Here is a 128,822-nt window from a genome sequence, read left to right as displayed (position 1 = left end):
GCCAGTTGGTCACACATGCGTTATTATCAAGAGCAAACACCGTTTGGATGTGAACACCTGCATTCTAAATCATTACTCCACGTGTTTGACATACCTCACCTTGTTTTGAATCGACTTTGATGTGGGCTTTGAACGCGGCTTAAAAACAACTGCAATCACTTTTCACCTGGTGCAATCTCCGCCTACCAGGGCCAGCTATATCGAATCCCCTGAGTCTTGAAGTGATGCTCCAGAACTTTTGTATAATTTCATCCAGTTGTTTTGATAGTGGGTCACACATGCCAAAACAGGTCCCTTTTTTGTCTATACTACATCATCCAATTGTGTACTACGTCATCCAGTCCTGAAAAAAAAGTAATAGCGTGTGCGTGTGTGTGTTTGTTTGCATGTGTAAGCGTGCGTGCGCATGTGGTCCTCTTGGATGGAACCAAATAGAGTTCCCCAGCAGTGTTTAGGTCAGTTCTAAAATATGGCCAAGTTCTAGAACTTACAGCCAAGTGGTTTAGGTAAATTATTCATATTGTTCTGTACAACGCTTAACTCCAACTGGCCATTAGGAGTTCTTACTTCTGATCGACGTTTAGATAATTACAATTAGTGAAACAATTACATGATCCACAGAGTTCAATCAAGGCATGTCAATTACATGTAAGACATTGAACCGCATCATTCAATTTCTATGCCCACACGTGTGGTATGATTGAGGTGACCAGTGGGTCTTAGGGCCTTGTTTGACTAACCGTTCTCTTTTCCCTCCTCCCTCGTTCATTCTTTTCTAAGGAGTGTGAACAAGGACTAATCCCTTTTTTAATCCCCCTTTTTTTCCAACATCTCCCATCCTGCCACTCACACACACACCTCTCTCTCTCACATACACTCGCACACACTTTTTCATATCTACAGCGTTGACATTCTCTCCATTCTCTCCAGTGTTATTAGTCTATAGAGTTCTCTGTTGTTCTAAAGGCCAGTCAGGAAATTGGCTTTCTAAGACTGGAGCCCACACCCCTCCACACTCCCTAAACCCTGTCTGTGGCCAGGTCTAGGAAACAAACCAACAACATCCTGGATAGACCAACTGGGGCCAGACAACTGTGTGTGTGTGGCTCAGACAGTGACACACACACACACAGAACAATACGAGTGCAACGAGCACATTGCCCAGACTTCAGAGGAATTTGGACTCTTCTATAATTCTGGGAGGGACACGGAATTTTGGAATACCTCATAGGGCATGAAAACAATGCAACATTCCACATTCAGAATGAAAAATCATTAAACTTCTGATAAGGTTCTTAGGAAGTATGGAGGTGCTCATTGTAAGTACAGTCTCAGTGATCCGTCTCAGTGATAAGGCTTTAAACCCCAGCCAAGCACACAAAGGTTGGCAGTAGCAGAGGAAGTGGCCCCTACAGTGAGAGAAGGAAAAACTGTCCAGTGCTCCGCTCAAAACCTGACCCAACCCTTTTTCTTATTGCACTTCCAGTTCCAAGACGAGAGAGAGAGAGGAGTCAAGCAGCTCAACAGGACAGGCAGCATTGTGAAATCATCTTTGGAATGTTTTGTCGCTTCGGAAGGAAGAGAGAGAGGGACGGTGGGGACAGTACAGAAGAGAGAGAGTTGTCTGAGGACAGAGACTGAGAGAACAAAATAATAGAGGTTAGGATGGGTGGATGGAGGAATGGGTGAGTGTGAGATTTAGTGCATAAAATGAGTGTCCAAGAACAGTGAACATGAGAATCACATTAAGATGGAGAGAGAAATGGGTGGACAAGAATCACAGCAGGTGCCAAAACAATCTCCTTGTGTCTTTATATCATTATGTGATGATGAGGAAGATGGGGGAATAAACAGATTGAATGGGTGGATAGAGGGATGACGATAAAAAGGAATGACCAGGGCTTGCATCCCAAATAGCAGCCTATTCGCTACATGCTGCACTACTTCCCTATGGGTCCTGGTCAAAAGTAGTGCACTATATAGGGAATATGGTGCCATTTGGGAGACATACCAAGATGGAAGTGAGCACGTGAGAGGGATGGGTGGATAAACTGATGAATGACGGCAATAATGCCATAATAAAAAGGGAACAGTGAATATATGAAAGATGTGATTTAAATGGTTTTTCCTACAAGAACAGGATACAATTATGAGATAATCCGATAACATTGTTGATTATAAACACAAGGCATCCCAAGAACTCATCGACGCACGCACGCACGCACGCACGCACGCACACACACACACACACACACACACACACACACACACACACACACACACACACACACACACACACACACACACACACACACACACACACACACACACACACACACACAGTTTTGTGAGACCCCTACCTTACTAATATTACCTTCAGTACAGCTATACAGTGTCTGTGTGTATGTGCACCCTTAGTCGTTGGATCAAAGAACTACACTACAGTTTGTTGGGTTCCATTTCATTACAATTCGATTCAGAATTGATTCCCATTTGATTCACAATTCAAAAAAGATTTAAGGATCAGAAAAAGAGAAGAGAAAAGACCACAAGATTCCTGACAAGGTTAACCCGACAATTTGACTAATTTAAGCTGACCATATTAAATCGACAACTTGACAAACAATTTAAACTGACAAGGTTAAACTGACAACTTGACTAACTTGGAACATGGGTGTGTGTGAACTTCCTTAATGTCAAATCTTTCAACTCAGAAACTGTTCCATATTGGCAAACTTTCACTTTTTGTAAAATATTCCCACACTTAAGGACACATATGCACAGACACAAACACACGCACACGTGTGTGTCCCTGTGTGTGTCTTCCAACAAGTAGGTGTTTGAGGAATGTGTGAAACTGAGGAGGTCAGTAACCTGATCACCATGTGAAGTCTCTTTGTGTCCGTTTAGCTCTCTAGCATTCTGTTGTAGCTGTGGGAGTCACCTGTAATTAACTGCATTGTATTCAAATAACTGGACAGTTTGTCAGTGTGTGTGTGTGTGTGTGTGTGTGTGTGTGTGTGTGTGTGTGTGTGTGTGTGTGTGTGTGTGTGTGTGTGTGTGTGTGTGTGTGTGTGTGTGTGTGTGTGTGTGTGTGTGTGTGTGTGTGTGTGTGTGTGTATATGTGTGTGTGTTGTCATCCTTTTCCCACGCCTGTTGCGTATCAAATCAACAAGGTTGTCTTGGAAACATACCTATGCAGTAATGGGGACTATTTTAGGAGGAATACTAAACTGATGTTTCCCTTTTGTGTTCTAGCTTTACTTCAGCACACACTTGCACACACACATTTAGACACATACATACACACACATACACTTTGACACACAGTCCGTACACACACACACCTCCGCTCCCAACCCACACACACTTCTTGCTTTTTAAAGATACCTTAAAAATACCTTCCCACAGAGATTATGGCCATAGACATCTGTATAAAAGATTCCTGAAGAAGGCACAGATTGGTGTTTACAGCGTTGGCCTGTCTCTCTCTCTCTGTGTGTGCGATATTGCAGCTCTCGCAGTCTGTTCAATATATCTCGGAGTAGTTCCCAGGCAGCCAGAGAGTCTTTGGTGTGTGTTTGTGTGCGCAAGTGTCTGAATCCTCTTTTCCCAACCTATCCCTTCCCTGAGGGTAGAGGAAGCCAGAACAGAAGAACTAGGGCAGGGGGGCTCCCAAGCATCCATCAGCCCAAGATGGAGTGCTCTGTCTGGGCATGTCTTCTGACGGGGAAAGGTGGAGGCTGGAGGTAGCTTGGGGCTCCATACTATGTTTCTAACTGTGGCTAGTATCAGTAACACTTAAGTCAGCACTTTCCCACCACCTCTCCTCACCCTTCTTATCCCTACTTCTCTCTTTCCCCTCCTTTTCCCATCCTGTCTGTGTCAGTGGTATCAATGCATCATAATTATTCCTTCATGATTTGCCATTATGATATCTTCTGTCTGTAGCCACTTATTTTTCCACACTCTCTCCTTCCCTCCCTTGAGAGTCCCCACTTTTATTAGGGAAGCAAGACAGTCTTCATGTGTCTTCACTCTTATGGGGATGGTGTCCTCTTCCCATTCCCATGGGGCAGTGGATTAAAGGAGAGCTTCTACACCTGCATTACTAGTTGTTTGGGGTTTTAGGCTGGGTGTCTGTACAGCACTTCGAGATATTAGCTGATGTACGAAGGGCTATATAAAATAAAATTGATTGATTGATTGATTGAGATGGCGGGATGCAAGGAGACAGAGGAACGGAGGTGTCCAAAAGGGCAGGTGTCCTCTTCCCAGTCCCATAGAGATGTGCACGAGGGATGGAAGGAGGAGAGGAGCTCAGTTGAAGAATATGGAGACGGTCTTAATTTGCCAGTCATCCTCTTTCTAGTCCCATAGAGGAGTGCATGCTATGGAAGTAGGAGAGGAGGTCAGTTAAAGAGGATGGAGTGTGGGTCTCTGTTGGCCATCTGTTCCATGTGCTTCAGAATGTCCTTCTTAGTGATGATTCCCAACAACATCCTGAGAGAGAGGGATGAGAGAGTGGGACGGGTGGAAGAGAGGTGGAGATAGAAGGAAAGAGAACGTTTTAAATTGCACATAACATCTCTTCATGAAAGAGAGGAAACTTGTATCCAATTCAAAGTTCTGGTTTTGTGTTCAAATCAACAAGAGCCATCCTACTAGACAGCCAAACAATACACACTGACATCACCATACAAGGTTTCCGGGTCTAAATATGTGTGTGTGTGTAGTGAAGATTCTGTTGTTCTGTTGACAGACTCCACCCTCTCCACTAATCAGGCCATGATGTTGTTAAGGATGGAGAGAGGAGAGGAGAGGGGGATGTTCACTGTCACTCATTCTCTGTCTGGGAATGGAGATGAGGATGTACACACACACACACACACACACACACACACACACACACACACACACACACACACACACACACACACACACACACACACACACACACACACACACACTTTTCCTTTTCTATTCTATACCCTAAATGTATGTATTTATGTTCTAAGAGAGACAAATAGACTAAATACAAGTGTACAAAACATTAGGAACACCTTCCTAATGTTGAGTTGCACCCACGTTTGCCCTCACAACAACCTCAATTCGTCGGGGCATGGACTACAAGGTGTCAAAAGCATTCCACAGGGATGCTAGCCCATGTTGACGCCAATGCTTCCCACAGTTGTGTCAAGTTGGCTGGATGTCCTTTGGGTGGTGGACCGTTGTTGATACACACAGGAAACTGTTGAGCTTGAAAAACACAGCAGCGTTGCAGTTCTTAATATACTCAAACCGGTAGGCCTGGCACTTGCTACCATACCCCGGCATATGAATAATTTAAATATTTGTCTTGTCTTGCTCATTCGACCTTTGAATGGCACACATACACAATCCATGTCTCAATGCTTAAAAAGCCTTCTTTAACCTGTCTCCTCCCCTTCATTTACTCAGATTGAAGTGGATTTAACAGGTGACATCAACAAGGGATCATAGCTTTTACCTGGATTCAGCTGGTCAGTCTATGGGTGTGTTCGTAAATTCAATCTGGAGTGCCAGAGTGCGCTCAGAGTGCTCTCTGGGCGTTCGTATATTCAGAGCGTTTTCAGATTGTCTGTTCGTAAATTCAGAGCGTTTCGCTATCGGAGCGTTCAAACTGGACGCTCTGGCCAAGGAGAAGGGTTGATCTGAGATTTCTGATGTCAGAACTGCTGTCAAGCACCCAAGCTAACAGGGCTTGCTAGCTACTTCCAGACACAAATGAGAGAACACCTCACTCTGACCATTTTACTCACTCTAGCAGAGCTGGTTAGGCTGTTTTCATGTTATCCAGATTGTTGGTGACTAACTGTGCTGCTGGCAACAATTTAATGACGCTTTTTTGCCAACAACGGCCATATCAAATCGTATCAAATTGTATTGGTCACATATATATGTATATATATATATATATAGAGCAGATGTTATTGCGGGTGTAGCGAAATTATTCTGTTCCTAGCTCCAACAGTGCAGTACTATCTAACAATTCACAACAGTACACACAAATCTAAAAGTAAAATAATGGAATATATCAACATTAGGACGAGCGATGTCGGAGTGGCATTGACTAAAATACAGTAGGATAGAGTACAGTATATACATATGAACTGAGTAAAGCAGTATGTAAACATTATTAAAGTGACTAGTGTTCCATTATTAAAGTGACCAGTGATTCCATGTCTATTTACATAGGGCAGCAGCCTCTAAGGTGCAGGGTTGAGTAACCGGGCGGAAGCCAGCTAGTGATGGCTATAAAACAGTCTGATGGCCTTGAGATTGAAGCTGTTTCTCAGTCTCTCGGTCCCATCTTTGATGCACCTATACTGACCTCACCTTCTGGATGATAGCGGGGTGAACAGGCCATGGCTCGGGTGGTTGATGTCTTGAGTTTGAAGAGGCGCTGTTGTTTTCACCTTCTCTACTGCGGTTCTGTCGATGTGGATAGGGGCGTGCTCCCTCTGCTGTTTCCTGAACTCCACGATCAGCCCCTTCATTTTGTTGACGTTGAGGGAGAGGTTATTTTCCTGGCACCACTCCACCAGGGCCCTCCTCGCTGTAGGCTGTCTCGTCATTGTTGGTAATCAGGGCTTCTACTGTTGTGTCATCTGCAAACTTGATGATTGAGTTGGAGGCGTGCACACTTGGGTTCCCTGTGTTGAAGATCAGCGAAGTGGAGGTGTTGTTTCCTATCTTCACCACCTGGTGGGCGGCCTGTCAGGAAGTCCAGGACCCAGTAACACAGGGCGAGGTTCAGGTCCAGGAACCTGAGTTTAATGATGAGCTTGAAGGGTGCTATGGTGTTGAAGGCTGAGCTATAGTCAAAGAACAGCATTCTTACATACAATGGCTTCAGAAAGTACTTTTTGTTACGTTACAGTCTTATTCTAAAATGTATTACAGAAAAAAAATCCTCACCAATCTACACACAATACCCCACAATGACAAAGCAAAAACAGGTATTAGAAATTTAAACAAATGTATTAAAAATAAAAAAAACAGAAATGCCCTTCGCTATGAGACTCGAAATTGAGCTCAGGTGCATCCTGTTTCCATTGATCATCACTGTTTCTACAACTTGATTGGAGTACACCTGTGGTAAATTCAATTGATTGGGCATGATTTGGAAGGTACACACCTGTCTATACAAGGTCCTACAGTTAACAGTGCATGTCAGAGCAAAGATCAAGCCATGAGGTCAAAGGAAATGTCCGTAGAGCTCTGAGACAGGGTTGTGTCGAGGCACAGATCTAGGGAAGAGTAACAAAACATTTCTGCAGCATTGAAGGTCCCCAAGAACACAGTGGCCTCCATCATTCTTAAATGGAAGAAGTTTGGAACCACCAAGACTCTTCCTAGAGCTGGCCGCCCAGCCAAACTGATCAATTGGGGGAGAATGACTTTGGTCAGAGAGGTGACCAAGAACACGATGGTCACTCTGACAAAACTCCAGACTTCCTCTGTGGAGATGGGAGAATCTTCCAGAAGGACAACCATCTCTGCAGCACTCCACCAATCAGGCCTTTAAGATAGAGTGGCCAAACAGAAGCCACTCCTCAGTAAAAGGCACATGACAGCCCGCTTGGAGTTTGCCAAAAGGCACCTAAATACTCTCAGACCATGAGAAACAGGATTCTCTAGTCTGATGAAACCAAGATTGAACTCTTTGGGCTGAATGCCAAGCATCACGTGAAACATGATGGAGGCAGAATCATGCTGTGGGGATGTTTTTCAGCTGCAGATACTGGGAAACTAGTCAGGATCGAGGGAAAGATGAACAGAGCAAAGTACAGCGAGATTCGTGGTGAAAACGTGCTCCAGAATGCTCAGGACCTTAGATTGGGGAGAAAGTTCACCTTCCAACAGAACAATGACCCTAAGCATACAGCCAAGACAGCGCAGGAGTGGCTTCGGGACAAGTCTCTGAATGTGCTTGAGGGGCCCAGCCAGAGCCCGGACTTGAGCCCATTCGAACATCTCTGGAGAGACCTGAAAATACATGTGGAGCAACGCTCCCCATCCAACCTGACAGAGCTTGAGAGGATCTGCAGAGAAGAATTGGAGAAATTCCCCAAATACAGTTGTGCCTAGCTTGTAGCATCATACCTAAGAAGACTCAAGGCTGTAATTACTGCAAAAGGTGCTTACACTGTACTGAGTATAGGGTCTGAATACTTATGTAAATGTAATATAATTTTTTTTTTATAAATTAGAAACAAAAATCCTGATTTTGCTTTGTCATCATGGGGTATTGTGTTTAGATTAGTGAGGGGGAAAAAACTATTGAATCCATTTCAGAATAAGGCTGTAATGTAACAAAATGTGGAAAAGGTCAAGGGGTCTGACATTTTCTGAATCCACTGTAGGTGTTCCTCTTGTCCAGATGGGATAGGGCAGTGATTGCATCGTCTGTGGATCTATTGGGGCGGTATGCAAATTGTAGTTGGTCTAGGGTGTCAGGTAAGGTAGAGGTGATATGATCCTTAACTAGCCTCTCAAAGTACTTCATGATGACAGAATTGAGTGCTATGCGGCAATAGTCATTTAATTCAGTTACCTGAGCTTTCTTGGATACAGGAACATTTGTGGACATCTTGAATCAAGTAGGGACAGCAGACTGGGATAGGGAGATATTTAATATGTCCGTAAACACTCCAGCCATCTGGTCTGCACATGCTCTGAGGACGCTGCTAGGGATGCCGTCTGGGCCGGCAGCCTTGCGAGGGTCGGCCACAGAAAACGAGAGCCCACAGTCCTGGGAGCGGGCCGCGTCGGTAGCTGTGGACATCTTTCTGAAGCTGGGACTCAGCCAGTGTCTGGTCACACATAATGGGTGAGTAGGGGAGAGGGTGTGTGTGTGTCAGGGTCAAGGTTGGGGTCAAATCAATTTAAATTCACTCAATTCTGGAAGTAAGCATAAATTCGCATGTACATTTTTCTCAATGCTTCTCCATGAGCAAAATTTTGCAGTTTGGACTGAACTGAAATGGAATTGACCCCAACTCTGGTATGTTTACTGTATCCAGTTTGGTTTGAAAGAGCCTAAAGGGGAGAGAGCAAAACGGAGAACAACTTGATGGCAAGGAGGGTTGTTTCTCAGAACCTCAGATAACTGAATAGAATGATGTTCTGTAATCACCAAAACGTTCTATTCTATTGTCTTTACAACATACGAGATTCCAGGAAAGATTCCTTTTTTAAATACATTGTGTACAAAAACGCCTGAGTGTTCCAGAGCGCAGAATAACTAATGAATTTACGAACACTCAACACCCGTTGAATATGAGGAAAATGCTACCGAAGTTCTATCAACACATTGCCTGTGGTATTCGCACTGCAAAAACGGCTACAAGGCCCTCCCCTGCCATCCCATCAGGAAATCAGATCACGACTCCATTTTGCTCCTAGCTTCCTATAGCAGAAACTCAAACAGGAAGTACCTGTGCTAAGGTCTATTCAACACTGGTCTGACCAAAAGATTGTTTTGATCACGCGGACTGGGATATGTTCCGAGAAGCATCCGAGAATAACATTGACGTATACACGGAAACGCTAGACCCACTCCATTTTCGCATACCTCCCCCAACAGATCCACAGATGACGCAATCTCAATCACACTCCACACTGCCCTTTCCCACCTGGACAAAATTAACACCTATGTGAGAACGCTGTTCATTGACTACAGCTCAGCATTCAACACCATTGTATCCACAAAGCTCATCACTAAGGTAAGAACCCTTGGACGAAACACCTTCCTCTGCAACTGGATCCTGCTTAGTCCCTTCCTGTACTCCCTGTTCACCCACGACTGCGTGGCCAAGCACGACTCCAACACCATAGGCCTGATCACCGACAATGATGAGGCAGCCTATAGGGTGAAGGTCAGACACCTGGCAGTGTGGTAAGAGGACAACAATCTCTCCCTCAATGTGAGCAAGAGAAAGGAGCTGATCATGGACTATAGGAAAAGGAAGGCTGAATTAGGCCCCCATTAACATCGACGGGGCTAAAGTGGAGCAGGTCAAGAGTTTCAAGTTCCTTGGTGTCCACATCACCAACGAACTACCATGGTCCAAACACACCAAAACAGTTGTGAAGAGGGCACGACAACACCTTTTCCTCATGAGACCTGAAAAGATTTGTCATGGGTCCCCAGATCCTCAAAAAAGTTTTTCAGCTGCCCCATTGAGAGCATCCTGACTGGTTGCATCACCTCCTGGTTTGGCAACTGCTCGGCATCTGACCATAAGGCGCTACAGAGGGTAGTGCATACAGCCCAGTACATCACTGGGGCCTCGCTTCCTGACATCCAGGACCTATACACTAGGCGGTGTCAGAGGAAGGCCCTAAAAATGTCCAGAGACTCCAGTCACCCAAGTCATAGACTGTTCTCTCTGCTACTGCACAGCAAGTGGTACTGGAGCGCCAAGTCTAGGACCAAAAAGCTCCTTAACAGATTCTACCCACAAGCCATAAGACTGCTGAACAATTAATTAAATGGCCACCAAGACTATTTACATTGACACCCCCCTCCCTTTTGTTTTTACACTACTGCTACTCGCTGTTTATTATCTATGTATAGTCACTTTACAAATTACCTCGACTAACCTGTACCCCCACACATTGACTCGATACCGGTACCCCCAGTATATAGCTTCATTATTGTTATGCAATTTTCTTGTGTTACTTTTTGATTTTATAACTTTAGTTTATTTATTGTTGGTTAAGTGCTTGTAGGTAAGCATTTCACTGTTGTATTCGCGCAAAACTGAAAGCGTGAACCACCGCATATAACCATTGCAAGGTGACTGGGAATATGGTTGAATACAAACAGTGTAGTTATTCCTTAAGTAAGGCAATCAAACAGGCAAAAAGTCAGTATAGAGACATAGTAGAGTCACAATTCAACAGGTTAGACATCAGACGTATGTGGCAGGGCCTACACGGATTACAAAAGGAAAGCCAGCCACGTCGCGGACACCAACGTCTAACTCCCGGAGAAGCTAAACACCTTCTTCGACCGATTTGAGGATAACACAGCTATCTCCATGGGGGTATGGTCTGTCACGGTGAAGTGACTAAGGTCCAGGATACCTATTCAAATATAACATAATATCATATAAACATAATATTATATAACATACTATCCGTGTGTGTGAGACCTTACTCCTCAGTTTGACAACAGGGGGTCCGGAGGGGGTCCGAGGGGGGGCACGTGTTCCTTGAAGAACATTAAACGAGGATCTGACCACCTCCTCCTGTCGCATGCAAACCTTGTCCAAAACAAGAAGGAGAGGGAGGGGGGACGGAGGGGGGAACGTGGGGAAGGAGGATGTAGAGAAAGTGGGGAGGATTTCATCATAGATGCATACAACAAGTACATACACACAGCGATATGCAAACACATACTGATTTGTAATGGGCCTCACGGACACACTTAGTTGAAGATTACATATTAACAGACACACGTTAACAAATACAGATCAGCCACACAGTCCAACATTGCTCACAACATTGCCTCACACCTCATTGTCAAACATGTCCATTGGCAAACGCACACATCACCTGTGCCAGTGATTGGCAAACACACAAAGCAAACATAGACACAAAGAGCGAAGGAGAGAGAGACAGACAGAGATACAGAGACCAACAAAAAGAGACAGACAATGGGTGAGTAGCAGAGAGAATGGTTACTGTGAGAATGAAAAATAATGAGATAGTTGGTTCTGCATCTCACACACCCCACCCCAGAGATATGACCAGGACCCTCCCATGTATGAAGACTACTAGTCTCTGAGATTCCTGTGAGACCACCAGGAGGAATCCTGTGTCTGCTCCCATCCCCTCCACCTTCCTTACACTCATACCCTCCTGAGCACTACCAAGGGAGGGTCCGACCATGTAGGGCGCATCATGTGTCAGTGCATCAACAAATGCTAATCCATTGAATTGTGCAGCAACGCTCTTCATCCAACCTGACGGAGTTTGAGAGGATATTCAGAGAGGAATGGGAGAAACTGCCCAAATACAGGTGTGGCAAGCTTGTAGCGTCATACCAAAGAAGACTCGATGCTGTAATCGCTAAAAGGTTCTTCAATGAAGTACTGAGTAAAGGGTCTGAATACTTATGTAAATGTGATATGTTTTTTTTAAATATATATAAATTAGCAACAATAAAAATAAAGTTTTTGCTTTATCATTATGGGGTATTGTGTGTGGATTGATAAGGGAAATTTTTAAATAAAGCTGTAACGTAACAAAATGTCTGAATACTTTCCAAAGGCATTGTATGTACAGATATGTGCACCACGTCATTGCTCTCACAACTGTCACTCAAATGGCGAGGGGGTTGAAGCTCATTGGCTGAAACTCAAATTGCTGGGGGGCTGGCCCACATGAGGGAAAATGTAGGGAAAATGGCATCGCACAGCTTCCAGAAACAGGTCAAACTAGGGATTTTGTGGATAATTGCAGTAAAAGAGTAATTCTGCTCATAGATTATGCATGTATGAACTATATATTGACAAATCCAGGCCAAAGCAGGTGTAACTGAAGTTTGTTTTTAGTTTTATTCATTAATAAAAGCTACTTGGTAACCCAACATCAGCAACATTTTTATAATGTGTATACAGTATGTGTGTGCTGTTACACACTGGTAGTGTACATGTTATACCGGCACACATTATAACTACCTGTTAGGGAAGGATAGTGGGGCTGTAGCTCCAGTTACAACCAGGACCTCTAGCACCGGGTAGTGGCCAGGACGAGTGATCTTTCCTGGGAAGAGGAGGGGGGATTGGAGGAAGTCAATCAGTCAATAAGTTCATCAATTACTTAATAATTGTGTTAATCAATTAATCAACCAATCAATCAGTTACTTAGACAATCAAAACTGGAACAAGAGAAAAACAGAGAGGGTCATTCATTACAAGTAAAATAAGTATAGACACACACTCTCTCTCTCTGTCATTCTCTCTCCCTCTCTATCTGAAAAAGAATGACAGTCCACTATTCACGTCTTCGGCACCATGTGATATTAGCCCTGATGAAGAGCGCCTCCCAGAGGCCACCAAATATATCCAGCAGGACAAATGGGACTAGTTCCAGGGAGTATGGAACTCTAAATAGAATAACACCAACTGCCTGTTACCAGTAAAACAAAACAGAAACAAGACAAAACCATGACAAAACAATAACAATAATAATAATAATAATAGTCATTAACAATAATAATAGTTATGCTTGAAAGGATTGATGGAGCAGAGCGTGAAGGCTACCACCAACGCAGCGAAGAACAACCTCCACAGGTTCTTCAGAGAGATCAGTAAAGCACGCTAGCTGCTCCTGTAGACTTCCAGTCATTGTGCTCACGCTAGTTAGCAATGGCTCCAGAAACTACCTTCAACTTCCTTCAAAGTGCACACAGACGATCTGACTCTGGGTAAGTAGAAAAAAGGTCTTCATTGCCAAACTGTCTAATTATCCCTTGAATTGTTGACTTCCTTACCAGACCTGGGTTCAAATACTATTTCATTTCAAATACTTTATCTAGGTTTGGTTGAGTTTGCCTGGAGAAATGGAACCAGTGAAATAGTTGCAAAACCGCAAATCCCACCTAAGTGGCACTTCAGGCAGGCGAAAGCAAACGCTTAAAGTATTTGGTCTGTTTCTTACTGGTCTCGCTAAATAGTTCCATATCACGTACCTCCTCCAGACTGAAGAGAACGGCTCCAATGAGCACTCCAAAGGTTACAGACACACCCACTGACGCAGCTGCAGACAACACAAACAGCAAGAGACATAGCCGTTCATTACACACACACATAGAGCAGGAGTATGATCAGTATATATGACACCATATTTTTTGTTGTTTTTGATATGATAACCTATTTAACCTTTATTTAACTAGGCAAGTAATTTAGGATGAAATTCTTATTTACAATGACGCCCTGCCCCGGCCAAACCCTCAAACCCGGGTCTGCAGTGACGCCTCTAGCACTGCGATAAGATGCAGTGTGTTAGACCGCTGCGCCACTCAGGATATGAAGGATATGCAAAAAATAACAGGAGATCATTGCTGTTGAGATGCATATAAAGCTCTATCTCTCCTAGTTCCATCTATCCTCTTCTCCGCCCCAACATCCCCCTCCCACTCTCCCTTTACCTTTTCCTCCCTCCCCATTATTTCCACCTCTCATCTCGTCATTCTGTCTGTACTTGGTGAACAAGTGACAGAGGATATTAGCACTGCAGCATGCTACATGGACCAGGGGGCCTTCCTTGCCCAGACTCAGCCCTGAAAAGACTAATTCAAAGAGTAATTCAAGTCAGATTTATCTAACTACATTACTTGACCAAAAGTATGTGGACACCTGCTCGTCACACATTTCATTCCAAAATCATGCGTGTTAATATGGAGTTGGCCCCCCTTTTGCTGCTATAACAGCCTCCATTCTTCTAGGAAGTTTTTCCACTAGATTTTGGAACATTGATGCGTGGAGTTGCTTCCATTCAGCCAAAAAAGCATTAGTTTCGCTGGGCACTGATGTTGGGCGATTAGGTCTGGCTCACAGTCGGCGTTCCAATTAATCCCAAAGGTGTTTGATGGGGTTGAGGTCAAGGTACTGTGTAGGCCAGTCAAGTTCTTCCACACCGATCTCGACAAACCATTTCTTTATGGACCTCGCTTTGTGCACGGGGGAATTGACATGGTGAAACAGGAAAGGGCCGTCGCCAAACTGTTGCCACAAATTTGGAAGCACAGAATTGTCTAGAATACCATTGTATGCTGTAGCGTTAAGGGTTCCCTTCACTGGAACTAAGGGACCTAGCCCGAACCATGAAAAATAGCCCCAGACCATTATTCCTCCTCCACCAAACTTTCAAGTTGGCACTATGCATTCGGGCAGGTAGTGTTCTCCTGGCATCCGCAAAACCAGATTAGTCCGTCAGACTGACAGATGGTGAAGAATGATTCATCACTCCAGTGAACCCGTTTCCACTACTTCAGAGTCCAATGGCGGAGAGCTTTACACCACTCCAGCCGACACTTGGCATTGCGCATGGTGATCTTAGGCTTCTGTGCAGCAATTTGATGGAGCTCCTGATGAACAGTTATTGTGCTGACGTAGTTTCCAGAGGCAGTTTGGAACTCGGTAGTGAGTGTTACAACCGAGAACAGATGATTCTTACACGCTACGCGCTTCAGCACTCATCGGTCCCGTTCTGTGAGCTTGTGTGGCCTACCATTTTGCGGCTGAGCCGTTGTTGCTCCTAGATGTTTCCGCTTCACAATAATAGCACTTACAGTTGACCGGGGCAGCTTTAGCAGGGCAGAAATTTTACAAACTAACTTGTTGGAAAGGTGGCATCCTATGCCACGTTGAAAGTCACAGAGCTCTTTCGTAAGGCTATCCTACTGTTCCTAATGTTTGTCTATGGAGATTGCATGGCTGCATGCTCGATTGTATACATCTGTCAGCAACAGGTGTGGCTGAAATAGCCAAATCTACTAACTTGAAGGGGTGTCCACTTTTGTATATACAGTCCCTTTGGAAAGTATTCATACCGCTTAACCTTTTCAACAACAACAAAAAATACATTACAGCCTTATTCTAAAATGTATTAAATTGCTTTTTTTTCTCATCAACCCACACACAATACCCCATAATGTCAATTCAAAAACAGTTTTTTAGAAAACATTTTTAAAAACATTTTTAAAAAACAACATAAAAAAAACCAACATAAAAACCAACATTTACGTAAGTATTCAGACCCTTTACTCAGTACTTTGTTGAAGCTCCTTTGGCAGCGATTACAGCATCGAGTCTTCTTGGGTATGATGCTACAAGATTGGCACACCTGTATTCGGGGAGTTCCTCCCATTCTTCTCTGCAGATCCTCTCAAGCTCTGTCAGGTTGGATGGGGAGCGTTGCTGCTCAGCTATTTTTCAGGTCTCTCCAGAGATGTTCGATCGATTTCAAGTCCGGGCTCTGGCTGGGCCACTCGAGGACATTCAGAGTCTTTCCCCGAAGCCACTCCTGCATTGTCTTGGCTGTGTGCTTAGGGTCATTGTCCTGTTGGAAGGTGAACCTTTGCCCCAGTCTGAGGTCCTGAGCGCTCTGGAGCAGGTTTTCATCAAGGATCTCACTGTACTTTACTTCGTTCATCTTTACCTCGATCCTGACTAGTCTCTCAGTCCTTGCCACTGAAAAACATCCCCATTGCATGATGCTGCCACCACCATGCTTTACCGTAGGGATGGTGCCAGGTTTCCTCCAGACGTGACGCTTGGCATTCAGGCCAAAGAGTTCAATCTTGGTTTCATCAGATCTTCTTTAGGTGCCTTTTGGCAAACTCCAAGCGGGCTGTCATGTGCCTTTTACTGAGAAGTGGCTTCTGTCTGGCCACACTATCTTAAAGGTCTGATTGGTGGAGTGCAGCTGAGAAGGTTGTCCTTATGGAAGATTTTCCCATCTCCACAGAGGAAGTCTAGAGCTCTGTCAGAGTGACCATCGTGTTCTTGGTCACCTCTCTGACCAAAGCCTTTTTCCCCCAGTAAATAAGCTTTTAATTTGACACGTCAAATAACACAATTCTATTGTAGAATGTTGTGTGTGCTGAATTTGCACGTGCAAGACAAGCGCCACCACTACTATCGGTAGCACTGTCAAAGCTTTACACAAAAAGTTGTCAAACAAGTACAGACTGGCAACGAACGATGTGTTTACAATCGTTGGTGAAAATAGACCAAATTATTAGGGTGAGGCACATGGGCTACTAACAGCTTACTACACAATATACAGTTAGTATTGCTTTCTTAGCTACAGTATACATATCTCCCTTGCATATTATTGTCACACCCTGATCTGTTTCACCTGTCCTTGTGATTGTCTCCACCCCCCTCCAGGTGTCGCCCATCTTCCCCAATATCCCCTGTGTATTTTTACCTGTGTTCTGTTTGTCCGTTGCCAGCTCGTCTTGTTTGTCGAGTCAACCAGCGTTTCTGTTCTCAGCTCCTGCTTTTCCCAGTCTCTCTTTTTCTCGCCCTCCTGGTTATGACCCTTGCCTGTCCGGACTCTGAGCCCACCTGGCGACCTGTACCTTTGCCCTACCTCTGGATTATTGACCTCTGCCTACCCTGACCCTGAGGCTGCCTGCCGTCCGGTACCGTTGCCCCACCTCTGGTTTACTGACCCCTGTCTGCCTTGACCTGTCTATTGCCTGCCCCTGTTAGATTATTAAACCATTGTTAATTCGATGTGTCTGCATCTGGGTCTTACCTTGATTCCTGATAGCACGAACTGACCATGACTGACCCAGCAGACCCGGACCAGCTGCGCAACGTCATCTCCACCCAAAGAGCCACCATCGGTAGGCACAAGGAATTGCTTTGTGGCCTTGTGGAGGGGGTCCAAATGTTACGGGTTGTCTGGGAGGCCGCCTGCCACGTTGGCAACCCCACAGCTCCTCAGCTGCTAGCAGCGCCATCTCATCGGTCACCCCAACTTCTCGGGAGCCCCGCTTACCTCCTCCGGAACGCTTCAATGGAGCGCCGAGCACCTGTCGGGCATTCCGTGCTCAGTCTGCCCTCGTCTTCGTGCTTCCACCTGGTGCGGATATGGGAAGGGGATGAGTGGAAGACCACCATCACCATGGCCAGCGGTCACTACGAGTACCTGGTCATGCCATTTGGACTTACCAACACCCCTGCTGTGTTCCAGGCTGTGGTCAATGATGTTCTCCGCAACATGTTGAACCGGTTCGTCTTTGTCTAGCAAGATGACATCCTCATCTTCTCCCGTTCCACCCAAGAACATGTGCTCCACGTCCAACAGGTTCTCCAATGCCTCCTGGAGAACCAGCTGTTTGTAAAAGCAGAGAAGTGCGAGTTCCATCGTTCCACCATCCCTTTTCTGGGTTTCATCATCGCCGCAGGGAGTGTGCAAATGGATCCCGGGAAGGTGAGAGCGGTGGTGGATTGGCCCCAGCCTACTTCCAGGGTGCAGCTGTAACGCTTCCTGGGGTTCGCCAACTTCTATCGTCACTTTATCTTCTTCGGGCTAGGGGGCAGTATTCGGAAGTTTGGATGAATGAGGTGCCCAAAGTAAACTGCCTGTTACTCAGGCCCAGAAGCTAGGATAATCATATAATGGTAGAAAACACTCTAAAGTTTCCAAAACTGTCAAAATAATGTATGCGAGTATAACAGAACTGATATGGCAGGCAGAAACCCGAGGACAATCCATCCAGAAAAAATTATAATTCAGCTCACGCTTGATTGCTATGGCTGTCAATGGGAATATAAAAGGAAGACCTCCCAGATTGCAGTTCCTAGGGCTTCCACTAGATGTCAACAGTCTTTAGAAAGAGTTTCAGGCTTACGGGATTCATTTGAATGCATTTTGAACGAGGGAAACCGGTGGATTACTGAGTAATCCAATGAAACTGACTTTTTTGGCATATAAAGAAGGACAATTTGTTATGTAGCTGGGACCCTTGTGATTGCAACGAGATGAAGATCTTCAAAGGTAAGTGATTTATTTTATCGCTATTTCTGCCTTTCGTGATGCCTCTGCTTGGTTGGAAAATGACATGGTGTGCTTTCGCCGTAAAGCCTTTTTGAAATCTGACAACGCGGCTGGATTAACAAGAAGTTAAGCTTTCAAATGATGTATGACACTTGTATTGTCATGAATGTTTAATATTACGATTTCTGTCATTTGAACTTCGCGATCTGCAATTTCAACGGATGTTGTCAATGTGAGACGCTAGCGTCCCAATGATCCGTAAGAAGTTATCCGGGGTTACAGCACCCTAGCTTCCCCCCTGTCCGCACTCACCTCGCCCAAGGTTTTGTTCACATGGTCTTCAGCTGCTGACCGGGCGTTCCGGGACCTCAAACATCGCTTCACCACAGCTCCCATATTGGTTCATCCAGACCCGTCCCATCAGTTCGTAGTGGAGGCCGACGCTTTCGATGTCGGAGTGGGGGCGGTCCTGTCCCAGCGTTCTGCCCTGGACCTCAAGCTACATCCCTACGCCTTCTTCTCCCACCACCTTCCACCACCCACCACGGAAAATAACTACAATGTGGGGAACCGTGAGCTTCTCGCGGTGAAGATGGCGTTGGAGGAATGGAGGCACTGGGTAAGGGGGCGGAACATTCATTCATCGTGTAGACCAACCACAAGAACCTGGAGTATCTCTGCACCGCCAAGTGCCTCAACTCCAGGCAAGCCAGATGGAACCTGCTGTTCACACGGTTCAACTTCTCCCTCTCGTACCGGTCAGGATCCAAGAATGTCAAGCCGGATGCACTGTCCCGCCACTATAACCCCACCGGAGCCCTAGACCATCCTTCCCATCTCGTGCCTGGTGACGGCACTCAACTGGGGTATAGGGAAACAGGTCCAGGAGGCGTAGCAATCCCAGCCGAACCCTGGGTGGGGCCCTGATAATCGGATGTTTGTGCCTGACGCTGTCTGCTCTGCGGTCCTGTAGTGGGCCCCTTCCTCCAGGCTTGCCTGCCACCTGGGCTCCCGTTGGACCATGGCCTTAGTGCGACAATGCTTTTGGTGGCCTACGATGGTTCCAGATGTCGCCTCGTTTGTCTCCGCCTGCACGGTCTGTGCTCAGAATTAGACTCCTCAGCAAGCTCTGGCTGGTCTTCTGCAACCACTGCCTGTCCACAACCACATTGGGTCAATCGGCCAGCCTGTCCTCTGGATTCCACCCCCAGCCCAATGGCCAGTTGGAGCGAGCCAACCAGGATCTTGAGACTACTCTGCGCTGCCTGGTCTATGCCAACCCCACCTTCTGGAGCCAGCAGGTGGTGTGGGTTGAATACGCCCGCAACACCCTTCTCTGCTCTGCCATGGACCTATCTCCATTTGAGTGTTCCCTGGGGTATCAGCCCCCGCTCTTCCCCAAGCAGGACGAAGAGGTTGGTGTACCTTCTGCCCAGATGTTTGTCCTCCGCTGTCATCGTACCTGGAGGAGAGTCCGGCCGGCCCTCCTCAAGACCATCTCCAGGTATTGACGACATCGGACCCCGGCTCCCCGGGAACATCTCGGGCAGAAGGTATGGTTATCCACCCGGGATCTGCCCTTCCAGGTGGAATCCCACAAACAGTCCCCCCGGTTTATCGGCCCATTTCCCATCTCCAAGATTATTAGCCCCTCTGCTGTTTGTTTTCTGTTGCCCCGTACCCTTCGTATACATGTGTCCAGAGTCAAACCTATGTCTCACAGCCCTTTGTCTCCTGCTTCTAGGCCCACCCCTCTCCCCCATCTCATCGACGGCCATCCGGCTAATATGGTGAGGCGTCTCCTGAAGGTTCGACCTCGGGGCAGGGGGTTCCAGTACCTGGTTGACTAGGAGGGTTATGGCCCTTAGGAGAGGTGCTGGGTCCCACCTCTGCCTACCCTTTGGACGCACCTTGTGAAGGTGGTGATGCAGTCCTTTATGGGCAAATTTTGTCATCAAACTTTGTCATTAACTTCTTATGGGCAGGTAACGTCCCACCTGGCCAACATCCGGTGAAATTGCAGAGCGCGAAATTCAAAAATACCGAATTCAAATATTTAACATTCTTGAAAATATATGTGTTATACATCAAAATAAAGCTTAACTTCTTGTTAATCCAGCCGCTGTGTCAGATTTCAAAAAGGCTTTATGACGAAAGCAAACCATGCGATTATCTGAGGACAGCGCCCCGCATACAAACACATGAAAATCATATTTCAACCAGGCAGGTGCGCCACAAAAGTCAGAAATAGCAACATAATTAATGCCTTACCTTTGAAGATCTTCTTCTGTTGGCACTCCAAAATGTTCCAGAAACATCACAAATGGTCCTTTTCTTCAATAATGTCCTTCTTTATGTCTGAAAAATTTCAATTTATTTGGCATGTTCGATTCAGAAATGCACCGGTTTCAACTCGCCCAACATGCCTACAAAGTATCTAACAAGTTACCTGTAAACTTGGTCCAAACATTTCAAACAACGTTCCTAATCCAACCTCAGGTACCCTAAAACGTAAATAATCAATAAAATCTAAGACGGAATAAACTGTTTCTAATACCGGATAAAAACAACGTGAAGCGCGCTCCAGTTCACGCGCACCAAAACAGTAGAGTCCACCTGGAGTGACACTTACAATGAATAGGACCTCTTCTTCATTTCTCAAAAGAAAAACATAGAACAATTTCTAAAGACTGTTGACATCTAGTGGAAGACATAGGAACTGCAACCAGGATCCTAATAATAAGGGTATCCCATAGAAAACAATTGGAAAATCCTATGACCTCAAGGTCAATGCAATGACCTTGAGCCTTCTTGGAAGGGCACTTGTAATATAACTCTATGGCAGGACCCAAAGGGCTGACATTTTGGATGTCTACCCTTACTAAGTACTTAAACTTGACGATGACATACTGTCCACAGGAGCGACAGAACACTGAGCCAATCACGGCGCAATGCTCCTATTTTCTGCTGGCTCACCACAGAAAGTACTGAGCTATGCTGAAACACCTCCATTTTGGAGCTGCCTTACTCAAGAAAACAAAAAAGAGATCACGTGTGTATGCAGCTTTATTAATTGAATGATTTATTATTTATTTTACATTATTTGCAAACTGATATGCGACACGTAGTAATGCCAAAATACTATTCAAAACAGGCAAGCCCCCAATTTTTATATATATAGATATATAGATATATATATAGATATATATATATATATATATAATTATTATTAATTTAATTATATTTTTTGCTATATATATGGGGATCAAAACAGGTGGGGCTCTGCCTATTTTGGATGGATGGAGTAAACAGAAAGTGACAGTAGTTATTTTTTTCTCTATCCTTCTTCAACAAAACAATGACTGCAGATATAATATTGTAGCACGTTCTAGGCTAACACACTAAGCCAAAAGCACAGCCAAGCCATAGAGTTTTACAGTAACTCTAAGAGATGTAAATGTGCTCATCTACTTCAGCTGGTGTGATTGCAATATAATACCAATGTATCAATGATGGTTTTAAACCTATCCTCTCAATATGGGACATTTGACTAAGCTTTCACAATGTTGTTCCCTCAGTTAGATGTTTTTAGTCAACTTCAATGGGACTCCTAAAGCTGCAGTCTGTGACTTGTACATACTTTTTTTTTTAAATGTTAAATGAATGATATACAGCCATAGCTCCATCTGCCAGTGGTTCTGTTTGCCTATTCTTGTGGGTCTAGGACTGTGTGTGTATTGTGCTCTGCCCCAAACAATGAACAGATCTGACTATGCCAAACAGATATTATAGGACAGTGTTTTTGCCAGCGTCAATATGCTAGTCTGTGTATCTGCTAGTGATTGTGGCAATACAGCAGAAAGTGTTTTAGCCAAATTCCGAAGGACAATACAAGCCAGTGACAGCTCCAAAAACACAGATATAGTCTTGACTCCAAAACAAACTGTGTGATTCCCAATTGGCACCCTATTCCCTATATAGTGTACTACATTTATCATATGGGCCCTGGTCAAAAGTAGTGGACTTAGAGAATAGGGTGCCATCTGGGAAACACCCACTGTATTCTCAGTCATTTGTTTTCTCAGAAATAAAGTAGAGAGAACAGAGTTCAGGGTCTGGCTTTAAATAGAATTGGATGAACATCGATGAGACTGTAGGAAGCAGAAGTGAAAGAGTAATACAATAAATAAATAAACTTTTTTGCCAAAAGCTTTAAATGCAACAGTGTTGACCCCTGAACTAAAACATAGGTTTTCACTTTGGAAGTTGATAGTCCTCGGAGTGAGCTTACTCCTTAGCCAGAACATAGTTCAGTGAGTGTGTGTGTGTGTGTGTGCGTGCGTGTGTGTACCGTCCATTTGTGCGCACACCTCTGGTATTCCTGATCCACAGGCGTAAGATGCAAAGGCCAAGACCAATATAACAGCCAGGAAAGGGAACAGTAGAGCCCAGAACATGAACATCAGATAGTTGACTATGTATGCTACTGCACCCTACAGGCGAAACAGGGGAAAAGACATGGTCAGTACAGTAACTGAATGCTTAGTTTAGAAAACCCGACCATAGCCAACAGTGGACAGCTCTCCCAACCCTTACCGAAAAAACTGGCTTCTGACAACAGTTGTGGCAAACCTTTGGCCAATTTGCCGCAAATTTAGCAGCAAGCTCATGTATTCAAATTTAGTTGTGGAAAACTGTGAAACTTGTGAACTTCTGGCAAACAATTTTAGGAAATTTGTGGTGAACATTCTACTGTTTGCTGCAAATTTGCTGCAAACTGGATATGAATATGCAAATTAGATCATGTTTCTGGTTACTGTGTGTTAACTAACTAAATGTATTTACAGAAACCAAATCACACAACTTTAAATCAACTTACTTCACAGAGGAAAAAGCTAAACATACTAAATTTTGTAAGTATACTAAACAACATGTATTCAATGTCTTAACAGATCAAAATAAATTCAATACAACTTGAAATCATTAGCAAAGACTGGATATTTCCCAAATAAAATGTTTAATATTTTTATGTAGCTACAACATTTACATGAGAGAAATGGGAACACTATGGGGATGTTGACCTTAGGATGTTTAAAAGTACAACTACATGATTATTTACATGAGCCAAGTGATAACTGAGCAATAGATTTAAACCAATGGAAGTTTAAAATATAATTAGCAACATATAAATAATTAAAACAACAACAACTAAATCGAACCCAGTTCAGAACTATTGCCATTTTGAGTGAACTTTGGAGATGGTGGCCCATTGGAAATCCTTCATCCAAAACCAGTTTAAACGCCTGCACTGAAACAATCAGAAAACAAAACAAACAAAATTAGGATACTGAAAACATCTTAATAAGTAGATATTTTGTTATGCCTAATATGCCAATTCATATTATTTTTCCAAAATTAATTATTGCTGCTTAAAAATTGCTAACCCAATTTGGGTAATTTGGACAACCCAGCGCAGGGTCAATATTGGACAAATATAGCATTGGGTTAATTCAACTCAGTGGGTTTGGGTTGTTTTTCTAACCCACCACTTGCGTTGAGCACATGACCCAACTGCTGGGTAAATTAGACTATATGGCTGGGTTAAAACAAACCAGTGTGTTGGGTTGTGTCATAAACCCAGCACACTGGTTTGGGGGATTGGCCCAGCAACTGAGAAATGTTTTATGTAATCCTTGGGTTATTTTCAGTGTCATCCTGATTTAAATTTTGCGTGCATATATTTACTTTCTCTACCACCCCACCCCTCCCTTTCCTACACAAACAATCAAGAATTTCAAATAATGTATATGCATTGCCTGCATTTCAGAACATAAAGTACATATCAGAACGTCAAAGACTTGTCCACAATGTACCAGAATATATACTTTTTAAAAATAGCACATTGAAACAAAGCCCTATTGTCTAAGTACGTGTTATTTCACAAGATAAGACTTCATAAGATAGGAATGATTATTAAAATATATATACTGTACATCAGCCTCAGGCTGAACTTGATGGTCACACTTAAATTGCAAACTGAGAAAAACAAACATGTGTGTGACACTGTCTGTTTTAAGTGGTATTAACACAGATCTGTCTATCAGACAGTGGCAGAGCTAATCCATAGATATTGACATTCACTGACACACTTCAGATATCTTAGGTGACAGCACACACACATCATGCTGTTTTGCCATTCAATAATAGTCTACATTTGGGTCGAGTTAAAACATTGTTAGACAGAGAACAAGTGTAAAATATGACATTTGAAGGTCACTCTACTAAGGACATGGACTAATGACTGCCATTACTTAAGAAATAACTGTGTTTCATTCGTAAAACACTTTACACAATCCCCAAAATATTACATTTTCTATTTAAAATAAATTGTTGTGATATAATGAAAGTGTACTAAAACGCGCTTCAGTAGTTTAACTAAAGGCAAACGAGCCACATACCGTAGTGTAAGCAAAAAGCAGGCACAAATTCATAAAAAAAGAAACTGAAAGTTTGATGCCTAAATCTTCAGTTACAGAACACCAACCACGGTTCCATCCAACCATTTCATGCGGATGAATTACCTGACACATGACAAATGTCACAACCGGACTGATGGAAACATGAAATGCCAGTACAATTCTATAAATGCCTACAGACAGTGTTCGTTTCGACACGGTGGGATCTTTTTGTGTCGTTACAAATATCTATGCGCGAAATGGTGCTGATACACCCAAGGGGCATGCATTTTCGCGCTCTACCCCTAGATTTGGCGGTGACGTAGTGTCCCTATAAGTGACAGAACAATGAGCAAATCACGGTGCAACTAGAGAACATTACCAACCCCTACACTCCGTATTTTCTGCTGGCTGCCCCACCACCACAGAAAGAACTAAGCTAGGCTGAAACACCTGCATTTTGGAGCTGCCCTACTCAAGAAATCAAAAAAGAGACCAAGTTTGTATGTGGCTTTATTAACTCAATGATTATTAAACATTATTTACAAACTGATATGTGACATGTATTAATGCCAAAGTAACATGCAAAAAGGCAAACCCAATTTTATATATATTGTTTTACAATTATCTTTAACTAAAAAGGTGGGGCTCAAAACAGCCCCACCTGACCTGAATGACCGGTCGCCACTGCACCTTGTGTATCTGGAGAGAAGAATATTTAGTGAATAACTTAATTATTTCAGGCAACAACAAACAAATTATGAGCATCTGAGGCACCACCAGCAGGGTCAACTACCTACACTTTGAAGAGAAGATCTTGGGCCTGCTTCTCTCAGCTGGCGAAGCAAAGTTTTTTGTCCTTGAAGACCGCGATCCAGTTGTCAGTGAGTTTCCTCGAGCAGTCCGAGTTTAAAATGTAGAAGTCTTGGGCAATCTGTAGTAAAGCAGACAAACAATAACTTTTTAAATATTATTATTATTTTATTTTTGGGGGACAATAAACAAAAACATACATTGACAAAACAATAGACAACTTAACATTTACATACATATCCACAAACACTAATGACATCATACTTTCTCAGATCCACATGTTGCCACTGTATTCACATCCAATGCTGTTTCTAATGCGTGTAAGACTGCCCCATATGACTTAAAATTGTGTTATGTTGAAGCCAGACAAACAATTACATTGCAGTTAATCATTAATCTGGCAAACCCCTAACTATCGAAGTCCTCCTGACTTCAGAGTATGGAATGGCTCTTTGATATTGATGGCACAATGCGTCGATAATGAAGAGGGCTGTGCTGTTACTGGTTGGCTCTCCTCTATGGGATCAATATCATGCCAACTGTATTCGCAAATGTCAATCACCAATCCGCAATGTAAATCACCAATCCACAAATGTAAATCACCATTCCACAAATGTAAATCACCAATCCACAAATGTAAATCACTTTCCACAAATGTAAATCACCAATCCACAAATGTAAATCACTTTCCACAAATGTAAATCCCTTTCCGCAAATATAAATCACTTTCCACAAATGTAAATCGCTATCCACAAATGCAATTCACTGCCCACAAACAAACACCTTTTGATTTGCATTTGTAAATCGAGGTAAAGTAACATGAATACCATAAGTAAAATGAATGCCATAAAGATTTGCACATAGGAGAGATATGCACAAGCATGATAGATATGGCAGACCTGCAACTATATATTTGGAAGCGCTTAGGTCACCTGACTTTTGGCAGGGATTTGACGACAAAAAAAGACAAGGCTTCCCCGTATACACAAGTTCCACGCATATGATGAAACAGCATCACAGGCAGCCCAGATCTTGATTCCATATTTTGCAGGTTTAGACAGTATGTAGATGGTATCTCTTTTTCTCTTTCTTTCTTTCTCTCTCTCTCTGAGGACCTGAGCCCTAGGACCATGCCTCAAGTCTACCTGGCCTGATGACTCCTTGCTGTACCCAGTCCACCTGGCCGTGCTGCTGCTCCAGTTTCAACTGTTCTGCCTGCAGCTATAGAACCCTGACCTGTTCACCGGATGTGCTACTTGTCCCAGACCTGCTGTTTTCAACTCTCTAGAGACATCAGGAGCAGTAGAGATACTCTGAATGATCGGATATGAAAAGCCAACTGACATTTACTCCTGAGGTGCTGACCTGTTGCACCCTCAACAACCACTGTGATTATTATTATTTGACCCTCCTGGTAATCTATGAACATTTGAACCTTTTGGCCATGTACTGTTATAATCTCCACCCGGCACAGCCAGAAGAGGACTGGCCACCCCTCATAGCCTGGTTCCTCTCTAGGTTTCTTCCGAAGTTCTGTCCTTTCTAGGGAGTTTTTCCTAGCCACCGTGCTTCTACACCTGCATTGCTTGCTGTTTGGGATTTTAGAATGGGTTTCTGTACAGCACTTTGTGACATCAGCTGATGTAAGAAGGTCTTTATAAATACATTTGATTGATTGATTGACACTACCTGAAGGGGCAGCTGCCCCAAAATGGCATACGCTGTTAATCAACAGTAACATTGGGCCCAGGGATATTTCTAAGGCCCTCTGAGCAGAGATTATTTTTGCCATACTGATTGATTGTGGTAACGAGTCACACATGCAAAGCTATTTATTTGTTGTGTCCCTCCCTCAATTTGCACCTGGCCGGGGTAGAGTGTGGGAAAGTACCGCATTTTTTATGTATTGAAAAAATGTATTGCAATTGTTACGCCCTGATCTGTTTCACTTGTCTTTGTGCTTGCCTCCACCTCCCCTCCAGGTGTCACCCATCTTCCCCATTAACCCCTGTGTATTTACAGTTGAAGTCGGAAGTTTACATACACTTAGGTTGGAGTCATTAAAACTCGTTTATCAACCACTCCACAAATTTCTAGTTAACAAACTATAGTTTTGGCAAGTCGGTTAGGACATCTACTTTGTGCATGACACAAGTAATTTTTCCAACAATTGTTTACAAACAGATTATTTCACTTATAATTCACTTATCAAAATTCCAGTGGATCAGAAGATTACATACACTAAGTTGACTGTGGCTTTAAACAGCTTGGAAAATTCCAGAAAATGATGTCATGGCTATAGAAGCTTCTGATGGGCTTATTGACATCATTTGAGTCAATTGGAGGTGTACCTGTGGATGTATTTCAAGGCCTACCTTCAAACTCAGTGCCTCTTTTTGCTTGACATTATGGGAAAATCAAAAGAAATCAGCCAAGACCTCAGAATTTTTTTTTTAGACCTCCACAAGTCTGGTTCATCCTTGGGAGCAATTTCCAAATGCATGAATGTACCACGTTCATCTGTACACACAATAGTATGCAAGTATAAAGACCATGGGACCAAGCAGCCGTCATACCGATCAGGAAGGAGATGCGTTCTGTCTCCTAGAGATGAACGTACTTTGCTGCGAAAAGTGCAAATCAATCCCAGAACAACAGCAAAGAACCTTGTGAAGATGCTGGAGGAAACAGGTACAAAGTATCTATATCCACAGTAAAACGAGTCCTATATCGCCATAACCCGAAAGGCCGCTCAGCAAGGAAGAAGCCACTGCTCCAAAACCACCATAAAAAAGCCAGACTACGGTTTGAGGCTGCACATGGGGACAAAGATCGTACTTTTTGGAGAAATGTTCTCTGGTCTGATAAAACAAAAATAGAACTGTTTGGACATAATGACCATCGTTATGTTTGGAGGAAAAAGGGAGAGGCTTGCTTGCCGAAGAACACCATCCCAACCGTGAAGCACGGGGTTGGAAGCATCATGTTGTGGGGGTGCTTTGCTGCAGGAGGGACTGGTGCACTTCACAAAATAGATGGCTTCATGAGGATGGAAAATTATGTGGATATATTGAAGCAACATCTCAAGACATCAGTCAGGAAGTGAAAGCTTGGTCGCAAATGGGTCTTTCAAATGGACAATGGACAACATAATTGGGTTAGTGGAACAGATTGGGTTATCTGTGATCCTCTAGTCTAGTCAGGTCTACTAAAGGGATCTTGTCAGTACATTAGGTTAGTTCTTCACGGTATCTGGTTTACAACAAACATGCAAACAATTGTTGGCAAATGCTTGTTATAAATAACATTTGATTATGCTGTTGTCAATGGACCTTATTATTATTTATTGATTTACATTTAATAATATATTCGACTGTATTGAATATGACCTCAGAGAATATGATAACATGACAACTTTTCTTCAAGGAAACTGTAAATCCGTACTCATATGTACTCCTAGTACCAATACAGCTGTTGATTCACATTCTTAATGTAAGAGAAGCTACATAGTGACACCTTGTGGGAATGGTAGGCTTCTTCTTCTGTGGTCATGAGGAGAATCTCAATTGCATTTTCTTGACTCCGCACATCCCCTCTCCTTGCCTACTTCTCAAAACCCATTGGGGAATTAAGACTTTCTCATTCAATGGGTTTTGAGGAGGCGGCGGGAGAGAGGACTCGAGGAGTCAAGGAAATGCAACTGAGCTTCTCCCATGGTCTGGTGGTCCCTGCATAGGATTCTTCTTTGGTCTGTTTAGTGTTTCTTTCTTTCTTTCTTTTTCTTTCTTTAGATAGGAGAGGAGTAGAAGAAAAATGGAGGTAGCGAGAGACAGTGTGTGTGTGCAAGCATGCACGAGGCCTGGTTCATGTCTGTGTCCATGGATGTATAAATCAGCTTTTTCTCCCTCCTTCATTCATCTCATTTTATCTCTTTCCTCTTCTACCTCCCTTTCTCTGGCTCCACTCCATCGCCTGCCCACATTTTAGAAAATATAAATATTTATCCACCTTGCCTCCCATAAAGGGTCAAACTTGTCCAGGGGGAATGCTTTCTTTTATCCCTCTTTTTATTTATTTCTCTCTCTCTTTAGCCAAGAAGAGCAGAATTGGGTTGAACTCTGGAATGCACACCCTGCTACTCTAATGGTGATTCTTCACGTCCATACCCCCCCCCCCCCCCCCCCCCACACACACACACACAAAAAACTGTCTGGCTCTTTCTTTCTCTCCTGCTATCATTCACTTTTACAACAGTGATTCTCTTTACCCAGAGATTACAGCTTAAATCCTTTAAGATAAAAAAAAACTATTTGTCTAAATGTTCCACCTGGCAGCTCATATGTTAGCCTCCATTTGCTGTATGCACTGTTTACCTAACTATTACACACGCACAGACACACACAATCACACAGTTTCTCATTCCCTCTTTCTTCTGCTATTATTCATTTCAGCTCTGTTTACCTAACTATTACTACAAAGTGAATGAAATGTTACGCTAAATGAAACATAAACAAAGCTTTACCCAAGAGGACATAAAATAAATCACAGCCCATGAACACACACAGACACTACACAAATCCCGACTCATAAACACACAGTAGTTTAAAATAGTATTATTAATTATGGTACTCGTCTCACTTGTTTTTTACTAAAAGATTTTTGCAATAAATCTAATAAAAAATACCTATCAGAAAATACACAGCAGTATAAGTCTAGAATTAGGAGTGAATCCTAACCTCCCCCCAAGAGTAACATTTTCACTTAAATTTCCCATTGAATGCATGACTAAGTGGATCTTTTTTTTACTTGTGGAAGTTTAGCTTACTTGTGTGGAAGCTTGGGACCCCTTAATTGGTCCCAACCCATCGTTTCCAGTAGTGCACTATGTAAGGAATACAGTAAACAAAAATGTAAAAAAAAATAAAAAATACACACATACTGTGCATTCCGAAAGTATTCAGACCCCTTGACCTTTTCCACATTTTGTTACGTTGCAGCCTTATCTAAAATGGATTCAATTGTTTTTTCCCCTCAATCTACCCAAAATAGCTCAAAATAACGAAGCAAAAAACTGTTTTTTAGACATTTTTGCAAAAAATAAATAAATTAAATATCACATTTACATAAGTATTCAGACCCTTTACTCAATACATTGTTGAAGCACCTTTGGCAGCAATTACACCCTTGAGTCTTCTTGGGTATGACGCTACAAGCTTGGCACACCTGTATTTGGGGAGTTCCTCCCATTCTTCTCTAAAAAATCCTCTCAAGCTCTGTCAGGTTGGATGGGGAGCATCGCTGCACAGCGATTGAACATCTCTCCAGAGATGTTAGATCGGATTCAAGTCCGGGCTTTGGCTGGACCACTCAAGGACATCTTGAGTGGTCCAGCCAGAGATCTGTCCCGAAGCCACTCCTCCTTTGTCTTGGCTGTGTGCTTAGGGTTGTTTACCTTTTGGAAGGTGAACCTTCGCCCCCAGTCTGAGGTCCTGAGCGCTCTGGAGCAGGTTTTCATCAAGGATCTCTCTGTAATTTGCGCTGTTCATATTTCCCTCAATCCTGACTAGTCTCCCAGTCCCTGCTGCTGAAAAACATCCAGCATCATGGCAGCATGATGCTGCCACCACCAGGGATGGTGCCAGGTTTCCTCCAGATATCACGCTTGGCATTCAGCACAAAGAGTTCAATCTTGGTTTCATCAGACCAGAGAATCTTGATTCTCATGGTCTGAGAGTCTTTAGGTGCCTTTTGGTAAACTCCAAGTGGGCTGTCATGTGCCTTTCACTGAGGAGTGGCTTCTGTCTGATTGGTGGAGTGCTGCAGGTATTGGAGTTCCTCTCCACAGAGGAACTATAGGTCTGCCAGAGTGACCAATGGGATCTTGGTCACCTCCCTGACCAAGGCCCTTCTCCCACAGAACTTCAGTTTGGCCCTAGGGAGAGTCTTGTTGGCTTCAAACTCCTTCCATTTAAGAATGATGGAGGCCACTGTTCTTGGGGACCTTCAATGCTGCAGACATTTTTTCGAACCCTTCCCCAGATCTGTGCCTCGACACAATCCTGTCTCGGAGCTCTACGGACAATTCCTTTGACCTCATGGCTTGTTTTTTGCTCTGACATGCACTGTCAACTATGGGACCTTATATAGACAGGTGTGTGCCTTTTCAAATCATGTCCAATCAATTGAATTTACCACAGGTGAACTCCAATCAAGATGTAGAAACATCTCAAGGATGATCAATGGAAACAAGATGCACCTGCACTCAACTCCGAGTCTCATAGCAAAGGGTTTGAATACTTACATAAATAAGGTATTTCTGTTTTTAATTTTGATAAATGTCATTATGGGGTATTGTGTGTAGATTGCTGAGGATCTTTTCTTATTTAATCAATTTTAGAATAAGGCTGTAACATAACAAAAAGTGGAAAAAGTCAAGGGGTCTGAATACTTTCCGAAGCCACTTGTGTGTGTATCTGTGCGAGTGTGTGTGCACACGTTTTGCTATACTTGTGAGTACCAGAAGTCCTCACAAGAATAGTAAACCAACTAGAATTCAAGGAAGTGAGGATCTTTTGCCAGTCCTCATTTGTAAAAAAGGCTATTTTAGGATTAGGGGTTAGGATTAGGGGTTAAGGTTAGGTTTAAGGAAAATAGGATTTTGAATGGGAATCGTTGGTCCCCAAAAAGTCCTCACAAGTATAGTAAGACATAGCTGTCTTGCAAAAATAAAAATATATGGTCTGCATGCATGTTTTTGGTCAAACAGCCAATAATATATATATATAAATGAGAAGTTATGTCATTTATATATATATACACGTCATATGGCATATATACGTCATATGGCAAAGTTCATCCTAATACAATACGTGCCCCCAAAAAATCCCCCAAAATGTAATAAAAACTAAGTTAATTTTATTTTATTGGCACGTATTGTACTAGGATGAACTTTGCCATATGACGATTATATGCCATATGACGTATATATTAAAATGACATAACTTCTCATGACATATTTACACTACAATGATGGATTCCAGTTATAACACATGAATATCACTTCTATACACAACATTTAATATACACAATAATAATGAATGCATAGACACACTGTAAGACATGGTGTGGTAATTTTAGGGCTCCGGGGTGAAATTTCCTAGGATCAGCTTCCCCTCCCCCTATTTTAACCTTAACCAGTTTCAAAAATGCAAAACTGACCCAGGATCAGTGTCTAGGGGAAACTTCACCCTACACCAATATACACAATCTAAGGCGTGGTGTGATAGTGTGGTAGTGTAGTGTTAAGGAGGTGTCAATGCAGTGATGTGATGCAGTTATGGAGTATAGGGTTTTCCAGGCCCCAAATCCGTTTGCGCTCTTGGCAAACTCCATCGCTGTCATTGTCAAGCCAAACATGTTTGGCACGACAATAAGCGTTAAGGAGTTAGCATGATAGCACAAACAGACTGGCACTCAGGCTAGTATAGTGTTTTATGAGAGTGGAGAGAAGCAGCTGTCTCTCTCCATTTCTGGACATATTACTGTAATAGGATTATATGCAATCATAGAATTGGATAGAGGGCTTTTCTTCGCAATAATGTTTTATGTGATAGCATGGGCAGCTTTATGGCACATGCACCTTCTATCCATTTCTATGTATTCAATGCACTCCAACAGTTTCATGAAAATACACTCGTCTAGCATCCCAAATTCTCCCTGTCAGTATTGCTCAACAGAGTTATAAATAAATAAATACTTTCTCCAGTCTTGTTCAGTAACACACACACTAAACAACAACTTATTCTTTGGCCTCGTTTTGTAGTGCATGGAGTATGCGATTGTGAGGTTACAGTTGGTAAGTGAAAGATAGTTGTTACTCTTGGGTGTACCAGTGTGTCTAACACCAAAGAGTAGGTGTGTATTTCTTAATGGACAAATACTGCCAAGTGCAGCCTTAATGAATTGTCTTGTGTGGTTTTAATGGCCACCTCTGTTTTACAACAGTGTAGATGTTGGTGTCAGGAAAAGTACTGGAGTGTTTTAGGAAGTAGTGCCCATATCCCATCCCCAACTCTAACCCCGTCCCTATTTACCCAACTCTAGGGCCTCCATGTGTGGGTTGGCTGTCTCCCTACAGTTCCCATACTTCATGGACATCCCTCAGCTCTACCCCTAACCCTAAACTCTACCATAGCTCTCCAGGCTCTCCTTAGGTTGGGTTGGTTCTCTCTCAATAGTGTCCATACCCCACCCTCCATCCTAACGTACCCCACTCTAGGGTCTCCTTGTGGAGGTTGCCTGTCTCCCCATAGTTCCCATACCCCATAGACATTCCATGGCTCTCTCCATCCCTAACCCCATTCCTAAGCCCATCTACCCCACTCTAGGGTCTCCCTGGGTAGGGTGGTTTTCACTCAATAATGAATGAATCCCACATACATCCCCCAGCCCATCCCTAACACCATCAACTCGTCTCTAAAGTTTCCTTAAAGGAGAAATTTCCTTTTTTTACAATCAAATATTATTTTGATGTAAATGGCATGTCATAGAAGGGTCAATACACTTTTTTGCGATTTCACTTGATTTTGAGGACCTTTGCCCAACCAGAAATTAATTTCCACACAAAATGGAATATAACGTTGTGGATAAAGTTCGGGATGACACAATTTCACATGTACAACATCTAAAGACCTGCATCACTATACTCAGAGTGTTACCATTTCTAAAAGGACGTATTTGGGTGTTTTTGGAACATTTGTTCATGTTTGTTCAGAGCCCCCCGTTTTTTCAGAGCCCCCTTACTGCACAACAACAATGAGGAAGTTAATCACTGGTTGGGGTAAGTTTATCAAAAACAAGTGAAATCGCAAAAAAAAGTGTCTGGAATAGAGAGTTGTTTTTTAAAAAGCAAAATTCACCTTTAAGTTAGAGTTAGTTCTCTCAATAGTGTCCATACCCCCATCAACATGGACATCCCCAACACAGACTCTCCATTAAGGTTCTTAACTGCTCCAACTGTCCTTGTTCACTTTCTCTCAATAGTGTCGATACCCCATCCATCTGCCCAGCTTTCAGGTCTCTTGGTTGGGGTTCAGTAGTGCCCATATCCCATGGACATCCCTAATCCCATCCCGAGACTCTCCCGTAGCCCTCTTAGCTGCTCTTCTCCCAGCCTGATCTTGTCCTCCAGCTGCCTCTGTTCCACCAGCAATGCTGCCTTCATCTTGACGTAATGACTGTAGTCACGGTGCTGTGGATCAAGAAGATAAAGATGACTTTACTGCCCAATTGTACACATGGTCCAAGACGCATTTCACTTCTGCTTTATCCCAACCCTTCAGAAAGACAAACACACCACACACAGAGGTTGGAAGTTGGAATGGTTGGAGCAGTGCGAAGACAGTGTGTGTGTGCGTGTGTACCTGTTCTGGGGAGAGGCATCGCCTTAGCACCCTTCCCACAACCTGCTCCCGTTGGTCCACATGTTCTTTGAGGTCCTGGGCCTCTGACAGCTGCACCAGGAGCTGACGCTTCTTCTCCAGGAGGGGGAGCTATGGAGGTAGGGAGGGAGGGAGGGGTGAGAGCGAGAACAGAGTTTGTTTTAAGGTTGTACTTTTTCTTATTATTTCTTTCCTCACCCTCTCATAGTGTCCAGTCTCGGCCTCCAGGTTGTCCAGTGAGCTCTCAACCCTAAGTAGCCGTCCGGAGAGAGACAGAAGCAGACTGACCACCTTATCCATATCCCCGATAAACATCCTGAACTTATCCACCTCATTGGGCTTACAGAACGCTAGCACCAGGCTCTCAACCTAGAGGGGAGAAGAGAAGAGTTAGATCTTATGGCCTTGGTCTGGGAGGTGACCAAGAACCCGATTGTCACTCTGACAGAGCTCTAGAGTTTCTCTGTTGAGATGGGAGAACCTTCTGGAAGGACAACCATCTCTGCAGCACTCCATGGTAGTGTCCAGACAGAAGCCACTCCTCAGTAAAAGGCACATCACAGCCCACTTGTAGTTACCTAAAGGTTACCTAAAGGACTCTCGGACCATGAGAAACAAGAAACAAGATTCTCTGGTCTGATGAAACCAAGACTGAACTCCTTGGCCTGAATGCCAAGTGTTTTGGAGGAAACCTGAAACCATCCCTACGGTGAAGCATTATGGTGGCAGCATCATGCTGTGGGGATCTTTAGGCGTCAGGGACTGGGGGAGGAGAGGAGAGGCACGAGAGGTAGGAGAGGCTTCAGGACAAGTCTCTGAATGTATTGAGTGGCCCAGCCAGAGCCCGGACTTGAACCTGTTCGAACATCTCTGGAGGAACCTGAAAACAGCTGTGCAGCGACGTTCCCCATCCAACCTGACAGAGCTTGAGAGGATCTGCAGAGAAGAATGGGAGAAACTCCCCAAATATAGGTGTGCCAAGCTTGTAGCGTCATCCCCAAGAGTCGAGGATGTAATCGCTGCCAAATGTGCTTCAACAAGGTACTGAGTAAAGGGTCTGAATACTTAAGAAAATGTGAATGTGAATATTTTTGTTTTGAATAAATTAGCAAAAGTATATATTAAAAAAACAGTTTTTGCTTTGTCATTATGGGGTAATGTGTGTATATTGATGAGTGAAAAAAACTATTTAATTCATTTTAGAATAAGGCTGTAACGTACCAAAATGTGGAAGAAGTCAAGGGGTCTAATTACCTTCCGAATGCACTGTATATGTGTGTGTGTACTATACACACCTCCTCTCCCAGCTGTGCGTTAGCCCGTATATCCTCCTGTAGACCTCTCTGTGCCTCTCTCAGAATTCCCAGCTTCTTACGTAGACTCTCCATCAACTGTCTCTGTAAAGGGGGGAGACAGGGGGGAGGGGGAAACAGGGGGGGAAGAAGAGAGAGAGGGAGTAAAGGAAGGGTAGGTAGAGAGTGTTACAGAGAGCAAAGTCAGTTACAGTCATCTTCGATCCTGTGTGTGTTTAGTATACAAGCTAGGATTTATCATAAAAGAGTGCACACGTGTGTTGTGTGTGTACCTTGTAAGACAGTTTCTCATCATCATCATCAGTGTCTCTAGTGTCTGAGCAGTAGTCCTTCATCTGAGTGAGGAGCTGAGCTTTGGCTGCTGAGGTAGAGTAGTAGGACGAACAACTGGAGCTGGCACCAGAACGCCTGGATAAAGGAGGAGGAGAGGAGAGAAGGGGGGGGGGGGGGGGGGGGGTAGAGGAGAGGAAAGGAAAGGAAAGGAGAGAAGTAAGGATAGAGTTGACTCAATTCAGGATCTATGTAAAAAAAAATCAAAAAATGTGCTAGATGTGATACCCCCCCGACAATGTTAAGTTATTTGTGGAATTTGAGAATCTAATGGAACATGCTACGTAAATGCAGTTAATTGCAAATTTTATGATATGTGTATACCATATAAATATGAAATACACAACCCACACACGCACTCACCTATCCAGGCTGTCTGTATTGTGCTCCAGGTTGGGGCTACGATAGGCCCTTCTCCAGCTCTCTGTGCCTGCCTCGCCCTCAATGCTCTGGGGAAACAGCTCCTCCATGAGTTCCTCTCTGGTCCTCATCCCCTGGTCCTCCATTTCTCCATCCAGAGACCCATTCTCCACTGTCATCCTACCCGCTGGCGAGGCCTCCTGATCAGGGATCGTGTCGATGTCGGTCTCCAGCACCTGCAACGGAGATAAGATTGTACCGGTAAGCTCACTCCACAGCTTAAATGCCTTGAGATGTCTCAACTCGCTTCGCCGAAGTGCTAGCTTTCTGGTGGCGCAACTGGCCAGTAAGTTGTCAAGCGGGTGGTCACGTTTGTTTGCAAAGCAGAGGTTCACTAGTTTGAGTCCAGTATAGTTATATAGGTTAGCATCAAGCTGCGGGGTGAAGGTTCCCCTAGGTACAGATCTAGCATTAGTTTCCCCTCCCCATATCCTGACCTTACGGGCAACTTCACCCTACACCCTAGCAGCACAGTGAGGCATGTTACACACCGTGACGGGCAGGGCGAAACATTGTAGCTCTGTCCTGATTGGCTCTTCATCCTCTGGAAGCCCCTCCTCCTGGGAGTCGTCAATGTCCGTTTCCATGGGGATGTCCACTTCCTGTTCCAAGCTCTGGGCGGGGCTCGGGCCAAAATCGGATTCCGGTTCCAGTTCCAATAATTCTTGTTCCAATTCTGTCTCTGGAATGGGAATCAATCAATTAATCACTGAATCATAATTTACAAAACACATTTTTACAGCAGTTGTCACAAAGTGCTTTACAGAATTGTATGGCGTTACTTACTGTTGTTATTGTTGTGGGGGTGATTCTGCAATCTTCTATTCTGCTGTAACTGTTGTTGTTGTTGTTCATAGCTCATAGCGAAGTAGGACTCTGGTGAGATAACGCCATTCTCTATGGTGAGTTGACCTGAGACGCTATGCACTCTGGGAGACGGAGTTCTCTCCCACTCAGCCCTGGCCCTCTGCTGTCTATGAGAGATAGGCTTCAATACAGCAGGACAATCTTGGTCAACCATGTTGTACAACCTGCAGAGGGACATATAATATACAGTTAAACAGGTGTGTGTTACGTCATGCTAAGTGGAGGTGATATAATAATAATAATTCAGAAAGGAAACACCACATGTACATTTAACCATTTATTAGAAAAGATAATGCATAGTCTTGATTCTGCTCCTTCAGGGTAGCTCACTGCCAGAGCGAAGCGTCATATAAAGATGATAATATATCTATAGGCAGTGAGCACTATGCAATGTCAAATCCCCTGCAATGTCAAATCCCCTGAAGGAAGAAACACAGAACCCAGACAGGTGGATGCTGGGGGCGGTGGTGGGATATCAGAAACAGTAACAGTAAGTAACAGAGTAACAGCTAGTTACAGCACCAACGGCAGCAAGAGACACCAGCACATGACATCCGGCATTGAGGAAGCATGTGTAGAACTGGTCAACTTAAATAGACCACATGTAAGTAGTGTGAATCAAATTGGTGCAATGTCCTCTGATGCAATCAGCTGACGCCACCAGACTCGGGTTTCCCTTCTGAACTGGCTCCGCTTTATTAATAATAATAATATAATAAGATGTATAAATGGCTCTGACTACATAGTGTTTCACATGCAGAAACCCACATATACTACTCACTACTCTACAGAGTGTCTATAAGTGCTGACACATTTATGTGTCGTGCCTCTAAGTCTCCATCTCACCTGACACAGCTTTCTGATGGCGGTGTGTCGTTGTAGCGAGGGGGAGTGTTTTTATCTCTTTGGGGCGGGGCCACCGGCCGGAAGGCTGTGTGTGTGAACCCTGGACTAGGCGGAGCCTGGGAAAAGCGCCATTCCTGGACTTGGCTTCTGATGCAGCGCTGGCACCCCTCTAGCGCCTCCCTCTGGGGCGGGAGGCTGTAGGAGCGCTGACGCGTCATTTCACTCTTTTCGGGGTGACAGGGGTGAGATGAAGGGTGAGAGGTGGGACCCTCTGGTGGTATGAGAGGGAGAGGAGGGGGGGTGGGGTTTACCAATGGATGGACGGATGAAGAAACAGAAGTGGAGAAGAGAGGAGAGGCGATGAGGGTGTGGTGGGAGGCTCTCCTGCGGTGGAACTGCTCCCATTTGGGGGGAGGTGGCCTCGGAGGGGGTAGAGTCTTATTTTTGTTAGCCGCTCCCCTAATTCCTCCCACTCCCACTCTTCCCCCTTCGATCCCGCCTCCCTCCTCCAGCTCAGACAGTGGTGTCGCCATAGCAACCGAGGGTGAAATACGGCGGTAGGTAGAGCCAAAGTGTAGATCGTTCTCGGACATGGCCCTGCTTCGTAGTAGTGATGAAGATGAATATGATGTGGGGTTAACCACCATAGACGTCTGGTGATGGTCCTCCTCGTCCATACTACAGTCAGACAGCAAGCCATTCCAACAACCCCCACTTTGGGAGACTTGCTGGTGGTGGTGGTAGTCAGGTGTTACTGTTATAGCACAATTTGGTGGCCCAGTGGATGAATCACGTCTGTACCGGGGGTTGTCCCTGAGAGATGGCGAGAGAAGAGGGGGGGGGGGGGGGGGGGTAGAGCAAAAAAGAGAACTGATTGTTTGGCCAAAGAGGAAGTCTACTGGGATCCATTATTTATTTCGTTGTCTATTTTTGTTTCTTTCTCTTAAAGCGGAGTGTAGAGACAGATCCTGCATCCCAAATGGTACCCTATATTTTACATAGTGCACAAATTTTGACCAGAACCCACAGGGCAGAGAAAGAGAGGGAGAGCGAGAGAGAGAGAGCAATCAGGCCAAAAAGGAAGTCTACTGGGACCCATTCTTTATTTCTTTGTCTATTTATTTTTTTGTTTCTTTCTCTAAAAGCGGAGTGTAGAGACACATGCTGCGTCCAAAATGGTACCCTATATTTTACATAGTGCACTACTTTTGACCAGAGCCCACAGAGAATAGGTTGCCATTTGGGAGACACACAGAGACAGGAGGTTGGATAGGAAATGACATACCTCTCGGTCAGGCTGAACTTCCTGTTGATCTGTGTCTGTTCCCACGGTAACGGTCGAGACGCAGCAGGATACGCCTGTGGAACACATCGGCCAAGTTATTCACAGGAGGACAGGGAGAGAAGCAGGAATGTCGCTTGCTCGCCCAAGGATCCGCTTTAAAGAATAATGCTCGTTGACACCAACGCTCAGTACCTACTTTAAAAAGTTATATAAGTGATGATAATGTGGAAAATCTCAGCTTCTGGAACAAAGAGGAGGAACTATTAGAACAATGGAACCCTTTTAGAACCTTTCAATGTGTAAAATATGAAACCTTTTTTACAAAACTCAACTTGGAGGACAGACGGCTAACTGAGTGACAAGAGATGAATAATAAAATGCACTACTCAGTTCCCATCTCAACGTCTGGAATCGGTTGATGAAACCCCTCTAGTGTGTGTGTGTCTTTATATCCTCTTGTATTGGCCAACCATTCTCCTCCCTTAGGGTGCTTTAGGCAAGGCCAAGCAAGCTTCAAGATATTACATCCTCATTCAGATCTGGACCCGTTAAACACTCTTTGACATCTCCAGATACTGTATAAAACCTTGGCGTTGAATCAAAGGCCTTAATCTGAAATCAACCTTTGCGTGTCTGTGTGCACGTGTGTGAGTGTGTCTAGGTATTGTGTAACAGTAACCTATACTTGCCTCTGTTGGTGTGTAGCTCTGTGGTGGATACCCCTGGTGAAGAGCCTGGTTATCCTGGAGGAGAGCGGTGTTGACCGGGTGGAAGGCTGAACGAGGGGCCTCGATCTGGGTTTGGGGACGGGAGTAGGAGTGGGGCTGGGAATAGGCATAGGGTTGGGATTGACTGGCAAAGAGATCCTGAGCTGAACTGAGTGACTTTCTCTCCCTCTCACTTTGTCTCTCTTTCTCCATCTCACTATCTTGTTCCCTCTCTATCTCCCTTTCTCTCTCCATCTCCAGCTCTCTCAGTCTAGCCCTTTCCTCACTTTGTCTCTCTTCCTCCCTTTCCCCCTCAAGTGCCATCTCCCTCTCGCTGGCCCTATCTTCTCTTTCCCTCTCCCTTACCATTTCCTCCCTCTCCAACAACCTCTCCCTCTCTGTCACCCTCTCCTCCCTTTCCCTCTCCCTCTCTCTTGCTCTTTCCTCCCTTTCCATCTCCCTCTCTTTTTCCCTCTCCTTTTCTCTCTCCCTGTTCCCACTAACCGATTGTCTCTGGGCCTCCATGGTACTAATCAAAAGGGGACTTTCTCGCTCGAAACCACCCTGGTAGGAGTACCTCCTCTGGGCTTGTCCCTGTCCATAGCCCCCTCCTTGGTTCTCCAGCATCGACAGATGAGGCTGCCTCTCATGTCTATCTGACCTCTGCCGTCGTCTCGTCAGACCTGGCAAATTTGACACCAATATACTCCTGCTTGTCTCCTCAAAGAACTTACAGCGGTCCGCGAAAGGTAGAATATCAGACTCCTCAGTGTGGGAAGAACAAGTGGTGGAAGAAGAAGAGGAGGCAGAGGATGCCCTCCCTCGTCCTGACACTCCCAAGGCCACTCCGACCCTCTCCCCCCGTCGGTCAGTGTCAATTTCTGGTTGGAGTTTATGTTCGGGTGTCCATCTCCATCGGCGGGACTTACCAGCTGGAGCTAGCTCCTCCACAACCTGGATACCCATACCCCAGCTGGGCAAGGTTGGGTCGGACCTCTGGCGTGCCCTGGATGAGTCTGTAGCTTGGTCTTGGTTCCCTGGTGGTTCAGGTTCTTCATCCTTGGGGGGTTGTAGAGCTGAAACTGGGGCTAGGGACGGCTGGTGGAGCTGGAGGGTGGAAGAAGAGGATAGTCTGTTCAGACCTCCAGGAGCTGGAGCTGAGAGGCTGATGTCGGAAGAGGTGTACACACATTGGGAGCTGCTCTCCTTGGCAGGCGGATCGACGTCCTCAGCCTCTTTCCTCTGGAGGTCCTGGATTTCCAGGTCTGGACCTTCTTCTTCCTCAACTGTCTCCCCGCTGTAGAGCAACCCTCCTGGGCCTTTACTCTTGGACAGCTGGGCCTTCTTGTGCTGGATCTCGTTACGGAGGTTCGTGGCGAAGCGTTCACTGCGACGGCGTGCCCGGGACGAACGGTGACTCCTGGGTTTCTTCATCAGCACCTCTCCTTCATTATCATCCCTTCTTCCTCCTCCTCCTCTATGACTTCCCTCCAGTAGGCTGTCTACACTGGCTGCAGCACTGAGAGGCCCAAAGTCGGTCTCCCATATCCGCTCAGAGCTCACCTCTCCCTGTGTACAATCTCCAGAGGGCTCCCCTGACCCTGGAACATTCACCGGCCTACCCCAGGGGTGTTGGACCTGGATGGGGGAGAGGAGATTACCAGCAGCCGCCACCACCTCCCTACTCTCCCAAACCACCACACTCACCTGTCCTGCCTCCCCAATTCCATCAATGTCCACCAATCCTGGGGTAGAGCATTGACTCCTTCCTTCCCACTCCCCCTGGCTCTGCTGGAGGAGGAGGAGGGAGGCGTCATGACTCCCTATATCCCCTCCTAGGTCCTCCCTGGGGGGGTTAAGGGGGGAGTGAGACCACTGGGAGCTGGAGGGGGAGACGGAGCTATGGTTCGAAGGGTCACTGGAAAACTCTAGATGACGTAGCTGCGATAAGAGTTTCTCAGGGACGCTTTGTCTGTAGAGACCTGATGAGCAGTGCTTGTTCTGGGGGAGGAGGTGGTTGGTTTCACCTGGGGGGTCTGGCTCTATGGAGCTGTCTGAAGGTAGGGAGCTGGAGCCGGGGATGGAGGAAGAGGAGCTTCTCTCTAGGGCAGAGAGGTGGAGGGAGTCTGAGTGGATCTCCTGGATCTCTGAGTTCTTATTCAGAAGGGAATCTTTTTTTTTGGAGATGAGGGTGTAGTATTGCTCCAAAGAATCTCCTTTAAAATTCCCAACCCCAACCCTTTTCCCATTTCCCATGTCTCCCTCTGCCTTTGACACCTTGCAAGGAGCGGGATAGCCATTCCAGCTGGGAATAACCGAAACACCAGGAACGTTCTGAGGATTGTCGTCATCGTCCTCGGCATGGCAACGGAAGAGGCTGGGAATTCCGACGGGGGCAGAGATGCATCGTTGATCTTTGACATCTGTAATCCCCAAGCGACCTCTCGTGGCCCTAAAACTGTCCTTCCTGGTTGGGGGAAGGGGGGGAATTGAAGCCTCCCTCTTCCCTCCTCCTCCACCTCTCTCCCCTCTCCCCTCCTCTTCAAAACAGTACGAAGATGGTCTCTCCTTCGCTTCCGGCTGCCTCACTCTTGGCCTGGTCAGTGACCTCGACTTTAGTAGTAGGGCTGAGGTACTGGTCTCATCATGGGCCTCGCCTGACTCCGTCCCCACAGATGGTGCATTGCCACAGGCATAAACCCGGCAGGCGGGTCCCTCTGGCCCAAGGCTACGGAGGATATTCTCCATAGAACAGGCCTCACCGGGCCTTAATGAGACAGTATAGTCTGACATATTAGAACTAGCTGAGAAAGAGCTATAGGCAGAGTCTCTTTTATTGTTGAAAATAGCAGGGTCCACTGGTGAATTATGGTAATCATAGTCTCTCTTATTGTTGAAGATGGCCGTGTCCACTGGGGAATTATGGGAATCGTAGTACACTTGGCTGCTAGGAGGGTCAAGGCTGTCCATGCTACCTAGGGAACTGCTTCTGTCTGTAGAGTAGTGTCTGGAGAGCTGGTTCCACTGGATAGACAGATCACTGTAAAGAGGCGAAGAGAGGGTGGGGGAGAGGTAGGGAGAGGGGAGGTCGGAGAGGAAAGGAGACAGAAATTAGTGATTACTAATTTCTGTTAAGTAAATAGTATCATCAATACAAGTCATATTTTGGTCCTTTACCCGACATATACCAGTTGCTACATTATTTATATCTTAAGAAGTAGGCCTACTGAAGCTGAATCTCTTCTATAATTGCACTAGTCTAAATGGTAAAGTAAGAGAAGCATAGGATATACTACTTGATTTCATCTGCTTTACTGTATTCCTATTCATAGAGCTACCTCTGCCATGTGTTTCTGAAGGAAGAACGATAGCTTCTTTAAGCAGTCAGGGATTACTGCTGCATCGTGGGTAGAGAGGGCGACAGGAAATTATGTCGTAACCAGAGGAAATGACATCCCCTCCCTCCCGAACGTTCCATCAAGGGACGATAAAGAACATGACAGGAATAACAACTCTATGATGAATTAGAGTGGGCACACATACACTACACACATACAAACACAGCCGTACTGTGTTTGTGTGTGGCAGGCAGACAGGCACGCACACGCACACGCACACACACACACACACACACACACACACACAATCATAGTCATCAAGTTGGACTCGAGTCAGACTGTCAGCCTTTGTTTGAGGTCTTGATTAGCTATTTAAGGGGTTGTTTAACGTTTATGGAACTTCTGACGGTACATCCCAAAGGAAGTCACACACAGACAGATAGACAGACACAGACACACAGACACACGCGTTCTGTTTATTAACTGTCTTCCCCTCTTTGTCCACATGTTCTGGAAGTTACATGCCATTGTCCTGTTATGCAGAGAGAATATGTCTCATCAGACATTGCATTGTCTGTGTGTGTCTGTGTGTCTGTGTGTGTGTGTGTGTGTGTGTGTGTGTGTGTGTGTGTGTGTGTGTGTGTGTGTGTGTGTGTGTGTGTGTGTGGCCATAAAGGTGAGGACTGCATAATTGTGAGAATTGCAGCACAAAGCATTACAGCTTTATGTAAACCCAAGTCTATCTACACCATTCAAAACCATTAGTGTGTGTGATACATAAATACTGGACTATCTAAGCCCGTTAAAACTATTAGGGGTAATTGTAGTGAATTATCTTCTTATGGCTGGGTGCAGTATTGAGTAGCTTGGATGAATGAGGTGCCCAGAGTAAACTGCCTGCTACTCAGTCCCAGTTGCTAATATATGCATAATAGTATTATATTTGGATAGAAAACACTCTGCAGTTTCTAAAACTGTTTGAATGATGTCTGTGAGTATAAATTGAGTATAACATAACTCATATGGCAGGCAAAAACCTGAGAAGAAATCCAACCAGGAAGTGGGAAATCTGAGGTTGGTTGTTTTTCAACTCATTCTCTATTGAAGATACAGTGGGATATTGGTCATGTTTCACTTCCTAAGGCTTCCACTAGATGTCAACAGTCTTTAGAACCTTGTTGGATGCTTCTACTGTGAAGTGGGGCTGAATGAGAGGGGATTGAGTAAGGTAAGAGTAAGCCATGCGCTGACCATGCGCGTTCACGTGAGAGCGAGCTCTGTTCCATCGCATTTCTGAAGACAAAGGAATTCTCCGGTTGGAACATTATTGAAGATTTATGTTAAAGACTTCCTAAAGATTGATTCTATACATCGTTTGACATGTTTCTACGGATTGTAACGGAACTTTTTGGACTTTTCGTCCGTACTTTCCGCTGGATCTGCCCACGCGTCGTGAGTTTAGATTGTGTACTGAACGCGCGAACAAAACTGAGTTATTTGGACATAAATGATGGACATTATCGAACAAAACAAACATTTATTGTGGAACTGGGATTCCTGGGAGTGCATTCTGATGAAGATCATCAAAGGTAAGTGAATGTTTATAATGTTATTTCTGACTTCTGTTGACTGCACAATATGGCGGATATCTTTTTGTCTTGTTTGGGCTCTGAGCGCCGTACTCAGATTATTGCATGGTTTGCTTTTTCGAAATCTGACACAGCGGTTGCATTAAGGAGAAGTGTATCTAAAGTTCCATGTATAACACTTGTATTTTAATCAACATTTATAATGAGTATTTCTGTAAATTGATGTGAGCATTCAATTCTCTGGCAACAGCTCTGGTGGACATTCCTGCAGTCAGCATACCAATTGCAAGCTCCCTAAAAACTGTGGAATTGTGTTGTGTTACAAAACTGCTCATTTTAGAGTGACCTTGTATGGTTCCCAGCACAAGGTGCACCTGTGTAATGATCATGCTGTTTAAATCAGATTCTTGATATGCCACACCTGTCAGGTAGATTGATTATTTTGACAAAGGAGAAATGCTCACCAACAGGGATGTAAAGAAATTTGTGCACAACATTTGAGAGAAAGAAGCTTTTTGTGAGTATGAAACATTTCTGGGATCTTTTATTTCAGCTCATGAAACATGGGACCAAAACATTACATGTTGCTTTATATTTTTGTTCAGTATATAGTATGTATAAGCTTTGGAAACGTTTCAATGTACTTATTAGTGTTGACTTTAATCAAATAAAATCTCCTTAAAACTATTTTCTCTCAACCAATTCATTGTGTTTTTTCTTAACTTTTATATAGATTTTTTTGTAGTTGTTGAAATCATTGATGGTTTTCTCCTTCCTCACAGATTTAGGGTCAATCCAAAATTACACTATTCGCTCAGGCTAAAAGCAGTGCACAATGAGGGAATAGGGTACCATTTGGGAAGAGAGACTTATACCCTTTTTATACTATGGTACCCGACCCAAATTAAACTGTGCTGGCTCAAATATTATTCCCGCAACTTTGACTCGGCCCAGTTTGTCTCAGTAGTGTGAAAAGCCATTTTGATAGTTTGAGGGTCCCACCATTGAGTGATCAGCCAGTGAGGAATGCGTGAATCGATGCCTGTCTGAAAATACCCCTGTTATCCGGAGTGATGCTATTGACTTTAGAACACGATGAGGTCACTAAGCTTCCTGATGATTGTTAGTCTTTGGAAACAGGTCACAGGTCAAAATACCCTTAGTCTGCTCTATGTGCATGCGAGTGAGTGTGTGTGTGTGATTGCTAGTCTTCAGAAACACGTCACAGGGACAAAATTCCCCTGGTCTGGTCTACCCAACAATACACTCCCACAAGACTGTGTACCGAGCCTCAAACACACACAGCTCAGATATGCACACACATGCGAGCGCACACACAGGGGTTGGAAATTATTTGGGTAAATTATGTTATTTTATAGTAACACAATTGCTCAGAGAAAGAGATTTTGTTTAACAAGTAATAATATTTTTTCTCAAAACGGTAGGGGTCAAAATGATTGACATCCCTAAAGATTCTTATAAATAAAGTAGTCAAAAGTTTAGTATTTGGTCCCATATTCCTAGCATGCAATGACTATAATCAACCGTGTGACTACAAACTTGTTGGATGCATTTGCAGTTCGTTTTGGTTGTGTTTCAGATTATTTTGTGACCAATAGAAATGAACGGTAAATAATGTATTGTGTGAATTTGGAGTAACTTTTATTGTAAATAAGAGTATAATATGTTTCTAAGCACTTTTACATTAATGTGGATGCTACCATGATTACAGATAATCTTGAATGAATTGTGAATAATAATGAGTGAGAAAGTTACATCGGGTCAAAGATCATACCCCCAAGACATGCTAACCTCTCACCATTACCAATAAAAGGAGAGGTTAGCATTTCTTGGGGGTATGATGTTTGACCCTCTGTAACTTTCTAACTCACAATTATTCACGATTCATTCAGTATTATGATTATTAGTATTATGATTATGACACACACAAACGTGGCGTGTGCAAACATAGCTTGATAGAAGGTTGATACAAGATTCTCCGGGGGAATCGGATAGAATGGGACAGACTGCTCTAAACTCTAATTCACATATAAGCCAGGGTACTTAGTCGTCCCGTATCTTCCCAATATAAATTACAATTACCTGCTGTCTGCTGTGCCAGGGTAGTGTATAGGGCCCAGTGTGTTTGTGTGTATGTGTCTGTATATATGCATCTGTGTGTATGTTACCTGTTGTCTGCTGTAGAGTGCCAGGGTAGTGTGTAGGGCCCAGGATGGAGCTGCATGGCAGATGGGGGGGAAGGGGGGGTAGGAGGGGGGACAGGGGTAGAACTGTGGGGGGACTCCGTTGATGAAAGCTTGGCCAGGTGCCACGAGTGAGGCCTGATCACAGGTACACTGCGTCTGGAGAGAGAGCGGGAACACACACATACAGGTGAGGGATTGGCTCCCGAGTGGCGCAGCAGTCTAAGGCACTACATCTCAGTGTTTGAGGCGTCACTACAGACACCCTGGTTCAAATCCAGGCTGTATCACAACCGGCCATGATTGGGAGTACCATAGGGCGACGCACAATTGGCCCAGCGTCGTCCGGGTTTGGCCGGTTTAGGCTGTTATTGTGAATAAGAATTTGTTCTTAACTGACTTGCCTAGTTAAATAAAGGTTCATGAAAAAAAAGGGATAATGTAGGGGTAACAGTAGGGGTAACATGATTTGTCGGTACACCCAAAAGGAAGTCTGTGTACACCCAAAAGGAAGTACCATAAGCAGTGTATATATGCCAGGTAGGAGCCTAGAACAAACTTCGGTGAGTTCCCAGGAGACTCCTGTTCATGAGTGGCCCATTATTCTGAAGCTATTAATAATTTCGGAATAACGCACTGGGAATAACTCTGAAAAGGTTTTCCTCAGGGGAGAATTTCGACAGAGGAATTCTGTGAATATTGAGGAGGAAGGACCCTGATGGAGGAAGAATGAGGATCTGGCACAGTCGGAAGTCAGAACACTTTGGGAATATTTCTGTTTATGATTTATGGCCATTCATTAAAGTAAACGGAATAGTTCCTATTCCTTGTCAGAATGATTGTCTGTTCCCTGAAAATGTTCCTCTTGGTATAGTTCAGGAATTAGGGAGAGAGATTTTGGAAGTTCCCAAACGGAATAGAACAAACACTATTATCATTTATTCCAGGACTATGAATGGACCTAAGATTAGTTTTGCCCCAGGACTGTTAATGGAGCCCAGATTGGGCCTGGAATGATTGATGACTATGAAAACCAAGCTAAAATAAAAAAACAAGAAGCGAATATAGAAAGGAAAATTAAATCTGTGTCTGGAAAAACCAGCCTATACAGTATTTAGAGATATACTGTACTTAGAATCTGATCCATTGAACTACACTAGGATATACACCAAGAAAAGTTATTTAGAAGTATACTGCCAAAGACAAAAATGTGAGATATTTGATATCCAAATATCTCTAATTTTTGTCTTCTGCAGTATACTTTGAGATAATCTACTGTACTCAGACATCTTTGTGAAACATGACATGATGAAACAGAGTTATTAAAAAATATATTGAAATGGAAGAAAATAACGTGAGATATAATGTAGTTCTACTGTCCTCAGACAGAATGTGTTCCACTGACCTAGTCCTCGTGTTACATTTGTCAAGCAGCCAGATATAAAGGAACAGTTAATCGCCCTCGACATCCCAAGCCACAGTTAACCTGATTAGCCAGTTAGCGACCGGAACCAATCAGTGTCGGACACCGTCAGACATTCAGGAAATCAAATAAACTTCACAAGACCGTCCTTAGTTCTATTTATAAACATAGTCTACAGAACAGTAGCTGAATGCTTTACTCTGACTGATGGATGGATCGCAAGATAAACCACGTTCCATGGTTTATGTATAGACATTATTTATGTTACTTTGACCCATAAAACATTGTGAATGTATGACTGCGTGAAACACTGATACAGGAACAACTGATAATACTATATGTGGTAGAAGAAACTAGAACAGCTGACTGATACTGACTCCTAAACTAGAATAAAGTTGAAGAGACTAGATTGAAGGGCATTTACTCTGAGTCACAATGACAGTAATGAAATGATATACACATTAAGACACACAAAAACAGAGATCAGACACACACCCAGTCACACTTTGAAGACGCCTACAAGTTCAAAGACACAAAGAGGAGTGAAGGTAGAACAGTACACACTGCACAGAAGGGAGAAGATGAATGGAAGGTAGGGGATAAAAAGAGAAAAGGAGAGGAACTAAAGGAGATGATAAGAGGAAACAAACAACCGATACTTTCTAACTGTTCCCGAGTCAGTCTATAACATACCAGAGTGGATCCACACGGAAGAGGCCCTAGTCACACCTGATCCTAGAACCGTGTCTACTGGGTCACAGTTAGGGTCAGGCCCAATGTTAGTTCAACCATAGACTGGTCTGAGAGCAGTCCTTATAAAGATGCCCAAAGATCTTCAATCCAACACAGACGACAATGGACTTAGCCCAAAGAAGGTGGTCCGGCTACTTACTACTGTTTATCAAGTCTTCAACATAACATTTCCACTGCGGTGGTCAAAAGGAGGCAATAAAAACTGTTGTGATAAGAAGTTCCCTTTAAATTCTCAATCCCTCCTTAATCCAGTTCTCTGGCCTTGCTAGGTGGGTTTGGTTCTGTCTCTAGGAGTAGTCCAACAGTCCTAGCCCTATTAAGAGAGTTAGGTTCTGTTTCTAGGAGTAGTTATATCCTTCGGAGCAGACCTATAGTCCTCTAGTAATAGAACGAGACTGTGTTCAATGTCTTCTCTCTCTCTGTGGTCCATTTTAACTGACCTAGACTCCAAAAAACCAACCGACAAACCTCATCTACCCTCTTGTTCCCCTCTCTCCCTCCTTCTCACCGTCCCTCGCTTCAGTCACTTAGACCAAACATAGCTCTCTCTCTGCCTTTGTTTCCCCCATCCTCCCTCCCTCCCCCACTCCCATTCAATCCCTCTATCTCTCTCTAGGCAGAATACTGTGAGTGACTCGGGGGGAGAGGAAGAGAGAGAGAGAAACAGAAAGAGAGGCAGAGAGGAAGCTATGTTCGGAGCAGATAAAGACTGGGACGCTGTTAAAATAATACCCAGAGTTCCACAGTGTTATTGTTCCACACAGGGAAATACGCAGAGGTACTTCCTGTCTAGAAGAGAGAAAGAGGGGGGAGGGAGAGGGAGAAGAAGAGAGAGGAAGGGATGGGGAGGGAGAGAGAGAGAGAGAGAGAGAGAGAGAGAGAGAGAGAGAGAGAGAGAGAAGGAGGGGGAGAGACGGGGAAGAGGGGGAGAGACGGGGAAGAGGGGGAGAGACGGGGAAGAGGGCAGGAGTGGGAGGGAGAGAAAAAGGAAGACACCAGTTTTGGAACTGCAGAAGCAACGAGAGAGAACATTTCAGAGGGGCTCAAATGGAGAGAGAGATGGAAAGGGAGAAATATAGGGGCAAAAAGAGAGAAGGAAGAGAAGAAGAGATTAGTGTTATTGTGGCATCCAGCCAGACTGGTGTTTTCTTGCCCTTTGCTGAGTAGCGATAGTACAACACAGAGATGAGAAGACCTCAGCAGGGTATGTATAGGAGAGAGGGGGAGAGAAAGAAAGGAGAGAGCAGTGGGAGAAGTAGGCAGTCTGTAGATTCAAAATGAATCCATAGAACTCCTTGTGAGGCCTCCCGAGTGGCGCAGCAATCTAAGGCATTACATTGCGGGGCTTGAGGAATCACTACAGCCCAGGGTTCGATCCCAGGCTGTGTCACTGCCGGCCATGACCGGGAGACCCATGAGGCAGCACACAATTGGGCCAGCATCGTCCGGGTTAGGGGAGGGTTTGGCCGGCCGGGATTTCCTTGTCCCATCGCGCTCTAGTGACTCCTTGTGGCAGGCCGGGCGCCTGCAAGCTGACGCCGTTCACCAGATGTACAGTGTTTACTCCGACACATTGGTGCGGCTGGCTTCCGGGTAAGGGCAAACAGTGCGACTTGGCAGGATCGTATTTTGGAGGACGCATGGCTCTCGACCTTTGCCTCTCCTGGGTCTGTACAGGAGTTGCAGCAATGGGACAAGACTGTAACTACCAATTGGATACCACGAAATATGGAGATAAAGGGGATAAAGATCAAGAACTCCTCTGAAAATTCACTTTAACAACATCCAGAACAGTGGGAGAAGACAGACTCCGATCGAGAACTCGCACGCACGCACGCACGCACGCACGCACGCACGCACAATATTAGTCCTGGGGTTGAAGAGGACCTGGGGTTGAAGAGGATTTCCACCGTCGCTGCAATCTTCAAGCGTGTCTGTGTGTGTGTTTAGATTTCTTACATAACGTGCTTTCTTCAGAAGGCAGAGGGTTAACTATAGTCACAACCTCAACACCCCTCTGTCTCAACCCTCCTCCCCCTCTCCCTGCTCTCACCCCTTCTACCCCCTCTCACTCTCTCCCCCCTCTACCTTTGTGTTCAGACTGCAATCATCGCATATTTGTTTGCTTTATGGGTCCTCAGTATGTGTGTTTCTCTATGTACCAGACTGCAATCAGCAGTTTGTTTACTTTGTGGTCCCCCATCACACACACCAGTTAATCAGTGCAGGGAGACTAAGGTCCATTCCAGGGGGATCTATCAGGAAGGGTGAAGTCCACAGAAGGACAATACCCTGTTTGTTACTGAGACTGTGTGTGTGTGTGTGTGTGTGTGTGTGTGTGTGTGTGTGTGTGTGTGTGTGTGTGTGTGTGTGTGTGTGTACAGTTGAAGTCGGAAGTTTACATACACTTAGGTTGGAGTCATTAAAACTAGTTTTTCAACCACTCCACAAATTTCTTGTTAACAAACTATAGTTTTGGCAAGTTGGCTAGGACACCTACTTTGTGCATGACACAAGTAATTTTTCCAACAATTGTTTACAGACAGATTATTTCACTTATAATTCACTGTATCACAATTCCAGTGGATCTGAAGTTTACATACACTAAGTTGACTGTGCCTTTAAACAGCTTGGAAAATTCCATAAAATTATGTCATGGCTTTAGAAGCTTCTGATGGGTTAATTGACATAATTTGAGTCAATTGGAGGTGTACCTGTAGATGTATTTCAAGGCCTACCTTCAAACTCAGTGCCTCGTTGCTTGACATCATGGGAAAATCAAAAGAAATCAGCCAAGACCTCAGAAAAATAACAGTTGACCTCCACAAGTTTGGTTCATCCTTGGGAGCAATTTCCAAACGCCTGAAGGTACCACGTTCATCTGTACAAACAATATTACGCAAGTATAAACACCATGACACCACGCAGCCGTCATACCGCTCAGGAAGGAGACACGTTCTGTCTCCTAGGGATGAGCGTACTTTGGTGCGAAAAGTGAAAATCAATCCCAGAATAACAGCAAAGGACCCTGTGAAGATGCTGGAGGAAACAGGTACAAAAGTATCTATATCCACAGTAAAATGAGTCCTATATCGACATAACCTGACAGGTCGCTCAGCAAGGAAGAAGCCATAGCTCCAAAACCGCCATCAAAAAAGCCAGACTACGGTTTGCAACTGCACATGGGGACAAAGATTGTACTTTTTGGAGAAATGTTCTCTGGTCTGATGAAACAAAAATAGAACTGTTTGGCCATAATGACCATCGTTATGTTTGCAGAAAGAAATGTGGACGCTTGCAAGCCGAAGAACACCATGCCAACCCTGAAGCATGGGGGTGGCAGCATCATGTTGTGGGGGGTGCTTTGCTGCAGGAGGGACTGGTGCACTACACAAAATGGCATCATGAGGGAGGAAGATTATGTGGATATATTGAAGCAACATTTCAAGACAGTCAGGATGTTAAAGCTTGGTCGCAAATGGGTCTTCCAAATGGACAATGACCACCAAGCATACTTCCAAAGTTGTGGCAAAATGGCTTAAGGACAACAAAGTCAAGGTATTGGAGTGGCCTTCACAAAGCTCTGACCTCAATCCCATAAAAAAATTGTGAGCAGAACTGAGTGTATGTAAACTTCTGACCCACTGGGAATGTGATGAAAGAAATAAAAGCTGAAATAAATAATTCTCTCTACTATTATTCTGACACTTCACATTCTTAAAATAAAGTGGTGATCCTAACTGACCTAAGACAGGTAATTTTTACTAGGATTAAATGTCAGGAATTGTGAAAAACTGAGTTTAAATGTATTTGGCTAAGGTGTATGTAAACTTCCAACTTCAACTGTATGTATGTATGCCCCCCCCTTTCTCTCTCTCTCTCTCTCTCTCTTTATATCTCACTTACTTACTCTCAATATCTCTTTAAAAAGAAAGGAATGTAGTTGAAAATGCCAATGTGACAAACCCCCCCCCCCCCCCCCCCACCCTCTCCCTCATGGTTCCTGAGTTAATTAAGCAATTAAGATCCCATCATGCTTAGGGTCACATTAGTGAAAGCAGGTGCTTCCACACAAGTGTGGTTCCTGAGATAATTAAGCTATTAACATCCCATCATGCTTAGGGTCATATATAAAAATGCCTAGTTGCCCATTATTTTGGCTACCATGGCTAGAAGAAGAGATCTCAGTGACTTTGAAAGAGGGGCCTAAAACGAGCATAGGGGGTTTAAAGTGTGTGTGTGTGTGTGTCTCAGTCACCAGATCTCAACCCAATTGGACACTGGGAGATTCTGGAGCAGTGACTGAGACTGCGTTTTCACTACCATCACGAGTGGCTTCCCCCTCTCTCCCTCCTACACCCAGGTTCTGTTATCTCAGGTCGTAAATTCTTGGAGGAGACTCTCTCCTCCTGGCCATGCAGAAAGAGACACATAGAGAGAACAAAGGAACTTCTTCTACATCACAGAACTTGAGAACTGAACAATATCCATGTTTTGGAGAATGTGTAAACGGTCGGTGGAGAAGCCAGCTACGACCCGGTCCGGTTTGTTTCATGTTTGTGACCTCATGAAATACAGCCACATTACCATAACTCTGTTTATACAGGAGGTTTGCGTCTAATTATTGTTTAAAATGAATGAGTAAAGATGAAACTATTTGTGAAATTATGTAATGTAATTTTAAACCGTTAATGTGTGAGAATTGTATTCCCTTTAAAGTTTAACTAAGTCATTGACCCGCCCCCATGAGCACAGACATGATCTGGTTCATGGGACAGCCCTTTTCTACTGTTACGAATAAAACCACCACCTGAAGAAATCCTCTTCAGACCATGCGTACCTCGGTTAGCTGAGGGGGCGAAGGTTTGGGTAGAGACCACAAAAACCTCAGTGTCCACTAAGGTTACAATGGTTGTTGAATTCCTAACCATACCACGTGGAGCATTGTCTACACGGATGGAAATGGTTAAACTCTGAGACTATCGATCCCGATAAGAGCAAATCTTAGATACTAATTACTAGTCTGCAGGATTAGTATTAGCATTTCAATTAATATAATTATCAACTGTGTAGTGACTCTTTTGTAATTCCCGCCCTTCTCAGTCCACACCCACTTCCCTTTGTCCACCAAGCCGTCATATCGGCTTAGCCCACTAGGGAACTTCCCCTATCATTTCCTTGTAACCATATGTACTGTTTGTTTGTTTATGCATTTCTGCGATTATTTAGTTAGTAAATAAATGATTAAGACAATTGGTGTATGGATGATTCATAGTAAAGGCTGGGTTCGTGCAGATAACCAACAATTTACGACGTTTGGAATGAGACTAACGTGAGGTAAAGAATAATTCATTAATTAGAAGACTAATTGATCAGATATTAAAATATCTGAAGTTATATTAGGAAAATTATAACTTTGTAATCTGAAGATTTTCCTTGGTGCCCCAACATCCTAGGTAATTAAATTTACATGATTAGTTTAATCACATAATAATAATTACAGAGAACTGATTTGATAAAATAACAGTCTTCACTTTAATGATGCCAAAGACACGACACTGTTCTGGAGGCTCGTGGAGGCCCAACACCCTATAAAGACACTTTATGTTGGTGTTTCCTGCCTGTATATCACCATTGTCACTCCAGAGAATAAAACATACGAGTCGTCTAGCCGCTGCCTTCAGAGCACATTCCAGTGTTCCAGTGCTGGCACGGGTTCGAATCATGCCCACACCCTTCTACCATCTCTCTTCCTTATTTTCTTGTGTGCCCTCCCCATGTCTATCCAACAAACTCAAGAAAAATATATACTGAACAAAAATATAAATGCAACATGCAAAGTGTTGGTCCCATGTTTCATGAGCTGAAATAAAAAGATCCCTGAAATTATCCATACACACAAAAAGCATATTTCTCTCAAATTGGCTTACATCCCTGTTAGTCAGCATTTCTCCTTTGCCAAAATAATCCAGCCACCTGACAGGTGTGGCATATCAAGAAGCTGATTAAACAATATGATCATTACACAGCTGCACCTTGTGCTGCGGACAATAAAAGGCTGCTCTAAAATGTGCAGTTTTGTCACACAACACAATTAGATGTCTCAAGTTGAGGGAGCATGCAATTGGCATGCTGACTACAGGAATGTCCACCAGACCTGTTGCCTGAGAATGTAATGTTTATTTCTATACCATAAGCCGCGTCGAGTATGGCCTGCATACTCAGACATGTCACCAATCTTAGAAATTGTTTCATGTTGCGTTTTATATTTTTGTTCAGTGTACATTTAAAAAACATGGAGGACCTTTTACCAGCCACAGACAGTGATCACACACACACACACACACACACACACACACACACACACTCAGTGGTGCGATTATGTCCATCGTCATGTCTCACATTCTCACATGCAGTTGATCTGACAAGATCCTATCCCTCTTCCCACGAGACACACACATCTTGTAGGCATGTGTAGTAGTGTGTGTGTGTGTGTGGAGGTCATGTATCATTGGAATCCATGTTTAATGGGACAGCTAATAGAAGCCATGAGGACTCAGCTGCAATAATCACTATGGCAGGCCACACGCAGAGAGGACACACACAACAAAGAGAAACGCACAGAGATGAAAAGAGACGAAACACACACACCACACAAAGACACAGACAAAGGCATAGAGACGAAACACTCACAGAGAGACACTAACAAACACAGAAACACAAATACTGAGACACACACACACACACACAAAGACGATTTCTGTCTGCTCCGGTGAGCGCTGACAGGGCACATTTCAACTGTGGCAGAATCTTGCATTTAAAACACACACGCACACCCCCTGGGTCCGATTAGTGGTAGAGTAAGTTATTGTTTGTCCTCCTCTGGGAAATAGATTAAAGAAGAGAGGACATGTGTTGCGTTAGGGTCTGTGTTCCAAATGGCACCCTATTGCCTTTAAAGTGCACTACTTTTGACCAGGGCCCATAGGACTCTGGACAAAAGTAGTGGACTTTATAGGGAATAGGGTGCCATTTAAGACACATTCAGAGAGAGGAAGAAAGAACGGGGGGATGAGATGGGTTGAGTTAGAGAGAGAGGAAGAGGCATTAGGAATGGCAGGAATGCCCATTGTTTTGTCAGGAGAAGGAGGAAGGTAAGGGGGTTAGGGTATTGTTTTACCTGGTCCTTGGCACAGCAGGGGAGGTCTTGCCAATAGCCTTCGGGGAGGGGGGTGCGTGTGAAATCAACTCAAATCAAAATATTTGGTTTGATGTTACTTAAAACGTTTTTTGTTTTTTTTACTCGCACAATTGTCCCCATCACTTCCATTGATGGTTAGCTAGCGGTGGCTAAAATGTGTAGTATCTGTTTATAGAAAACTGAACCTTAGATTACATTTGGATGTGTTAATGAAGGTCTCGAGTAACAAAATACGATATGTAAATATTTGAAAGAACATTCGTTTATGTTACTGTAGGCTATATGGACAAATGTAAAACCACTCAAAGCACAGAATTTCAAGTGTAAAATACATGTTATTATTGGAGTGCCTTTGTTACAGCTATGAAAAAAGCATGTGCTTTGAAACACAATAAAAGCTTATTTTTATAATGACAAAAAAATAAAAAATACCCAAACCACAAGACAAACAGTCAAATAAGAAAAAATAAATTAAAGAAAAAAATATCTGTAGCCTAAACATCAGTATAAGCGCCAAGCATGCTTGTGAAGTGAAAATCAGCACAAAAACAATAATGGCATTATAACGAATTTAAGTGTCGATATGACAGCAGTCAAAAATAGTCTATTATTGTCAGTAATTGGACACATTATTTATGGCCTTGCTCGTGCTTACAGTATGGCGTGCGTCTTCACGTAACAGTTGGATCTCATTTAGCTGTTATCTCGTCCTAAAAGTCACCACAAATCTTTGTCACTTTCACTTGATTGCAACACTTCCCACAAACATGTCGCTCGCAGCTGAAACAGGTGTCATGGGTTCTGTTTCGAGTGCATCTGCCCACCTTGCAGTTTTTCCTCCCCGGGAGCCGTGCGCAATTTGGAACACGTAGCAACTTTGCTGGTGCCTTGGCCCTCATATGTCTCTCACGTAGCCCTGTGTGCCAGACTCATGATGAAGTCTCTAATGCTCATGGTGTTGTTCATGCACTGCTTGAACAACACGTGTGCGTTGTTAGCAGCCAAGTCAAACATTTTGTAGAGCACAGCACAAGGCCAGCGTGCTGTGTGCTGTCCTCCTTTCACCTAGTACAGCCATGTCATCTGATCCGAAACATTATCTGACACTCGCTCACCGCTGCCCAATATGGATCCTTTCCCAGATATGGAAAGCCGTTCAGCATGAATCAGAATTCTAATCATCAACTATATCCTAATCCATTTCTTCCCCGCCAACCGAGTCGTTTTCATTTAGATCTTGTAGCAACGCTATTGCAGCATGTGCATCCATTAGTCTTGGTCTTACCATTGTAAATTACACATGCTCTCACTTTGTAGCCTACTCCAAGGAGGCTTAGAGTCCACTAATAACACTGCTTGGATTCAGTGGACTGATACATCGTTTTGAGATTATAATTAGAATAGATGAATACATTAGAATGGCCCGCCCTGTATTTCTTTCACAACTCACCCATTCTCCCCCATCACACTATACTTCATTTTTATATAATCTGTTATGTGTGTGAAATTAGTTTTGTTATAGTTTAGGTTCAGTTTTGAGGCAATTATCTGGGTGATTATCAACTGGGCACGGCACATTCAATTCATGGAGAAGGAGCGGACCAGGCCGGGGCAAACCATTCAAACAATGACATGCCCTCCTAAAACTGGTTATGATCTGTTCTGTTTGTGATACAACGACAGTGTGTTATATACACTTATTTAGTAAAAGTCAAGGACGAGGGGGGCATGACTTTAAAAATGACAGAGATATTACACATTTACTGTTGAAGTCGGAAGTTTACATACACCTTAGCCAAATTAAACTCAGTTTTTCACAATTCCTGAAATGTAATCAGAGTAAAAATTCCCTGTCTTAGGTCAGTTAGGATCACCACTTTATTTTAAGAATGTGAAATGTCAGAATAAGAGTAGAGAGAATGATTTATTTCAGCTTTTATTTCTTTCATCACATTTCCAGTGGGTCAGAAGTTTACATAAACTTTGTCCACATGTGTAGTTGCAAACCGTAGTCTGGCTTTTTTATGGTAGTTTTGGAGCAGTGGCTTCTTCCTTGCTCAGCGGCCTTTCAGGTTATGTCGATATAGGACTCGATATAGGACTCGTCCTAACCGGCTTGCCTAAACTATAGTTTGTTAACAAGAAATTTGTGGAGTGGTTGAAAAACGAGTTTTAATGACTCCAACCTAAGTGTATGTAAACTTCCGACTTCAACTGTAGATATTCCCCCAACAAATAAGCCTTTTCCAGCTACTATAGTCATTTACAACATTAACAATGTCTACACTGTATTTCTGATCAATTTGATGTTATTTTAATGGACAAGAAAATGTGCTTTTCTTTCAGAAACAAGGACATTTCTAATTGACCACAAACTTTTGAATGATAGTGTATATGTACACACACACACACACACACACACACAAAACCGGTCCAAAGTTTTTGAACACGTACTCATTCAAGGTTTTTTCTTTATTTTTTTACTATTTTCTACATTGTAGAATAGTAGTGGAAATATCAAAACTATGAAATATCACATATGGAAGGATGTAGTAACCAAAAAAAGTGTTAAACAAATCAAAATACGTTTCAAATAGCCACCCTTTGCCTTGATGACAGCTTTGCAAACTCTTGGCATTCTCTCAACTAGCTTAACCCGCAATGCTTTTCCATCAGCCTTGAAGGAGTTCACACATATGCTGAGCACCTGTTGGCTGCTTTTCCTTCACTCCGTGGTCCGACTCATGCCAAACCATCTCAATTTGTTTGAGGTTGGGGGATTGTGGAGGCCAGGTCATCTGATGCAGCACTCCATCACTCTCCTTCTTGGTAAAATAGCCCTTAAACAGCCTGGAGGTATGCTGGGTCATTGTCCTGTTGGAAAACAAATTATAGTCCCACTAAGACCAAACCAGATGGCATGTCGTATTGCTGCAGAGTGCTGTGGTAGCCATGCTGGTTCAGTGTGCTTGAATTCAAAATAAAAGACAGTGTCACCAGAAAACCACCCCTACACCATAACACCTCTTTTTCCATGCTTTACGGTGGAAAATACACATGAGATCATCCGTTCACCCACACCGCATCTCACAAAGACACGGCGGTTGGAACCAAAAATCTCCAAATTGGACTACAGCCCAATCGACAAAAGTCCCACCGGAATAATGTCCATTGCTCGTGTTTCTTGGCCCAAGCAAGTCTCTTCTTATTATTGGTGTACTTAGTAGTGGATTCTTTGCAACAATTCAACCATGAAGACCTGATTCACACGGTCTCCTCTGAACAGTTGATGTTGAGATGTGTCTGTTACTTGAACTCTGTGAAGCATTTATTTGGGCTGCAATTTCTGAGGCTGGTAACTCTAATGAACTTCTCCTCTGCAGCAGAGGTAACTCTGGGTCTTCCATTCCTGTGGCAGTCGTCATGAGAGCCAGTTTCATCATAGCGCTTGATGGTTTTTGCAACTGCACTCGAAGACACTTTCAAAGTTCTTGAAATGTTCCGTATTGACTGACATTCATGTCTTAAAGTAATGATGGACTGTCATTTCTCTCTGCTTATTTGAGCTCTTCTTGCCATAATATGGACTTGGTCTTTTACCAAATAGAGCCATCTTCTGTATACCCCCCTACCTTGTCACAACACAACTGATTGGCTCAAACGCATTAAGGAAAGAAATTCCACAAATTAACTTTTATCAAGGCACAGCTGTTAACTGAAATGCGTTCCAGGTGACTGCCTCATGAAGCTGGTTGAGAGAATGCCAAGAGTGTGCAAAGCTGTCATCAAGGCAAAGGGTGACTGCTATTGAAGAATCTCAAATACAAAATATATTTTGATTTGTTGAACACCTTTTTGGTTACTACATAATTCCATATGTGTTATTTTATAGGTTTGATGTACAATGTAGAAAATAGTTTAAAAAAAATAAAAACCCTGGAATGAGTAAGTGTGTTCAAACTTTTGACTGGTACTGTATATCTGACCATTTTATAAATGGTATAATTGCTTGATATGATAGCATTTTGCAAACCCACTCCCCCCGTCGCACCAAGATTAATGGTTTTGACCGTTAAAGTTTAGCTTCACTATACGCGCCACTGCTTTGATTGATGTAACGTTAGCTAGAAACCACAAGTGTCTATCCAGATAATGAAAACACATCCGCTAAAGAAAATTCAAGGAACGTGCATGCGCAAAGTCACTGTAGACTATCATTTCATTACAATGCAGAAAAACACATCTTAGCTTGAGTTATAAATATTACCGGAGCTTCATCTTATTGTTTCTAAATATTTCTAAAGCGGATTCGCAGCCGTAATTTATGGAAGATGCCAAAACTTGAGATAACAATAGATGGCGAAGTCAAGATTGGTTTCCATCTGTCGTGAAGTTTTCACTAAATCAATGCTTATGACAAATCTAGCTCCAGAACCAGCCATAGCGCCAGCTGGCTAATGTTTTGAATAAAGTGTAGTGAAACCCCCCCCACCCCTGCAAAAACAGATAACATTAGTTTGCTAGATTAAGTTAGCAAGATAGGTAGATAAGATTAGCATGCTAGCTAGCTACATGGACAGTTGTCAGTGCTCTATTTGTTCCAAAGCTTAGCAGGGTACATGGGGGTAGGCATCGGTATGGTAGATTTGTTCTTACTGAAGTGTGAATGTGTTTAGAAACATTATATTCTTTTGTACAATAAAAGTGATTCCAACAAGTTTGACGAGTCACAAGCTTGATTGAATCATTGCGTGCTAGGAATATGGGACCAAATACAAAACTTTTGACTTATTTAATTGACATAAGTTAATTTGTCCCAATAATTTTTGGGGACTATGTACAAAAAGTTATACTTTTTTTAAACGGTTCACCCAATATGGTTGATAATACCCTAAAATTAAAACAGACAGTCTGCACTTTAATCTCATACTCATTGTATCATTTCAAATCCAAAGTGCTGGAGTACAGAGCCCAAAAAAAATTTTGTAAATACAACAACAATAAAAAAAGACGAGCCAAGTTGGTTTAGCCACAGAAAAAAAAGACATGAACATTCCCGCTAGCCGTGATTGACTGAAATAATGGATGGGCTGGACATGCCAAGAGATGACTTCGGATTGGTCTGCCATGTAGCATGCTTCTGTCTATGACATGAGCTGCTCAGTATGTGTAGATAATCCTTGCTACTGCAGCTTTTTTGAAAGATATAACATTAGCCATGGAGACTGCAGAAGTGTTACTACTGCTCCCAACAACATTGCTGCCCTGAATTTCGCAGGCACTATCAACAAAGATCACTGGGAAAATGTTGTGATTGACTACTTTGTGCACATGGTCAGTGTGAACTGGAGTGACTTGACACAATGGGCCAAACAAGCTGTTGTTACAAACAAAACGGAAACGACACAGCCGGATGTCTTACTTAGTGAAAGTGGTTCCAGTCTGCCATGAAGCGTTTATCCATGTATACAGGTAAGAGTCTAGACACATTTTCAGAAAGTCATTTTCATTGCAAGTTAAAGTGTACTGTTAGCTAGCTAGCGAACGTTAGCTTGCTGGCTCGCTAGCTAACATTAAGTGTATGATCTGTGTAGTAATGTCAAATCAAATCAAAGTTTATTTGTCACGTGCGCCGAATACAACAGGTGTAGACCTTACAGTGAAATGCTTACTTACAGGCTCTAACCAATAGTGCAAAAAATGTATTAGGTGAACAATAGGTAAGTAAAGAAATAAAAACAGTAAAAAGACAGTGAAAAATAACAGTAACGGGGCTATATACAGTAGCGAAGCTACATACAGACACCGGTTAGTCGGGCTGATTGAGGTAGTATGTACATGTAGATATGCTTAAAGTGACTATGCATATATGATGAACAGAGTAGTAGTAGCGTAAAAGAGGGGTTGGCGGGTGGTGGGTGGCGGGACAATGCAGATAGCCTGGTTAGCCAATGTGCGGGAGCACTGGTTGGTCGGCCCAATTGAGGTAGTATGTACATGAATGTATAGTTAAAGTGACTATGCATATATGATAAACAGAGTAGCAGCAGCGTAAAATAGGGGTGGCGGGGGGCACACAATGCAAATCGTCCAGGTAGCCATTTGATTACCTGTTCAGGAGTCTTATGGCTTGGGGGTAAAAACTGTTGAGAAGCCTTTTTGTCCTAGACTTTGCACTCCGGTACCGCTTGCCATGCGGTAGTAGAGAGAACAGTCTATGACTGGGGTGGCTGGGGTCTTTGACAATTTTTAGGGCCTTCCTCTGACACCGCCTGGTGTAGAGGTCCTGAATGGGCCGTACGCAGTACCCTCTGTAGTGCCTTGTGGTCGGAGGCCGAGCAATTGCCATACCAGGCAGTGATGCAACCAGTCAGGATGCTCTCAATGTTGCTGCTCTAGAACCTTTTGAGGATCTCAGGACCCATGCCAAATCTTCACGACTCTAGGTGTGTTTGGACCATTCTAGTTTGTTGGTGATGTGGACACCAAGGAACTTGAAGCTCTCAACCTGCTCCACTACAGCCCCGTCGATGAGAATCGGGGCGTGCTCGCTCCTCCTTTTCCTGTAGTCCACAATCATCTCCTTAGTCATTCGTATCTCAGAAACCATTTGCATTGCTAGTTATAACCTAATGTTAGCTAGCTAGCTAACATTGAACCTAGTTGGTTAGCTTTAGCTACCTGCAGATTCATACTACAGCATGCATGGTGGCTAGCTATGACAATCCGTTTGTACTGTATGGGTTAGTATTATGGTTCATTGTTTAGCAAGCCAGATGCATGTCTAAACAAAAGACTCCACTTCGCCAGATGATTGCATGAGGTGATAAACACCATCAAGGTGTTTATGGCCATCAATTGTATTTCATGAACATGTGAACATGTCTAGACAATAGTGACCCATCCACTTAGCTCGATATGGCTGGGGGGTGAATATAGCATTTCTTTCACATGACCCATCAATTTAGACAACTGTGTCTGGGTAAGCATCATCTAATTATAAAATATTTGGATCGGGACACTTTCTATTTTTGATATTGCTACTATGCAAGTAACCATTTCACTGTACCGTTTACATGTGATGAATACATTTGAATGTATTTGATATAGTGTGTGTTTACCAGAGACGGTAACATGAGGAACAACATGACCTGCACCAAAGTCACATTAGGATATACAGTACAGTGCATTCGTTAAGAATTCAGACCCCTAAACTTTTTCCTTATTATAGCCTTCTACTTTCATCACTTGTAGCCTTGAAATTTTTGGTTGTTTACTGCACTAGCTTAATCACTCTATTTAGCGCATGACCTCACATCAGAACCCTTAAAGATATGGATGGGGCTTACGCTTAAGAGGGTGTGAACGATGCTGAAAATGTGTAGACAAAGAAGAGCTCTCCAGTAGGTGTATCAAAACAGCGGCCATTTTCTTAAAAGTGGGGTTACAAGTTTATCAACTTTCAAAGCAGTATTCCTTTCCCATTGTTCCTCAGTGCATGATATACCATTTTGTAGCTCTGTGTCTCTGCTTTTATGCAATGTAATAAACACCATTTCAAATGTTTCTACATAAGACCAAATCGAGGTGGTCGGTCACGTTTGTCAACAAAAAAAAACACACAAAAAAAAAAGAGCATAGACTGGTCCATGCTGGTCAAGCCCATCCTTTTTATATTTCCCAGCATGCTCTATTGTAGTTGATTCTTAAGAATATACCATTATATATCATTTTGTAGCTCTGTGTCTCTGCTTTTATGCAATATCTTTTTAGTTTGTTGTGGTTTTACATGTACATTGCTTGATTAATTCATATAATGCTAGTCAGAGATAGATAAATACAAATTCTAAACTAATATAATCTGTTAGTTGGACTTCTTGCACCCGTTACTGAATTTGTTTTTTCCAGTGTAAAGTTCCAGTTGTTGGATATCCCCACTCTGGCTGGATTCCAATAGGAATTTAGCAAGCCATTATAATGTGACTTGATACTGGTTTAGCTAGTAACCAGTATTCAAAACATAGCAAATGTTGGTCACCAGAAAAAAAACATAGCGAAGGCTGGCTACCAGTGTCCAAAACACAGCAACGGTTGGTCACCAGCAAAAACACAGTGAAGCAGGGGGTTGGCGCGCGCACTCACACACAATCGGTAAGGGTGTGTTGGTGACTTTTTAGAGTCTTCCGGCTTTGCCAATGGTCACTAGCTGTAAATACATTGTTTTGTCTTCACATGGTCCCATGGTAGTGTGTGTGTGTGGTCAGTTTCTCACAGTGAGCAGCAGTGGAGGGACATTCTTTACCCATCGCATCACTTCCTGTAACTCCCAATGTTTCCCTTCCTGACTTCCTGTTACTTAGACAGACCTACTATAGGAGGACACACGCACACCCATCCACCCACACAGTATCTGCTGCAATGTCCAAAACATGACCCCTACTGCCCTCCTTATGATAAAAGGACCACGCGGGCCAGAGAGACGATCCCTGCACAGAACCAAACCAAAGCAAGAGGTTCCCTGCACTAATCCAACCCAGTCGTTAGAATGGAATTGTCTGATTGGAATTAACTTATGGCTGATAGGATGAAGCATGAAAGTATAGGATTCCAAAACTAGTACAACAGACATGTTTTCTCTTTGACACACAAACAGACACATGCAAACACACACACACACACACACACACACATAACAATATGTATTACAGCTGGCCGGTACAAAGGCTTTGTCATAACAGGAAGAAGAATCCATCTGCATCCCAAACGACACCCTACACAGTACACAGTGCACTGCTTTTCACTAGAATCTGTTAAAAGTAGTGCATTAATAGGGTTCCATTTGGGATGCATCCTAAAGAGGTATTTCAAGGTCAGAATAACCTGAAAACATCCACATTCATTGCCTTTGCGCTTGCACACACACACACACACATTCATCCAACGGCATTGAGGAGTATACCACATCAGTCACCGGCTTCATCAATAAGTGCATCGACGACATCGTCCCCACAGTGACCATACATACATTTCCCAACCAGAAGCCAGGCAACATCCGCACCGAGCTAAAGGCTAGAGCTGCCGTTTTCAAGGAGCAGGACACTAATCAAAAAATCCCGCTATGCCCTCAGACGAACCATCAAAAAGGGAAAAGCGACAATACAGGACTGAGATTGAATCCTACCACACCGGCTCTGACACTCGTAGGATGTGTCAGGGTTGAAAGATATTCCGGACTACAAAGGGAAACCCAGCCGCAAGCTACCCAGTGACGCAAGCCTACCAGATGAACTAAATGCCTTATATGTTTGCTTCGAGGCAAGCAACACTGAAGCATGCATGAGAGCACCAGCTGTTGTGATCACGCTCTCCGTAGCCGATGTGAGCAAGACCTTTTAAACAGGTCAACATTCACAAAGCCATGGGGCCAGAAGAATTACCAGGATGTGTACTCAGAGCATGCAAGAGCCAAATGGAAAGTGTCTTCACAGACATTTTCAACCTCTCCCTGACAGAGTCTGTAATACCTACATGTTTCAAGCAGACAACTATAGTCCCTGTGACCAAGAAAGCGAAGGTAACCTGCCAAATTTACTACCGCCACATAGCACTCAAGTTGGTAGCAATGACGTGCTTTGAAAGGCTGGTCATGGCTCACATCAACACCATCTTCATCCCGGACACCCTAGACCAGGCCTGGGCAAAGGCCGGCCCGGGGGCATATGCGGCCCGTGACCTGATTCAATACGGCCCGCGGAATCATGCTCAGATCAAAGAATTTGCAATAGTAAAGTTTTGAAAAAAGGAATTTGTTATTCAAATTAAAATGCCCAATGAATACTCGCCTTTGTGTAATGATTTAACTCCCACCGCTTGTGGGACATCTATTTTGAAGACACGTATAAATAACAACTGAACGAGGACAGACAGTGACTGACACACACGTCACAGTTACAAAAAGTAGCTAGCAAGAAATTGTGCAAAAATTTGTTTTTCAAATATTTCAAAGAAATGGAAAGTCGACACTGAATGTAGGCTGTTCCAGCAAGAGTAGACATCGAAATCTGTATTTATTGAGGTATCATGGAAAGCTGTGGGCTTAGTGTGCAAAGAGAACATTGCTGTCTTGAAAGAATACAACTTGTCCCTACACCTCCAGATGGAGCATGCAGAGAAATATAGGAATATGTCTTCTGAGCAGAGGGCAAGTGCATTGAAAGAGTTGGTTTCTCAGTTGCAAAAGCAGCAAGGACTTTTCACAAAACTGCAGTCAGCAAACAACAGAATTGCGAGAGCTAGTTATGTACTGTCCAACAAAATTGCTAAACATAGCAAGCCATTCGCTGAGGGTGAATTCATTAAAGAATGTTTAATTGACTCTGCTGCAATACTTTGCCCTGACAAGAAATAGCTGTTTGAAAATGTTTCCCTGTCAAGACGAACAGTGACACAGAGATAATATGGAACAACAGTTGAAAGACAAGGTAAAGGATTTCACCTATTTCTCATTGGCCCTGGATGAGAGCAGTGATGCATGTGACACGACGCAGTTGTTGATATTCTTACGAAGCATAACACCAGACTTTGAAATTACAGAGGAGCTTGCTTCAGTGCAGTCAATGAAGAGCACAACCACAGGGAAAGATTTATTGGAGGAGGTTAGTGTGTGGCAAAGCCTGGAATGAGTTTTGAAAAGTTATCCAGTGTGCCCACTGATGGTGCCCAAACTTGACAGGAAAAAATGTTGGCCTTTTGAAAAGGATACAATATCAAGTAGCTGAGCTGAACCCAGATCAGACAATTATTTTCCTGCATTGCACTAGTAATCAGGAGGTGCTCTGTAAATGTGTTCTGAAAATGAGCCGTGTTGTGGATACAGTCACACTAAAGTGGTAAACTTCATAAGAGCAAAATCTTAAACCACAGGCGGTTCGTCTCACTGTTGGAAGAGTCAGAGTTGGGTCATGCAGATCTCCCCTACCACACATCAGAAGTACAGCCTTGTCAAAGCCTTCAAGGGAAAATTACTCCTCCTGACCCGTCAAGTAGAAGCCAACAAATCTCACCCACCTTCCGACACTACTAGTCTGTTCAATATCAGATGACCAGCAGGAGAAGTATACATCGCTGCTGCGTGCTTTGAACGTCATTTTGAGGATTTCAAAGTGTTGGAAAATAACATGCTGTTGGTTTCCATTCCTTTCACCTTCAATGTGGATAACGCTCTCACTGACCTGCAACTTCAGCTTATCGATCTTCAGTCTGATGCAATGGTTGGATAACTATTCGAAACAATGTCACTGACGAGGTTCTATGCATCTCTCGATGAACAAAACTTTCCAAAGACTAGGAGTCATGCTCAGAAGATGTTTGTACTGTTTGGGTCAACCTATGTATGTGAACAGACATTTCCAGTGATGAAATATAATAAGTCAAGGCACAGATTATCTCTTACTGACTTACTGACCTATCAGCAACCCTGCACATAGCGACATCAGAAACTATACCTGACTTCACTGCTCTAGTCAATGCCCAGAGACTTCACTCCTCACACTTTTCCCTCCATGTAGTTCATTGCATGTTTATTAATGAAAATACCTACCAAAAGATTAAGATGGATGTGGTTTATTTCTGTGCATGTTAAATAAGTAGCATATCTGTACGTGATTTACAGTAGATACACTACCGTTCAAAAGTTTGGGGTCACTTAGAAATGTCCTTGTTTTCCATGAAAACATACATGAAATGAGTTGCAAAATGAATCGGAAATATAGTCAAGACATTGACAAGATTATAAATAATGATTTTTAATTGAATAATAATTGCATCCTTCAAACATTGCCTTTGTCAAAGAATCATTCATTTGTAGCAATTATCAGCCTTGCAGACCTTTGGTGTTCTAGTTGCAAATTAATTGAGGTAATCTGGAGAGATTTCACCCCATGCTTCCTGAAGCACCTCCCACAAGTTGGATTGGCTTGATGGGCACTTCTTCTGTTCCATACGGTCAAGCTGCTCCAACAACAGCTCAATAGGGTTGAGATCCGGTGAGTGTGCTGTCCACTCCAGCTGACTGCTTATTCCCTAAATAGTTATTGCATAGTTTGGAGTTGTGCTTTGGGTCATTGTTCTGTTGTAGGAGGAAATTGGCTCCAATTAAGCGCCGTCCACAGGGCATGGTATGGAATGACAAAATGGAGTGATAGCCTTCCTTCTTCAAGATTCCTTTTACCCAGAACAAATCTCCCACTTCACCACCACCAAAGCATCACATTGTCTCCACCATGCATGATAGATGGCGTCAAGCACTCCTCCAGCATCTTTTCATTTTTTTCTGCGTCTCACGAATGTTCTTCTTTGTGATCCGAACACCTCAAACTTAGATTCGTCTGTCCATAACACTTTTCCCAATCTCCCTCTGTCCAGTGTCTGTGTTATTTTGCCCATCTTAATCTTTTATTGGCCAGTCTGAGATATGGCTTTTTCTTTGCAACTCTGCCTAGTAGGCCAGCATCCCGGAGACGCCTCTTCACTGTTGACGTTGAGACCTCTGTTTTGTGGGTACTATTTAATGAAGCTACCAGTTGAGGACTTGTGAGGCGTCTGTTTCTCTAACTAGACATTCTAATGTACTTGTCCTCTTGCTCAGTTGTGCACCGGGGTCTCCCACTTTCTATTCCACTTTCTATTCTGGTTAGAGCCTGTTTGCACTGTTCTGTGAAGGGAGTAGTGCACTGCGTCTTCAGTTTCTTGGCAATGTCTAGCATGGAATAGCCTTCATTTCACAGAACAAGAATAGACTGACGAGTTTCAGAAGAAAGTTTTGTTTCTGGCCATTTTGAGCCTGTAATCGAACCCACAAATGCTGATGCTCCAGATACCCAACTAGTCTAAAGAAGGCAATTTTTTTTGCTTCTATAAATCAGCACAACAGTTTTCAGCTGTGCTAACATAATTGCAAAAGGGTTTTTGAATGATCAATTAGCCTTTTAAAATGATAAACTTGGATTAGCTAACACAACGTGCCATTGGAACACAGGAGGGATGGTTGCTGATAATGGGCCTCTGTACGCCTACGTAGATATTCCATAAAAAAATTAGCCGTTTCCAGCTACAATAGTAATTTACAACATTAACAATGTCTACACTGTATTTCTGATCAATTTGATGTTATTTTAAATGGAATGCTTTTCTTTCAAAAACAAAGACATTTCTAAGTGACCCCAAACTTTTGAACGGTAGTGTATATTAACACTTAGATGTCTTTGTCTGTCATCTCACTGTTGAAACAACTTGATCTGTCTGACGAATAGTTTGACAGAAAGTCTCTGGTTGTGTAAGTCTCTGGTTGTCCACCAGAGGTCACAATGTCCTTTGTAGTTGAAGTAGTAGGCTTTCTTTATCGCTGAGTGTTCGTTTGACTGGAACCTACAGATGTACACACGCGGTGTTGAGAGGGAAATGTTATTATTTTCTCATCTTCAGTCGAGTTTCCTAGACTACGTTTCATGCAGAGCTGCAGAAGGGACATGTATTAGTCTATTCTTCTTCTCTGTTGATTTTCAGAGGGTCTTACCATTTCGTAACATTCAGCTCAAGCTGTCAGTCACGCTGGTCTGTATTTAAATTGCAACCATTTCAACGTGTAGCCACCGCTCCACGCTTTCTGGTCAGGTACAGTCTAACCATTTGTGACGTCCGGCTCAACACTGTCCGCCTGCTTGGTCTCAATGGTTGATTATTCAGGGTTCAGCTCCCGACCATTTTACACGCCAGTAGCAGCCATGCAATGTACTGGTTTGTATTTAAATTGCATTAGCAGTCCGTTTTATGCACTCGCCTTGGGCCTTGGAGGGCAGTTTCATCACGTTGCCTCAGTGTCTGTGTTCATATGGCATGGTTACTGACTTGGTAAATGTTTATAAAAAATAAAAATAAAAGTAATTTAGAAGGCTAAAATCACATTTCATCTTCACACAAATCGTTTCATATTTAATCATATAAGTTCTACAATTTGTATATGTAAATCTGATAACTGGGACGTATACATTTGTAGAGTTACAGTTATTTAGTTATACCATCCTTAAAAACCTCTTATGGATCCACACTTTTTTTTCCAATTTTCACATAAAATGACATACCCAAATCTAACTGCCTGTAGCTCAGGACTTGAAGCAACGATATGTATATTCTTGATACCATTTGAAAGGAAACACTGAAGTGGAAATGTGAAATGAATATAGGAGAATATAAAACATTAGATCTGGTAAAAGATAATACAAAGAAATAAAATCATGCATTTTTTGTACCATCATCTTTGAAATGCAAGAGAAAGGCAATGCTAAATTATTCTAGCCCAGGCGCAATTTAGACTTTGGCCACTAGATAACAGCAGTGTATGTGCAAAGTTTTAGACTGAACCAATGAACTACTGCATGTCTATTCAAAATGTTGTATCAAGTCTGTCGAAATGTGCCTAATTGGTTTATTCATACATTTAAGTTCATAATTGTGCACTCTCCTCAAACAATATCATGGTATTCTTAACTGGACAGTGCAGTTAGATTAACAAGAATTTAAGCTTTCTGCCCATATCAGATATGTCCTGGGATTTTTTTGTTTTGTTTCTTACAACCTCATGCTAATCACATTAGCTCAACCGTCCCGAGGACGGTACACCAATTCTGTAGAGGTTGTAATGATATCACAAAACAAACTTTTAACAGGATTTATTATTTGGATCCCCACCAACCATTCCATTTGAAAACTAATGTTCAAATGCCCAATCTTTTGATGTTTGAAGTTTTGGCAAGATTCTCTCTCTACACACAAAGGATTTTTCGTAGTGCATGAGAGAAAGTTTACGACCGGTCGTTAAAGTCACAGAACCGGCCCCACTCCCCCTCTTCCTCTCTGGTGGGAGAGAGGGTGGGCTCTCTTAGATCCTCACCCAGGAGCAAGAGTCATGACAGTCCCTCTAGTGGTTTCAGTCTTGTAATTATCCTGCAAGTTGCACACTACCACAAGAATGGCCAGGGGAGGTCCTGGTTGGTGATCGTCATTGCGGTCCCGTCGTCTGGTCGTCCAGGCTGGTAGATCTGGGCAAAATAATTATATTTTGTCCCAAATGAACAGAGTTGTGGCACTAACTGATGGTTGTATGGGGAACTTGTTTATGGCTCTATCACTTCTTAAGTGTCAAAGAAAATGAAATGAAGCTTCCGGGTTGGAGGCGCGCTGTGTTAAGAAGCAGTGCGGCTTGGTTGGGTTGTGTTTCGGAGGACACATGGCTTTCGACCTTCGTCTCTCCCGAGCCCTTACGGGAGTTGTAGCGATGAGACAAGATAATAATTACTAGCAATTGGATACCACGAAAATTGGGGAGAAAAGGGGGTAAAATAAATTTAAAAAAATGAAACGAACAGGAATAAAGGCATAAACAAAAGACATACAAAATATAGTTATCAAACATTAATCATCTAATGGGACTGTATTCCATATACGTCCACGGTCTTGCCAGAATGACCCTATCATGGCATTGTGTCCAATGTCATATCTAGAGTGTTCCAAATTTGCGGTGGGTTGCTTAGGACACTATCCTAAGTTGATAACTACATGATAAGTCTACAGCTGCAAGGCACCAGCTTCAGACAGTCTACAATAATGACATATGGACAGATATGGATATCTGTGGTGAAACTGGTGAGTACTGTAGCTGTAGAGTCAAAGGCCTAAGGGTAACTTTATTACCTAAGGGTAACTTTGTTCAACTTTACTAAGGATGGTATTTTGCTCGGACCCTTAAGTGATCCTAGCATAAATCCTCATTAAATGTTTTGTTGTACGTGTGTGTTTAGGCTTACATAAGCACACATGTCAAGGGAAAGAAAACCAAGTATCCTGGTAGGTTGCAACCTGTTCCGAATGAGTCGGACTTCATCAGATCATTTTCATGTCAATGCCTAGAGGTCAGTAAGAATTGATGTCAATCTCAAGACATATGTTAAGGGGATCTGTAGTAGTTTTACTAGAAGTCACCGTGTCTCACACCATTGTAGTGGCAATAGGTATGACGGAGTCTATTTCATAGCTATGTTATCTACGGAGGAGCTAACCTCACAACGGAAGTACTCTATATGCACTGAACCAGTCATATGTGGCGTGATCATGGTTCATGACTTCTAATAACTTTCCTCCTGAATGGAAGGTTCTATTTATTAGTGGCACGTGTGTTAACCATGAGAAAAGTGTTCTGGAGATTCCTGTACATGTGTTGCAATTTGAGTGACTACTAACTCCTCTGTCACTGTTAACAAGTCAACTTGCGATTGATAGGTCTCTAACCTTCTTACTGATCGTGGCTGGACTGACTGTGCTGGCAAGGGTACTGGTACTCAAGAAGACCAGTTATCCTACCGACTTATTCTTAAATGTTATCCTACTGGAACACATGATTAGAGCATTTTACTAGTTGCATACTAGTTGAAATGATTAATGATTATTGTTACCATTTGTTTTGGAGGTGGAAAGTCCACTGGACTTCTTTTCTGACCAATGTGGTACACCTCAGTTATATCTTAGATATGTTCTAAGGTTATCTCTGTCGAGGGGCCTGTCCGCTCCTCTCTGTTCTCATGAGGAAGTTTACAACTAGATTTGTTCCTGCTCTGGCGGCCTCGTACAATGTTGCACGTAGTCTCAACCCCCCCACCGGGCTCGACGAGGCTCATCATGGGTCTGGGCTAGTATTCCCCCCCCCTGTGTCTCAGGATCCCCCCCACCAGCGGTTGGTGTTGGTATCTGAGGCACAAATGAAAAGATCAGACCCTATGTACGAGTTGTCAGCAGCCGCGTTATTAGATTGGTTGTAACCTTTCAACCAAATCTCCTGGTGTTCGTGCTTCAAAATGCTCAGTGGCTGTCGAGGCCTGTCATCCACCACAGCGTCCATGTGTGGCAACCATTCCAGTACCTGCAAACTGAGACGAGATATCTGTCTGTGATATCGCACAGTGTTTCACCAGTGGGAGTCATCGGATCAGTTGCGGGACTGACAGCATTAGTGTCATTGTAAGGGGTTTCAGGCCCCCTTAAAGCGGAAAATGTATCATTGGAAGCAGATTACACTCGGCACATCGATGCTTTTATTGCCAAGACGGCAACATGTGCTTGCGGAAGTGTCCGAAGGACAAGAGAAGCTCATCTCAACTACAGTATTGCACAACTCCAAGGAGGAGGGAAGTTGCTCATTCACAGAGACTGCTGGCTCTGCTCGAAATCATGAAAATAAGGGTAAATCAGGTTTGCTGATGGAATGTGTCGAGATAGCGTAATATCTTCTTGGGTCGGATTCTGCACCAAGAGGTTTCAAAAGTATTTTTCTCAAGGGGTGCTGTCAACAGATACCCCTCGTGGATGACTGCATTGCAGCTAGCATTAGGAGAAGACAGTGTGGTTAGTGGAGACGGCAATGTGACCACACGTGATTGGTTTTCCAATCCATCAGTGGGAGTAAACAATCCATCAAGTCTGCTCCGAGTAGCAGATGTTCAGTTTCGAGGCTGGTAAAATACACAGGTTGAACAAGCGAATACATCCTGGAAGTGTAGTTTCAGCATGAGTCTCAATGTGATAGGCGAGGTAGTCTGAGTGAAACCTCAAAGTGCAGTGGCGCATCGTTCACTTTTTATCCAATGTTTAGTTGGCTTCAAAGCCCTTTTGAGATCATTGAACAACATTTGAGAGATGAGCGATATTGTCGAGCCCGAATCAATTAGCGCATGACATGTTAATCAGTCCTCCAGGACTGTTTCCAGGTATGGTCTCTGAGTTGCGTGTAGTGGACATATTCCCCACAAAGTGAAGTGGTTGTTCGCAATGACGTGATGTGTCATTTCTGTTCGTGGTGAAAGCAGATCGACTTATCGTGTTTTGCGTGGACTTGGCTTTTGCGAAGCTTTTGACCTTTTTCTTTGCAACCTTTGTATCAGAGTCTATAGACAAAGCCTGTGGGCTTGTTTCTTGATCGAGCGGGCCCTAGATAGGGTCTTGAGTTAGAGCGGGAATAATTTGAATGTTAACGTCCTTGTTAAGTGTGATAATTCCGGCAGACCTGTTGTCCGGCAGTTCCACGTCTCATCCTAGTGAATTATCTTTTTCCCTTTTCTCGCTTTAATTCTCCATGTAGTAGAACTTCTAGAGAACATTGGTCTACATTTCTATCATCCTTGAACCCTTTGTTAACCTTGTGCTCTGACACTTTGTGTGGGTTGGGTGCAGGAACGTAGCGATCAGGTCGATTGTAGCTGTAGTCGTTTCGATGGCAGTTATTTCTGCGGTGGGTATTGGTATTGTTCTTTCGTGGTAGAAACAATTGTTGTGCGCAATCTCGCTACGCTCAAATACCTAACAATGCACCCTCTAACTGGAGTGAGTGCTCCTGGTCAAACTACAAAACCGAGATGTCAGGGTTCTTAGCATTGCATGCTGTTGATGCCTCAAAAGCTGTGCTTGCAAGCTCTCTGAGTTGTAAGATAGGCAAGCCAACATGGGCTGTAGGGCCCAAGTAGGTAATGAAAGTGGGATACATGTTCGACATAAAACATTTGTTTGAATGGTAACAGCTCTTCCATTCCTGTTTCAGTGAGTAGGCCAAAGTAAGGGCCAAGAGGAGAAGCCAATCTTTGGCTTTGTTTGTGGAGAGGTGCCATATGCCATCCCACTGCTGGCTTGCTTCTGAAGATAAGCAGGGTTGGTCCGTGGATGGGAAATGAGATGCTGCTGGAAGTGGTGTTGGAGGGTGCCGTCTTTCGGATGGGACGTGAAACAGGTGTCCTGACTCTGTGGTCACTAAAGATCCCATGGCATTCCCAATCTGGCCCTCATACCATCATGGTCACCTAATCATCCACAGCTTACAATTGGCTCATTCATCCTCCTCCTCTCCCCTGTAACTATTCCCCAGGTCGTTGCTGTAAATGAGAATGTGTTCCCAGTCAACTTACCTGGTAAAATAAGGGTTACAAAAATTATACTGAATGGACAAGGGGAGAAGACTGAGGGACACATGAGGGAGGCAAAGTCTGAAAACATATTTCGTCTTCACTCCTTTGAGTACTGAGCTCAGGTTGCTTGGTTGGGTAGACACGCTGTAGCGCGTGACCGTTCTGCAATTCCGTTCTGGTACCTAAGGGTGGTATTCATCTGTATAAGAGAGTCCACTTGGGTGCTTTAGAGTACTGATTTTAGACACGTGAGTGTCACACTTGTTCCGTTCGGCCTCATACTTATCTGTCATGGTTTGCAGGTAGAGGTCTTGAGTACGACGCGAGAGATTCAGTGATGAGATTTCCTCTGCCTGCTTAGAAATCAATATTTCCATCTTCATCACCTGAGTTCTCATCATTCATTTGGTCAGCGACTTCAATGAGTTCTGCTGATTTGTCATCCAACTTAGTCATTGTGTTCATTAACTGATCGTCTTTGGTCCAGCATTACGACTAGAACATTATTGCTTTGAGTAACATTCATCAAAACTGCATGCACGTTATCAAGTTGCGCACTCCTGTTTGTAGATAACGCGACAGATTTATCTAGTTTGGAGTGGACTACATCATATTTCGTTTGGCTAAATCGAGTTGTTCTTGTAAAAAACTATTTTGTTGAAGAGTTTGTGCTTGTTCATCGTCAAAAGTTCTTGTAATTACTTTTAATTGTTCCGTCTTCAAAGGCAGTTCCTCGGCTAACAGAATCTTTTCATTTTCTGCTTTTGTCATTAGTTGCTCAGTTCTCTTCACCTGTCCCTTTATATCAGGCATTTCTTGCACGTGCTGCTGAGGACTGCGGTACTGGACTGATGCCAATCTCTGATGGCAATACATCAGGGCTAAACTGGAGAGAATCTTTATCGGAATTCTCACTTCCGAGTAATATAGGATCCCCTTCAGCAAGGGAAAGGTTTTACTAATATCGTCTCACATTAAAACCCTTTATTTTCCGCAATGTTTTACCGGAACACGCGGAAACATGGAGAAGTACACCTTGATCTACTCTCGCAACCGAAACGCGAGAGATGAATAGATAATTATTCGCTTGGTCAAGATAACATCTACTCAAATTTCTCTAATTGGCCAGTCCATATGTCTGGCTCAAGAAATTAATAATGACCGAGTCTACTCGCTGCTGAAATGCGGGAGACAGAAATAGTACTACGTTTGGCCCAACGCTCTATTTATCAAATTTCTATAATTGTCTGGATCGTGCCCTAGCAAAATACATTTAATAACTAACCCTACCCACTGACTATGTCAGAGAAACAACACAGACGCAACCTTCAGATCTTGTTCAAATGGCAACACACATACCTCAACAATTCCTACCTACAGCCCTAATGGTGTATACTGAAATCTGGGTGTATAATTTAATTTCATATAGGCTGAATGCACATGAAGGCCTCATTCCATCTTAGATTCATCGTGATTCCACATTTGGATTTGAAAACTAATGTTCCAATACCCAATCCTCTGATGTTTGAAGTTTTGGCAAGATTCTCTCTCTACACACAAAGGAATTTTGACTTCTCCATACTGCAGTGCACAAGAGAGAAAGTTTACGACGAGTCATTAAAGTCATAGAACCGGCCCTCACTCCTCCTCTTCCTCTCTGGTGGGAGAGGGGGGGGCTATTTTTGATCCTCACCCAGGAGCGATGACACAAGAATGCTAAATAGCTAATCAAATGGCTATCCGAACTACCTGCATTGACCATTATTTGCACTGACTCTATGCACACTCACTGGTCTCTACCCACACACACACTACATACTTACACCGACACCCCAACACACACACCACTGCTAGTCACTCTACCCCTACCAATATGTACAGCTACCTCAGTTACCTCGTACCCCTGAAAATCGACTCGGTACTGGTCGCACTTTTGAGCCCTGGGTATAAGCCCTGAACAAAAATATAAACGCAACATGTAAAGTGTTGGTTCCATGTTTCATGAGCTAAAATAAAAGACCCCAGAAATGTTCCATATGGACAAAAAGCTTCTTTCTCTCACATTTTGTGCACAATTTTGTTTACATCCCTGTTAGTGAGCACTTCTCCTTTGCCATCCACATGACAGGTGTGGCATATCAAGAAGCTGATTAAACAGCATGATCATTACACAGGTACACCTTGTGCCAGGGACAAAAAAAGGCCACTCTAAAATGAGCAGTTTTGTCACAACACAATGCCACAGGTGTCTCAAGTTTTGAAGGGGGTATGCAACAGCCATGCAGAGATTTGAATGTTAATTTCTACCATAAGCCGTCTCAAACGTCGTTTTATAGAATTTGGCAGTATGACCAACTGGCCTCACAACCACAGACCACGTGAAACCATGCCAGCCTAAAACCTCCACATCTGGCTTCTTCACCTGTGGGATCGTCTGAGACCAGCCACCCGTACACCTGATGAAACTGAGGAGGATTTCTGTCTGTAATATAGCCCTTTTGTGGGGAATAACTCAATCTGATTGACTGGGCCTGGCTCCCCAGTGGGTGGGCCTATGCCCTCCCAGGCCTGCCCATGGCTGTGCCCCTGCCCAGTCATGTGAAATCCATAGATTAGGGCCTAATGAATTTATTTATATTGACTGATTTCCCTATATGAACTGTAACTCAGTAAAATCTTTGAAATTGTTGCATGTTGCGTTTATTTTTGTTCAGTTGCTTGTAATTTGTAAATAGTAATTTATTTGATGTAGTTCCCACCCTGGCCACACGGAGGCAATGTGACATGGACAGAACGTCACTGTGAGAACCAGACCAGGGGAAAGTTCCTGCTGGGTGGAAACACTGTACTACCATTAGTTCTGCTAACTAGGACAGGCACGGACAAGATGAGGCACTGAAATGAGCGAGAAAGAGCGAGAGGGGTCAAGGGTGACCTAGCATTCCGTTGCCAACGTTAGTCTGACGTAAGCAGACCTCCGATCAGCCAAAACACACAGCTTAGATAAAGACTGACATTGTCACAGGATCACACATACACGCACGCACACCCACACACTCCAGGAGAGAGAGCAGACGCAACCCTGTCCTCCCAGCTTCAAAGATTACTGTCGAACTACTGTCGAACCCTAAAAGGTCAAAGGCCACTTTCTATGACACGTTACACACACACACACACACACACACACACTGAGTGTACAAAACATTAAGAACACCTGCACTTTCCATGACTGAGCAGGTGAATGCGATGATCCCTTATTCATGTCACCTGTTAAATCCATTTCAAATCAGTGTAGATGAAGGGGAGGAGACAGGTTAAAAAAATATTTTTAAGCCTAGAGACAATTGAGACATGGATTGTGTGTGTGTCATTGAGAGGAGAAATGGGCAAGAAAAAAGATTTAAGTGCCTTTGAAAGGGGTATGGTAGAAGGTGCCAGGCGCACCGGTTTGAGTGTGTCAAGAACTGCAACGCTGCTCTTAAGAAGGTGCTCCTAATGTTTTGTACACTCAGCGTACATACCACGCACGCATGTACACCGCATGTACACCAACACAACAGGGTTAAGGTGAACCATGAATAAGAAGACAAGATGACGCCGATAGACATGGTCGCCTGGTTCCTGACTCCTAAGCAACTTTAGTCTTTTCTTTTTTGTTGTTATTTCTAACATTATTAGCTCAGAACGTGTTTGGCATTATTACATACAGCCAATGTTGGGTCATTGTCCGGTTGAAATAAAAATGATATTCCCACTAAGCGTAAACCAGATGGGATGGCGTATCGCTGCAGAATGCTGCGGTAGCCATGCTGGTTAAGTGAGCCTTGAATTCAAGATAAATCACAACATTGTCAACAGCAAAGCACCCCCACACCATCACACCTACTCCATGCTTCACGGTGGGAACCACACATGCGGAGATCATCTGTTCACCTACATTACGTCTCACAAAGACACAGCAGTTGGAACCAAAAATCGTGCATTTGGACTCATCAGACCAAAGCACTGATTTCCACCGGTCTAATGTCCTTTGCTCGTGTATCTTGAAGTAACGATGGACTGTCGTTTCTCTTTGCTTATTTGAGCTGTTCTTGCCATAATATGGACTTGGTCTTTCACCAAATAGTGCTATCTTCTGTATACCACCAATACCTTGTCAAAACACAACTGTTTGGCTCAAATGCATTAAGAAGGAAAGAAATTACACAAATTCACTTTTAACAGGGCACACCTGTTAATTAAAGTGCATTCCAGGTGATTACCTCATCAAATCAAATTGTATTCGTCACATACATATGGTTATTAATGTTATTGCAAGTGTAGCAAAATGCTTGTGCTTCTAGTTCCGCCAGTGCAGCAATATTTAACAAGTAATATCTAACAGTTCCACAACAAATACATAATACACACAAATCTAAGTAAGGAATGGAATAAGAATATATAAAATATATGGATAAGCAATGTCAGTGCAATGTCAGAGCGGCATAGGCTAAGATGCAATTTATAGTATAGAATACGGTATATGCATATGAGATGAGTAATGCAAGATATGAAAACATTATTAAAGTGGCATTATTAAAGTGACTAGTGTTCCATTTATTAAAGTGACCAGTGATTACAAGGCGACGAAGACGTGGATGTCAATTAACTTAGGGCTATGCCTTTTTTTCTCCACTTCCTGTCTGAATGACGTGCCCAAAGTGAACTGCCTGTAGCTCAAGCCCTGAAGCCAGGATATGCATATAATTGGTACCATTGGAAAGAAAACACGTTGAAGTTTGTAGAAATGTTAAAATAATGTAGGAAATAAAAAAAATTGAGAGACCCTCTTAGATATGCAAGAGAAAGCTCATATTGAGAATTAGCTCCCTGGATGCAATTCCTATGGCTTCCATATGGTGTCCGCAGTCTATGTTCAAGGTTTCAGGCTTGTAACTTAAAAAAAGAATAAGAAATATCAGTCTTAGCAGAAGGACACAGTATTGAAAATTCGTGTTTGTGCGCGCCCTGAAGAAATTACGCACCTGCTAAAATCGGTACATACTTCTTTCCATAAGAAATATTATAGTTTGATTACATTTTAGGGTATCTGAGGAGTAAATAGATTTTTTTTTTGACATGTTGAAACAAAGTTTAGGGGTAGAGTTTGGGATTTCTTTCTCTGCATGTTGAATGAGTGGATTATTCAAATCGATGGCGCCAACTAAAGTGACTTTTTGGGATATAAAGAAGGATTTTATCTAACAAAACAACATATATAGCTGGGACTCTTTGGATGATAAATCAGAGGAAGATTTTCAAAAACTAAGTGAATATTTAAATCGTTATTTTTGAATGTATGAAACCTGTGCCGGTGGAAAATTATTTTGATGTGGGGCGCCGTCCTCAAACAATCGCATGGCATGTTTGCGCTGTAATAGCTACTGTTAATCGGACAGTGCAATTAGATTAACAAGAATTTGAGCTTTCAGCCGATATGAGAGACTTATTTGTACATAAACGTTTAAAATCTATATTATTTATTTGAATTGCGCGCCCTCCAGTTTCACCGGAAGTTGTTCCGCTAGCGGGACCCCTAGCCCCAGCCCCCCGCACCTCTCTGATACAGAGGGGTAAGGTTAAATGCGGAAGACACATTTCAGTTAAAGGGATTCAGTTGTACTGACTTGGTATCCCCCTTTCCCTTTTGTATGTTGGCAGCAGCCACTCAATCTTAGTGATGGCTGTTTAACAGTCTGATGGCTTTGAGATAGAAGCTGTTTTTCAGTCTCTTGGTCCCAGCTTTGATACACCTGTACTGACCTTGCCTTCTAGATGGTAGCGGGGTGAACAGGCAGTGGCTTGGGTGGTTGTTGTCCTTGATAATATTTTCTGTAGTGCCTTGCGGTCAGAGGCCGAGCAATTGCCGTACGAGGCAGTGATGCAACCAGTCAGGATGCTCTCGATGTTGCAGCTGTAGAACCTTTTGAAGATCTCAGGACCCATGCCAAATCTCTTTAGTTTCCTGAGGGGGAATAGGCTTTGTCGTGCCCTTTTCACGACTGTCTTGGTGTGTTTGGACCATTCTAGTTTGTTGTTGATGTGGACACCAAGGAACTTGAAGCTCTCAACCTGCTCCACTACAGCCCTGTTGATGAGAATGGAGGCGTGCTCGGTGCTCCTTTTCCTGTAGTCCACAATCATCTCCTTAGTCTTGGTTACGTTGAGGGATAGGTTGTTATTCTGGCACCACCATGCCAGGTCTCTGACCTCCTCCCTATATGCTGTCTCATCGTTGTCGGTGATCAGGCCTACCACTGTTGTGGCGTCTGCAAACTTAATGATGGTGTTGGAGTCGTGCCTGGCCATGCAGGGGTGAACAGGGAGTACAGGAGGGGACTGAGCACACACCCCTATGGAGCTCCAGTTTTGAGGATCAGCGTGGCAGATGTGTTGCTACCTACCCTCACCACCTGGGGGCGGCCCGTCAGGAAGTCCAGGATCCAGTTGCAGAGGGAGGTGTTTAGTCCCAGGATCCTTAGTTTAATGATGAGCTTTGAGGGTACTATGGTGTTGAACGCTGAGCTGTAGTCAATGAGGGGTGGGAAAGGGAATGTGGAGTGCAATTAAGATTGCATCATCTGTGGATCTGTATGCAAATTGGAGTGGGTCTAGGGTTTCTCGCATAATGGTGTTGATGTGAGCCATTACCAACCTTTCAAAACACTTCATGGCTACGGACATGAGTGCTACGGGTCTGTAGTCATTTAGGCAGGTTGCCTTTGTGTTCTTGGGCACAGGGACTATGGTGGTCTGCTTGAAACATGTTGTTATTACAGACTCAAATCAGGGACATGTTGAAAATGTCAGTGAAGACACCTGCCAGTTGGTCAGCACATGCCCGGAGCACACGTCATTGTAATCCGTCTGGCCCCGCAGCCTTGTTTATGTTGACCTGTTTAAAGGTCGTACTCACGTCGGCTACGGAGAGCGTGATCACACAGTCGTCCGGAACAGCTGATGCTCTCATGCATGCCTCAGTGTTGCTTGCCTCGAAGCGAGCACAGAAGTGATTTAGCTCATCTGGTAGGCTCGTGTCACTGGGCAGCTTGCGGTTTTGGTTTCCTTTGTAGTCTGTAATAGTAAAAACAGTCGTTTCCAGCTACAATAGTCATTTACAACATTAACAATTTCTACACTGTATTTGATCAATTTATGTTATTTTAATGGACAAAAAAATGCATTTTCTTTCAAAAACAAGGACATTTCTAAGTGACCCCAAACTGTTGAACTGTAGTGTATTTTGATTTGTTTAACAATTTTATGTTTAGTACATAATTCAATATGTAATTATTTCATAGTTTTGATGTTTTCACTATTATTCTACAATGTAGAAAATGGTAAAAATAAAGAAAAACCCTGGAATGAGTAGGTGTGTCCAAACTTTTGACTGGTACTGTATACTAAATTCATTTTTAAACGGTTGGGTATATTGGTGTAAAAATACACTAGTAAAGCTATTTTGTACTATCAGGCTGCTGATGTCATGCAGCCTGTAGTTTTTGTGTTCATACTTTTTCATAATGACAATGACAAGTTTAATGTTGAACGACAATAGAATGTTCATGTCACTGCGACAACTGTCGATAGACGTAGCATAAACCAGGCTTTAGTCTTGAAATCTTTGATCATTTAGTACATGGCCTCAAATGTTAATCCTAAAAAAACTCCTTATGGCTGCAATCCCGGTAACGGGATCGATATGACAACAGCCAGTGAAAGTGCAGGGAACCAAATTCAAAAAACAGAAATCTCATAATTAAAATTCCTCAGACATACATGTGTCTTATACCATTTTAAAGGTAATCTTGTTGTTAATCCCACCAAAGTGTCCGATTTCAAATATGCTTTTCAGCGAAAGCAATACAAACGATTATGTTAGGTCACACCAAACCACAATAAGCACAACCATTTTTCCAGCCAAAGATAAGAGTCACAAAAAGCACAAATAGAGATAAAATTAAGCACTAACCTTTGATGATCTTCATCAGATGACACTCATAGGACTTCATGTTACACAATACATGTATGTTTTGTTTGATAAAGTTCATATTTATTTCTCAGGTTTTTGCCTGCCATATGAGTTCTGTTATACTCACAGACATAATTCAAACAGTTTTAGAAACTTCAGAGTGTTTTCTATCCAATACTAATAATAATGACTTCAGATGAGCGATGGAACGGAGCTCCCTCTTATGTGAACGCGCATGGTCAAAGAATGGTCACCTCATGGCAGTGGTGACTAATTCTCCTCTCATCCGGCCCCCCTTCACAGTAGAGTCATCAGAAAAAGTTCTACAGACTGTTGACATCTAGTGGAAGCCGTAGGAAGTGAAAACTCATCCATATCTCGCTGGGCTTTCAATGGGAGCTTGGTTGAAAATCCACCAGCCTCAGAATTTCCACTTCCCGTTTGGATTTTTTCTCAGGTTTTTGCCTGCTATATGAGTTCTGTTATACTCACAGACATAATTCAAACTGTTTTAGAAACGTCAGAGTGTTTTCTATCCAATACTACTAATACTATGCATATATTAGCAACTATGACTGAGGAGCAGGCCGTTTACTCTGGGCACCTCTGTGCACCTTTCATCCAAGCTACTCAATACTGCCCCTGCAGCCATAAGAAGTTAAAGATATGGGTGAAGCTAAGGCTTAAGAGGGTGTGAACAATGCTGAATGGGTGTAGACAAAGAAGAGCTATCCAGTAGGTTTACCAAAACATTCAATGGCCATTTTCTCAAAAGTGAGGTTACAAGTTTATAAACTTTTTTTTAAAGCAGAAATACTTTCACATTGTGTGTGTAGTGTATGATATACCATTTTCTAGCTCTGAGTCTCTACTTTTCGCCAATGTAAAAACACATTTTCAAATGCTGCTACATAAGACTGAATTGAGCCGTACATCGCACCGACAGGAATAAAGAACACTCTGGAAAAAATAAATGCGGATGTGCATGTTGTATGATTAACTACTCATGGTATGATTGTGGTAACGTATAAGAACTCAAGTCCTTTAGTTCACCCGGCCTAGAATACCTCAAACAAATGCTGACTGCATTACCTTGCAAGAGAATTTTCTTTGGTGATCGTCACAGCCATGTATATTCCTCCTCAATCCAATACCAAGACAGCTCTCAAGGAACTACACTGGACTTTGTGCAAACTGGAAACCATATAGCCTGAGGCCGCATTGATTGTAGCAAATCAGATCACACCTCCATTCTGCTCCCCCCTTCCTATAGGCAGAAACTCAAACAGGAAGTACACGTGGTAAGGACAGATCAACGCTGGTCTGACCAATCGGAATCAATGGTTCAAGATTGTTTTGATCAAGCGGACTGGGAAATGTTCCGGCTTGCATCTTAATCAGGAAGTGTATAGGGGATGTTGTTCCCACGGTGACGGTTAAAACCTATCCAAACCAAAAACGTGGATAGATGGCAGCATTCGCACAGAACTGAAATCGCATACCACCGCATTTAACCACTGCAAGGTGACTGGGAAAATTCCAGAATACAAACAGTGTAGTCATTTCCATACGCAAAGCAATCAAACAAGCAAAATGTCAATAGACTGACGAGTTTCAGAAGAAAGTTCTTTCTTTCTGGCCATTTTGAGCCTGTAATCGAACCCACAAATGCTGATGCTCCAGATACTCAACTAGTCTAAAGAAGGCCAATTTTATTGCTTCTTTAATCAGAACAACAGTTTTCAGATGTGCTAACATAATTGCAAAAGGGTTTTCTAATAATCAATTAAGCCTTTTAAAATTATAAACTTGGATTAAATGTGTACATGACACTGCAACAAAATTTCCCTATGGGGACAATAAAGTCAGTAAGTAAGTAAGATTAGCTAACACAACGTGCCATTGGAACACAGGAGTGATGGTTGCTGATAATGGGCCTCTGTACGCCAATGTAGATATTCCATTAAAGTCAGCCGTTTCCAGCTACAATAGTCATTTACAACATTAACAATGTCTACACTGTATTTCTGATCAATTGTATGTTATTTTAATGGACAAATATTTTGCATTTCTTGTTTTTGGTCACAGGTTCAGGAATGGCTGAAAAATATTTACTTGAAACTAACTCTGCAAATAGTACTGCTGGGTGATTTGAAAAGTCAGTCAAATCAACCAATAATATAATAACACTCTTAGTGTTTATCTTTAATTTAAAATCTGTAGAAACTATGAGAAAAGAAAGGCTTACAACTTTTGTGAAACATCACAGCACAGTGGAAAAATATATGGCAGCTAGAAATCAAAACTGGATGGGAGGGGTTGAGGGTAGCTGGGACTAAAAACAAATAAAAGATAACTAAGGTCCCCAAGAATAGTGGCCTCCATCATTCTTAAATGGAAGAAGTTTGGAACCAGCAAGACTCTTCCTAGAGCTGGCCGCCCGACCAAACTGAGCAATTGGGGGGGGAGGGCCTTGTTCAGGGAGGTGACCAAGAACCCAATGGTCACTCTGACAGAGCTCCAGAGTTCCTCTGCAGAGATGGGAGAACCTTCCAGAAGGACAACCATCTCTGCAGCATTCCACCAATCAGGCCTTTATGGTAGAGTGTATATTTGGCCTTCTGCTTTAGTTATTATCCTGCAGTCTGAATACTTATGTCAATAAGGTATTTCTACTTAATTTTTTTATACATTTACAAAAATGTCTAAAAACCTGTTTTGCTTTGTCATTACGAGGTATTGTGTGTAGATTGAGGGAAAAAAAACAAATGTAATCAATTTTAGAATAAGACTGTTGCGTAACAAAATGTGAAAAAGTCAAGGGATCTGAATACTTTCCGAATGCACTGCATTTACATAACAAATAAATGGGGGATTGGAAATGCAGACAATTACATTGATAGTAGCCACAATCTATTTGCAATATTAAAGCGGATCTACCGCCCCCCCCCAAAAAAAAAGTAATAATGTTTTGTATAGGGAACGTTTTCTTTTAGTTTTTTGTGTTGTTTGTGATGTTCTGTATAGAAAATAGGGTATATTAATATTTTTGATTAAAAATACTTATTTTGCTGAAAAAGATTATTGAATTGTTGACAACAAACTATATTATACAACATAAATTGGTCAAACCACATTTAATGAGCCATGGGGGTCAATTATTCAATATTCAAACTTAATGTCAACTATAAAATAATGCCTATAATAGTAATACAAAACTGCACTGTGTCTCTCAATGTAGTCTCAACATGTGGGAAACATGGTGGAAGAACCTGGATCATTTGAAATGTAAGAAAACCTTTGAGGGACATTGCACCACACACCACCTGAAAAGGTATTAATTTAAAATATATTACAAAATGACCATAAAATATTCAAATTTGACATAAGTCCTCATTTAACAATGCTTACCCATCTATAAAAACCATTGAAGCAGACTTAAAGTAATGTTTGTAATATTGTTGAGATGAATAAAAATGCTATGCAATTTGCTGGTATGACCCTCTTGACTTCTCAACTGCCTGGTAGAGCTCTGTTAATTCCAAAATAAACAAAGTTTTAAAAATATTAAAAATGTAGACACTCAATCACCAAGTCTGACATCGCTTCACTAGACCTGTTGAGGTATTTTACAAGCATTTGAAGATAGGATGGGACACACCACAAAATGGGTGCATCTCTCACCTCTTGTTACATTTCCCTTATCTGTTCACACACACACACTCAGTCTCCCAACATACTGTCACACATACATATGGTCTGTCAATTCCTACCTGCGTACGGTGATCTTTAGTATCCGGTAGGATCCTTTGATGAGTATAAGAGCTTCCTGTCTTGAACCGTAGAGAGCTGATCCGTTTATATTCACCAGTTCATCACCCACTCTCAGCTTCTTACATTGTTCTGCCTTACCACCTTCCTCGATCTGTAGGGAGAGAGAGGTGGGGGTTAAAAAACATGCATTGCGCACACACACAAACATACACACTGTGTCCTTTCAGGCTATGTCTAAAATAGCACCCTAATCCCTATAGTACACTACTTTTGACCAGGCCCATAAGGGTACCATTCGGATATAGGCCCAGTCCTCCATTCTAAGTAGGTCACTGTCCCCATGGAAACTATGCTCAGCACAAAACATTTTGGAACAAACAGCCAAGTGACAAACATTCTCATTCTCGTTGCTACATCCCGCTTTCTCATTCTGTTGTCATTGAGAGATTCTCCTCTGGTTAGCAGTAAGTACACTACCGTTCAAAAGTTTGGGGTCACTTAGAAATGTCCTTGTTTCTGAAAGAAAATGCTATTTTTTCTATTAAAATAACATACAATTGATCAGAAATACAGTGTAGACATTGTTAATGTTGTAAATGACTATTGATGCTGGCCTTCAATCTACACACACCCCCCATAATAAAGAATTTAAAAAGTTTTTTGAAAAAACTTAAATATCAGATGAACATAAGTGTTCAGACCCTTTACTCAGTACTTTGAAGGCCCTATGTCAGAGATTACAGACGAGTCTTCTTGGGTATGACGCTACAAGCTTGGCACACCTGTATTTGGGGAGTTTCTCCCATTCTTCTCTGCAGATACTCTCAAGCTCTCTCAGGTTGGATTGGGAGAGTCGCTGCACAGCTATTTTCAGGTCTGTTTGATCGGGTTCAAGTTCAGGCCATGGTTGGGCCACTCAAGGATATCCACTCCTGCGTTGTCTTTGCTATGTGCTCAGTGTTTTTGTCCTTTTGGAAGGTGAACCTTCATCCCAGTCTGAGGTCCTGAGAGCTCTGGTCCTGAGAGCTCTGGAGCAGATTTCAATCAAGGATCTCTGTACTTTGCTCCATTCGTCTTTGCATCGATCTTGACTAGTCTCCCAGTTCCTGCTGTTGAAAAACATCCCCACAGCATGATGCTGCCACCACCATGCTTCACCGTATGGACGGTGCCAGGTTTATTCCAGATGTGAGGCTTGGCATTTAGGCCGAAGAGTTCAATCTTGGTTTCATCAGACCAGAGAATCTGGTTTCTCATGGCCTGAGAGTCCTTTAGGTGCCTTTTCCAAGCAGGCTGTCACGTGCTTTTTACTGAAGAGTGGCTTCCGTCTGGCCACTCTACCATAAAGGCCTGATTGGTGGAGTGCTGCAGAGAGTGCTGGAAGGTTCTCCCATCTCCACAGAGGAACTCTGGAGCTCTGTCAGAGTGACCATTGGATTCTTGGTCACCTCCCTGGCCAAGGCCCTTCTCCCCCGATTGCTCAGTTTTGCCGGGTGGCCAGCTCTGTGAGGAGTCTTGGTATATCCAAACTTCTTCCATTTAAGAATGATGGAGGCCACTGTGTTATTGCTGACCATCAATGCTACAGACATTGTTTGGTACCCTTCCCCAGATCTGTTCCTCGACACAATCCTGTCTCGGCGCTGTACGGATGATTCCTTCGACCTCATGGCTTGGTTTTTGCTCTGACATGCACGGTCAACTGTGGGACCTTATATACCCAGGGGTGTGTGTCTTTCCAAATAATGTCCAATCAATTGAATTGACCACAGGTGGACTCCAATCAAGTTGTAGAAACATCAAGGATGAGCAATGGAAAAAGAATGCACCTGAGCTCAAGTTAAGTTTCATAGCAAATGGTCTGAATACTTATGTAAATAAGATGTTTTTAATTTTTAATACATTGCAAAAACGTCTAAAAAAACAGATTTTCCTTTGTCATTACGGGTATTGTGTGTAGATTGATGAGGAACATTTCTTTAAAAAAAAAGTAGAATAAGGCTGTAACGGAAACATTTAGAAAAAAGTGAATAAGTCTGAATACTTTCCAAATGCACTGTATCTAATAGAACATTCTTCAATGCACAGACCTTGCCCGAGTGGCGCAGTGGTCTAAGACACTGCATCTCAGTGCAAGAGGGTGTCACTGCAGTACCTGGTTCGAATCCAGGCTGCATCACATCGGCCATGATTGGGAGTCCCATAGGGTGGTGCACAATTGGCCCAGTGTCTCCCGGATTAGGCCTGGGTAGGCCATCATTGCAAATAAGAATTTGTTCTTAACTGACTTGCCTAGTTAAATAAAGGTTCAATAAAAATGGAAGCTTCTCTAATTTCAAACATGTAAAGTGTGGTGCTACCACAAGGCAGCTCTCTAGGCCCTCTACTCTTTTCTAGTTTTACCAATGACCTGCCACTGGCATTAAACAAAGCATGTGTGTGCATGCATGCTGATGATTCAACCATATACACATCAGCACAGCAACCACAGCTAATGAAGTCCCTGAAACCCTTAACAAAGAGTTACAGTTGCTTTGGAATCGGTGGCCAGTAATAAACTGGTCTTAAACATATCTAAAACTAAAAGCATTGTATTTGGTACAAATCATTCCCTAAATTCTAATCCTCAGCTGAATCTGGTAATGAATGATGAGGCTGTTGAGCAAGTAGAGACTAAACTTCTTTGTGTTACATTAGATGGCAAACCGTCATGGTAAAGGCATATTGATTCTACGGTTATAAAGATAGAGGTCTTTCTGCTCTGCTTTCTTAACACCACATTCACCCAAACAAATTAGCCTACACGCTAATCGCCAAATGCTTTTGGGAATGGGCAAGAAAAATGTTTGTTGATCCACTGAGGCAAAAAGGACAATGTCAGTTTAATTAAATAAGAGAAACTGTGAAATGGAGAGCTGAAAATAAAGAGAAGGGGGGGCCAGAAAAGTCATTTTGAGAGATTTGGTGAAGATGTAAAAGAGACTGATAGCAGTGCCGGGCTATGTTGTGATGATTGTGACACACAATACAAATTCGACAAGACAGGAACTTCAAATAGGCCAATGTCACGTCAAGGGAACTGTAACCTACTGTTCAGATGGGTTAAAAGCAAATGGAAATCTGGATACTGAGTGTAGGTCTATAACCTCTCAAATAGCCTTAATATTAACTTCTTCAGAATTAAGCATTTCTTGCAGTAAAATGATACACCAAATGTAGAGAAATAAGAATGATTTATTCTTGCATCTTGAGAGAATATGAATGTGCAGTTAGCACCTCTACAGACGGTATCTATCTTTATACGCATCATAAAAGCTGATAGTATTTAAAATATGCATCCAAGCCGAAATGAAATCTTATAAAAGTTAAGTTAATGTCACATGCACAAGAACATTGAAATGCCTTTCTTGCAAGCTCTAAGCCCAACAATGATTCATTAAAAATGTAATACTAAAAATAACAAAGTAGAACAAAAACACACTAGATACAAAAATAAATAAGATGAAACATGTTGGGTCGTTGTCACAGCTTTCTATTTCCTTACAACTGGTCAAACTGAAAACATTTTCAGTTTTTTTCTTGTTATTACATTTCCTCCCCAGTCCTTAAACTTCTTTGCTCGGCGAAAGATATAGAGATGACAGAAAACTTTACCAATGTCAACTATAACACTCCGGTGAGCAAGGGTTTATTTGGTCTTCAAAGGCAACATACATGGATTTGGAAAGTATTCAGACCACTTGACTTTTTCCACATTTTGTTACGTTACAGCCTTATACTAAAATGTATTTCAAAAACATCCTCATCAATCTACACACAATAACCCATAATGACAAAAAAAAAGTTTTGCTTTAATTTATATAATATAAATCACATTTACATAAGTACTCTGACCATTTACTCAGTACCTTGTTGAAGCACATTTGGCAGCGATTACAGCATCGAGTCTTCTTGGGTATGTCACTACAAGCCTGGCACACGTTTATTTGGGGAGTTTATCCCATTCTTTGCTGCAGATCCTCTCAAGCTCTGTCAGATTGGATGGGGAGCGTCGCTGCACAGCTATTTTCAGGTCTCTCCAGAGATGTTTGATCGGGTTCAAGTCCAGGCTCTGGCTGACATTCAGAGACTTGTCCCGAAGCCACTCCTGCGTTGTCTTGGCTGTGTGCTTAGGGTAATTATCCTTTTGGAAGGTGAACCTTCGCCCCAGTCTGAGGTCCTGAGTGCTCTGGAGCAGGTTTTCATCAAGGATCTCTCTGTACTTTGCTCGGTTCATCTTTCCCTTGATCCTGACTAGTCGCCCAGTCCCTGCCACTGAAAAACATCCCCACAACATGATGCTGCCACCACCATGGCAGCATCATAGGGATGGCTCCAGGCTTCCGCCAGACGTGACGCTTGGCATTCGGGCCAAAGTTCAATCTTGGTTTCATCAGACCAGAGTATCTTGTTTCTCATGGTCTGAGAGTCATTTAGTGCCTTTTGGCAAACTACAATTGGGCTGTTATGTACTATTTACTGAAGAGTGGCTTCCATCTGGCCACTCTACCATAAAGGACTGATTGGTGGAGTGCTGCAGAGATGGTTGTCCTTCTGGAAGTTTCTCCAGAGAAACCCGTCGGGTTCTTGGTCACCACCCTCACCAAGGCCCTTCTCCCCCGATTGCTCAGTTTGGCCGGGCGGCCATATAGCCAGGTGTGTGCATTTCCAAATCATGTCCAGTCAATTGAATTTACCACAGGTGGACTCCAATCAAGTTGTAGAAACATCAAAGATGATCGATGGAAACAGGATGCACCTGAGCTCAATTTCGAGTCTCATAGTGAAGGGTCTGAATATTTATGTAAATAAGGTATGTTTTTTATTTTTAATACATTTGCTAAAATTCCTAAAAACCTGTTTTCACTTTGTCATTGTGGGGTATTGTGTGTAGATTGATGAGGACAAACAAAAATGTAATCAATTTTAGAATAAGGCTGTAACGTAACAAAATGTGGAAAAAGTCTGAATACTTTCCGAATGCACTGTATAGCCTAATGACCAGAGAGAAGCTGCATGTATCTAATTATAGACAAGTTGACTAACAAATAGCCTACCAAAACGTAGAAAATTATAAAAAGAAACATATCTAAATCAGGCAAAAAAAATATGTACACCCTGTAAAAAATTTGATAATTCTGCCGTCGCTAACTGTAGCCTACAACGTGTTTTCTATATTAGCGGGTTAGGGTCAGGTGCTGGCCTCAGATTTTCACATATAGTCGGGTGGAGGGGTGATTAGCAATTGCATGCGTTTGCTGCTGAACAAACAGCTGGCCCGCACACCACTAAAACAGAGATAAAATCAACAAGATGCATGCAAGTCTCACCTGGCTGAAAGTAGAAGAAAGATGAACTCCATCACTTCTGGTTGTTATAAGAAATATTACTGTGAATTCCAAATTGTCTGCATAATCAAGAATCATACTGTTCTGTTTATTTGAAAAAGGCGTTTATTTTCTGAAACGTGTGCCGTTGCTTGGCTATTAAAAGAGACAGGCGGCTATTTGAGAATGCCTTTAATTAAAGTTTTACGGCATATTACTCTTAACTTTCTTTTCATAGGTTAAGTACACGCTTGGTACAGTTTAACATCATTTATTGAAACTGGAGTGATTCAAGCGCAATACCTCGTGTGATGACATCAACTGTGTGTGTATGTATATGCGCGCATGTGTGGGAGTGAGTGAGTGCGTGAGTGCCTGCATGTGTGTGTGCATTCCTGCATGTGTGTAGAGGGCAGTGCCATGGTGATATTTGCCCAGGCAGGGGGAGGTCATGCCAGGCTGAGGAGAGAAGAATGCCCCTTCTCTGAACAGACACACACTGTCCCCGTCAGTCCACAGGGCCTGAGGTCAGCCATCAATGTTCTATTAATAAACGGGTCTGTCTGTCTGTCTGTGTGTGTGTGTCTGGTGGCAGTGTGCCCACCATTGTGCCAAAAGGGAATTCCCATGACGGTCATAAGACACTATGGGACTTTTTCCTGTCTGCCTGGTAACAAGGACTTACGTCAGTATACTGAGAGCCGCAAAGTTCTCTCCTAACCCAGCAGTGAGACCCCTGATCAAGGTGCATAGTTGAATCAGGTGTAATGGCACCAAGCAAAGGGGTGTGCAATCTTTTCTGCAAAGTGAGTTGGTGCTTTCTAGTTCTTTAGCCCAGAATGATCTACTGCAAAGAAAGAATCAATAACAGAAGAGAAAGCCCAAACAGTGTTTGTATGTGAGTACATGTGACGGTCCATTAAAACGGAAATCAGCAGTTAAAACAATAACAAAGCCTTTTCCCAACCACTGTTTCAGTATATAGCTGAGGGATTGGGCTGGAGAAATATAACCACTCTCAAATTCAAAGACAGAGCTATGGATGCAAGGATAGCCATCTATGATATCAGCATTTATACAGTGACTTCAGAAAGTATTCACACCCCTTGACTTTTTCCACATTGTTGTATTAGAACCTGCATTTTAAATGTATTAAATTAACCCTTTCACACGTACCATCACACAGGTGTGATCGTTCTACAGTGGTCCCTGAAGCATAAGATCACACCAGTGAGATTAGACCGCTTATTTAGAACGGCCAGTTTCGAATGACGCAACAATCTGCATTTGAGCTGGCCACACTTTTTCCCAGAAACTATTTACACAAACAGAGTCCTTACAAAGTTATGTCCAGAATGTGAGCAGTTTATGTTTGGATGCAATGTTCAGACATTCACAGAAGTAGAGACAGCATAACACAATCATCCAAACCGGAAAAATGTAGGCTACATTTGTCCTAACACTGAGGAAAGATTGACGCAAAACAAGCAGTCCTATTTTATAACTCTCGGCTGACATAAACTACAATATGAATTAGCTAATAGCAATTATTTATAATTAATCATCACGGGTGAGCTCACCATTGATCAAAATAATTGAGTAAAACACTTTCTAGAAATCGAAAGTAATCCGACGATGATTAGTTTCAACCCGCCGCCATTCTTTTTTTCCTCACAGAAACCAAAGATAATAAGAGAAGACAAAATTAGTTTGGTCTGTTTATAGTATACATGTTGAAGGGGTGTGTCGTCTACCATCGTTCACATCCCACCATTCACTTCCTGAAGTTCTCAAAAAATGTGTGAACCCTTACTCACCTCATTTTGTTATAGCACCTTTGGTCCAACAGACGATTAAGTGAAACCCAGAATGCATTTTATGTCAACAAACATGGCTCCACACATAGCTGGAATTAGCTTAGCTCATCATAATCTGTACAACTTTCAAAAAAAAAAAATACACACATACTATGTGCCCATTACAATCTGTGCAAGATTCGGAATGCATGATTTATCACTGCTACTTGAAAAACATGTGATTAAAACAGTATTTTTAATAATTACCACACAAAACATTTTCTGATAGTGATGTATTGATACAAATGGCGCATGCAGGCAGTCAATCACGTAACCTCTCACTCCCACTCTGAGCCATTCAGTGTTGTTGTTTATGTATGTAGCTAGTGAGCTAAGCTGTAGCATTAGCAATGCATTTGTGAGACAACTCACAAATGCGGAAATTCTGGAGATTTAAAAAAATTCTGACAATGAGTCTGAAAAGTCAGGAATTGGATTCTGACAGTGACAGTGACGAGCTGCCCCCCAGCCATTGAGAACCCTGAATCTAAGGACCCCTTGTCCACTGACAAAGTCCCAGTTCCCTTTGAAGATGCTGGTGGTGATGGAGGCAGACTGACAGTGGATGAAGTACAGGAGTTCTGTGATAGCTGGAAGGCTGCCAGCCATTTCACCACTCCTGGCCCTGCTGTTTGCTTTGATGAGTCCCAGTCTGGAGTGCAACGCTCCTTGCCATTTCCATTTGAAGTGCTTCAAGATGTTTCTGACAGAGGAGCTGGTGGGAGACATAGCAGAGACCAATCGCTATGCCTTAGAGCTACAGGAGAAGAGAGCCAGGAGTGGGGGGGGGGGGGCAACCACAATTAGTGAAATGTATACCTTCCTGGTGACAGTCCTTCTCATGGGGATAGTAAAGAAGAACTCCCTAAGAGAATACTGGAGCACAGATCCTATGTTTGCAACTCCTTTCTTTGCCACCCTATTTTCCCAAGACTGCTTGCTAGTTCTGCTGCAATGACTGCATTTCATCAACAATGCTAGTGCCATCCTAAATGACCCGTTATACAAAATAAGAAATGTCAACAGCTGGCAGTAAAGTGGCATGACAAACGAGACATCCATGTCCTCTCTACTGTCCATACAGCAACCATGTCTGCCACAGGGAAGGTGGACCACCTGACTGGAGAGAGAAAAATCAAACCAGACTGCATGCTTGACTATTACCTCAAAATGGGGGCAGTGGATAAGGCAGACATGATAAACAGCTTTGTGGAATGCACTCAGAAAATGACCAAGTGGTATAAGAAGATATTTTTCCATCTGATCAACGCAGTTCTTAATAGCCACATAGTTCACTGCCAACTAAGAGGTGAGATGATTACAGAACAAGGGATTTCTTGTAATTGGACATGCAGTTCGCATGCAAATCACATACAGAAACTATTAACGTAATAAGGGACTTACTTTGATAGAAACACAGCCTGGATTTGAACCAGGGTGTCTGTAGTGAGGCCTCTAGCACTGAGATGCTGTGCCTTAGACAGCTGCACCACTTGGGGGTCATAAGGCCAGGTTAGGGGGGCCTCCCGGGTGGCGCAGTGGTCTAGCTGTGCCACCAGAGACTCTGGGACGAGCCCAGGCTCTGTCGCAGCCGGCCGCGACCGGGAGGTCCATTGGCCTAGCGTCGTCCGGGTTAGGGAGGGTTTGGCCGGTAGGGATATCCTTGTCTCATCGCGCACTAGCGACTCCTGTGGCGGGCCGGGCGCAGTGCACGCTGACCAGGTCGCTAGGTGTACGGTGATTCCTCCGACACATTGGTGCGGCTGGCTTCCGGGTTGGATGCGCGCTGTGTTAAGAAGCAGTGCGGCATGGTTGGGTTGTGTTGTGTTTCGGAGGACGCATGGCTCTCGACCTTTCTCTCTTGAGCCCATATGGGAGTTGTAGTGATGAGACAAGACAGTAACTATTAAAAATTGGATACCACGAAATTGGGGAGAAAAAGGGGGTAAAAAAAAAAATATAATAATAATAAAGCCAGGGTAGCTTCAAAATACAACACATGCTAATACTTCTCTGACACAATTAGCATTGTTTTACAGAGCTAATAGATGAATGTAGCTAGCTACCTAAGCATTGAGTATAACACCATAAAGGTTATGACATGAGTAACGTTACCTCGCGTGTCCGGTTGAAAAAAAAATGTACACAAAAATATTATGCTACAGTAGAAACGATATAACACGACATGCAGAAACTATTATAATGTATTAAGGCACTTACTTTGATTGAAACGCACACATTTCTAAAGTTATTATTGGTAACGAAAACAACTATGATTGCGATGCAGGCAACAGACGGGAAATGTGAACACGTGTGTGCAGAACGGGAGATGAGAAAACTGCACAAACAATTTGGAAGTGCTTGGGGAATTTTGTCCGGGTCAAAAAAATAAAATCGGTCCGCAAAAGTAAAAATGACTACTTTTATGTGAATGAATGAGGCAGAACACACCTCAATTCAAACTGTTCTTAGAAAATAATTTGAAATTGACAAATTGAAAAAAGCCTATAAATAAAAACAGGCTGCATGCCTTGGTTTGAGGGCAGAGCAGATTAAATGTACTGTTGCGTAACAATCACATTCTGGAATGGAGAGAACGTTCTAACATCACGTGCATAAAAAAACTCACGCTGGGGCGACCGTTAGAGATATTTGGAACTCATGCATGAAAAGGTTAAGATTTTGTGTTACTGGCACACAAAATACCCAATAATGTCAAAGTGGAAATATGATTTTAGACATTTTTACAAGTAAAAATTAAATGAAAAGCTGAAATGTCTTGAGCCAAGTATTTAACTCCTTTGTTATGGCTATCCTAAATGAATTCAGGACAAATATTTGCTTAACAAGTCACTTAAGTTGCATGGACTCACTGTGTGCAATATGTTCCTCAACGAGGACTATCCTGAAGCTCAGCGCCAGAAGAGAAAATAACTTATCCCAGCCATGAAAGCTGCCAGAGCGCGTGGGGACATTGCTTACATCTGCTATGATAGGCTCATTGTCCACCCTCCCTCCCAGAAGCCTGGAAGGGATGAGATAGCCAGGCCTCGTAGCTTCAATCCCACAGCACACACACCCCAATTGTTTATGGATGTACACTACCGTTCAAAAGTTTGGGGTCATTTAGAAATGTCCTTGTTTTTGAAAGAAAAGCAAATTGTTTTTGTCCATTAAAATAACATCAAATTGATCAGAAATACAGTGTAGACATTTTTATGGAATATCTACATAGGCTTTTCATTTCTTTTTCTTTTTTTATTTCACCTTTATTTAACCAGGTAGGCAAGTTGAGAACAAGTTCTCATTTACAATTGCGACCTGGCCAAGACAAAGCAAAGCAGTTCGACACATACAACAACACAGAGTTACACATGGAGTAAAACAAACACACAGTCAAAAATACAGTAGAAAAACAAGTCTATATACAATGTAAGCAAATTAGGTTAGATAAGGGAGGTAAAGGCAAAAAAGGCCATGGTGGCGAAGTAAATACAATATAGCAAGTAAAACACTGGAATGGTAGATTTGCAGTGGAAGAATGTGCAAAGTAGAAATAGAAATAATGGGGTGCAAAGGAGCAAAATAGTAGGGGGAGAGGTAGTTGTTTGGGCTAAATTATAGATGGGCTATGTACAGGTGTAGTAATCTGTGAGCTGCTCTGACAGCTGGTGCTTAAAGCTAGTGAGGGAGATAAGTGTTTCCAGTTTCAGAGATTTTTGTAGTTTGTTCCAGTCATTGGCAGCAGAGCACTGGAAGGAGAGGCAGCCAAAGGAGGAATTGGCTTTGGGGGTGACCAGAGAGATATACCTGCTGGAGCACGTGCTACAGGTGGGTGCTGCTATGGTGACCAGTGAGCTGAGATAAGGGGGGACTTTACCTAGCAGGGTCTTGTAGATGACCTGGAGCCAGTGGGTTTGGTGACGAGTATGAAGCCAGCCAACGAGAGTGTACAGGTCGCAGTGGTGGGTAGTATATGGGGCTTTGGTGACCAAACGGATGGCACTGTGATAGACTGCATCCAATTTATTGAGTAGGGTATTGGAGGCTATTTTGTAAATGATATCGCCGAAGTCGAGGATTGGTAGGATGGTCAGTTTTACGAGGGTATGTTTGGCAGCATGAGTGAAGGATGCTTTGTTGCAAAATAGGAAGCCGACTCTAGATTTAACTTTGGATTGGAGATGTTTGATGTGAGTCTGGAAGGAGTGTTTACAGTCTAACCAGACACCTAGGTATTTGTAGTTGTCCACATATTCTAAGTCAGAACCGTCCAGAGTAGTGATGCTGGACGGGCGGGCAGCTTTTTAATGCAACCGTTTTTGTGATAAAACTATCGGTAGAGTTGAAAATATAATGGAAACCTACTCAACTTTAGATTATTTGGTACATGAAAAAGTTAATTGTGTGCACTACATCACACACTCATTTTTATCTGCAATAAGTCTTTTAGAACATTTGCATGAACATGTCGCCAATCGGATGGAAACCTAGCTACTGACTGCAATTTAATTGGCTTAAATAGTAAATTATTCCTTCTTTCCTCTGGCTTACTGTTATGTTCACCTCATAATTGTGAAAACAGTCCAGACAACCCCTCCCTCACTCAGTATCTCTCCCTGTCTCTTTCCAGTTAATGTCACCTCTCCAGACTCTTACTGACGCCTACCCAGGAGCCCTCTCTCTTTCCATTTACTCTAACCACCTCACCCACTGAGCACCACCAACACTGGACGTCCATGGACGTTTGAAATTTGGTCATCCCAAATCTGAAACAATCATAGACGTCTATGTTTCACAAGATTGGACAGCACATTGCGGTACAGAACAGTAAATAAATGTTGAGTATAGTATAGGTCACAACTGTATAGTAGTGCTCACTAGAGTACAGAATAATTTACTATATTATACTGTACTGAACTCTACTCTGCTCTGGGGGGGGTCATTAGAATGATATCCCAAAACATGCAAAAGAGGTTATTGCATTTTTCAACCTTTGTGTACCTATTCAGGATACGTCACAATGAATACATCACATATACATAATCATGCATTTCTGTATAGTACAGATCAGGGACTCACGATGTCATTCTGCTACCGTCATTATTTCAAACACAAGGTGTCATATCATAGCTGACACCACATTCTTTCTGCAGACATATTTGAATCTTAATTCAGAGTAGATATTTTTGGAAAACTTGGTCACATACAAAACTGAGGGAGATTTTAACCATCATCCTGTTACGAAACTTGTTACGAATTTTCTGTGTATTTATTTTTTTATATAACCCTTGTGCATAGAGTTGTATGGTTTGTTTAACTTTGCGATCAATGTTTTTTTGTTTGGCATACATTTAAAGTAAAATAAATCTGAGTCTCGGCATCATTCTGTTACCATGGAATTGCCCTCCTCCAGTTTTTCCAGGTCAGGAAAAAAATGTATTTGTCACATGCTTTGTAAACAACAGGTGTAGACTAAGAGTGAAATGCTTACTTGCGGGCCCTTCCCAACAATACAGAGATAAATAAAATAGAGAAATAATAGAAAACTAAAACACGTAAAAAAAGTAATAATAAATACACAATGAGTAACGATAAATTGGCTATATACACAGGGTACCAGTAACAAGTCGATGTGCAGGGGTACAAGGTAATACATAACTACGAATAAAATGACATATAATAAACAGTAGCAGCAGTGTTTCTGAAGAGTCAAAAAAGTTAGTGCAAAAAGGGTCAATCCAGATAAATAGTTAGTTAGTCCAGATAGCTATTGGTTAACCTTTTGTCAATAGGGGGTGCTGTTAGCACTTTATTTTTTTTGACATTGCCAAATTAAACTGCCTAGTAGTCAATTCTTGCTCGTACAATATGCATATTATTGTTATTATTGGATAGAAAACACTCTCTAGTTTCTATAACCGTTGGAATTATGTGTCTGAGTGGAACAGAACTCTATCTACAGCACTTTCCCTGACAGGGAGTGAGATTTCAGAAATCTTGGCCTCTGGTCCCAGGTCAGTTTTAATGTCCCTGTGAATGCTATGAGGATACAAACACTGCCTACACCTTCCTCTAGATGTCAGTAAGTGGTGACAATTTGAATGGAGTCGATTGCGCAATCAGGGCCTGTATAAAACAGAAAAGACCGGAAGTAGCTTTCTTTTGGATCCTGCGCTGGACGCATGAAGGGCGTCGGACCGACCCCTTTCCAAGCCTTGGTTTAGCCAGTAATATATCGCCGGTCATGTTTTTACTTGTTATAGGTGTTAAAAACATCATACGGTAGTTAATTTAAACCGTTTTATAGCAATTTATATCCGTTTAGTGCGATTTTGAGGCATTTATTTGTGACGCTCTTCCATGAGCTGGGCACGTTTCCTGTACATACCGAACGTTATTGGCCATTTCGACGGGACAAGAGGACATCTTTCGACCAAAAGACGATTAGACCGGAGAAAGGATACATTGCCCAAGAATCTGATGGATAAACAGCTCACAGTAAGAACTATTTATGATGATAAATCGCTGTTCTGATGAAAATTTTTAAACGCATATATCGCCATTTTGTTATGTGTAGCTTCGCTTTGGCGGACCCGGTATTGCACAGTAAGGATAATTTTAGAAATGTAAGTCAGCGATTGCATTAAGAACTAATTTGTCTTTCGATTCCTGTCAACCCTGTATTTTTTAGTCAAGTTTATGATTAGCTATCGATTAGACTAGATCACTCTCAAAGATAACTGGCCTGAAAATGTCGGGCGCTTTGCTACTATTCTCATTGTATAACCACGTTTTTTTGTGGCTAAATATGCACATTTTCGAACAAACTCTATATGTATGTTGTAATATGATGTTACAGGAGTGTCATCGGAAGAATTCTGAGAAGGTTAGTGAAAAAATTAATATATTTTGGTGATCATAACGTTATCGCTCCCGTTGCCTTGGATTCATGCTGGGGTAACGTTTGCACATGTGGTATGCTAATATAACGATTTATTGTGTTTTCGCTGTAAAACGCTTAGAAAATCTGAAATATTGTCTGAATTCACAAGATCTGTGTCTTTCCATTGCTATGCTTTGTCTATTTTTATGAAATGTTTTATGATGAGTAAATTGGTAATACACGTTGCTCTCTGTATTTATTCTAGTCGAGTTGTGATTGTGGGTGCAATTGTAAACTATGATTTCTACCTGAAATATGCACATTTTTCTAACAAAAACTATCCTGTACAATAAATATGTTATCAGACTGTCATCTGATGAGGTTTTTTCTTGGTTAGTGGCTATCAATATCTTTATTTGGCCGAATTGGTGATAGCTACTGGTGGAGAGAAAAAATGGTGGACAAAGAAAAATGGTGTCTTTTGCTAACGTGGTTAGCTAATAGATTTACATATTGTGTCTTCCCTGTAAAACATTTTAAAAATCAGAAATGATTGCTGGATTCACAAGAAGTGGATCTTTCATCTGGTATCTTGGACTTGTGATTGAATGATATTTAGATGCTACTATTTACTTGTGACGCTATGCTAGCTATGCTATTCAGCTTTTTTACTGGTGGGGGGTGGGGGGTGCTCCCGGATCCGGGTTTCTGACTCGGTAGAAGTTAACAGTCTTATGGCTGGGGGAGTAGAAGCTGTTCAGGATCCTGTTGGTTCCAGACTTGGTGCATCGGTACCACTTGCTGTGCAGTAGCAGAGAGAGTCTATGACTTGGGTGGCTGGAGTCTGACCAGCCAGTGTCTGACAGACATGGGATAGACCCCTTTCTGTGTTCGCAAACATTGACGTATGAGGGTTGTTGGTTGTTGGCAGAACATGGGGGAGTTATTATAGAATGCCAGCAAAAAAAGACTCTATTTACATTTTCCTGATGAGTGCATTTCACACTACTTTCGGATTATAATTGTATTTTAAGGCTCGTATGAATGTCCTGCTTGATATGTTTGTGTCATCGTCGCAAATCAACTGCATTATTCTTAAAAAACATCAAGTAAAATGGCACTTTAGCTAGCTTCTTCTACAGCCTATGTCAAGGAGCGTTAGCATAATAGCTAACAACTGCTGCATCCAAAATAGTTATTTTGCAAACATCACAACCAAATATAATCTTAGCGACTGTTCAAGCAAGAATCAAAATATAAGCGTATGCGAACCCCAAAAAGTTATTTTGTTTAGAAGTAATAAAAACTTAAATCTAAGCTGTTGAATGGGCGCAAATGGCAAAGGCTTTCTTACTGCCGCCAATAGTTGCGCTCATATGTGCGTGACGTCAATGTGTTGTGTACTGGAAAAGGGTCTATTAGAGTTCGGTTTAACCTCACCACCCCCCTTGGTGACAGGCAGTGGCTGAGACAGCAAATGTTCTGACTTTACACGTTGCACTCTTTGAGAGAGGTAGTTAGCAAACCAGGCCAAAGACCCCTCAAAGACACCAATACTCTTTTGCCGACCCACAAGAATGGAATGGTCTACCGTATCAAAAGCTTTGGCCAAGTCAATAAAAACAGTAGCACAACATTGCTTAGAGTCAAGGGCAATGGTTACACATCCATTACCTGAGCAGAAACCAGATTGCATACCAGATTGCATACCACAAAAAAAAGGTGAGAGAGGCTCGGCAATGATGAGGGCAGCAACTTTAAAGATGGGATCTAAACCATCTGACCTAAATGTATTTTTAGGGTCAAGTTTAAGGAGCTTCTTTAGCACCTCAGACTCAGTGACCGCCAGCAAGGATAAGCTATGTAGCGGGGCATGGGGGAAAAGAGGGAGGAGCATCAGGGCTAGTCGCATTAGAAGGGCTGGGAAATGAGGAAGTGTTGGATAGGCAAGGAGACGTGGCTGAATCAAATAGGAATCCTGACTTAATGAAGTGTTGATTAAAGAGCTCAGCCATACACGTCTTGTCAGTAACAACCACATCATCAACATTAAGGGACATGGGCAGCTGTTAGGAGGAAGGTTTTACACAATTTTCCAGAACTTCTTGGGACCCATAGAGAGAGAACTGCTCCTTAAAGTAACTAACTTTGGCCTTCCGGATAGCCTGAGTGGACTTATTTCTCATTTGCCTGAACGACAGCCAGTCAGCCTGAGTATGTGTGCCAAGCCCTTCCCCAAATGAGTGACGCACAAAACGGTATCTACCACGAAACCACAACACTAATAAACACTGTGATAAAAATAACTATAAAGAACATCGCCAACCAAACCGGTACCACAATGAATGACCTGGCCGCTACGTTCCTTCACCCAATCCAAGGGTCAGGGCACAAGGGTAACAATGGTTCAATGATGATCAAAACTTAAACAAATGCTCTCTAGAAGTTCAGGTAAGAGAAGTACAGAAGTGCCACAAATTTGAGAAAGAGGAAAAAGATAAGTCACCATGACTAGGCGTGGAATTGCCGGAAAACAGGTCAGCTGAAATTAGCGAGGACGTAAACAATCAAATTACCCCCACTCTCACTCGAAACCCTATCCAGGGCCTGCTCGAAATAAGAAACAAGCTCACAGGATTTGACTGTAGACTATGGATGCAACGATACAGTGGGCCCATGGTTCGGTATGTATACGGTTTGTGGGCCACGGTAACGGTATCTTTATATTGAAGAAAAAAATGTAAACATCACTCTTTAAACAATGAACTCTTTATTTTGCCTATAGATAAATAAAACTTTCCATTCAGAAAAATGGCACCATGACTGACTAGGCCTGGTTTCTGTCATTACTGTATGAAATCAAGGGGAGAAAAACATTCAAATTAAAAGTGCTTCTTAGCTTTGACAACCTGTAGCTCTTCATCTCCCAATCCAGTACATAGTGAACCGTCACAGTGAGGTAGCATTGAGTTTCTCTGGAGGTAGTGTGAGAGCTAGATAGTGTGTCTGTGTCAATTTGTTTTCAATTTCTCTGTGATGTTTCATAGAGTTTGGGAATTACTTTGCTGCCGAAATGTGTGCGGGAAGGGACATTAATGTGGATACATTTTCATCAGGTGACAAAATCACGAGTCAATAACCACCGAATAGGGCTGAAAATCTTTGCCTATGAATACTCCCACTGCTTTTGTAATTTGTTTGTTTTTCTGAATTTGTCGCAAATTGTTGTTGGAAGGCAGCAGCGAGAGATTGTTGTGTTTTCGCTAACAAGTGGACTCTCCTTGCTTCAGCTCCACCTGCAAGGGATAAGGCCGGGTGATGGTGACGTAAATGACACGTTAGAAGTGTTTCCACTCGAGTAGCCAACAGCAATGCTTGCAGAATGTACTTTATTTGTTCACGGTCTTCTTACCCTCGTCATCGTATTGAACGCTGAATCCAAAATGTTCCCACACGGTGGATTTGATAGACGTCGGGTGCCTCTTCAAATTTGCTTCTCTGTCTCGCTAGCGCTCGTCATTGTCACGTTGGAGCTGAGAGAATATTTGTTTTTAGTTTCCCCTCACTTCATGGGGCCCCTTTAGGAAGGTTTCCTACTGAGATGTCATTGCAAATCGTCCATTGGTTGTTTAAGGGGGAGGGGGTTGTGGTCCCCTCGGTTGCCACATTGAGGCATTGCTGTGGAGTGAAGTTTGTAAGCCCTCAGGAGCCACCTAACAGCCGCAAGACAGCGCGTCTGGTTCTGTGGATCTGAATGTACGACGTGCATGTAGTCTGCAGCGCAATAAGCGCAAAAATATTACGATGCACAAGGTAAGCAACATCGCAATAGCAGATTCCACTAAACTCTGATAGAGGACACACTTGGTCACAAAGTACAGCAGTTGGTCTTGACAAATGACAAATAACACACCACACTGTTGTGAACACCCACTCCACTTTGTGGGTGATATGACGAGAAAAAAAACAACTCACAGGCAATACCTCAAAAAAGTATTAGAGTGCTTAACCTGTGATGCTCTAATTGATTCAGGCGCAACAATTTCCCAAATATCTCAAACTTTGCTGGAAGAACTCAAAAGGGCGGTGGACCCAGCTAAACGTTGGTTAAAAATGGAACGATGCAACACTAAACTTCGAGGGTTCACTCAGACTACCTCGCCTCTCACAACGTGACTCATGCTGAAACTACACTTCCAAATAGAAAAAGTATAGCTTGTTCAACCCTGTGTATGTTACCAGCCTCGAAACTGAACACCTGCTACTCGGAGCAGACTTAATGGATTGTTTGGTCCCACTGATGCATTGGAAAAACAACCAATTGTGGTCACATGTAACCGTGCCAGCTCTATTGACCACACTGTTTTCCCCTAACGCTGGCTGCAACACAGTCCCCTTGATTTACACAGAAAATGATGTTTCGATGCAGAATCTGACTCAAGCAGATATTACAATATCTCGGCACATACAATCAGCAAACCTGATAAACTATTATTTTCATGATTTCGAGCCAGCAGTCTCTGAGCAACTTCCCTCCTCCTCGAGGGCAGAGGAGGACCTTGTAAGCATTCCGGAAGTTTGAATAGCATTCGTCGAGAGTCTTAGCAGCGCAAGAAGTACATTCGATATGTTGATAGAACGGCAGCCTAGTCCTCAGATTTTCTCTTGCGACTTCTGTGGTGTGCCGGGCGCATGCACGCTGACACTGTCGCCAGGTGTTTCTTCCGACACATTGGTGTGGCTGGCTTCCGGCTTAAGAGGGCATTATGTCAAGAAGCATGGTTGGGTCGTGTTTCGGAGGAAGCGTGGCTCTTGACCTTTGCCTCTCCGCTCGGGAGTTACAGCAATGAGACAAGACTAACTACCAATTGGATACCACAAAACCGGGGTGAAAAAGTGGTCAAATAAAAAAAATATTTTTTTATTTTTAAAAAGTGACCAGTGTTCAATGACTATGTACATAGACTACTGCCCTACGGACGATTTAACAGTCTAATGACCTGGAGATCAAGAGACTGATAAAAAGCTTTTCTCTTAGCGTTAATGCAACAGGCCATGGCTCAGGTGGCTGAGGTCCTTGATGATCTTCTTGGCTTTCCTGCGTGCTGTAGAATTCCTGGAGGTCAGGCAGTGTGCCTCCGATAAGGCGTTGTGCTGACCGCACCACCCTCTGGATAGCCCTGCGGTTGCAGGCGGTGCAGTTGCTGTACCAGGAGATGATACAGCCCGACAGAATGCTCTCGATGGTGCATGTTATAGATGGCGAAGAACATGGCTGACGTTTTACACTCTCCCAACCAATTGTGCAATTTTTTTCTTTTTTTTACGTTTTGTGTAACTTTAACTTATTGTGTACATAATGTTGCTGCTACCGTCTCTTATGACCAAAAATAACTTCTGGACATTGGAAAAGCGATTACTAACCTAGACTGCAAGAAACTTTTTCTTTAACGAGTCCGACGAGAAGGATATCCTGCTTCCACTGGAACAGGCCCAGATCCACACCTTTTGCATGAAGAAAAGACGCAGATCGGGGATCCTTCTGAGAAGCCGGAGGCGAGTGAGTAAACTCCCAATGCCTTCCATTCTCCTTGCTAACGTGAAATCGTTCGAAAATAATAGTAGGTCATCAATTTTAAGATTATCCTACCAACAGGACATTAAAAACTGTAACATCTTATGTTTCACAGAGACGTGGATGAATGAAGAAACAGATTTTCCATGCACCGGCTTACGAGGGGTGGGGGTGTGTGTCTTTTTGTCAATAATAGCTGGTGCGTGATGACTAATATTAAAGAAATCTCGAGGTATTGCTCGCCTGAGGTAGAGTACCTTATGATAAGCTGTCGACCACACTATCTACCAAGAGAGTTCTCATCTGTATTATTCGTAGCCGTCCAGCGAAGCTGGCACTAAGACCGCTCTCAACCAACTCGATAAGGCCATAAGTTAAGAAGAAAATGCTCACCCAGAAGCGGCGCTTCTGTTTTGCTAGCACAGACTGGAATATGTTCCGCGATTCATCCAATGGCATTGAGGAATACACCACCTCAGTAATCGGCTTCATCAATAAGTGCGTCGATGACGTCGTCTCCACAGTGACTGTACGTACATATCCAGAAGCCATGGATTTCAAGCAACATCCACATCGAGCTAAAGGCTAGAGCTGCTGCTTTCAAGGAGTGGGAGACTAATCGGACGCTTATAAGAAATCTCGCTATGCCCTCAGACAAACCATCAAACAAGTAAAGCGTCAATACACGATTAAGATTGAATCTACACCAGCTCTGACGCTCGTCGGATATGGCAGGGCTTGAAAACTATTATGGACTACAAAGGGAAACCCAGAAGCAAGTTGCCCAGTGACGTGAGCCTACCAGATGAGCTAAATGCCTTATATGCTCACTTGAGGCAAGCAACACTGGAGCAAGCGCGAGAGCACCAGCTGTTCTGGATGACTGTGTGATAACTCTCTCGGTAGCCGATGTGAACAAAACCTTTAAACAGGTCAACATTCACAAAGCTGCTGGGCCAGACAGATTACCAGAACGTGTACTCAAAGCATGTGCGGACCAACTGTCAAGCGTCTTCACTGGTTTTTTCAACCTCTCCCTGACCGAGTCTGTAATACCTACATGTTTCAAGCAGACCACCATAGTCCCTGTGCCCAAGGAAGCGAAGGTAACCTGCCTAAATGATTACCGCCCCGTGGCACTCACATTGGTAGTCACAAAGTGCTTTGAAAGGCTGGTCATGGCTCACATCAACAGCATCCTCCCGGACACCCTAGACCCACTCCAACTCGCATACCGCCCCAACAGATCCACAGATGACCAATCACAATCGCACTCCACACCGCTCTTTCTCACCTGGACAAAAGGAATATCTATGTGAGAATGCTATTCATTGACTACAGCTCAGTATTCAACACCATAGTGCCCTCAAAGCTCATCAATAAGCTAAGGATCCTGGGACTAAACACCTCCCTCTGCAACTGGATCCTGGACTTCCTGAAGGGCCGCCCCCAGATGGTAAGAGTAGGCAACAAAATGTCTGCCATGCTGATCCTCAACACTGGGGCCCCTCAGGGGTGTGTAGTTAGTCTACTCCTGTATTCCCTGTTCACCCAGGACTGCGTTGCCAAACACGACTCCAACACCATCATTTCAGCGACAGGGGTATGCCTTATGATTAACGAGACGTGGTGTGATCATCATAACAACACACAGGAACTCAAGTCATTCTGTTCACCTGATCTAGAACTCCTCACAATCAAATGTCGACCGCATTATCTACCAAGGGAATTCTCTTCAATCATAATCACAGCCGTATATATTCCCCCCCAAGCAGACACATCGATGGCCCTGAACGAACTTTATCTGACTCTTTGTAAACTGGAAACCACACACCCTGAGGCTGCATTCATCGTAGCTGGGGATTTTAACAAGGCTAATCTAAAAACAAAACTCCCTAAATTCTATCAGCATATCGATTGTGCTACCAGGGCTGGAAAAACCCTAGATCATTGTTATACTAATTTCCGCGACGCATATAAGGCCCTCCCCCGCCCCCCTTTCGGAAAAGCTGACCACGACTCCATTTTGTTGATTCCAGCCTACAAACAGAAACTAAAACAACAAGCTCCCGCGCTCAGGTCTGTTCAACGCTGGTCCGACCAATCTGAATCCACGCTTCAAGACTGCTTCGATCACGCGGATTGGAATATGTTCCGCATTGCGTCCAACAACAATATTGACGAATATGCTGATTCGGTGAGCGAGTTCATTAGGAAGTGCATTGACGATGTCGTACCCACAGCAACGATTAAAACATTCCCAAACCAGAAACCGTGGATTGACGGCAGCATTCGCGTGAAACTGAAAGCGCGAACCACTGCTTTTAACCAGGGCAAGGTGACCGGAAGCATGACCGAATACAAACAGTGTAGCTATTCTCTCCGCAAGGCAATCAAACAGGCCAAGTCCCAGTACAGAGACAAAATCGAGTCGCAATTCAACAGCTCAGACACAAGAGGTATGTGGCAGGGTCTACAGTCAATCACGGATTACAAAAAGAAAACCAGCCCCGTCGCGGACCAGGATGTCTTGCTCCCAGACAGGCTAAACAACTTTTTTGCCCGCTTTGAGGACAATACAGTGCCACTGACACGGCCCCCTACCAAAACCTGCGGGCTCTCCTTCACTGCAGCCGAGGTGAGTAAAACATTTAAACGTGTTAACCCTCGCAAGGCTGCAGGCCCAGACGGCATTCCCAGCCGCGTCCTCAGAGCATGCGCAGACCAGCTGGCTGGTGTGTTTACGGACATATTCAATCAATCCTTATCCCAGTCTGCTGTTCCCACATGCTTCAAGAGGGCCACCATTGTTCCTGTTCCCAAGAAAGCTAAGGTAACTGAGCTAAACGACTACCGCCCCGTAGCACTCACTTCCGTCATCATGAAGTGCTTTGAGAGACTAGTCAAGGACCATATCACCTCCACCCTACCGGACACCCTAGACCCACTCCAATTTGCTTACCGACCCAATAGGTCCACAGACGACGCAATCGCAACCACACTGCACACTGCCCTAACCCATCTGGACAAGAGGAATACCCATGTGAGAATGCTGTTCATCGATTACAGCCCAGCATTTAACACCATAGTACCCTCCAAACTCGTCATCAAGCTCGAGACCCTGGGTCTCGACCCCGCCCTGTGCAACTGGGTCCTGGACTTCCTGACGGGCCGCCCCCAGGTGGTGAGGGTAGGTAACAACATCTCCACCCCGCTGATCCTCAACACTGGGGCCCCACAAGGGTGCGTTCTGAGCCCTCTCCTGTACTCCCTGTTCACCCACGACTGCGTGGCCATGCACGCCTCCAACTCAATCATCAAGTTTGCGGATGACACTACAGTGGTAGGCTTGATTACCAACAACGACGAGACGGCCTACAGGGAGGAGGTGAGGGCCCTCGGAGTGTGGTGTCAGGAAAATAACCTCACACTCAACGTCAACAAAACAAAGGAGATGATTGTGGACTTCAGGAAACAGCAGAGGGAGCACCCCCCTATCCACATCGACGGGTCAGTAGTGGAGAAGGTGGAAAGTTTTAAGTTCCTCGGTGTACACATCACGGACAAACTGAATTGGTCCACCCACACAGACAGCGTTGTGAAGAAGGCGCAGCAGCGCCTCTTCAACCTCAGGAGGCTGAAGAAATTCGGCTTGTCACCAAAAGCACTCACAAACTTCTACAGATGCACAATCGAGAGCATCCTGTCGGGCTGTATCACCGCCTGGTACGGCAACTGCTCCGCCCACAACCGTAAGGCTCTCCAGAGGGTAGTGAGGTCTGCAGAACGCACCACCGGGGGCAAACTACCTGCCCTCCAGGACACCTACACCACCCGATGTCACAGGAAGGCCATAAAGATCATCAAGGACAACAACCACCCAAGCCACTGCCTGTTCACCCCGCTTTCATCCAGAAGGCGAGGTCAGTACAGGTGCATCAAAGCCGGGACCGAGAGACTGAAAAACAGCTTCTATCTCAAGGCCATCAGACTGTTAAACAGCCACCACTAACATTTAGCGGCCGCTGCCAACATACTGACTCAACTCCAGCCACTTTAAAAATGGGAATTGATGGAAATTATGTAAAAATGTACCACTAGCCACTTTAAACAATGCCACTTAATATAATGTTTAGATACCCTACATTACCCATCTCATATGTATATACTGTACTCTATATCATCTACTGCATCTTGCCATCTTTATGTAATACATGTACCACTAGCCACTTTAAACTATGCCACTTTATGTTTACATACCCTACAGTACTCATCTCATATGTATATACCGTACTCTATACCATCTACTGCATCTTGCCATGCCGTTCTGTACCACCACTCATTCATATATCTTTATGTACATATTCTTTATCCCTTTACACTTGTGTGTGTGTATAAGGTAGTAGTTGTGGAATTGTTAGGTTAGATTACTTGTTGGTTATTACTGCATTGTCGGAACTAGAAGCACAAGCATTTCGCTACACTCGCATTAACATCTGCTAACCATGTGTATGTGACTAATAAAATTTGATTTGATTTGATTTGATTTGACAGCCTATAGGGAGGAGGTCAGAGAACTGGCAGTGTGGTGCCAGGACAACAACCTCTCACTCAAATGTGAGCAAAACAAAGGAGCTGATCGTGGACTACAGGAAAAGGCGGGCCGAACAGGCCCCATTAACATCGACGGGGCTGTAGTGGAGCAGTTCGAGAGTTTCAAGTTCCTTGGTGTCCACATCACCAACAAACTATCATGGTCCAAACATACCAAGACAGTCGTGAAGAGGGCACGACAAAACCTTTTCCCCCTCAGGAGACTGAAAAGATTTGGCATGGGCCCCCAGATCCTCAAAAGGTTCTACAGCTGCACCATCGAGAGCATTCTGACCAGTTGCATCACCGCCTGGTATGGCAACTGCTCGGCATCTGACCATAAGGTGTTATAGAGGGTAGTGTGAACGGCCCAGTACATCACTGGGGCCAAGCTTCCTGCCATCCAGGACCTATATAATAGGCAGTGTCAGAGGAAAGCAAATAAAATTGTCAGAGACTCCAGTCACCCAGGTTAAAGACTGTTTCCTCTGCTACCGCACGGCAAGTGGTACCGGAGCACCAAGTCGAGGACCAAAAGGCTCCTCAACAGCTTCTACCCCCAAGCCATTAGACTGCTGAACAATTCATAAAAACCGACACCGGACAATTTACATTGACCCCCCCCCCCCTGTACACTGCTGATACTCGCTGTCTGTTTATTACCTATGCATAGTCACTTCGCCCCCACCTACATTTGCAGATTACCTAAACTGGCCTGTACCTCTGCACACTTTCTCAGTACCGGTGCCCACTGTATATAGCCTCGTTATTCTTATTGTGTTACATTCTATTTTAGCCTACATGGTAAATATTTTCTTCTTCTTGAACTGCAATGTTGGTTGAGGGCTTGTAAGTAAGCATTTCACTGTAAAGTCTACACTTGTTGTATTCGGCGCATGTGGCAAATAAAGATTGATTTGATCTGTAGAAATTTGTGAGGGTCTTATGGGCCAAGCCAAATTTCTTCGGCATGAAGGGACCATTTCAGGTCCTCAGTGATGTGCACGCAGAGGAACTTGAAGCTTTTGACCCGTACCACTGCGGCCCGTCGATATGGATGGGGGCATGCTCTCTCTACTGTCTCCTGTAGTCTACGATCAGCTCCTTCATTTTGTTGAGGGAGAGGCTATTTTCCTGGCACCATTCCGCCAGGGCTCTCACCACCTCCCTGTAGGCTGAAACGACCTTGCCCACTTCACCAAAACCTTCCCCTCCCCCTATTTCCCCTCCCTCCTCCTCTCCCCTTGGGAAGATAAGGTCCTTTGGTGTGGTTTCTCTAATGGACACGTTCAAACACTGGCCGAAACTTCAGGATGTGTTATGTAGGAGTGTGTGACAGAGAGGGTGTGTTTGTGTGTGCACTCCACTGTAAATTCCCCAATTCCCAACTGTTCCTATTCACTAGTTCCACTGTTCCATTTAAAGTAGAGAAGGAGGGAAGGAAAAGTATGACTATTTCACCCCGAGGTACCAGTAACACCGTGTGTGTGTGTGTGTGTGTGTGTGTGTGTGTGTGTGTGTGTGTGTGTCCGTCCTGTGGTACCAGTAACACCAGAGCATGAGAACGAGGGAGTCAGGAAAGGGGTGAAGGAACGGACAGAGAGAATGAAAGAACGCATGATATACAGTACAAAGAAGTTATTGTCAGTTTCTTTCTACCAGTGTATTTTTCGGCTTGTGAAACTACCTCTAACTTCCTTCATACTGGACACAGACACATAAAAATGGTATCCGCGAGCTAATCTGACTCTGGGGAAGAAAATAAAGGGCATCAATGCCAAAATTAAAAAGGTATCCCTTTGACACTTGTCCTCTTATTGCAACTTGTAAAATATTGATTTGGGGCAACTAGTAAAGAGATTCCCATTGAGTTAATGCATAAAGCAGCTCAATGTTACAACTGGTAAAAATTTTACAGCCATTAACACTGGGCTATCTACGACGGTAACATCAAACAAAAGCGTTCCATGTGGTTCTCAGGTCTATTAGGCCAATAATAAAGACTTAAAACACTACATCAGCCTAGATGTTTCACAAATAAGCAAAGTCATAAGATACTAAATAAGACTATATACATAAGATAGATGAAATACATAAAACATCCTTACATCTGGAGCCAGAGTAGGACAAATACAACAGTATCCCCAGAACTGGCCTTCCAGCCTCTCTATTATACCGTGTTTTAATGTGGCAAGCCTACAGACCTAGTAGAAACAGCTTAGGGGGTTCAGAGATGGAAAGATAGAGAGGAGATATGAAATGTTCCTATCTCCAGTCCTGACTACAAGTTTTTAGAAGCAGCAGGAGCAGAAATATTAACAAATGACAACAGTACACCACCATCATAGCCACAGACATTATGCACTTTCTGTATTCATAATAATAACAAACAAACACACATTGGTGACTCCTATGTCTGATGCCACTCCATATGGGTTTTGTGTAGCCAGTTAGCTAGCAGGTTTAGGCAGAGAATTGGCTTCTATCAGATGTAACCAGTGTCATTTAACCCCTAACCAACAGGATTATAGTAGAATAACACACACACAAAGAGAGACAATCCTCTTTCTCAGGATACCACAGGAGGGTAAGAGATGAAGGATTATACAGTGTTATCAGTAAGGAAGGACACATGGTCAGTCAAATACCATGCATCTTGTACTAAAACATGAGGCTCTACCCTTTCTAAGAGAATAGGGGATATCCCTCTACTCTTTCTCCCACTCCCTTTCATTCTCCTCTAGACCCTCTTCCCCCCCTCTCTGGCTCAGAGAGGGGTGAATCTGGAAGACATGCACAACACACACTAGTGTTGCACGGTATACTGAAACTTCTGTACTTTTTCTATACTAGAAAAATGAAAAACTATTCAGTACTAGAATGTGTTACTTTCAGTACTTCTGTCAAATGTGTCTCACTGATCAAGCCCGTCTAACAGTGCAGCGTACCCCTTACTTTGTGCGCACCGTGCATGCTCCAATTACTCATTTCTAGCCTGCACTTGGAGTCTTGGCTGCTACGTGTTAGCTCCCCACGATGCACAGAAGTTTACACACTTGAATAACGCAACACGGCACGACCTCCTGCTGAAGTAATCCCCAATACATATTTGCACCGCATTACACAGTACAAATATGGATTCATTTTTTTATTAATGTAGTATGGAACCGTGGACTTAATACAAAGGTTGGACTTATGGTAATGCAGAATGGGAATGATGAACTTATCCTTTTTCTATTTAGGAAATATGGAACTTTGGACAATATGGACGTAATATCAGTTTTTTTATTTAGGGGACGGCGAGGATGGTTAAGGCTGACTTTCAAATGTATTACATTTGAAGATTGGTATTTCTAATGTACAAAGTAATTTTTTTTGTTTCACATGACATGGCCTAATTGTAGAGGTCGAGAATATTATGACTTAAAAGCTCTTATATAGTGCGGCCCTTGCTCGCCGATGTGAATCGGAAGGATTAGCCTTTAAGATTAATAAATCTATTCATATTACATTTTTAGTGCTAGGATAAAGGATTATATAATTAAAAACCTGCCTAGGTTTTCTATTGGAATAGGCCTACACGATCCTAAAATAATTGGTGTTATTGGTGTTATTATTTATTAAAAATAAATATAAAAAATGTTAAGGATGATTATTCTTCCGATACACACCGGCAAATGGATGGATTAGGTATTGTCAACAGGGTTGTTGTCTCTAGTGTGTGGCAGGCTGGTTAACACTGGGATAAAGGGATTAAAGTTAACAGTAGAACTAATACAATAACTGGCTTACGGAAGCACTTCTCTAAGCAAGAGAAAGGTATATTATTTATTTCCATAAGCTATTTATGCTACCTTTTATATTCTTGATCCTAATGATTATAGGCCTAGGTGTAAAACAGCTGAAGTGATAGAGCAACAACTCTTGAATAAAAAACAAAATGTGTATGGGTGGAGAGAGGGTTGGTTTTACAGGTTTACTCGCTCTGGATTGTCAGTACTGCATGTGTTCTTGGCTGTGTCAGAGTCGATTGTGAGTTGAACTTGGGTATGCCTTCCCATAAGAGAGTGCCCGGGGTTGGCTTGCAGTCGGCTCTGGCACAGCCATGGCACGATATAATGTGATGCCTAAGAATAATTTTTACTTGCAGTCATTAGAATCTATGTTCCTTTTTCCTTCTTCCTTTTTTTTGTCAGAATACAACAGGATATAATGAGGACTACATGAAATATGTCTTGCATGTAATGGACATAAAAAAAGGTCTGGTCTTGCGATATATTTATGAAGTTCTCTTCATTTTTTTTTTTTTTTTTTTTAAGTCAAACCATTGAATCCAATGAACTGAGCAGGCTAGGCTGACATGCTTATAGCCTTGCTAGGACTTTCAAATATGACCATTAATTTATAAGATTGTGCTGTTATTATTTCTATTAATATTATCTCTTATTGTTACTATTTACGTTTTCTGACTGTTTTCCATGTTATTTGGTTAGTTCTCTTAAGCATCCTCAGATATTTATGGACTTCCCATATTTCCCTCTGGCCAACAGCAATTGGCGGCCAAGGGTTTGCCTTAGGACGCAAAGGTGCGTTGTGAGTCAGGGAGATGATCTGATGGTCTTAGTGACAACAGACCTAGATATGGGGGGTTTTAGTGGGTGGAATATTAGGGCAATTGGGAGGTTTACAAAGTTGCAGCTACAGTATGCGTAACAGTTTAAATTACTATGGTACCGCTACATGGACACTTAATCATCATGGTGCTTTTTAAAATGGTAAGTTTACAAACATTGGTTGTGGTAAGTATAATTGAAACTTGGGCACCATTATGGTAAGTGGGGAAATAAGTATAGCAAGTTATAATTGTAATGGCTTAGCAGATCATAAAAAAACACATTTTTACATGGCTAAAAGACAAAATATAGAAAAAGGACTGGGAGGGAGAAATATACTTTTGTCATGGGCAAAGAAAACATATGTTTTCTAATAACAATAATGTAAAATTAACACATTTACAGAAAGACCTGTCTGAAGGCCACCTTAACCCTTTCATGCGTGAGTTCCAAATATCTCTAACGGTCGCCCCAGCGTGAGTTTTTTAATGCACGTGATATTAGAACGTTCTCTCAATGTGTTTGTTATGTAACAGTACATTTCATCTGCGCTGCCCTCAAACAAAAGCACGCAGCCTGTTTTTATTTGTCAATTTTAAATTATTTCTAACAAGTTTTTTATTTTCTAATAACAGTTTGAAATGAGGTGTGTTCCGCCTCATTCATTCACATAAAAGTAGTCATTTTTACTTTTGCGGACCAATTAATTTTTTTGACATTTCTGACCCGGACAAAATTCCCCAAACACTTCTCAATTGTTTGTGCAGGACATTTACTCATCTGCCGTCCTGCATACACGTGTTCATATTATTCCACCTGTCGCCTGCATCGAAATCAAAGTTGTTTTCGTTACCAATAATACCTTTGGAAATGTGTGCGTTTCTATCAAAGTTCCTTATTACGTTATAATAGTTTCTGCATGTCGTGTTATGTCGTTTCTACTGTAGCATCATGTTTTTGTGTATATTCCTTATAACCGCGGACACGCGATGTAACGTTACTCATTTCATAACATTTATGGTGTTATACTCAATGCTTAGGTAGCTAGCTACATTCTCCTATTAGCTCTGGAAAACAATGCTAATTGCGTCAGGGAAGTATTAGCATGTGTTGTATTTTGAAGCTACCCTGGCCTTATGACTCCCAAGTGGCACAGCGTCTCAGTGCTAGAGGCGTCACTCCAGACACCCATCTTCAAATCAAGACTGCGTTTCTATCAAAGTAAGTGCCTAATTACGTTATTGTGTCGTGTTATACCGTTTCTACTATAGCTCACTGTGTGAATGGAGCATAATATATTTGTATATATTCCTTATAACCGCGGACACGCGAGGTAACGTTACTCACCTTTTATGGTGTTATATTCAATCGTGCTTATGTAGCTAGTTACATTATTCTATTAGTTCTGTAAAACAATGCTAAATGCGTCAGAAGTATTGGCATGTTGTATTTTGACGCTACCCTGGAAAAATTGAAAAATATCTTATACCACTTGGTCGTTTTCTGAGTGCATTCCACAAAGCTGTTTATCATCCACTGCCCCCATTTTGAGGTAATAGTCAAGCACGCAGTCTGGTTTCATGTTTCTCTGTCTGGTTTGTTTCTCTCTCCCGTCAGGTGGTCCACCTTCCCTGTGGCCGACATGGTTGCTGTACGGACAGTGGAGAGGACATGGACGTCTCGTTTGTCATGCCACTTTACTGCCAGCTGTTAACATTTCTTATTTTGTATAATGGGTCATTTAGGATGGTAGTAGCGTTGATGAAATGCAGTCATAGCAGCAGAACTAGAAAGCAGTCTTTACTGTCACCAGGAATGTATACATTTCACTAATTGTGGTTGTCCCCCACTCCTGGCTCTCTCTTATCCTGTAGCTCCAAGGCATAGCGATTGGTCTCTACTATGTCTCCCACCAGCTCCTCTGTCAGAAACAACTTGAAGCACTCTGCCTCAGTTGGAAATGGCAAGGGGCGTTGCACTCCAGACTGGGACTCATCAAAGCAAACACCAGGGCCATGAGGGGTGAAACAGCAGGGCCAGGAGGGGTGAAATGACTGGTGGCCTTCCAGCTACCACAGAACTCCTGTACTTCATCCACTGTTGGTATGCCTCCATCACCACCAGCATCTTCAAAGGGAACTGGGACTTTGTCAGTGGACAAGGGAAATTCAGATTCAGGGTTCTCAATGGCTACAAGGTTGGGGGGCAGCTCCTCACTGTCACTGTCAGAATCTGATTCCTGACTTTCATACTCAGACTCATTGTCAGAATTTTAAAAAATCTCCAGAATTTCCACATTTGTTTGTTGTCTCCTTTTGAAAGACATTGCTAATGCTTCAGCTCATCTCACTAGCTACATACATAAACAACAACACTGAATGGTTTAGAGTGAGAGGGTACGTGGTTGACTGCCGGCACGCGCCACTTGTATCAATAAATCACTATCAGAAAATGTTTTGTGTGGCAATTATTTGTGTATTTACGGTTTTATTCACATGTTTTCAAATCTAGGTGACAAATCATGCATTCCGATTCTTGCACAGATTGTAATGGGCACATATTATGTGTGTAAAATACTTTTTTGAAGGTTGTACTGATTATGATGAGCTAAGCTAATTCCAGCTGTGTAGTCATGTTTGTTGACGTTCAATGCATTCTGGGTTCACGTAATCGTCTGTTTGACCAAAGATGTTATAACAAAATGAGGTGAGTAAGAGTTCACTCGTTTTTTGAGGACTTCCGGAAATGAATGGTGGGATGTGAACGACGGTAGACGACACACCCCTTCAACATGCATACTATAAACAGACCAAACTCATCTCGTCTTCTCTTATTATCTTCGGTTTCTGTGAGGAAAAAAAAATGCATGGCTGCGCGCTGAAACTAACCGTCGGATTACTTTCGATTTCTAAAAAGTGCTTTACCTAATTATTTCGATCAATGGTGTGCTCACCCGTGATGTGATTAATTATACATAATAATTGCTATTAGCTAATTCATATTGTAGTTTATGTCAGCCGAGAGTTAGAAAATATGACTGCTTGTGTTGGGTCAATCTTTCCTCAGCGCTAGGACAAATGTAGCCTACATTTTTCCGGTTAGGATGATTGTGTTATGCTATATATTCTTCTGTGAATATCTGAACATTGAATCCAAAAATAAACTGCTCACATTCTGGACATAACTTTGTAAGGACTGTGTTTGTGTAAATAGTTTCTGAAAAAAGTGTGGCCAGCTCAAACGCTGATTGTTGCGTCATTCGAAACTGGCCGTTCTAAACGAGCGTTCTAAATGAGTGTTCTAATCACACGGGTGTGATCGTACGCTTCAGGGACCACTGTAGAACGATCACACCCGTGTGATGGTACGTGTGAAAGGGTTAAAGAAGAGGAACTTTTTGAGGCAATAAAATCTTTTCAGTCTGGAAAAACACCAGGGCTTGACGGTATACCAGTAGAGGTATATCAGACCTTTTTTGATGTACTCAAAGACCCATTATTAGCATGTTTTCATTACTCTTATACAAATGGTAGACTTTCAGGTACTCAACAAGGTCTGATTTCATTACTACTAAAACAGGACCCAGGTGGTAAGTATAAAGACCCAGTCCATTTAAAAAACTGGGAGGCCTCTTACACTTCAATGTTGTGATGCGGAAATCCTGGCGAAATGCATAGCACATAGAATTTAAAAAAAGGTTTTACCAGATATTGTTCATCCTGATCAAACAGGTTTTTACATGGATGACATATTGGAGATAATATATGACAATTACTTAAAACAATTGAACATTATGAAACATCGAAGATACCAGGCCTGGTCTACATAGCAGATTTTGAAAAGGCGTTTGATAAAGTACGACTAGAATTTATATATAAATGCCTGGATTACTTAATCTCTTATACAATGGGTTAAAGTTATGTACAGCAACCCCAGATGTAAAATAGTCAATAATGGTTACTTCTCAGAAAGTATTGAGCTTTTAAGCGGAGTATAACAAGGCTGTCCGTTGTCTCCATATCTATTTATTATGGCCATTGAAATGCTAGCTATTAAAATTAGATCCAACAAGAACGTCAAGGGGTTAGAAATCCAGGGGATAAAAACAAAAGTGTCAATGTATGCCGATGACTCTAGTTTTTTTCTTAAGTCCGCAATCTGGATCCCTGCACAGTCTCACTGAAGAACTTGATCACTTGTCTAGCCTCTGGAATAAAACCTAATTATGACAAGTGTACCATATTAAGTATTGGATTGTTTACACTACCTTGTACTTTACCAATAAAATGGGCAGATGGTGAAGTAGACATACTTGGTATACACATCTCAAAAAATATAAATTAACTTACCACAATTTCAATATAAAGTCAGCAAAGAAAGATAAGATTCTGCAACCATGGAGAGGTAAATACTTGTCTATTTATGGGGGGGGGGGGGGGGGGGGTGTTAATCACACTGATTAACACTTTGGTCCTATCACAGTTTACTTACTTACTTACTAATGGCACTGCCTACTTCAAATGACTCATTTTTTAAAATCATATGAGCAAAAAATATTTCATTTTATTTGGAATGCTAAGCCAGACAAAATTAAAACGTGCCTATTTATATAATGAATAGGAGTTTGAGGGGCTAAAATTATTAGATATTAAAGCTTTAAACCCCTCACTAAAAGCTTCATTCATACATAAGTTATACTTAAACCCAAAATGGTTCTTCAGTAGATTATTAAGGAATACTCATACTTTGTTCAAAAATTGCCTTTTTGCCGTTAATACAGATTACAACTTCTCATATGCAAAAAAAAAACGTGTTTCAAGTATCGCCCTTTCTTAAACAAGCCATACAAAGCTGGTTACAATTTCAGTTTTATCCTCCAGAAAAAATCTAACAAATATTACAACAAATGTTATGGCTAAAGTCCAATATACTAATTAACTTCTTTGAGGAAGGGGGCAGTATTTTCACGTCCGGATGAAAAGCGTGTTCAGAGTAAACTGCCTGCTACTCAGGCCCAGATCCTAGGATATGCATATTATTCGTAGATTTGGATAGATCACACTGAAGTTTCTAAAACTGTTTGAATGATGTCTGTGAGTATAACAGAACTTGTATGGCAGGCAAAAACCTGAGAAAAAATCCAACCAGGAAGTGGGAAATCTGAGGTTTGTAGGTTTTCAACTCTTTGCTTATCCAAGATACAGTGGAAATGGGGTCATGTTGCACTTCCTAAGGCTTCCACTAGATGTCAACTGTCCATAGAACCTTGTTTGATGCTTCTACTGTGAAGTGTGGGCGAATGAGAGGAGATTGAGTAAGGTCTCTCCCAGAGTGCCACGAGCTGACCATGCGCTGACCATGCGCGTTCATGTGAGAGTTAGCTGCGTCCCATCGCATTTCTGAAGACAAAGGAATTCTCCGGTTGGAACATTATTGAAGATTTATGTTAAAAACATCCTAAAGATTGATTCTATACATCGCTTGACATGTTTCTACGGACTGTAACGGAACTGTTTGGACTTTTCGTCCGTACTTTCCGCGCGTCGTGAGTTTAGATTGTGTACTGAACGTGCGAACAACAAGGAGGAATTTGGACATAAATGATGGACATTATCGAACAAAACAAACATTTATTGTGGAACTGGGATTCCTGGGAGTGCATTCTGATGAAGATCATCAAAGGTAAGTGAATATTTATAATGCTATTTCTGACTTATGTTGACTCCAACATGGCGAATATCTCTTTGGGTTGATTTGTCATCTGAGCGCCGTACTCAGATTATTGCATGGTTTGCTTTTTCCGTAAAGTTTTTTTTAAATTCTGACACAGCGGTTGCATTAAGGAGAAGTGGATCTAAAATTCAATGTGTAACACTTGTATTTTCATCAACATTTATGATGACTATTTCTGTAAATTGATGTGGCTCTGCAAAATCACCGGATGTTTAGGAACTACTGAACATAACGCGCCAATGTAAACTGAGATTTTTGGATATAAATATGAACTTTACCGAACAAAACATACATGTATTGTGTAACATGAAGTCCTATGAGTGTCATCTGATGAAGATCAAAGGTTAGTGATTCATTTGATCTATATTTCTGCTTTTTGTGACTCCTCTCTTTGGCTGGAAAAATGGCTGTGTTTTTCTGTGAATAGGCACTCACCTAACATAATCGTTTGGTTTGCTTTTGTCGTAAAGCCTACTTGAAAATCGGACACTCTGGCTGGATTTACAACAAGGCTATCTTTAAAATGGTGTAAAATACATGTATGTTTGAGGAATTTTTATTATGGGATTTCTGTTGTTTTGAATTTGGCGCCCTGCAGTTTCACTGGCTGTTGACGAGGTGAGACACTACTGTCCCACATACCCTATAGAGGTTAATAAAAAAACATTCTTTATGGGGATTTTTTTTATTTATGATATTACATTTATTAATGATATTATGAATAGAAATGGAGTTGTTACATATGCAGTTATCAAAAATGTATGGGAATATCTGCTCAATCCCAACTTACAACCAACTGATTGCAGAAATTGAGGAGGCAAGTGGAAAAGGGAGAATGTAGGGAATTTGTTTGCCTGCCATATATTAAAGTTACAAACTGGCTGAAAGGAACTGGCATAAATAGAAAAATATACCAGTTTCATCTGAGGACAAAAATGTTGACAGCTGCGCCATACAGGTTGCAAAATAAATAGGAGATTTTCGATGTACCAATTCCATGGCACATGGTTTATGAACTAGTACAAAAAGTTACACTTGATTCAACACTTAGAGTTTTTCTATTTAAATAATATCAATATCTTGCCACCAACAGAATGCTATATGTACAGGGCATACAACAATCTCAGCTCTGCAGATTTTGCTGCGAAGAGACAGAATCAATATGTCATTTATTCTGGTATGGCCCCTATGTAGCTTGTTTCTGGTCACAGGTTCAGGAATGGCAAAAGTTTTTTTAAACCACAACATGCACTTAAAATAAACCTTACAAATAGCAGTGTTGGGCGATTTGGAAAGCCATAGTCAATCAATAAATAATATAAAAGTACTCGTAGGAATGGTTTTCATCTTTAGCTCACAATCTGTGGATAATATATGATTAGAAAGGTTCAAAAATTGTGAAAAACATCACAGCACCATTGAAAAATACACATTACCGTTCAAAAGTTTGGGGTCACTTAGAAATGTCCTTGTTTTTGAAAGAAAAGCACATTGGTTGTCAATTATAATAACATCAAATTGATCAGAATTACAGTGTAGACATTGTTAATGTTGTAAATGACATTTGTAGCTGGAAACGGCAGGTTTTTTATGGAATATCTACATAGGCGTACAGAGGCCCATTATCAGCAACCATCACTCCTGTGTTCCAATGGCACATTGTGTTAGCTAATCCAAGTTTATCATTTTAAAAAGGCTAATTGATCATTCGTAAACCCTTTTGCAATTATGTTAGCACAGCTGAAAACTGTTGTGCTGATTATAGAAGCAATAAAACTGGCCTTCTTTAGACTAGTTGAGTATCTGGCGCATCAGAATTTGTGGGTTCAATTACAGGCTCAAAATGGCCAGAAACAAATAACTTTCTTCTGAAACTCAGTCTATTCTTGTTCTGAGAAATGAAGGCTATTCCATGCGAGAAATTGCCAAGAAACTGAAGATCTCATACAACGCTGTGACTACTCCCTTCACAGAACAGCACAAACTGGCTCTAACCAGCATAGAAAGAGTGGGAGGCCCCGGTGAACAACTGAGCAAGAGGACAAGTACATTAGAGTGTCTCGTTTTAGAAACAGATGCCTCACAAGTCCTCAACTGGCAGCTTCATTAAATAGTATCCGCAAAACACCAGTCTCAACGTCAACAGTGAATATGGAACTCAGCATTCCTCCGGGATGCTGGCCTTCTAGGCAGAGTTGTAAAGAAAAAGCCATATCTCAGACTGGCCAATACAAAGCAAAGATTAAGATGGGCAAAAGAACACAGACACTGGACAGAGAAACTCTGCCTAGAAGGCCAGCATCCCGGGGTCGCCTCTTCACTGTTGACGTTGAGACTGGTGTTTTGCGGATACTATTTAATGAAGCTGACAGTTGAGGACTTGTGAGGCATCAGTTTCTCAAACTAGACACTAATGTACTTGTCCTTTTGCTCAGTTGTTTACCGGGGCCTCCCACTCCTCTTTTCATTCTGGTGAGAGCCAGTTTGCGCTGTTCTGTGAAGGAAGTAGTACACAGCGTTGTACCAGATCTTCACTTTCTTGGTAATTTCTCACATGGAATAGCCTTCATTTCTCAGAACAAGAATAGACTGACAAGTTTCAGAAGAAAGATCTTTGTCTGTTTCTGGACAGTTTCTCTCAGCCTCTAAAACTGTGCGGTCATACGCAGGACCTAGCGGTCATACGCAGGACCATATCTATGGTGAAATCACATGTAATTTTACAAATTTTTTCTTATCGTTTAAAGAGAAGGACATGGCCGTTTAAACATTAAGAACATTTTGACAACTCACTCACACACGCACAATTGTGTCAAATCTAAGCACTAGAAACTTTTAATCACACCCGGCTGTGATAAAGGAGAAGAAACTACTGTCCCAAAGTGCACCCTATTCCCTATATAGTGCATTAATATAGTGCATTACTGTTGCCCAGACCCGTACGGACCATGGTAAAAAGCAGTGCACTACATATGTAATAGGGTGCCATTTGGGATGTAGACCTAAAAGCTACTGCAGTCATGTGGAAACAACAATAGGTGACTGTCTGTGCACTGTTGAACATGTGGGCAATTCCATTATTTGAATTAGTTTTCACTTTAAAATGTTTGCCAAACAAAACATCAACTAAAAACTTTGATTTCATAGTTTAACGAACCATACAACTCTTTGTAAACTTTGGTAACGGAATTATGGTCAAATCTGTCAGTGTTTGGAAAATGTGGTCGCATAAAAACCTAAGATTCAAAGATATCTGCAGAAAGAATGAGGTGTCAGCTATGACATGGCACCTTGAATTTGAAAAATTATGTGGGTTACGGTATTTATGGGTAACAATCTACCATGTACAGGATTTATGGGTCCCTGATCTGTACTATACAGAAATGCATAATTATGGATATGAATATCATTATATTCATGGTGATGCATCCTGAATAGGTACACAAAGGTAGCATATGCAATATCCTTTTTCATATTTGGGTATAATTGTACACACTGGCTATTATTGTAATGAGCTCCGCCCCCAAACAAGACCACATTTGGTTGGTCCGGTCCAGACCAAATCTGAAACAATTATAGATGTCTGTGTTTCGCAACTTTGGACAGCACAGCAGAGTTCCATATTGTACAGTAAAGTAGATATGTTCAGTACAATACACTGTACTCTACTCTAGTGTGCTCTACTGTACTGAACTCTACACTACTCTTTTCTTGACTGTACTGTTGTCTACTGTACTGTACAAACTTGTGAAACATAGACGTCTAGGATTGGTTCAGATTTGGTCCGGCCAGGGCATACTAACCATGTCTTGGCTTTGACCACCAGACCACAGAAAGAGAGAAAAAACTGTTTTGTTGAGCTGAACATAACAGTATGCCAGTGGAAGGGAGGACAGTAGCAGTTGACCCAACTGTGGTTTATGACTACTATGATTTCCCATTGTAGCCAATTCAATTGCAAATAATTCTGATTTAGTCACAGAATTATGGGATTTAAATCACTTAATACATTCATAAACAAACTTGATATCAGTAAAAACACTAACTAAATTGGTAGGTATACCTTTACTTGCTACTTCGGTGAGTGTGAACTTTCATTATCCCCCCATGAGGGAGAGAAAATAGAAATTATCTTAATAAAATTTGGGTTTTTGGTATTGGAATTACACGGCAATGTTTGTTCAATTTAATAGAGAAGGCAAATAATTTCTCTAAAACTAAATAAAAAAGTGTTCATATTAGTTGGCAGGGGTCTTTGCTTCAACAACATGATTGTGTTTTGATGGATTTATAATCCTGTGTAAAACTGTTTCTGGTATATGTTGACCAGAAGTCAATGATTTTGCTTATTCCTATTTTTTTAGGTTGGAAAATGGCTTAAAAAAAGGTATATGCCTTAATAAAAATCTATAAAACTCAGCTTTGACAGCTAATTTGAAAGTCTCCTATGCACTTCACATGTTGGTGCTTATGGGTCATTTTAGATGGAAATGCCCAGTAGTGACCACTGCAAGCTATACTATGTATTCTTATTTCTATATAGTCACAAGAATGATCTAAGTTTCAAAGGACTGTGGTGGAACATTGATGAATTAAAGGCAAAGAAGTTGCAACAAAATATCCAGCCATGCAGTTCTACAGACTGGACATGTTACTCTCACACACAGTCATAAACCACAAAATATTATGTAGCCTAACAAATGGACATTGCATTGGCCTTGTGGACGGTCAGTCTAACAGTAAAAGCACAACTAAAACGTATCCTACGACAACAGAGCGCGTGCGAGAGTTCTGAAAACAAATCACGACTCACTTTAGTGATGATGAGCGGTTCTCCGTGCTCGAGACCTCCTTTCAGCGTGAACCCCCAAGGCGTGCCTCCGTTTAACTGGACTGGGATATGGTTAAACGACACGAGCTGCTCAACAGTCTCCATTCTAGATCTCTTTTAACGTTATTATACTCGCGGTAACCGACCGAGCGGAGTGGAAAGGAGTCACTTTTCTACCTGCGCCGTTTTAGAACTCGGTCTCCATCACTACTAGCCAATGGGTCCTACCATTCCATTGCAATAAAGCAACAAATCGAACAGAGACATTAGTGATACATACAGATTGGGGGAGGGCTAAAAAAAAGTTCAGGCAGTAGCGTTAGTGTTCCACTCTCAGCGGGGTGGTGAAAACGGATGTTTCCGGTTTTCAGGGCTACAGCAGTTTCCCCTGAAAGAACTGTTGTGAGGACTCTGCTCAGGCGTCTTTTTACGCCTGCTACGTTAGTATTCTTCCAAAACCAAAACTTCTCTGACGCAGTAGGAAGAAGTTTTCCCAGTCCCCCAATTTCAAAACTAGTTTGACTGACATCTTTCACAGATAGTCACGGTAGAATTTAAAAAACTGTGATTGTACACCTCACTGCGGCACATGTAACGGGGCGGGGGCGGTTGTGGGCGGAGTCGGCCCGGACAGGCCCCGCCCACCACACGGTTTCATTGTTTGAGGTTCATTTGCATAGGCAACACACTACACAATTTAGCATGAGTGGTAACAGATCAAATCTTAATCTAATTTTATTCGTAACGTACACATTTTCCAGATGTTCAAATCAAATTTTATTGGTCACATAGACGTGTTTAGAAGATGTTATTGCGAGTATAGCAAAATGCTGTGTTTCTAGCTCCAACAGTGCAGTAATATCTAACAATTTCACAACAAACACACACACACACATCTAAGTAAAGGAATGGAATTAAGAATATAGAAATATATGGACAAGCAATATCAGAGCGGCATAGACTAAGATACAGTAGAATACAATACAGTATATACATATGACATGAGAAATGCAAAATATGTAAACA

At 42.7% G+C, this 128,822-nt stretch overlaps 1 protein-coding gene across 4 annotated transcripts; it reads right to left on the bottom strand.

Moving 5' to 3' along the window:
• Positions 1 to 23,575: 23,575 nt before the first annotated feature.
• Positions 23,576 to 128,372, bottom strand: LOC139534270 (protein Shroom4-like). Of its 4 annotated transcripts, XR_011666929.1 has the most exons (16): positions 127,779 to 128,372; positions 88,343 to 88,494; positions 48,166 to 48,339; positions 41,032 to 44,089; positions 40,343 to 40,416; positions 39,058 to 39,870; positions 38,131 to 38,375; positions 37,836 to 38,026; positions 37,288 to 37,520; positions 36,867 to 37,002; positions 36,577 to 36,678; positions 35,480 to 35,650; positions 35,264 to 35,392; positions 34,760 to 35,091; positions 25,829 to 25,962; positions 23,576 to 23,881 (listed from the first exon to the last, which is right to left on the bottom strand). XR_011666929.1 is itself a non-coding variant. In XM_071333297.1 (14 exons), exons 1-14 carry the CDS (start codon positions 127,899 to 127,901, stop codon positions 34,933 to 34,935), a joined length of 5,760 nt encoding a protein of 1,919 aa, XP_071189398.1. In that variant the 5' UTR covers positions 127,902 to 128,372; the 3' UTR covers positions 26,944 to 34,932. The 4 variants fall into 4 exon arrangements, 2 of the variants coding, with proteins under 2 accessions (XP_071189398.1, XP_071189400.1); XR_011666928.1 differs by lacking the exon at positions 23,576 to 23,881 and having other exon boundaries at positions 25,525 to 25,962; XM_071333297.1 differs by lacking the exons at positions 23,576 to 23,881; positions 25,829 to 25,962 and having other exon boundaries at positions 26,944 to 35,091.
• Between the last annotated feature and the right edge of the window lie 450 nt (positions 128,373 to 128,822).

Source organism: Salvelinus alpinus, chromosome 11, assembly GCF_045679555.1.
Source record: "Salvelinus alpinus chromosome 11, SLU_Salpinus.1, whole genome shotgun sequence".
Classification (NCBI taxonomy): domain Eukaryota; kingdom Metazoa; phylum Chordata; class Actinopteri; order Salmoniformes; family Salmonidae; genus Salvelinus; species Salvelinus alpinus.
The sequence above is the reverse complement of the archived record's forward strand: the minus strand, read 5'-3'. Positions and strand labels throughout refer to the sequence as shown.

Coding starts and splice junctions, on each gene's coding strand:
- LOC139534270 (XM_071333297.1), bottom strand. CDS start 127,901: ATGGAGACTGTTGAGCAGCTCGTGTCGTTTAACCATATCCCAGTCCAG. Junction 48,340..88,342: donor CTAAAGATCACCGTACGCAG/GTAGGAATTGAC, acceptor CTCTCTCTCCAG/ACGCAGTGTACCTGTGATCA. Junction 40,417..41,031: donor AGAGCTACACACCAACAGAG/GCAAGTATAGGT, acceptor TGTGTTCCACAG/GCGTATCCTGCTGCGTCTCG.